Consider the following 144179-nt stretch of genomic DNA (forward strand, 5'->3'; position numbering starts at 1 on the left):
AGTGTGAAACAGGCCTAAGAGGAGGGACGCAGCACATTGTCATCATCATCATCTGCAATGAGCTGTGCGTTACCTTTAGTCCCAAATAAGGCTAGTTTCACATTAGCGCTTTTGAGCGCAGCGACGGCCTGCGCACGGCTGCCGCTAAGCCCTGCCCCCTGCCGCGCCTCCGCCGGTAGCTCTGCCTACCGGCGCATGACGCTACATGCGTCCTGCGTTCCCTATCTTTATCACTGGGGGCGCAGGCCGTGCGCAGTATGCGTTTGGCGGCGCATGCGCCTTTTTGACGGTGCGCCGAGTGCAACCAAACTGCAGCAGATTGCGTTTGGCGCAGGTCGGCGCACCGTCAAAAGGACGCATGCGCCGCCAAACGCATACTGCGCACGGCCTGCACCCCCAGTGATAAATATAGGGGACGCAGGACGCATGCAGCGTCATGCGCCGGTAGGCGGAGCTACCGGCGGAGGCGCTGCAGGGGGCGGGGCTTAGCGGCGGCTGTGCGCAGGCCGTCGCTGCGCTCAAAAGTGCTAATGTGAAACTAGCCTAAGGCTATGTGCACACGTAGCGTTTTAAAACGCTCACTAAAAACCAGACTCCTTCCCAGAAATCGCGCGTTTTTTTCCGCGCAATTTCACCGCGATTTTGATCGCGATTTTGCCGCGATTTTCGCTTGCGTTATTCAAGCACTTTCCAAGCGATTTGAAGCATCTCTTGGAAAGTGATTGACAGGTTGGTCACACTCGTCAAACATAGTGTTTGACAAGTGTGAGCAGCTTTTTACTATTGAGGCCGCCTATGCGGAGGAGGATAGACGACGGCAGCTGTTGCTGCTAAGGGCTCATACTCACTTGTGAGAGACGCACGTGATTCTCGTGCAAGTCTCTCGCATGGAAACCTGGCACTGCCACCAGCACTGGGACTGAAGCATGCGGCTACATGTACTTCTATGCAGCCGCCCCCTCCGGTCCGAGTGCCGGCGGCAGTGCCAGGTTTCCATGCGAGCGACTCGCACGAGAATCACGTGACTCTCACAAGTGAGTATGAGCCCTAAGGGTAGGGGAAGTGATATAAAGTGATTTTAGGAAAACCTGTGGAGAGATCAGGTCCAGCCCCAGTCATTATATAGGATAAGCTGGTTTCACACTTGCATATTTTGGCTGCACACGGATTCGTTTTCGTCTCCATTGACTTTCAGTGGTGACGGATGGGACTGTGCATCCAGGTGTCACCGTTTTCCCACAGATCCGCATGTCTGCATATTTTATCAGATGCACAAAAACGCAACTTGTTGCAGTTTTGTGTCATCTGAAAAACACGCAGGCACAGGGAGACGCACGGATCCGCGGCTACACGTCTGGAATTAACATGGAGCTCTATGGAGCACGGATCCAGGAGAACACGGATCCGTGTGCAGGGATCCATATTGTGGCACTGAGCATGCTCGGAAGTGAGGGATGTGCTGTATGGGAAAGTGATGAAACTGTATGGGACCAGTCTGCAGACATAATGTAGACTACGTCTGTATGCTGCTCTGTCATACAGTGATCTTTCCAGCCTCACTAGAAGGGCTTGTGCCCTGTGCTATGCTGTGGTAATGATAATAAAATGTATTGGGAGCATGTATGGGGGCTCCTGGTTAGGGGCTGCACGACTGGGGCTGCGTTCACACTAGTGCAGGGGAGGACATAGACTGTTGTGGGCCCCTGTGCAAGAAATTCCCCCCCCCCCTTCATAGGGCAACAAAATTATTTGTTATCTAATATTGCAGGGATGGATATAATATCTGTATAGAATATAATGTAACCCCCCATAGAATATAATGCAGTCCCCCCCAAATAGTATAATGCAGCCACTCCATAGAATATATGGCAACCCCCTCATAGGATATAATGCAGCCCCTTTATATAGTATATTGTAGCCCCTCCATAGAATATAATACAGCCCCCATAGAATATAATACAGCCCCCCTATAGAATATAATGTAGCTCCAAATAGAATATAATACAGCCCACCTCCCCACAGAATATAATGTAGCCCCCCCATATTATATAACACAGCCTCCCCTTATAGAATATAATGTAAAATGTACCCCCATGGTATATAACACAGCCGCATAGTGTATAGCCCAGCAACACATGGTATACAACCAACCATGGTATATAGCCCACCATGGTATAATACAGCCCAGCATGGTATATAGCCCACCATGGTATAATACAGCCCAGCATGGTATATGGCCCCCCCAGCATGGTATAATACAGCCCAGCATGGTATAATACAGCCCAGCATGGTATATAGCCCCCCCAGCAAGGTATATAGTCCCCCAGCATGGTATATAGCCCCCCCCCAGCATGGTATAATACAGCCCAGCATGGTATATAGCCCCCCAGCATGGTATAATACAGCCCAGCATGGTATATAGCCCCCCAGCATGGTATAATACAGCCCAGCATGGTATATAGCCCCCCCAGCATGGTATAATACAGCCCAGCATGGTATATAGCCCCCCCAGCATGGTATAATACAGCCCAGCATGGTATATAGCCCCCCCAGCATGGTATAATACAGCCCAGCATGGTATATAGCCCCCCCCAGCATGGTACATCCCTATACTTAACATAGGGACGCACGGACCTGCGTTTGCATCAGGATCAGGATGCATCAGGTGCACCAACACATATCACAGCACTTACTAATTCACAAAGGACATTAACAAAAAATGCCACAATACATGTTAAGATTACAACCGAGGAGGAGCCGGGGCCTGATCACAAGAGCTGACAATCTGAGGAAGCAGCAATGCTGAATAACAGTCTACACTGCGTCACACAGGTGGGGAATGAGGCTCTCACTTCACAGGCAAAGACCTAGAACGATAACTGTGGAAAACGTTTTTCTATTTAAAAAAAGAGCCGTTTAAAGAGCCGGCTCTTTATGGTGAGCGGGGCCGAATGAACCGGATCACCAAAAAGAGCCAAACTTCCCATCACTACTTTCACCTCTGAAGGACACCCCCCCGTCCGTTACCCTGGCAACGGTGACTCTTCCGTCTCCAAATTAACGGTCTGCTGCCGCCGACAAAACTTTCCGGGCTGATTCTGTGAGACAGAAGTAATTCCCTTCTCCTTACACACACGCCGCGACCCTCACAAATTGGCGCCTGCCAATTAGAAAAATGGCCGTCCCACAGTCATCACCTGCCTTCTTTACTAAGGGAAAACCTTCCTATTTATTTACGTCTTCTGGATATGACAGGTGAAAAACGTCCGCATGTGCAATAAAATGCAATGGACAAGTCATGGCTTGCCCTTAGTAAAGATGGCTGTAATGTGAAACGCAAGCTGCCATGATTGTCTCTGGCAAATCCGAGCTGCGTATGACTTGTATTTGCAAATATTTCTCTTGCAACTGAGCTGAGAGAGGCTCTTGTGAGTGATTTATGTCCGGGGTGTTATGATACCATACGGAATAGTGATAGGAAGTTCGGCTCTTTTTGGTGATCCGGCTCATTCGCCTCCGCTCACCATAAAGAGCCGGCTCTTTTTTTAAATAGAAATCCGTTTTCCACAGTTATCGTTCTAGGTCTTTGCCTGTGAAGTGAGAGCCTCATTCTCCCCCTGTGTGACGCAGTGTAGACTGTTATTCAGCATTGCTGCTTCCTCAGATTGTCAGCTCTTGTGATCAGGCCCCTGCTCCTCGCTCCGGTCTCTCCTGTACAGTGAGGCCTCATTATACCCCTGTATAAGGATCTAGTGACGCAGTGTAGACTGTTATTCAGCATTGCTGTCTCAGATTGTCAGCTCTTGTGATCAGGCCCCTGCTCCTCGCTCCGGTCTCTCCTGTACAGTGAGGCCTCATTATACCCCTGTATAAGGATCTAGTGACGCAGTGTAGACTGTTATTCAGCATTGCCGTTTCCTCAGATTGTCAGCTCTTGTGATCAGGCCCCTGCTCCTCGCTCCGGTCTCTCCTGTACAGTGAGGCCTCATTATATCCCTGTATAAGGATCTAGTGACGCAGTGTAGACAGTTATTCAGCATTGCTGTCTCCTCAGATTGTCAGCTCTTGTGATCAGGCCCCTGCTCCTCGCTCCGGTCTCTCCTGTAATGTGAGGCCTCATTATACCCCTGTATAAGGATCTAGTGACGCAGTGTAGACTGGTATTCAGCATTGCTGTCTCCTCAGATTGTCAGCTCTTGTGATCAGGCCTCTGCTCCTCGCTCCGGTCTCTCCTGTACAGTGAGGCCTCATTATACCCCTGTATAAGGATCTAGTGACGCAGTGTAGACTGTTATTCAGCATTGCTGTCTCAGATTGTCAGCTCTTGTGATCAGGCCCCTGCTCCTCGCTCCCGTCTCTCCTGTACAGTGAGGCCTCATTATACCCCTGTATAAGAATCTAGTGACGCAGTGTAGACTGGTATTCAGCATTGCTGTTTCCTCAGATTGTCAGCTCTTGTGATCAGGCCCCTGCTCCTCGCTCCCGTCTCTCCTGTACAGTGAGGCCTCATTATACCCCTGTATAAGGATCTAGTGACGCAGTGTAGACTGTTATTCAGCATTGCTGTTTCCTCAGATTGTCAGCTCTTGTGATCAGGCCCCCGCTCCTCGCTCCGGTCTCTCCTGTACAGTGAGGCCTCATTATACCCCTGTATAAGGATCTAGTGACGCAGTGTAGACTGTTATTCAGCATTGCTGTTTCCTCAGATTGTCAGCTCTTGTGATCAGGCCCCAGCTCCTCGCTCCCGTCTCTCCTGTACAGTGAGGCCTCATTATACCCCTGTATAAGGATCTAGTGACGCAGTGTAGACTGTTATTCAGCATTGCTGTTTCCTCAGATTGTCAGCTCTTGTGATCAGGCCCCTGCTCCTCGCTCCGGTCTCTCCTGTACAGTGAGGCCTCATTATACCCCTGTATAAGGATCTAGTGACGCAGTGTAGACAGTTATTCAGCATTGCTGTCTCCTCAGATTGTCAGCTCTTGTGATCAGGCCCCTGCTCCTCGCTCCGCTCTCTCCTGTACAGTGAGGCCTCATTATACGCCTGTATAAGGATCTAGTGACGCAGTGTAGACTGTTATTCAGCATTGCTGTCTCCTCAGATTGTCAGCTCTTGTGATCAGGCCCCTGTTCCTCACTCCGGTCTCTCCTGTACAGTGAGGCCTCATTATACTCCTGTATAAGGATCTAGTGACACAGTGTAGACTGTTATTCAGCATTGCTGTCTCAGATTGTCAGCTCTTGTGATCAGGCCCCTGCTCCTCGCTCCGGTCTCTCCTGTACAGTGAGGCCTCATTATACCCCTGTATAAGGATCTAGTGACGCAGTGTAGACAGTTATTCAGCATTGCTGTCTCCTCAGATTGTCAGCTCTTGTGATCAGGCCCCTGCTCCTCGCTCCGCTCTCTCCTGTACAGTGAGGCCTCATTATACGCCTGTATAAGGATCTAGTGACGCAGTGTAGACTGTTATTCAGCATTGCTGTCTCCTCAGATTGTCAGCTCTTGTGATCAGGCCCCTGTTCCTCACTCCGGTCTCTCCTGTACAGTGAGGCCTCATTATACTCCTGTATAAGGATCTAGTGACACAGTGTAGACTGTTATTCAGCATTGCTGTCTCAGATTGTCAGCTCTTGTGATCAGGCCCCTGCTCCTCGCTCCGGTCTCTCCTCTACAGTGAGGCCTCATTATACCCCTGTATAAGGATCTAGTGACGCAGTGTAGACTGTTATTCTGCATTGCTGCTTCCTCAGATTGTCAGCTCTTGTGATCAGGCCCCTGCTCCTCGCTCCGGTCTCTCCTGTACAGTGAGGCCTCATTATACCCTGTATAAGGATCTAGTGACGCAGTGTAGACTGTTATTCAGCATTGCTGCTTCCTCAGATTGTCAGCTCTTGTGATCAGACCCCGGCTCCTCCTCGGTTGTAGTCTTAACAAGTATTGTGGCATTTTTTGTTAATGTCCTTTGTGAATTAGTAAGTGCTGTGATATGTGTTGGTGCACCTGATGCATCCTGATCCTGATGCAAACGCAGGTCCGTGCGTCCCTATGTTAAGTATAGGGATGTAATCTGGATCAGGATGCATCAGAATTGCTACACATCACAACGCACCGTACCAAAACACTAGTGGGCTGTATCATACCATGCTGGGGGGGCTATATACCATGCTGGGGGGCTATATACAATGCTTGGGGGGGATATATACCATGCTGGGGGGCTATATACCAAGCTGTGCTGTATTATACCATGCTGGGGGGGCTATATACCATGCTGGGGGGCTATATGCCACGCTGTGCTGTATTATACCATGCTGGGGGGGGGCTATATACCATCCTGGGGGGGATATATACCAAGCTGTGCTGTATTATACCATGCTTGTGGGGGCTATATACCATGCTGGGGTGGCTATATACCATGATGGGGGGCTATATACCAAGCTGTGCTGTATTATACCATGCTGGGGGGCTATATACCATGCTGGGGGGCTATATACCAAGCTGTGCTGTATTATACCATGCTGGGGGGCTATACACCATGCTAGGCTGTGTCATATTATGCTGGGGGGGCTATATACCATGCTGGTCTGTATTATACCATGCTGGGGGGCTATATACCATGCTGGGCTGTATCATACCATGCTGGGGGGGCTATATACCATGCTGGGCTGTATTATACCATGTCGGGATCCCTCAGATATCTCTTTCATCTGAAGGACCGATGTTCTTAGGTGTGAGGCACCATATGTCTCTAATCGATTGCTCCGTCGAGAAGAATAACACAGACATAAGCTGTATGATACGACTCGGGATGCCTGCCAAGACGCCTCTGGCTTATCAGTTAGGCTTCCGTCTTTTATAGTAAAGAATTTAAACATTTACAGACATGCGCAGTACAAATGATTTCACAACTTGTTTTCTACAAAGAAAGTCACTTAGGCGAAAAGGCAGAGGTATTTGACCTTGGTTCACAAGGGAGATGTCTGAGACATCTCCTCGAAGAACAGATAAGGTTTTAAACAAGAGAATGCAACATAGACAGAACTCAATTTAACTCCTTCAGTTCCTATCATTCCCCCCTTTGACATCTTCATTTTCCACAATCTGGAACACTGGATCCTGCAACAACAGCGGATAGTGGCTCGTTCACCAGGTACTATCCCAGGCCGACGGGTTGCCCAAGGGAGACAGGTCTTCTACCTTCTCCATCCCCCAGATACTGAAGCCACGTCCATCATTGCAAGAGTACGCTCCTTCATGCCAGAAATGAGATGTCAATCTAGGACTCAAAGGAATAATAGTTAAATTCTTGTTGTTTACAGTCAAACTTCCTTATCTATTTCTACATCTTTTCTTGCATACAGAGATACACCAAAAAACAAGTTTCAATAGCACATATATTACGAAGATACAAACAACAATACGTAATAGACTTAGTATAATCCCAGTTATCCAGCCTCCAATACCCTTAAACCAATTAGCTGGATTAAGAAAGGAGAATGTATCTGACCACCAACTATCCTTAGTACGATCATTGTCTTTATCGTACTGATCTCTAAGTTTTTGAACATCCTCTATTTTCAATTTTAACTTTATAATGCTGTTGGGATCTATATAATGACAGCAAGCTGGTCCGATGACTTGACACATACCTCCTTGCGCTGCAGTTAAATAATCTAATACTATGGTATGCTGATTAGTGGCTATGATGAGCTGATTTTGGACAGCAACGGTGGTGTTCAATATATCCAATATATCCCATATTTGGTCATCTAAGTAATCTGTAGCCCTGACTAATTTATCCCACATTTGAGTAATCATAGGATAAATAAAAATAGAACTGACAATTTTATTAGCCACACTCATCTGCACTATATGTGGTCTCCCAGAGAGGCGAGGTGTATTGTCAGCAGCATTTTTGTACAACGTGTGTTTAGGTATGCTCTGAGTATTCAACTGGTCATTCGGAATAACAAAGGTAGCTGGAGTCAAACGACCCAGAGTACAAGCACCTTTTACCCCTACTGGCAACCATTTATATGCATTGTCTCCACATATCCAGTACATGTCACTAGGTAGGTCCCATAGGGCTGAATGTTGTAATACCAGTCTATGAACTAAATCTATGAACGCAGATACATTCTGAAGCATACACCAATTTGGAAGTTGTCCTAAAGGGCTACAATACCCTACATCGGGATTTCCACAGGTGGGAGTTCCTTTCTCATATCCAGATGACTCGTTGCAAGGTATATTACCTGAAATATTAAAACAAGTTTCATTATTGCCCTGGGGAAATAAATTGGAATACTCCCAGGACGTGTTATGCAACCTTCTTTCTAGCAGTATTGGTTTGAAGGCATCAGTAGAGGGGGAAGTTACATTAATACTAACTTGTAGGCCATACATTGGAATTTGCCCCAGGTAGGTTAATCGAGTTCTATTCCTGGGTACCCAAGCCCCCCCTTTATATGCCAGATATTGAAGGTATGTATTACTTCCTGAAAGATTACCCTGCCACCAAGGGTATCCTACCCATCCCACAATAGGTATTCCAACAGTTGTGTTCCATAACTTCACATTATTTGTGGCATTATTAGCAAGTGTATCAGAACAACTGGTCCAGGCAAATAATTCCTCGGGTGGCATAGGAATAACAAGGAACGGAATACTAGTGGCTGATACTGGTGAATGTGTGCAGATCCAGCAAATGATTTGACCAATCATTCAGTAATTTTTCATGATGTTGTATAAACTTATTATTCAAGGACATTGGAGAATTTAGATTGTCCCACGCAGCTACCATTATTACAGATAATGCAACAAAACCAAACCAAAACATTATGCACTCTTATGCTTTGTTAACTCCTGTGGCTAGTTTGCAATGCGATGCGTGGATCCAGGTTGGTCGTCCTTCCAACTTAACAGAAGTAGGCGTTGTTAGGAGTACTTAGTAAGGTCCTTGATATCGGGGTTCAAGGGTCTTTCTGGAGTGTTTCTTGACATATACGTAATCACCAGGTTGTAGACAGTGAGTTCCTTCCACACTATCTGGATCTGGAATGGAAGAGAAAACTAGAGAATGCATTTGAGTTAAATGCTTTTGCAACTGGATTACATAACTTGTCAAATTATCCACATTGAGTGTTAAGACCTGTGGGTAGTACAACCCTGTGTTCGGTGGTCTTCCAAACAGTATCTCGAAGGGTGACAGTTTAGTTTTCCCCGTGGGTGTGTACCTTACTGAGAATAATGCTAATGGGAGACACTCTGGCCATGGTTTATGGGTTTGTTCCATGGTTTTCTGTATTTTCAATTTTAGTGTCCCGTTCATTCTCTCTACCTTCCCTGAACTCTGTGGGTGGTAGGGTGTATGAAATGCTTGTTCTACACCTATCATTTGCATTACATTTTGCATTACCTCAGCAGTAAAGTGTGTACCTCTGTCTGATTCAATTGTTTCAGGGACACCGAATCGTGGTACTAGTTCCATCACCAGTTTCTTTGCAGTGGCTCGAGCTGTAGCCGTTTTCACCGGGTAGGCCTCTGGCCATCCAGAGAAGAGATCTACACATACTAGGATATTTGCATACACTCCTACCTTGGTAGCTGTATGTCGTCAATCTGCCGTCTCTGAAACGGGTAGAGAGGCCTAGGTGTCGCTTTCTTAGGGACTTTTACTGTTTTACCTGGGTTGTGCTGTGCACAGATGAGGCATGATTGTACAAGTTTCGCGGCTGCGCAACTGAAGCAAGGAGCGATCCAGAAGGCATCTACCATGGCACACATGTGACTTTTTGAGGTGTGATTGGGGCCATGTGCTGCTTGCGCCATGATTGGGAACAGGGACTTTGGTGGGCACATTTTATCCTTATTCTCCCATACTCCATTTGAGTTCAGCTCAGCTCCCAGTCTCCCCCGGTGTACCTTCTCTGTTTGGGCAGCCTTTTGCTGGAGGGATTTCAGGACATCTAGACCCAATGTGGCTGGAATACGCTGACTCCCCGCCACCGTCCACTGCTCTCTCTAGGCCGCCTTGTGCTATTTTAGCAGCCTCGTTCGCCCTTCTATTGCCCTCTACCTCCACGGAGTCACCTTTGTGTGTGCTTTTACCTTGACAATGCCAACCTGGACTGGTAACCTCAATGCCTCCATCAATTGTTTCACCAGCTCTGCATTTTTAATGGGCTTCGAATCTGTGAAAATATTAGCGACTTTACCTGCAGCGGCTCTACACGCCTCAGTGAGTGCCTTCAACTCTGCCTCCTGCACCGACATGTGAGGAGAGAGTGGTTCCGCTCGGATTACCTCATGTGAGGATACTACTGCATATCCAGTGTAGAATCGTCCATCCTGGTGGTATCTGGGGCCATCTACAAAAAAGAAACTCAAAGTCTGCATTAGGAACAGGTTTTTCATGAATGTGTGCAAACCCAACTGTCTCCTGACTCATCAGTTCTATGCAGACATGTTCATGCGTCATGTCAAAGTATCCTTCCTCACTTGCCAATACGGTCACCAATTCCCCCTTTTCTGAATCCACAGGCAGGAGGGTGGCTGGATTCAGAACGTTACATCTTTTGAGGAGTGACATACTCAGGAATTAGTAGAGCACACTCAAGTCGGAGCTGTCTGGCCATAGACAGATGTTTTGGTTGAACTTGTAGGAGTATGGCATGGATGTCATGTGGGGAATAGATTGTCAAAAGAAACGTCAGTGTCATCTCACATGCCTTCCCTATTACGTCTCCACTTTTTTCCTTGTGCTCCAGCATACATGACAGGTCGTTTTATTGTCCTTGTTTGCTCAATTTCTTTAGCTACCTTAAGGAGGTCTTTCGGATCTACATGTCTCCATTCAGGTCTGGCTGTCTGTACTGCGTCTCGTAAGTCTTTGTTCATACCGTCAATGAATGCATCCACCAGTATTCTAACATCAAGTGGGTTTATGCAAATGTACCCCATGTCTGCCCATTTCAGCTGTAACCGTCCAAGGTATATCTCTACTCTCTCTCCTCTTTGCTGTGTCACATTAGTCAGGAGTACAGACTGCTCTGATTGTTCCACTGCAGCCCATTGTCTTAGTGACTCACAGTACGTCTCCCCAGATCGTGCAGATTTATCATCCATGCCCCAAGCCTGATTCTTTGTCACATCTGTGTGTCTTAATTATATGATCTAGTGCGTCACCTGCCTTTAAACTCACCAACCTCTCTAGGTCTGCCCAGGTACACTTATATGTCTGCTGTACTTCCTTTATGTGTCTGTAAAACGGGAATGGTTGGTCTTCAGGGGCAGGCAGCTGCTTCAGCAAAGCTAGATGGTCAGAGGGGCTCCAGGGATAATACACCTGCATCTTTCTTATTCTAGTCACCCTTCTAGGTCCTGATGGGGTTGGCCGTCTGATGTCTACTGTCAGCTTACTCCTCAAGGGCCAATGTCCCCACTACCCACTATCCACACTATTATGTCAGCTTCTTATGATCTTGTCTGGATAGGATTTAGTGCAATTCTCTTAGGTCAGTAGCACAGGTCACACAAGTAGCTATTCAGTCTGGATTTGTCTGAGTCTGACCACAGTGTTTACAAGTCCATCTGTTTTGTCTGGGTCTCTGGTTACACTTTGTCAATCAAACATTCATAATACACCTTCCACACTGCTGCACATTCTCAAGCATCATTTATTCACTCGCTATTTTCTTCCCTTGTCTGTGCCTTTTTGTACATCCAAACATTCACACTCTGGTATTTTTGCCTTTTTCAATATTTGTCCCACTTGTTTTACTGCTTCCTTCCTTCTCTGTCTCTTGTAATTTGACACAATTTGCTATACAAATCAATCACACAACTAGAAGCAGGTTCAAACACATTAATGACCAAGCAATCACTTACAATTCCCTTCTAAATTAGGCACCATATCTTACTTTTAACTTCCAACTTCAATTAAGTACTGTTGCTTTAAAATGCACAAATCTTTCAGCGCGTACCTTACGGATAGAATTACAGAGAATTTTGAGCACAGCTCACACTCAGCAGAGATAAGAGCGAAGGGAGAAGAAACTGCGCAGCTCCATCCTTCCCCCCTCCCATCAGAATGCATCGTCGTCCTTCACAGAATTCTGTAGTTCTTTAGACTTATCAAAATCAATTTCTACAAAGAAACTCAAAATCACGGGATTTCACTGTAAGGGCAGATAACTGTATAATGAGATTAACCATGCCTTGCCCTTTTTCTGGCCAAATGCATTCAGGAAACTTTACAATGTAATGCCACATATAACACGAACTATATCATTACTCAATTCATTCAGTCTCAGATGTAGATTTGAAATATCTATAACGCATCTGTCCGGGATTCCACCACAACTAGAAAGGTCACAAATCTCTTGACACAAAAATGATGTGTGATGATTCATTCATACGTGCTCATTCACTGATTTTTTTTTTTTTTTTATACTCAATTACTCATCTCTCATCTTATTCAGAGGTTCTCATAGACATATATACAAGGATTCACACAGCCTGACTATCTTGCACTTTGGATTTGATTAATACTTTTTCCAGGTTCTTTGCTGCACTACTTCCATATCTATCCTCAATTATATCACATAACCGATTTCCTTCTTCAGGTGTCTTTCCCTGACTGTTCCCCATTTTATCTTTTATTCTTATCCTGTTTCTCTTGTTGTCTTCCTGTTAGTCCCCTGCCTTAGGTGGTGTATTGGGTAAGCTCAAGACTAGGCTCTACTATACCTCGTTACCTTCTTCCTAAGGTGCTAACAGGCTAAATGGAGTGTCTGTTCCTCGGTGTACTACGTGTTTCGTGTAATTATATGCTATGTAGCATCCGAACAGAAATACTCCCACAACACACAGGATTGTAAACAAAGTGTCCATCTATCGGGGTTCTTCAGTCATATCCTGTCACAGGCTCATTTCACGGTCCTGTGCTCATTCGGTCACACTCTTATCTGTCACAAGGTTTATTAGTAAAGGGTGTTGATTTAAGCTTAGGCGGTGACCTCCCCGAAAGGACGCTGTCACATGACCCAGTTATGCAATATCACCACTCTTTGAACGAATACCAACTGTGCAGCTTATTTGTCTACTTTCCACAGTCCTTCAAATCAAGGCAGTCACTCAACAACCTCCTCTATTTCTAGTGCGGAATCGTCTATTGTGAAAAACTTGTCCGTCCGGGCTGCGCAGTATGAACTGTTCACCCAGCCTTATATTCCGTAATGTCAGACCTCTCCCATTTTGATTTGCATCAGCTCTTTTTCTAAAAATAGCTGTGCACACACAGAACCTACAGTAACCTCTCATTCGAGCAGAAATTACATATGCGTGTCACACCCGATTTCCTCAGAGTTCTTATATGGACCTGATTTTACGGCCCCCTCCTCTACTAGATTCCCCTTTATACGGACCTTAGTTATAATGATAGATTATGAAGAGCAGAGAAGAGAAAAATTGATCTCTTACCTGGCAGGTCTGCTGTTCACAATTTCATCAGTAACTGGAGTGGTCTGTAGATCGGGTAGTCTTGGAGAGGTGCCTATATCAGGTCCCTGTTTCGGGTGCCAGGAAACTGTCGGGATCCCTCAGATATCTCTTTCATCTGAAGGACCGATGTTCTTAGGTGTGAGGCACCATATGTCTCTAATCGATTGCTCCGTCGAGAAGAATAACACAGACATAAGCTGTATGATACGACTCGGGATGCCTGCCAAGACGCCTCTGGCTTATCAGTTAGGCTTCCGTCTTTTATAGTAAAGAATTTAAACATTTACAGACATGCGCAGTACAAATGATTTCACAACTTGTTTTCTACAAAGAAAGTCACTTAGGCGAAAAAGCAGAGGTATTTGACCTTGGTTCACAAGGGAGATGTCTGAGACATCTCCTCGAAGAACAGATAAGGTTTTAAACAAGAGAATGCAACATAGACAGAACTCAATTTAACTCCTTCAGTTCCTATCAACCATGATGGGGGGCTATATACCATGCTGGGCTGTATTATACCATGCTGGGGGGGCTATATACCATGCTGGGCTGTATTATACCATGCTGGGGGCTATATACCATGCTGGGCTGTATTATACCATGCTGGGGGGGCTATATGCCATGCTGGGCTGTATTATACCATGCTGGGGGGGGCTATATACCATGCTGGGCTGTATTATACAATGCTGGGGGGGCTATATACCATGCTGGGCTGTATAATACCATGCTGGGGGGGCTATATACCATGCTGGGCTGTATCATACCATGCTGGGGGGGGCTATATACCATGCTGGGCTGTATAATACCATGCTGGGGGGCTATATACCATGCTGGGCTATATTATACCATGCTGGAGGGCTATATACCATGCTGGGCTGTATTATACCATGCTGGGGGGCTATATACCATGCTGGGCTGTATTATACCATGCTGGGGGGTATATACCATGCTGGGTTGTATTATACGATGCTGGGGGGCTATATACCATGCTGGGCTGTATTATACCATGCTGGGGGGCTATATACCATGCTGGGCTGTATTGTACAATGCTGGGGGGGCTATATACCATGCTGGGCTGTATTATACCATGCTGGGGGGGCTATATACCATGCTGGGCTGTATTATACCATGCTGGGCTGTATTATACCATGCTGGGGGGCTATATACCATGCTGGGCTGTATTGCACCATGCTGGGGGGGCTATATACCATGCTGGGCTGTATTATACTATGCTGGGGGTGCTATATACCATGCTGGGCTGTATTATACCATGCTGGGGGGCTATATACCATGCTGGGCTGTATTGTACCATGCTGGGGGGGCTATATACCATGCTGGGCTGTATTATACCATGCTGGGCTGCATTATACCATGCTGGGGGGCTATATACCATGCTGGGCTGTATTGTACCATGCTGGGGGGGCTATATACCATGCTGGGCTGTATTATACCATGCTGGGGGGGCTATATACCATGCTGGGCTGTATTATACCATGCTGGGGGGGCTACATACCATGCTGGGCTGTATTATATCATGCTGGGGGGCTAAATACCATGCTGGGCTGTATTATACCATGCTGGGTTGTATTACACCATTCTGGGGGGGCCATATACCATGCTGGGCTGTATTGTACCATGCTGGGGGGGCTATATACCATGCTGGGCTGTATTGTACCATGCTGGGGGGGCCATATACCATGCTGGGCTGTATTATAGCATGCTGGGTTGTATTACACCATTCTGGGGGGGCCATATACCATGCTGGGCTCTATTGTACCATGCTGGGGGGGCTATATACCATGCTGGGCTGTATTGTACCATGCTGGGGGGCTATATACCATGCTGGGCTGTATTATAGTATGCTGGGGGGGGCTATATACCATGCTGGGTTGTATTATACCATGGTGGGCTGTATTATACCATGGTGAGTTGTATACCATGTGTTGCTGGGCTATACACTATGCGGCTGTGTTATATACCATGGGGGTACATTTTACATTATATTCTATAAGGGGAGGCTGTGTTGTATAATATGGGGGGCTGCATTATATTCTATGGGGAGGTGGGCTGTATTATATTCTATTTGGGGCTACATTATATTCTATAGGGGGCTGTATTATATTTATTATATTCTATGGGGGCTGCATTATATTCTAAGGAGGGGCTACATTATACTATATAAGGGGCTGCATTATATCCTATGAGGGGGTTGCCATATATTCTATGGAGGGGCTGCATTATACTATTTGGGGGGGGGACTGCATTATATTCTATGGGGGGTTACATTATATTCTATACAGATATTATATCCTGCCCTGCATAGACTCAATATTAGATAACAAATAATTTTGTTGCCCTATGAAGGGGGGGGGGAATTTCTTGCACAGGGGCCCACAACAGTCTATGTCCGCCCCTGCACTAGTGTGAACGCAGCCCCACTCATGCAGCCCCTAACCAGGAGCCCCCATACATGCTCCCAATACATTTTATTATCATTACCACAGCATAGCACAGGGCACAAGCCCTTCTAGTGAGGCGGGAAAGATCACTGTATGACAGAGCAGCATGCAGACGTAGTCTACATTATGTCTGCAGACTGGTCCCATACAGTTTCATCACTTTCCCATACAGCACATCCCTCACTTCCGAGAATGCTCAGTGCCACAAAACGGATCCCTGCACACGGATCCGTGTTCTCCTGGATCCGTGTTCTCCTGGATCCGTGCTCCATAGAGCTCCATGTTAATTCCAGACGTGTAGCCGCGGATCCGTGCGTCTCCCTGTGCCAGCGTGTTTTTCAGATGACACAAAACTGCCACAAGTTGCGTTTTTGTGCATCTGATAAAATATGCAGATATGCGGATCTGTGGGAAACCGGTGACACCTGGATGCACGCGCAAATCCCATCCGTCACCATTGAAAGTCAATGGAGACGAAAACGAATCCGTGTGCAGCCAAAATATGCAAGTGTGAAGCCAGCTTATCCTATATAATGACTGGGGCTGGACCTGATCTCTCCACAGGTTTTCCTAAAATCACTTTATATCACTTCCCCTACCCTTAGGGCTCATACTCACTTGTGAGAGACGCACGTGATTCTCGTGCGAGTCTCTCGCATGGAAACCTGGCACTGCCGCCGGCACTCGGACCGGAGGGGGCGGCTGCATAGAAGTACATGTAGCCGCATGCTTCAGTCCCAGTGCTGGTGGCAGTGCCAGGTTTTCATGCGAGAGACTCGCACGAGAATCACGTGCGTCTCTCACAAGTGAGTGTGAGCCCTTAGCAGCAACAGCTGCCGCCGTCTATCCTCCTCCCTGTAGTGTTGTCCCTAATCCTCCTGGCCCTGCGATCAACGGGATCCGTTACATAGCGGCACTAACGCATCGAAAATCGGCATGCTTACTTCATGACGCCCCCTGGAACGCGGTCTGCAGCATTTGGGGTGCACCATGAAGTAACGCATCATGCGTTTGGATGCGTTAGTATCATTGCGGCCAATGGATGTGTTAGTGCCGCTATGTAACGATCCCGTTAAACGCAGGGCCATTAACGCAATGTGAACCTGGCCTAACACTATGAGAAGATGATATAGCAAACGATGTGCGGAGTCTCTCCTCCTGCACACACCATATACTGTATGTATACGCCATGGATGAGGGGCCAGGAAAGTGTAGCTTTATTTGGGACTAAGGGTGTGTGCACACGCTGCGGTTTTGGCCGTTGCGGATCCGCCGCAGTTTTTGCTGCGGTGTACAGTACCATTATTCCCTACGGGAATACAAAACCGCAGTGCAGACGGTGCGGATTTTTCCGCACGATTTTCCTGCGGTTTTGAAACCGCAGAAAGAATTGACATGTCAATTCTTTCTGCGGATTCCGCTGCGGTTTGCCATCTCCTCCATTGTGGAGATGAAAAACCGCAGAGCAAAAAAAACCGCAGGTCTTTTGACCTGCAGATTTACCAGGGGATTTTACCAAATCCGCGTGGCCAAATCCACCCCCCAATCCGCAGCGTGTGCACATACCCTTAAGGTAACGCGCAGCTCATTGCAGATGATGATGACAATGTGCTGCGTCCCTCCTCTTAGTCACACACTATATATGCCATGGAGGAACTGGCAGGATATATTTGGGACTGAAGGGTTAACTCAGGTGCATTTATCCACATCTCCTCCTCTCCTGACCGCTCCTCCCCCCAGATGAGTCACAGTCAGGATTCACTGCTTCCAGGCGCCAGAAAAAAAAAAAACCCGGCTCATTCACCCTGCAGAGCCGGCTCATTTCGTTCACAGCAGGGAGCCGGCTCTTTGTATCGGATCGTTCACGAACGACACATCACTAGGTGAAAGGTGAAAAAAAGAACCCGGCTGCAAGAAGATGGCTGAGAGGGAGCAGCAGACAGGTCTGTCCCCGGGGGTCCCGGTCACCCACAATTAACAACCACACATCAGAATCAGGGAGAGGCTGGGCGAGCCGGAAGTGGCGAGCAGTCACGTGGTTCTGGCTGGTCTCATGTTGCTATGGTAACTGTGGCTGAGCCTTCAGTGGTCTCATCAGGCAGAGGTGGGCAACAAGGGGCAGTCTACATATCCCAGCATGCCTTATATTTGTGTGCACTGGCAGCATGCTGGGACTTGTAGTTCTGGTACATGTGACCACTACAGAGTGGATGTGGTCATATATTCACAATAAGATAAGCAGTGCCAGATATGTATGGTTCAGTAGGCCAGGCTCAGCGGGAGACTCAGCACTCAGTAGGCTAGGCTCAGTTTAGGCTAACTGTGAGTACTTCAGGGCCAATGGGAGGCATGTGTTCAGGATTCCATGATCAGTGATAGGCCTAGTGCTCAGTAGTCCAAGCTCAGTGATAGGCCTAGTGCTCAGTAGTCCAAGCTCAGTGATGGGCCTAGTGCTCAGTAGTCCAAGCTCAGTGATGGGCCTAGTGCTCAGTAGTCCAGGCTCAGTGATGGGCCTAGTGCTCAGTAGTCAAGGCTCAGTGATGGGCCTAGTGCTTAGTAGTCCAGGCTCAGTGATGGGCCTAGTGCTCAGTAGTCCAGGCTCAGTGATGGGCCTAGTGCTTAGTAGTCCAGGCTCAGTCATGGGCCTAGTGCTTAGTAGTCCAGGCTCAGTCATGGGCCTAGTGCTTAGTAGTCCAGGCTCAGTGATAGGCCTAGTGCTTAGTAGTCCAGGCTCAGTGATAGGCCTAGTGATTTTTAGTCAAGGCTCAGTGATAGGTCTAGTGCTCAGTAATCCAGGCTTGGTGGGAGACATGCGCTCGGTAATCCAGGCTTGGTGGGAGACATGCGCTCGGTAGTCCAGGCTAGGTGGGAGACATGCGCTCGGTAGTCCAGGCTAGGTGGGAGACATGCGCTCGGTAGTCCAGGCTAGGTGGGAGACATGCGCTCGGTAGTCCAGGCTAGGTGGGAGACATGCGCTCGGTAGTCCAGGCTAGGTGGGAGACATGCGCTCGGTAGTCCAGGCTAGGTGGGAGACATGCGCTCGGTAGTCCAGGCTCGGTGGGAGACATGCGCTCGGTAGTCCAGGCTCGGTGGGAGACATGCGCTCGGTAGTCCAGGCTCGGTGGGAGACATGCGCTCGGTAGTCCAGGCTCGGTGGGAGACATGCGCTCGGTAGTCCAGGCTCGGTGGGAGACATGCGCTCGGTAGTCCAGGCTCGGTGGGAGACATGCGCTCGGTAGTCCAGGCTCGGTGGGAGACATGCGCCCGGTAGTCCAGGCTCGGTGGGAGACATGCGCTCGGTGGTCCGCGCTCAGAGGTCCAGGCTCGTTGGGAGACATGCACTCGGTAGTCCAGGCTCGTTGGGAGACATGCGCTCGGTAGTCCAGGCTCGTTGGGAGACATGCGCCCGGTGGTCCAGGCTCGGTGGGAGACATGCGCCCGGTGGTCCAGGCTCGGTGGGAGACATGCGCCCGGTGGTCCAGGCTCGGTGGGAGACATGCGCCCGGTGGTCCAGGCTCGGTGGGAGACATGCGCCCGGTGGTCCAGGCTCGGTGGGAGACATGCGCCCGGTGGTCCAGGCTCGGTGGGAGACATGCGCCCGGTGGTCCAGGCTCGGTGGGAGACATGCGCCCGGTGGTCCAGGCTCGGTGGGAGACATGCGCCCGGTGGGAGACATGCGCTCGGTGGTTCGCGCTCGGTGGTCGACATGCACTCGGTAGTCCAGGCTCGTTGGGAGACATGCGCTCGGTAGTCCAGGCTCGTTGGGAGACATGCGCTCGGTAGTCCAGGCTCGGTGGGAGACATGCGCTCGGTAGTCCAGGCTCGGTGGGAGACATGCGCTCGGTAGTCCAGGCTCGGTGGGAGACATGCGCTCGGTAGTCCAGGCTCGGTGGGAGACATGCGCTCGGTAGTCCAGGCTCGGTGGGAGACATGCGCTCGGTAGTCCAGGCTCGGTGGGAGACATGCGCTCGGTAGTCCAGGCTCGGTGGGAGACATGCGCTCGGTAGTCCAGGCTCGGTAAGAGACATGCGCTCGGTAGTCCAGGCTCGGTGGGAGACATGCGCTCGGTGGTCCAGGATCGGTGTTAGGAATCTGGGTCATTCTATGCATATGCAGCAACCCAGATTCTCACATTTGTCTCCAGAGGCTAAGTCCTTTTTTCCTGCTTCTGAGCATGCTCACGGGACTAGCTCTCATTAGAGTTCAAGAGTCAGGTGCTCAAGTCCTGATTTGATTGGTTATGCTCAGGGCTCTGGAGATTTCCGACAGGTCCCGTACGCTATAAAAAGTGCACATGGCCGCTATGCCATGCGCTAGTATTTTCTATACTTGCTGCTGTGTGTTTGGTGATGGATGCTTGGACTGGTGAAGGACTTATTAAGAAACCCCTTCCCTCTGATAATACGAATGTGTGAGTGATTTGGATACAGCCAGTGTGCGCGCTAGCGCCAGCGCGCTCAAGCTCCACCTTTTACAGCAGCCAGCGTCTTGCATTGCACCTGCTAATTGCTCTTGCAGCCGTTTTGGGCGTCCGCAGCTGCAACGCCGTGCACACGTCCAGTCACGGTAAGTCCATTTGGTGGTAGTGACGTCTCTAAGTACCCCAATCTCTGGCTACCGCACGTGTGCCGCTGATTATCTGTGCAGTATATACAGACTCAGCGTTTTTGTGTTTGTGTTCTTGTGTGCAGCTCTGTGAGTTCCAACAGAGCTTGCGTTTGTGCATCAGGTGCAGTCCTTCCCTGTGCACATTACCGTCCTGGTGCTCTGCCTTTTCAGCAGCGGTTATTACATCTGCCGCACGGTGGACCCCGGGCGGCGAACACGCTTTATTTATATTTTTTTAAGCGTGTTCCGCCGCCGTAACAATCGGTGGGAGACATGCGCCTGGTGGTCCAGGCTCGGTGGGAGACATGCGCCTGGTGGTCCAGGCTCGGTGGGAGACATGCGCCTGGTGGTCCAGGCTCGGTGGGAGACATGCGCCTGGTGGTCCAGGCTCGGTGGGAGACATGCGCCTGGTGGTCCAGGCTCGGTGGGAGACATGCGCCTGGTGGTCCAGGCTCGGTGGGAGACATGCGCCTGGTGGTCCAGGCTCGGTGGGAGACATGCGCCTGGTGGTCCAGGCTCGGTGGGAGACATGCGCCTGGTGGTCCAGGCTCGGTGGGAGACATGCGCCTGGTGGTCCAGGCTCGGTGGGAGACATGCGCCTGGTGGTCCAGGCTCGGTGGGAGACATGCGCCTGGTGGTCCAGGCTCGGTGGGAGACATGCGCCTGGTGGTCCAGGCTCGGTGGGAGACATGCGCCTGGTGGTCCAGGCTCGGTGGGAGACATGCGCCTGGTGGTCCAGGCTCGGTGGGAGACATGCGCCTGGTGGTCCAGGCTCGGTGGGAGACATGCGCCTGGTGGTCCAGGCTCGGTGGGAGACATGCGCCCGGTGGTCCAGGCTCGGTGGGAGACATGCGCCCGGTGGTCCAGGCTCGGTGGGAGACATGCGCCCGGTGGTCCAGGCTCGGTGGGAGACATGCGCCCGGTGGTCCAGGCTCGGTGGAAGGTGTTGTGTGATGGTATATGTAAAGTGCTGCTGAATATGATGGCTCTATATAAGCAATGAATAATAAATAGCTCATTTCTGCCTCCATTTTACAGGCTCCCATGATGTAGACGAGGCTTCTTTGTCTTTCGCCGAACACAGCTTCATAGTCCCAAAGAAGGAGATCAACACAGTTCCTGACATGGCCAAGTGGAAGCGCTCACAGGTACTTCACCGTGTGGAAATGACTGACATATCGGGCTGACACTGTGGTTATCTATACAGCGCCACACCAGTCTACAGGTTGTGTGTGGTACTGCAAATCAGCCCAATTCACTTCAGTGGAGCTGAGCTACAATACCAGACAACTTATGGACAGAGTAGCTCTATGTTTGCAAGAAAGCAGCCGTGTGTTTTTTTTTTTTTTTTTTTTTTTAAATCTGGACGTCCCCCTTTAAAGGTGTATCCTGGTGTCAGGAGGTGTTTTGTGCTGCTTACCACTAATATAGTACGGTATACACTTGGAGTCTGATAGGCCGCAATATACAGTGTAGGGGTTTCCCTCTGCACCTCGTATTGATTGCTCTTCTGTAGTGTATACAGGAGCCTAGGTGGTCAAACCAGCACTGTCACCTCCTCACTGTGAGGATCGCGCTGTCCGCGCAGCACTGGGTGTGTGTCAGACTGTACGACATTGACCACGTTATTTAAACTGCACATTGAATAATGTAAAAATAAGGAAAAATTTGCTTTTTTTTAGCCATTAACCCCTTCCCGACCTGTGACACAGCGTATGCGTCATGAAAGTCGGTGCCAATCCGACCTATGACGCATACCCTGTGTCATGAATTCAAAGCCCCCCTGCGGGTCGGGTGACTGGGGTCAATGAAAGGTCACCTGACCCGCAGTTACAGGGGGCTTTGTAATTCACCACAAGGGGCGTGGCTTCGCCCCCCTGTGACTACGATCGCTCTGATTGGCTGTTAAAAGTGAAACAGCCAATCAGAGCGATAGTAATATTTCATTAATGAAAATTGCTGAAATATTACAATCCAGCCATGGCCGATGCTGCAGTAGCATTGGACATGGCTGGAGACACCGATTCGACCCCCACCGGCGATCACCCCCCCCCCCGCCACTGAATCACAGCGGCCATCTGCCGCCGCTGTCATCATCTTCCCCCTTCCCATTCTCTCCGCTCCCCACCAGCTTCCGATACCCCCCACACCCACTCTCACCGCCCCCGGCACCTTCTATGTCCCCCTGTCGCTCCCGGTGTCCGGCGGGTCCGGTTCATGGGCGCCGCCATCTTGGAAAATGGCGGGCGCATGCGCAGTGCGCCCGCCCGAATCTGCCGGCTGCAGATTCCTTTATTTCATTTTGATCACTCTCACAGTGATCAAAATGAAATAAAAAGTAAATGAACCCCCCGATTATCACCCCCATAGGTAGGCATAACTAATAAAATAAAGAATATATTTTTATTTTTCCGTTAGGGTTAGGGTTGGAAAGAGGGTTAGGGTTGGAATTAAGGTTAGAATTAGGGTTAGGGTTAGAATTAGGGTTAGGCTTGTGTTTAGTGTTATGGTTAGTGTTGGGGTTAGGGGTGTGTTGGGGTTAGGGTTAGGGTTGGAATTAGGGTTACGGATAGGGTTAGGGGTGTGTTGGGGTTAGGGTTATGGTTAGGGTTGTGATTAGGGTTAGGGATGTGTTGGGGTTAGGGTTCGAGTTAGAATTATGGGGTTTCCACTGTTTAGGCACATCAGGGGGTCTCCAAACGCGATATGGTGCAACCATTGATACCAGCCAATTTTGCGTTCAAAAAGTCAAACGGTGCTCCCTCCCTTTCAAGCCCCGATGTGCGCCCAAACAGTGGTTTACCCCCACATATGGGGTATCAGCGTACTCAGGAAAAATTGCACAACAACTTTTGGGGACTAATTTCTCCTGTTACCCTTGGGAAAATTATTTTTGTGGAAGAAAAATGTTTTTTTCATTTTCACTTCTCTGCATTATAAACTTCTGTGAAGCACTTGGGAGTTGAAAGTGCTCACCATACATCTACATAAGTTACTTGGAAAGTCTAGTTTCCAAAATGGGGTCACTTGTGGGGGGTTTCCACTGTTTAGGCACATCAGGGGGTCTCCAAACGCGATATGGTGCAACCATTGATACCAGCCAATTTTGCGTTCAAAAAGTCAAACGGTGCTCCCTCCCTTTCAAGCCCCGATGTGCGCCCAAACAGTGGTTTACCCCCACATATGGGGTATCAGCGTACTCAGGAAAAATTGCACAACAACTTTTGGGGACTAATTTCTCCTGTTACCCTTGGGAAAATTATTTTTGTGGAAGAAAAATGTTTTTTTCATTTTCACTTCTCTGCATTATAAACTTCTGTGAAGCACTTGGGAGTTGAAAGTGCTCACCATACATCTACATAAGTTACTTGGAAAGTCTAGTTTCCAAAATGGGGTCACTTGTGGGGGGTTTCCACTGTTTAGGCACATCAGGGGCTCTGCAAACGTAATGACGACCGCAGACTATTCCATCAAAGTCTGCATTTCAAAACGTCACTACTTCCATTCCGAGCCCCGACGTGTGCCCAAACAATGGTTCCCCCACACATATGGGGTATCAGCGTACTCAGGACAAACTGGACAACAACTTTTAGGGTCCAATTTCTCCTGTTACCCTTGTGAAAATAAAAAATTGCGAGCTAAAAATTCATTTTTTGAGGAAACAAAATGATTTTTTATTTTCACGGCTCTGCGTTATAAACTTCTGTGAAGCACTTGGGGGTTCAAGGTGCTCACCACACATCTAGATAAGTTCCTTGTGGGGTCTAGTTTCCAAAATGGGGTCACTTGTGGGGGGTTTCTACAGTTTAGGTACATCAAGGGCTCTGCAAATGTAACATGATGCCCGCAGACCATTTCATCAAAGTCTGCATACCAAAACGTCACTACTTCCCTTCCGAGCCCTGACGTGTGCCCATATAGTGGTCATCCCCCACATATGGGGTATCAGCGTACTCAGGACAAACTGGACAACAACTTTTGGGGTCCAATTTATCCTGGTACCCTTGTGAAAATAAAAAATTGCCGACTAAAAAATTTTTTTTCAGGAAAATTTTTTTTTTTTATTTTCACTGCTCTGCATTATAAACTTCTGTGAATCACTTGGGGGTTCAAAGTGCTCACTATGCATCTAGATAAGTTTCTTAGGGGGTCTAGTTTCCAAAATGGGGTCATTTGTGGGGGAGCTCCAAAGTTTAGGCACACGGGATCTCCAAACACGACATGGTGTCCGCTAACGATTGGAGCTAATTTTCATTTCAAAAAGTCATATGGCGCTCATTCCCTTCTGCGCCCTGCCGTGCACCCAAACAGTGGTTTCCCCCCACATATGGCGTACCAGTGTACTCAGGACAATCTGGACAACAACTTTTGTGGTCCAATTTCTCCTGTTACCCTTGTGAAAATAAAAAATAGCGTGCTAAAAAATCATTTTTGAGCAAAAAAAAATTATTTTTTATTTTCACTGCTCTATGTTATAAACTTTTGTGAAGCACTTGGGGGTTCAAAGTGCTCACTACACATCTAGATAAGTTCCATAAGGGGTCTAGTTTCCAAAATGGGGTCACTTGAGGGGGGTTTTCACTGTTTAGGCACACAGGGGCTCTCCAAGTGCGACATGGTGTCCGATAACGATTGGAGCTAATTTTCCATTCAAAAAGTCAAATAGCACTCCTTCCCTTCCAGGCCCTGCCGTGCACCCAAACAGTGGTTTATGACCACATATGAGGTATCTGTGTGCTCAGGAGAAATTGCCCAACAAATTTTAGGATCCATTTTATCCTGTTGCCCATGTGAAAATGAAAAAACTGAGGCTAAAAGATAATTTTTGTGAAAAAAAAAAGTACTTTTTTTTTTTTTTTTTTTTACGGATCAATTTGAGAAGCACCTGGGGGTTCAAAATGATCACTATGCATCTAGATAAGTTCCTTGGGGGGGTCTAGTTTCCAAAATGGGGTCACTTGTCGGGGAGCTCCATTGTTTAGGCACACAGCGACTCTCCAAACGCGACATGGCAAGCGCTAAATATTCCAGCATATTTTCCATTCAAAAAGTCAAATGACGCTCCTTCCCTTCTGAGCCCTGCCGTGCGCCCAAACAGTGGTTTATGACCACATATGAGGTATCGGTGTACTCAGGGGAAATTGCCCAACAAATTTTACGATCCATTTTATACTGTTACCCACGTGAAAATGAAAAAATTGATGCTGAAAGAAAATTTGTGTTGGAAAAATTAAAATGTCCATTTTTTCCTTCCACGTTGCTTTAGTTCCTGTGAAACACCTGAAGGGTTAATAATCTTCTTGAATGTAGTTTTGAGTAGCTTGAGGGGTGCAGTTTTTAGAATGGTGTCACTTTTGGGTATTTTCTGCCATATAGACCCCTCAAAGTGACTTCAAATGTGATGTGGTCCCTAAAAAAAATGGTTTTGTAAATTTTGTTGTAAAAATGAGAAATCGCTGGTCAACTTTTAACCCTTATAATTTCCTAACAAAAAAATATTTTGCTTCCAAAATTGTGCTGATGTAAAGTAGACATGTGGGAAATGTTATTTAGTAACTATTTTGTGTCACATAACTATAGTTTAACAGAATAAAAATTCAAAATTTGAAAATTGCGACATTTTCAAAATTTTTGCCAAATTTCTGATTTTTTTCACAAATAAACGCAAAAATTATTGACCTAAATTTACCACTAACATGAAGCCCAATATGTCACGAAAAAACAATCTCAGAATCGCTAGGATACGTTGAAGCGTTCTAGAGTTATTACCTCATAAAGGGACACTGGTCAGAATTGCAAAAAATGGCCAGGTCATTAAGGTCAAAATAGGCTGGGTCATGAAGGGGTTAATTCCCACAACATAAAAAAAGTAAAGTTTCTATACCTGCCTACTGACTGCACGCTCCCTCTTGTGGCACTTTTGAGAACTGCACAACTAAATACTTTTACCTGAGCAAATGAAAACAGGATTAGTTGTCCACAGCAGCCAATGAGATTACACTTTTTTTTTGGGAAGTTTGCACCAGTGTCATTTATTTTTCTCCTTTCCAGTCTGTAATGGTAGCGGGTGTATTATCCACCATGTATCTCACCTATACTGTCCTCCTCGTAGGCCTACGCTGATTACATGGGCTTCATCCTCACCATCAATGAGAGTGTGAAGGGAAAGAAGCTGACTTGTGATTACTGTGTGTCAGAGGTAAGAGTACAATTTCCGTCTGCGTCTTTGATATTTTTTTTTTATTATTATAACGAGTTCAAGATTAGGACATTTTTTGTTCCCTGTTTCTTTTTCATTCTTTTTTTTCTGAATATTTTTTTTTCATTCAGAAAATTTTTGTTTCTTGTTTTTTTTTTTTTTGTTGTGGCCACTTATTTATATGTATTTTATTATGCTATGTACAGTTGGGTCCAGAAATATTTGGACAGTGGCACACCGGTTTGCCATTTTGGTTGTTCATCAAAACATAATCATGATCCAGATATATAATCAATACGGGTTTAATGTGCAGACTCTCAGCTTTAGGGCTAATAATCATCGCCGTGAAAAAAAAACCAGTCTGATTTCGGTCCAGAGAAGTCTGACAAGTGTCATGCGAGTACAATCTGATTTTAACACCTAATATCCAATTGCAATGCGATTTTAATGTGAGCTTTTACATAGAGCAATCTCTATGTCATTTACACATTGTTTTTCAAGGAAATATTCTTCAAGATATAGATTTTTTTTTTTTTTTTATCAGCAGATCTTTGTTCTTACTTGTTCCAGGTTGGGATGTTACATTACCGCTGCAGCTACTCACTGATTGGCTGCAGCAGTTCTGTCCGAGCCGGAAGAAACAATCTTCTAGCCCTTTTTTCTGTGTGAGAGCTGATACCCTACAGCAATGCTGGCACTGATCTCTCTGATGCCACTGTCAGTAGTGGAGGGAGCTCCCCTGTCTGCTCCCATCAACACGACGCGATGCAGTTGCATTGTGCTGATAGTCTCCATGGTGGCCTCCCGGCCGCAAGATGGCCATGGGGTTCTTCAAGGAAGCTAGCTTGTAAGCTCCTGCTAAGAGCAGGAGCCGAGATGCTTCCTTCCCTGCCTGTCAGATGCTGCTCCGATGTTCTGCAGTACAGAGGCATTGCAGAGTATAAGAGCAGCGATCTGTTACTATACAGTGATGTCCCATCCTGGAACAATGTTAAAAAAAGTTATTACAAAGTGTAGAAATATAAAAAAAAAAAATCCCCAAGTAAGGCCTGTTTCACACTTCCGTTTTTGTGTCCGCCAAACGGATCCGTTTCCGTTTTTTTGACGGAAACTGATGCAAACGGATCCGTTTTTTTAAAAACGGATCCGTTTTTTTTACGGATCCGCGGTAACCGTAATGGAAGTCTATGGGACAAAAAAAAACGGATCCTGCAAAAAATGGCGGATCCGTTTTTTTACGGAAAACAACGGATTTTGACGGATTTGAAAAAACGGAAGTGTGAAACAGGCCTAACAAACAAGAAAAAATATTATTCAAATTTCCCCTGAAAACGTCATCTTGTCCCGCAAAAAACAAGCTACGATGAAGCTCAATCAGCAAAAAAACTTTTAAAAAAAGTTCATGAAATGCTGTTTTTTGTTTATTCTGCCTCCCAAAAATCAGAATAGAAAGCGATCAAAAGAAGCCATGTGACCGTAAATGGTACCAATAAAAACGTCAGCTCGTCCCGCAAAAACCAAGCCCGCACATGACTCTGTGGGCCAAAATATGGAAAAATTATACCTGTCAAAATATGGGGATGCAAAAACTATTTATTGCAATAAAAAGCATCTTCTAGTGTGTGACAGCTGCCAAACAGAAAAACCCGCTATAAATCTGGTATCGCTGTAATCGCACCGACCCGAAGAATAAAGTCGTCTAATCACTTATACTGCATGAGGAACGGTGCCAAAAATAAATAACACCAATTCTTCACATACTGTTGATTTTTTTCATTCTGCCTTCCAAAAATCGTAGTAAGGCTCGGTGCACATTTATCCTGCGCTGAGCGCTTACACCGGTGTATCCGTGCAAATCTGTGAAATACGTGATTCAGACAGAACCCGCTGCCGAAAATTCCCTGTGATGAGGGGCAGATGGAGGCACTGTGGCCACCATGTGACCTGTGATCCGGAGGTGTCCATCTTTTTAGGATTGCATAAAAGCGCAGTCTGCCACAGTTTTGTGCACTTCTGAAAAGGACACTGAGGAACAGAGGCCAGGCGGAGTCCAGAGTAACTCTGCTGCCTCATTATAGTGACTCGAATCGTGTCACTCAGAGAGAAAGATGGAAATCCGAAAGTGGTCAGCGTAGAGCGTCAGATAACTGTGATCATAAATGTTATGTAAAATGTTCCCAATAAAAGCTTCAACTAAATCCACAAAAAAACAATCCCCTCTCTCAGGTCTGTCATCTGTTAACAGAAATATAGGGGCTTCCACGTTACTGGTAGCACAAAGGCTCTGGAAAAGCAAAATGGCTAAAGCCCCCGTTACACACTGCAATATCGCTGTAAAGTCACCGATTTTGTGACGTTATAGCGATATTGCTAGCGATATCGCTACATGTGATACTTACCTCCGACCGGCTCCCCCGCTGGTTATCGCTGATCGCGCGAGAAGCTGCTGGACCATTCCTCGTCGTCAGCTTCCTGCGGCGCTTCCTGCTGTGAAGACGAGCGACGCGTGGAGCCGGGCGGGAGGACGCAGGATCGCCGCGTCTGACAGGTAAGTAGCGACCCCCGACCCCTGCGATGTCGCTGGTGAGATCTGCCTGTGTGGCAGCTCACTAGCGACCACTTAGCGATGCACCAGCGATCCATATCATTGTCGGGATCGCTGGTGCATCGCTATGTGTAACGGTACCCTTATCGCTCCCAAATCCAAATACCCGCCTCCTTTCTGAGCCGCAGTGTGTCTAATCCACATTTAGCATCCACATGTTTGGCATTTCTGTAGTGATGAGAGCCCATACATAGAACAAGAAAGCATTCAGCTCACCCTCTCCGTGAAAAATGTCCCAAATTCCACGGACTTTGAGCATGGATTCATGTCTCTGCCAGACGTCTTGCAAATGCATTAGAAGAAAACGGAGAAGAATCTGGGTCCAAGGAATAAAATCAATTTTCTTTATTCAGTTTCATATATAAAAATTCTTCATACAAAATAGGCCATGGAACATGCTATTGCCGGATATACCAGTGAAAAAGTGCCTGTATGAAACTGAACGCGTTTCGAGCACTCACGTGTTCTAAAGGGGGCTTTACACAAAGCAATATCGCAATAACGTCACTGGTTTTGTGACGCAGCAGCGATATTGCTAGCGTTATCGCTATGTGTGATACTTACCACCGACCGGCTCCCCCGCTGGTTATCGCTGATCGCGCTGCTCCATTTCTCGTCGGGCGCTTCCTACTGGGCTTCCTGCTGGCGCCGACGAGCGACGTGTGGAGGCGGGCGGGAGGACGTCAGGATCGCCTCGTCTGAAAGGTAAGTAACGGCCGCTGTATCGCTGCTGCATCGCTGGTGAGATCTGCCTGTGTGGCAGCTCACTAGCGACCATTTAGCGATGCACCAGCGATCCTGACCGGGTCGTATCGTTGTCGGGATCGCTGGTCCATCGCTAAATGTAAGTTGATTGTGAACAGGCACGAGATCTATTTATGCAAAATATACAACAGGTGTTTTAAACAAACTAAAAAAACACATGAAATTAATAATAAAAAACAAAAACTGACCTACAAATGAAAAAAACAGAATCAGGGAACATCTATATGATCTAGTGCATCCAACTACTCGTAATGTTGCTAATTTGTCTAAGCACTTTGTTACTGTCCATAACAGACAAACATCGTTTTTTAAGGCTTTTGCAATAGAGCAAATCAATGTGGATCGAAGAGTTGGAAATAGAGAGAAAAGACTCCGGGACAAGGAAACCTTTTGGATCTATTGGTTAAATACACGTGTTCCACTGAGTCTAAACCAGGGGTCCTCAAACTTTTTAAACAGGGGGCCAGATCACGGTCTCTCGGACCATTGGTGGGCCGGAATATAGTTTAAACAAAATTAGCACCAAATTCATATGCACACTGCACATATCTTATTTAGAAATCATAAAACAAAATAGGAACAAATACAATATTAAAAATGAAGAAGTAAAGTTAAATCATCAAAGTTACCGATTCTTTTCGGTTCTTCGAATATCCTACACTTCGAGTCAGTTTTTTCTCTTTGTTGATATCATTGTTTCCTAGGGATTCAAAATTGCTATTAGTAAAATACCAACATATATACAGCGCTACAAAAACAATATACCAACAATAAAATTGCCCATACAGAGACATACAGACTGCACTGCCCAGCAATGCAGCCTGATCAGTGCCCAGCAATGCAGCCTGATCAGTGCCCAGCAATGCAGCCTGATCAGTGCCCATATTGGTGGAACTCCACTTTTACCTCAGGCTCAGACTAGTGTGGTGCAAGAATTCCCAAGAGGCAGCATTGGTCCCTAAAAGGCAGGTAAATGTCCCCAGTAAGCATCACAGGTCCCAAAGAGGTAGCACAGGTCCCCAATAGGCAGGTAAATGTCCCCAATAGGCAGCACAGGTCCCCAATAGGCAGCACAGGTCCCCAGTAGGCAGGAACAGGTCTCCAATAGGCAGGAACAGGTCCCCAATGGGCAGGAACAGGTCCCCAATGGGCAGGAACAGGTCCCCAATGGGCAGGAACAGGTCCCCAATAGGCAGGAACAGGTCCCTAATAAGCAGATAAATGTCCCCAATAGGCAGCACAGGTCCCCAATAGGCAGGAAAATGTCCCCAATAGGCAGGTACAGGTCCCCAATAGGCAGGTACAGGTCCCCAATAGGCAGGTACAGGTACAGGTCCCCAATAGGCAGCACAGGTCCCCAATAGGCAGGTAAAGGTCCCTAATAGGCAGCACAGGTCCCTAATAAGCAGGTAAATGTCCCCAATAGGTAGGTACAGGTCCCCAATAGGCAGGTAAATGTCCCCAATAGGCAGGTAAATGTCCCCAATAGGCAGGTACAGGTCCCCAATAGGCAGGTACAGGTCCCCAATAGGCAGGTACAGGTCCTCAATAGGCAGCACAGGTCCTCAATAGGCAGGTACAGGTCCCTAATAGGCAGCACAGGTCCCTAATAAGCAGGTAAATGTCCCCAATAGGCAGGTACAGGTCCCCAATAGGCAGGTACAGGTCCCTAATAGGCAGCACAGGTCCCCAATAGGCAGGTACAGGTCCCTAATAGGCAGCACAGGTCCCCAATAGGCAGGTACAGGTCCCTAATAGGCAGCACAGGTCCCCAATAGGCAGGTACAGGTCTCTAATAGGCAGGTACAGGTCCCCAATAGGCAGGTACAGGTCCCTAATAGGCAGCACAGGTCCCCAATAGGCAGGTACAGGTCCCTAATAGGCAGCACAGGACCCTAATAAGCAGGTAAATGTCCCCAATAGGTAGCACAGGTCCCTAATAGGCAGGTAAATGTCCCCAATAGGCAGGTAAATGTCCCCAATAGGCAGGTACAGGTCCCCAATAGGCAGGTACAGGTCCCCAATACGTAGCACAGGTCCCTAGTAGGCAGGTAAACATCCCCATTTTCCAGCACAGGTCCCCAATAGGACCCGGAGTTTAAAAAAAAACAAAAAAAAAAACAGTACTCACCTATGTCCCCCGCTGTTCTGAAGAGGCGCCCGCTCGTCTCAGTCTTCTTCCGGCACAGGCGGCGTGACGTCATTAGGCCGCGCAGCCGACGTGATGACAATCACGTCGTCTGTGTGGTCTCTGCTTGAGGGCTTCACAACGCCTTTCCTCGGCGCCTCGTCCCGCCCGCGAGTTTGCACTCTAGTTCTTTAGTGGGCGTGTCAGGGGGGGTGGCAGTGTTTGTGAGCTGCAGCGCTGATTGGTTCATCACGGCTGCCGCGCTGATTGGTTCACCACGGCAGTGAGGGCGGTGCAATCAGTGCGGTTAATGTCAGCCTAGCCAGGGGCCGGGTAAAAGTCCTTCGCGGGCCGCATGTGGCCCGCGGGCCGTAGTTTGAGGACCCCTGGTCTAAACCTTAAAGAGAACTGATTCTGCATTATTAATGTTATATTTTCACATTGTCTTTGTTACGTTTTTTTGATATTTTTCATTTGTCAGTCCAGTTTTTTAATTATTATTTTCACTTGTTGGGGGATTCTGCTCTTCTAGCACTTGGGGGCTTTGTATATGGAGTCTGTAGACTATTTTAGGAAAATCTGTGCTCCAGGAGGCAAATAGCGCTCCGTTCCTCCCGAGTCTCTCCATATGGCTAAGCAGTACTGTACAGCCACATATGGGGTATTTCTACATTCAGCAGAAACTGTGGGACAAATTCTGGTGCCATTTTTACCCATTTCCCAATGTGAAAATGTAAAATTTGGGGCTAACACACAATCTTGGTGGTAAAAATTAAATTATTTTTTCTTCACTGCCCAATGGTATAAAATTCTGTGACACACCTGTGGTGTCAATATGATCACTGCACCCCTAGATGAATTCATTGAGAGGTGTAGTTTGTAAAATGGGGTCACTTATTGGGGGGTTCTGGCACCTCGGGCTCTGTCAGTGTAGCAAGGCACCCTCAAACCAGTCCAGCAAAATCTGCACCGTAATATGGCGCTACTTCCCTTCTGAGCTTTGCACTGTGCCTCAAATGTAGTTTTCTCCTTCGTCTCATTGGGGGACACAGGTACTGTAGGTGTATGCTACCGCCATCTGGAGGCTGACACTAGGCAAACAACACAAGGTTAGTTCCTCCCCCGCCGTATACACCCTCGCCCTGATTGCGGGCGGAAGCCAGTTTTTTGCTTAGTGTCTATGGAGGCACACGTCTGGTCCTTTTTCTCCAGACTTTTTTTGTCCATGAAGATTAGACAGGGGCAACGGATCCTATTGAAAGGGTCCGATTTCCCCAAACCATCAACGGGCGGGCACGTGCGAGTGTCGTCTCCACGTATCCTTTCCCGCGACGTGGGACATCATGCCGGACCTAGCCCTGACCACTCCTAGGTAGAGAAACTACGGGCTATTCAGAGGCACAAGACGGTCCAAGCGGCCCCCACTGCTCCACCAACGCAAGACGAAGGTGCTGCAAGGAGGCGTACGGTCCCTCTCCTCGGCTGAAGCTGGAAGGAGTTAGGGTGCCTGCACCGTCCAGGATCCCCTCACCAGCCCCCGCTCCCTGGTTTGTTGTCCGCCCTAAAGGGCCTACCTGGATCCTGTTTTTAGCTCGAGGTACGGGCGTGCGGGGGGGCTCCTGGGCAGCAGCGGCAGGCAGCGGTGTGCGTCTCCCTAGGGCCTCCTCGTTTCCAGAAGAAGAGGCGGTTCTTGCGTCAGCCGCCGCAGCATTCACAGCGCCGCAGGCGGGGGAGAAAAATTTAGCCCCGGCTTTTTTGCCACTGTTAGACCGCGGCGCGCCATCGCCGCCCCCGCATCGCGCCGCGGGGCGGTGGACAGCAGCCGTCGCCGCTGCGGCACCGCGGGTGGTGGGGTAAAAATTGAGCCCCTGGCTTTTTGCCGATGTAGGCTGCGGCGGAAGTACTGCCCTCGCCGCGATGCGTCACTTCCGGTGGCCTGCCCCTTGGAGCGCTGGGCAGGCGCCAGATAAATCCAGGCCCCGGCTTTAGTGCTGGGTAGGCCGTGACCAGGAAAGAGGTCGGCTTACCCCACGGAGACTTTTTTCTCTACGCTGCATGCACTTCTTGTAAGGCCCCGTTTCCACGAGCGCAGAGTGCCAAAGTGTGCGAGGCCTGTGACTCCGAACGCGCCCAGGAGCCTCCCTCGGCGACTGAATCCAGAGAAACGAATCCTCCGGAATGGGCGCTATCATTATCCCCGTCTATGGCTTCACTTACAAAGGCGATCGAGTCCCTTCACGCCCCAAAGGGAGGCAAGGATAGTGGCTCGCTTATCTGGTAAGCGTCCTCCACCTCACAGGAACCTTCGGCCTGCAGGGGCCGTTTCTATGCCAGACAGAGGCGAAGGAAACAAACCCATACGAGGTCTCCCGGCTTATCCGGTGCCTCGGCATCAGGTAGTGCAGCATCACGCTCCCTTTCACCAGCGAGCGGGAGCGGGCAGAGTTTGGATCGTGACTCAGTCGAGCCACTTGATCTAGATACTCTGGAATGCCGGGAGACAGTAGACAGCCTCATTGAAGCAGTCAATCAAACCCTGGGGATTGAAGAAGATGCTACCTTGGCCGCGAGCCATAAGGTAGCCTTTAAGCGGGCCAAGCACCCGCATAGAGTATTTGGCACTCACCCAGAATTTGAGGATATAGTGCAGCACCACAGAGAACGCTCAGACAAGCGTTTCTCGGGTCAGAAGCCTATAGAGGCGAAATACCCATTTGCCCCGGAACTCTGTAAGAAATGGGAAGAATCCCCAGTGGTGGGACCCACCAGTGTCACGCCTGGCCTCGAAGTCCTTGTTGTCGGTGCCTAACGGATCGTCCATTAAGGACCCCACTGATCGGCTCATAGAGGGTTTAGTGCGAACAGTTTTTGAGGCATCAGGTTCGGCGCTCGCCCCTTTTTTCGCGGCGACGTGGGTAGCCAAGGCCATGATGTCATAGTCAGAGTCTTTGAATAACGCCTTGCAGGATAGAGGTCTACCTGCGGAGGTGTCTGAGGTCGCAAGTCAGATTGCTGTGGCTGGAGACTACTTATTTAATGCGTCTTTGGATGCGGCTAATTGTGAAGCATTTGCGGCCGCTAATGCGATAGCCATTAGGAGAGCCCTCTGGTTGAGAACTTGGCGAGCCGATTCAATTTCCAAGAAGTCCTTGACCTCCTTGCCCTATCAGGGAGGCCACCTGTTGGGGGAGAAGTTGGATCGGCTCATCTCCGATGCGACAGGAGGGAAAAGTAGCTTCCTTCCGCAGCAAAAGGCGAAACAGCCTTTTTGTCAGGTCCCGACACGTTTTCGAGCTTTTCGCAACACCGGATGGCAGCAGCCAGTTCGACCGGCCCACCTCGCTTCAACCAGGATAGGGAGCGACAGGTCTCATATAGACCCATTCCGGTGGGAAGGATGCGCGCTCGCCAGCCCAGGTCGAGAGGAGCCAGGGCCCAGAGACCCTCAGCCAAATGACTCGGAGACTTTGGTAGGCGACAGCAGCAGGGTGGGGGGCCGCCTGCTCCTTTTTCGCCATATCTGGGCCGAGGTAGCACACGACTTATGGGTGGTAGAACTGGTGACTTCAGGGTGCAAGATAGAGTTCATCAGGTACCCTCCAACAAGGTTTTTTCTCTCCCGACTTCCCAAGGTGGAGTCTTGGGCGAAAGCACTGCTAGGGGCCATCGATTCACTCCAAGACAACGGAGTTATTGTTCCTGTACCAGAGCACGAAAAAGCTCAACGATTTTATTCCAATCTGTTCGCGGTCCCCAAAAAAGACGGGACGATCAGACCAGTTTTGGACTTTAATCTCTTAAACAGGTTCATCAGAGTCAAACATTTCAGGATGGAATCTCTCCGTTCTGTTATATCAGCCATGGAGCAGGGAGAGTACTTAGCCTCGATCGACATTCAGGATGCCTACCTGCACATTCCCATTTTTCCTCCGCATCAAAAGTTTCTTCGGTTCGCCATCAAGGGGCGACATTTTCAATTCGCAGCACTCCCATTCGGGATAGCCACCGCCCCCAGAGTGTTCACGAAGGTAATGGCAATCGTGATGGCCGTCTTACACTCAAGCATAGTCATCTTGCCATATTTAGGCTACTTTCACACATCAGGTTTTCGGCGTCAGGCGCGATCCGGCGTCGTGCCGGAACGCCGGATCCGGCAAATGTTTAGTAAAACCGGATGTGACGGATCCGGTTTTCTGCCGGATCCGTCTTTTTCTTGACAGACAAAACCGGATCCGTCTCATCCGGTTCATCCGTTTTTCTATCCGTTTTTCGACGGATTACGCCGGATCCGGTTTTTAAAATTGACCCTTGTGGCCTTCCGAACGGGATTGGCTACTGGAAAACTATATATAGCATGTTCCTACAGCCCTTCTTTGACAGGTTGTAGAGGAGAAAGTGCAGGTTGGAGAGAAGAGCAAGTTTACTGGCGAAGATGGATGTTGTCATTGGAAATATTTTGAAGAATTTGGCGGATTTTACAGCGGAGGCAAATCGTTTGAGGGTGATTGTTCTGGAGAAGGAGAGAGCGAGACAGCAGCGCATCAGGCATCGTAGACGACGTTTGTGGATCCACCCCATCACAGCCAAGAGAATGACGCGTGGGGTCTATTCTACACTCTGCATGGACCTTAGACGAAACCCGGATAAATTTTTTGGATATGTTAGGATGAAAATGGAGAATTTTGATTACTTGGTGGAGCGCATTGCACACCTCATAAGAAAAGCGGACACCTATTGCCGCTTCTCCGTTTCACCCGCAGAGCGTCTGATGGTGACTTTAAGGTAAGCCACATTTATTGGATATGATCGCATCAGAGCACACTTTCACTGCAATCTTGTTGGTGGTAATTTGTATCTCCAAGTGTTAGGTCAGTTTTGGTATAATGCTGTGATTTAAAACTAATTTATTGTTTGTTAATTCCCCACAGATTTCTTGCAACTGGAGAATCACTTTCGTCACTGCATTTCCAGTACAGACTCGGGATTTCCACCATATCTGGAATTGTGAAGTACACATGCCGTGCACTGTGGGACTCCTTAGCTGAAGAGTTTTTACCAGAGCCCACAACAGAGAGGTGGATTGACATTGCTGACAAGTTTCAACAGATATGTCAGTTTCCCAACTGCTTGGGCGCTGTGGACGGGAAACATATCCGCATTGTAAAGCCAGCAGGATCGGGATCGGAATATTTCAATTACAAGAAATATTTTTCAATTGTCCTCATGGCCATCGCTGACGCGGAATACAAATTTATTGCGGTTGATATTGGGGCCTATGGCCGCTCCAATGACTCTCAAGTTTTCAAACTGTCTGCCATGGGGCGTAAACTGTATGGAAACACCTTCCAGTTCCCACCACCTAGACCGCTGCCGCAAACATCTGGTCCACCTATGCCATTTGTCTGTGTAGGGGATGAAGCCTTCCAGCTGTCAGAACACCTTTTGAAACCGTACTCTAGCAGAGGATTGACAAGACCAAAACGCATTTTTAATTACCGCCTCACAAGAGCAAGAAGAATGGTTGAATGTACCTTTGGTATTCTGACAGCCAAATGGCGGGTCCTATTGACTGCGATCAACCTCAAGACAGAAACTGTGGACGAGGTGATCAAAGCGTGCGTGGTACTCCACAATTTTGTTATATGCAAGGAACCCATTTCCATTGAGGACACCTCTGAAGAAACCACCTTGCAAGATTACCATGACATTACCACTAGAAGTTCTGTGACGGTTTCAGTAATGAGGGACAATTTTGCACTATACTTTATGTCACCTCAAGGCAGAGTACACTGGCAGGATGACAGAGTGTGAAAGATTTGTGCCCCAAACTTGTGTACCTTCTGTACCAACAGTATATACCTTTGCCAACCAAAGTTGGCTATCTTGTCATGGTCTCTATTTTTAGCTTTAGGCCACAGGTGTGTACCTGGTTGTGTTTTATGCAAAGTATTTCACCTTTTAACAAAAGTTGTGTACATTGTTAGGAAATCACCAACAATAAACACAACTTTTTAGGTGAAATACTTTGCTTCAAACACAACCAGGAACACAACTGTGGCAAAAAGCTAAAATTTACCCACAGTTATATACCTAGTTTTGAATACCATTTCACCTTTTAAATACCCTGTATTTAACCTTTTTCGCCGCAGAAAGAAATGACAGACAACCAGTGTAAAATAATTTAACTTTTATTGAAAAATGTTTTTTTTAGTAAACTTTTTTAAAATTTTAATAAACATGTTTAATAAAAATTTGAAACTATAAAACTGAAACCATAAAACTGGTCATTTTTATTTAAAAACACACATAATTCTGTGTAGTGTGTGGTGGAAATACTGCTGTAGGGGCTGCGGGACACTTCGACACTGGGAGTGTGGAGAGAGGACTGGGATCGTTGTGGGGAAGGAACAGTTAGAGGTGAAGGTGTGGAAAAAACTACAGAATGGGTGGACATGTGGGAAGCAGAAGAGGTGGTGGGTGGTGGAGTGGAGGGTTGGGCAGGGACTGTAGGAGCAGATGATGTTGATGGCAAGTTGTATGGGGAAGGAGTTTGGTACGGGGCAGGTTGCTGGAAGTGGGGAGATGTCTGGTACGGGGCAGGTTGCTGGAAGTGGGGAGATGTCTGGTACGAGGCAGGTTGCTGGAAGTGGGGAGATGTCTGGTACGAGGCAGGTTGCTGGAAGTGGGGAGATGTCTGGTACGGGGCAGGTTGCTGGAAGTGGGGAGATGTCTGGTACGGGGCAGGTTGCTGGAAGTGGGGAGATGTCTGGTACTGGGGAGGTTGCTGGTACTGGGGAGGTTGCTGGTACTGGGGAGTTTGCAGGTACTGGGGAGGTTGCTGGTGCTGGGGAGGTTGCTGGGGAGGTTGCTGGTGCTGGGGAGGTGGCTGGTGCTGGGGAGGTGGCTGGTGCTGGGGAGGTGGCTGGTGCTGGGGAGGTGGCTGGTGCTGGGGAGGTGGCTGGTGCTGGGGAGGTGGCTGGTGCTGGGGAGGTGGATGGTATGTAATAGGAGGGGGAGGATGGAAAGTGGCTGGAGGGGGTGTAGATGTAATAGGAGGGGGAGGATGGAAAGTGGCTGGAGGGGGTGTAGATGTAATAGGAGGGGGAGGATGGAAAGTGGCTGGAGGGGGTGCAGGTGGAGGAACTACTGTGGTGGGAGGAGGAGGTTGGGAGGTAACGTGCTGGAGAGCACCGTGGCATGAATGCATTACATGCATCTGCTGGGTAGGAGAGAGCGTTTCCATGTGCTCCACAACAGACCTGAAAAAGGTGTGGTTTGGCGAAGATCTTGCTTCTGAATGCATGGTTTGCAGAAGTGTCTTCACCTCCAGAATGCTGGAGTTGATCTGCTGATAGCCTGCGGAGATTTGCTCTGACAAGACTTTTAGACAGTTCTGGAAAGATGCATTCAGATGCAAGAACTCTGGCGCATAAGTCTTTTCCTGACCCCTCTGCCGCTGCCGCCCAGTACCCGCAGGTGTACTAGAGGTGGCAGGGGCAGAAGGGTGGGGTAAAGGGAAAGCGATCTCCTCACCAGCAGCTTCATGTAATGTAGGCGGCCACGATGCTCCTGTGCTGGTGGATGGGACAGATGGGTCGAATGTGTGGGAAGGCTGGGAAGGTGCAGATGTACCGGGGCGGTCGAAGTGTCCCTCGGTGCCGGTCTCCTCAGGGATCGCCTCCGAAGGGTCCAATCGTGCAGGCTCCCGAGTGCTGCTCACCGTGCTGTGGAATAAAGAGAAAAAAAAACAATTAAAATACTGACATGGTATGGCCCTGGCTGAAAAAAAAATTTACATCTAACATTTTTTTTCACATGTGGTGTGTAATATTTACCTTCTGGTGACCATTGTTTCACGGAGGAACGACAGGGCTTCTGCGTACTTGTACTTGCTCCTGCGTCCTCCAGATCCACTCGGGGCCCGCATCTCTTTATTGAACTCCTTCTTGAAACGATCCCTCACAGACCGCCACCGATTCACAATTCTGTTCCCTGAAACGAGAAAGGAGTGGTTAGTATACAACATCAGTGTTTCCCAAACTCCAGTCCTCATGGTCCCCAGGGGTCATGTTTTCCGGATTTCCATAGTAAATAGAAATCCTGAACACATGATCCGTGGGGACCACGAGGACTGGAGTTCGGGAAACACTGGTTTACATCAAGCAACCGGTACTGTATATACTTACGCTCTGTAATCTGGGCCCGAACATCGAGGTCCTCCCAGCGGCCCACAAGGAGCGAACAGATTTCCTCCCAGAGTCGTCGGGTAACGATCAGGTCAGCGTGGCGGCGGTCAGCCATATTCCAGAGCGGCTCCCTTTCTCTGACAAGATCGATGAGGCGGTCCATATCAATCCCTCCATCCTCACCGTCAGAGTCGGGAGCACGCTGTGAAGGCTGTTAAAGAAAAAGACAAAAATAACATAATTAGCCTCCACAAAAGAAATGAAATAAAAAGTGCAAAAAAACAAAGCAAAAATATTTATACTTACACGCTGGTGACCGCCGCTTTGCTGTCGCCGACGACCCTGGGAGGCACTGCGAGCACCTCTTGGCCAAGCACCAGATTGGGAAGACTAGAGAAGAAAACAAAAAAAGTTATGTCTTTGGATGTAGGCATTTGTTTGCTGTGTGTGGTCTGCAGAACATTGTTTTCTATGTGTTGTGTGTAGTGTGATGTTGTGTTTCTGCGTTTGATGCAAAAAACTTACCAATTGTGAGCCCACTCCAGGTGTCTGTCCACCCCTTCCTTCTTCTTCTGGGAGCTCCTCTTCATCTTGTGATTCCTGTTTTGAAATAAAAGGCCATGAATAGACATATATTACAGAGAAGATGGATTTTGGAAATAAAAACTTACCGTCAAACGCTGACGATGCGAGGGAGGGCTCCCAGAAGATGATGTGCTGTCTTCCTGGTGGCCATACTCCATGCCTGTGGGTGGTGTTGAAGCTGCTGCCATTGCTGCTGCTGCATCTATTGGGCGGCTGTTGAATAAAGAGAAACAAAGGGCCAATGAATATCTTGATATTCAATAGCCCTAGTTTGGAGGAATGGGGGATTTGATAATTACCGTCTCTCATCTGCTGCTGGCCTCCCCTCCTCAGCATGTTCTATTTGCTGCTCCATTTGGGGTGGTGGTGGTGCGGATGGTGCTGCAGTGGTCTCCTGCCTTCTCCTGCGCCTGGTTGCTGTCTTGGGTGGCATGTTGGGTGTGGCTGTGGGTCCCACTGTCTTGCTTTTATATATGTCTTGTGGGCAGAGCTACTGAGCATGCTCAGACCAAAAAACCGGATCCGGCCGCCGGATCAGACTTTCGCCGGATCCGGCGCATTGCGGCGCTCATAGGCTTTCATTGTGTGAAAAAGCCGGACGCGCCGGATCCGGCGTGTCCGGCTTTTTCGCCGGAGACAAAAAACGTTACAGTAGACTTTTTTCCAGACGCCGGATCGCGACACATTGCGACACATTGCCGGATCCGGCGATAACCGGATGAAACGCATGGCCATCCGGCGCGATCCGGCGCAAATGCAAGTCAATGGGGGGGGGAAACCGGATCCGGCATTGCATTTCGCCGGATCCGGTTTCTGTCAAAAGCGCCGGATCGCGCCTGACGGCGAAAACCTGATGTGTGAAAGAGGCCTTAGACGACCTCTTGGTGAAGGGTCCCTCGTTTCGGGCGTGCAAGGAGAATGTCAGCATTACACTGGATACACTCTCCTGCTTAGGTTGGTTGGTCAACAGGAAGAAATCATCTCTGGTCCCAGCTCGGAGGATTGTTTTTCCAGGAATGGTCTTCGATACCTCCCAAGGGTTGGTAAGTCTCCCTCAAAACAAGGCCCTAGCGCTCAGACAGGGAGTCCTGAAGCTCCAGCAGCTGGTCCCAAACACCATTCGGTTTGGGATGAGGATACTGGGGAAGATGGTGGCAGCAATTGAAGCAATTCCGTTTGCTCAATTTCATCTTTGACCCCTACAGCACGCTCATTTGTCAGCCTGGGACAAGAATCCGTTCACCCTTGATCAGCGGTGCTGGCTATCCTCTCAGGTCAGGCAATCGCTGGAGTGGTGGACGACCAGATCCTCCCTTCTTCAGGGGAAGCCGTTTCCCCCAGACCACTGGCTAGTGGTCACGACCGACGCCAGTCTCCTCGGCTGGGGAGCAGTTTTTCGCCACCACATGGCACAAGGCCAGTGGTCGCAACAGGAAGCTCGTCTTCCGATAAACTTGTTGGAAATACGAGCGATCTGGCAGGCGCTGCAGCATTTCCAGTACCTCCTAGCAGGACGGCCCATTCGTATACAGTCAGACAACGCCACGGCTGTGGCTTACGTAAATCAACAGGGGGGCACGCGCAGCAGGGCAACCATGCGCGAGATAGCACAGGTGCTTCATTGGGCCGAAAAGAACCAGTCGATAATTTCAGCAGTCTACATCCCAGGTGTAGAAAATTGGGCAGCGGACTTCCTCAGCCGACAAGAGGTCGTGGCTGGGGAATGGGCCCTGCACCCCGAGGTCTTCCAGCAAATTTGCCAACGGTGGGGAACACCGGATGTGGACCTGATGGCGTCCAGAACGAACGCCAAGGTGCCTATGTTCGTCGCTCGGTCAAGAGACCCACGAGCGTTCGGGGTGAATGCGTTGGTCTTACCATGGAACCAGTTTCGCCTTCCATACCTGTTTCCTCCGTTGCCATTGCTTCCGAGGGTCATCAGGAAGATCAAAGCAGAGGGGGTCCCAGCAATTCTGCTGGCACCAGACTGGCCCCGACGGGCGTGGTACGCAGATCTTGTGCGGCTGCTCACCGACGTCCCATGGCGACTACCAGAGCGCCCAGATCTACTGCACCAGGGACCGATCTTCCACCCGAACTCAGGGGCCCTGTGTTTGACGGCATGGCCATTGAATCTTGGATTCTAACTCAAGCAGGTTTTGAGCGTGAGGTGGTCGCCACAATGGTTAGCGCCAGGAAACCGACCTCAGCGAGAATTTACCATTACACCTGGAAAATTTTCTTCACTTGGTGTCGAGAGCCGGGTCATTTGCCCCTGACGTTCTCTATTCCCAACATCTTGGCCTTTCTTCAATCAGGCCTAGACTCGGGGCTGGCCCCGAGCTCCCTTAAGAGACAGATATCGGCACTGTCCGTCCTGTTCCAGCGAAAGGTTGCTACTAATATGCAGGTAAAGACCTTCATCCAGGGAGTCTCTCATCTAATACCCCCCTATAAGGCGCCGATGGACACCTGGGATCTTAACCTGGTCCTGAGCGTTCTGCAGGAAGTGCCCTTCGAGCCGCTGCAGGATATTTCCTTATCGTTCCTTTCTTGGAAGGTGGTATTTTTGGTAGCCATTACCTCCGTTAGGCGAGTTTCGGAGTTGGCGGCCCTATCTTGCCCAGCACCTTTTCTCATTTTCCACAAGGATAAGATGGTGCTTAGACCAGCTCCCCCCTTTCTTCCGAAGGTGGTGTCCTCTTTTCACATCAATGAAGATATTGTCTTGCCTTCATTCTGTCCAGCACCGGTGCATCGCGTAGAGAAAGCTCTTCACACCTTAGACCTAGTGAGAGCACTCAGGCGGTACGTGTCACAGACGGCACCTTTTCGCCAGACGGATAAGCTGTTCGTGCTCCCTGAGGGGCGCAGGAGGGGGCTCGCGGCCTCAAAGGCGACCATAGCCAGATGGATCCGTTTAACTATTCAGGAGGCCTATCATATCAGAGGTGTGTCAGTTCCAGCAGGGATCAAAGCGCATTCTACTCGGGCAATGGGCGCCTTTTGGGCGCTTCGGCATCAGGCCTCGGCGGAACAGGTATGCAAGGCAGCAACCTGGTCCAGCCTGCACACATTAACTAAACATTACAGTATCCATACTCAGGCTTCGGCGGATGTGAGCCTGGGTAGAAGGATGCTCCAAGCAGCAGTGGCGCACCTTTGAACGAAAGAGGTGCATGCAGCTTGAATCAGTGAGTCAATCTCCCACCCAGGGACTGCTTTAGGACGTCCCACAGTACCTGTGTCCCCCTATGAGACGAAGGAGAAACATGGATTTTTGTGAGTACTCACCGTAAAATCCTTTTCTCCGAAACGCTCATTGGGGGACGCAGCACCCACCCTGTTAGCCGATTGGCTCGTGTTTATTTAATTAATGTGCCTTTTTTCGTAAGTATCAGGGTGGTCCCTTGCCAGACATATTGTTTACTGCATTAAGGCTGATTGTTGTTGTTCTCCTACTGCTTTTACACTAAACTGGCTTCTGCCCGCAATCAGGGCGAGGGTGTATACGGCGGGGGAGGAGCTAACCTTGTGTTGTTTGCCTAGTGTCAGCTTCCAGATGGCGGTAGCATACACCCACAGTACCTGTGTCCCCCAATGAGCGTCTCGGACAAAAAGGATTTTACGGTGAGTACTCACAAAAATCCATGTTTCGACCACATATGGGGGTATCAGTAAACTCAGGAGAAATTGTACAACAAGCTTTGGGGTCTAGTTTTTCCTGTTACCCTTGTGAAAATATAACATTTGGGGCCAAATGGGGGGGGGGGGGGTGTTTCAACTGTTAAGGCACATGAGGGGCTCTCCAAACGTGACATGGTGTTTGCTAATTATTCCATCAAATTTTGTATTCAAAAAGTCAAATGGCGCTCCTTCCCTTCCGAGCCCTGATGTGCGCCCAAACAGCAGATTTCCCCCACATATGGGGTATCGGCATACTCAGTAGAAATTGCGCAACAAATTGTATGGAGCAATTTCTCCTGTTGCGAAAGTGAAAGTAAAAAAAAAAAAAAAAAAAAAATTGGGTCTAAGGCTATGTGCACACGTTGCGGAACTCCTGCGGGAATTCCATTCCGCGGGAAAACCGCATTTTAAATTCCCGCGATTTTCCCGTGGAAAAACTAGCGATTTGAAAGCGTTATTAGCTTGCAGAATTGCTAGCATTTTCCAAGCGATCTGTAGCGTCTCTTGGAGAACTGATTGACAGGTTGGTCACACTCGTCAAACATAGTGTTTGACTAGTGTGACCAACTTTTTACTATTGAGGCTGCCTATGCGGCATCAGTAGTAAAAAGATCTAATGTTAAAAATGATAATATAATAAAAAATTGTGATCTTCTCACCTTCCAGCGTCCCATGCAGCGTTCCCGATCCTCGCGATGCTCCCGTTCCCAGTAATGCCTTGCGAGACCTTTGATGACATAGCGGTCTCGCGAGACCGCTACGTCATCACAGGTCCTTGCCGCAAGGCATTACTGGGAACGGGAGTTGGCAGGAGCATCGGTAAGTGAACGCAGCCTCAAGGAACATTTTTATGAAAAAAAGTTAAATGTTTCTTTTTTCCTTTCACATTCCATTAATTGCTGTGAAGCACCTGAAGGTTAATAAATTTCTTGAATCTGGTTTTGAGCACCTTAAGGGGTACAGTTTTTAGAAAATACCCAAAAGTGACACCATTCTATCTCATAGACCCCTCAAAGTGGCTTCAAATGTGATGTGATCCGTAAAAATAAAATGGTGATGTAAAAATGAGAAATCGCTGGTCAAATTTTAACCCCTATAACTTCCTAACAAAAAAAAAATTGTTTCAAAAATTGTGCTGATGTAAAGTAGACATGTGGGAAATGTTATTTCTTTTTTATTTTGTGGGATATGACTCTGATTTTGAGGGCATAAAAATTAAAAGTTTGAAAATTGCAAAATTTTCAGCAAATTTCCGTTTTTTCACACGTAAACGCGAATCGTACCAAAGAAATTTTACCGCTATCATGAAGTACATTATGTCACAAGAAAACGGGGATCCGCTGAAGCGTTCAAAAGTTATTACCTCATAAAGTGACCGTGGTCAGAATTGTAAAAATTGGCCTGGTCAGGAAGGTGAAAACAGGCTTGGAGGTGAAGGGGTTAAGACCACGAAGCGCCCATTTGTAAAATAAAATTGTGGAGTGGACATCCCTTTAAGTTAAATGGGTCACACAGACCCCCACCTCTGGGCATTCTGAGTAGGGTGCCCCCTGCCCAATCTGTTTATAATTCCTTCAAAAGGAGCCCCTACTAGGCATGTATGTCATAACCTCCGGACATTGGTGGAAATGTACAGTGTAGATCATTTTATTATACTTGTAGTATGAATCTGAACTGTGTCCTTTCCCACATTGGGGGCTGCTCGCGCATATAATGAAGGGTCCGGGGTCCCGTCCTCTCATTGAGTGCACTGAATCAGCCATTATGGGTACAACACTGCCATCTAGCGGATACACAGAAGATGACACTTGGAAATAATTTTTCATATATTACATTGTGTTTATCCACCACTTTGCTAGGGGAGATCTCCACCGTCCTCATGCTGTGCTTGCATTACATTCAGCACAGGGGAAGGTGATATTTGTATTTATTTTTTATTACTAGGGTAGGTTACCTGTCAGAGGAATGTTAATGCTGCAGTACAGCACCCTGCAGTCTATATACTCTATAAGAATACTGCCACCTGGTGGACACATGGAAGAATACATTTATTCGTTTATTTAGCATTGTGTCCTGTCACTCAAACACCTAAAGGGCACTTTCAGCACAGATTTGGCCCATGATAGGTAGATCGTGGCATATATTAGATAGTATACTGGGAGGTTACTTAGACTGGTGTATTTTATGCCAAATTTTTTTGCACAAATTAGCACCAAAAGCGGCTTGAAGCCATTGATACATTTCCTGCGTGCCCCAAGTGACTGTAGTTGAATCTCTCATGCTGCAATTCTTACATATCTGACAAATGTATTAGTGGTTCTTGTGTCCTGGTGTATGGTGAGTTCTTACCAGCACCAAAGAGGTATAGACTTAGTTCAGTACTCTGTGCTTAGATACAGGACCTGGGATTATTATAACAATTGTGTATATTCCTTTAGGAAATGTAACCCCTCACCCATGCCCAATCCCGAACGATGGACTATTGGGTGCAGCGCCCCATGTGGCCGACACCAGGAAAATACCTGAGTTTTACGCTTCCAAAAACTAGGCAAGGTTGCTGCCACATGCAAGGGGGTGGTGCAGCGTCGTTTAAGTCCCTCCTGTTTAACCCTTTTTGTACATGCCTTTTTAGCGGCTTTGGAAAATTCATTAGCTGTAATGTAGTGGGAAATCCCAGAGAAAGTGCAGCATTTTCCTGCAGCAGCCCCAGAGGCGGTAAAAGCATTACACAGTTCCTTTTTAAAATCAATGAGTTGTGCAATGAATAGAGTTGAACCAAACGATTTTCAGCAGCTCAGTTGGTAGTCTGTGGCGACCAGACCCCAGAAACCCTCTCCCCCCAGCATCTTCTGATTAGTAGGTAGCTGCGGTGTCACTGCATTGTGGCCTACTGAGCAGAAGGGGTACGAGGATGTTGGTAGGAGGGTCAGAGGACTCCCGGCGTCATCCTGCAAATCATTTTGCTCAACCCTAGTAACAAACTGATATACTGTATCCTCCTTTTTGAAGGTGTCCCCCACTCTGACTATTGGGAAGTCCACACTCCTTTTTTAACTCAAAGGAGTTGTCCAGAATTAGAAACACATGTTTGCTATGTTTCATAAACAGCACCCCACCTGTCTACAGGTTGTGTCTGGTATTGCAGCTTAGCCCCGTTCACTTCCATGGAGCTGAGCAGGACCATATCCCTTACGTAAGGGGCATCTGTGTGTGGCAGTATATACCCACAAACATCAGTGTCATGAATGCCATTATTATTTTTCTTCCTAGTTTTTTGCGTTTTCTGCACATGGCTCGGGGTATACCGGCTGAAACTGAGTGGGATTTGTCCCTGCTCTCTCGCTCCCAATGACCCCCGGCTACATAGGACACACACCCTAATGCTTCCGTTGCAATATTAATTTAGCCGGACAATAGGATGCCGCCTGCGCTTCCACACGGCTTTTCAAAGAGACCCAGACACCAACCAAACCCTTGTGTCTCTTTAATTATGTATTAGCTGCCTGGGCTGGCAGCTGGGGCCTGCTCACGGCATACGGCCGCGCTGGGTTTAATCCCTTTAAAAAGCAGTAGAAAGCGATGGATGCGTGACTGCTCTCCCCTCCCCCAGGTCCGGAGCCTAGAGGTACAGCCATCCCCTGCCAGCCATTACTCAGCCAGTCTCCGCTCCACCAGAGGGACGGAGAATCCAGAATTGGCCATAATGAGCCGCCCATGGCTGGCAGGCTGGTGGCCATGTAAATCACGGGCATTGTTTAACAGAAAGCCTCGCTCCCCATGACTCTTAATTACAACAAGAGGCTGCAGCCGCCACAGCTGGATCCTCTGGAGCAGCGGCCTGCCACCAACAATTCACCCGGAGTGTCTATCTATCTGTCGTCTGTCTATCCAAGATCTCTTTCTTTCTTTCTTTCTTTCTTTCTTTCTTTCTTTCTTTCTTTCTTTCTTTCTTTCTTTCTTTCTTTCTTTCTTTCTTTCTTTCTTTCTTTCTTTCTTTCTTTCTCTCTCCTTTTCTGTCTTTCTCTTTTTCAGCCTTTCTATCACTTTCTTTCTCTTTCCCTTTCTTTCTCTTTCTGTCTTTCTTTTTGTCTTTCTTTCTCTCTGTCTTTCTTTCTCTTTCTCTCTCTCTCTCTCTCTCTCTCTCTGTCTTTCTTTCTCTTTCTCTCTCTCTCTCTATCTCTATCTTTCTTTCTTTCTCTCTCTGTCTCTCTCTTTCTCTCTCTCTCTGTCTTTCTTTCTCTCTCTTTCTCTCTGTCTTTCTCTCTCTCTCTCTTTCTCTCTCTCTCTTTCTCTCTCTCTCTGTCTTTCTCTCTCTCTTTCTCTCTCTCTTTCTCTCTCTCTTTCTCTCTCTCTCTTTCTCTCTCTCTTTCTCTCTTTCTCTCTCTCTCTTTCTCTCTTTCTCTCTCTTTCTCTCTCTTTCTCTCTCTTTCTCTCTCTTTCTCTCTCTTTCTCTCTCTCTCTCTCTTTCTCTCTTTCTCTCTTTCTCTCTTTCTCTCTTTCTCTCTTTCTCTCTTTCTCTCTTTCTCTCTTTCTCTCTTTCTCTCTTTCTCTTTCTCTCTTTCTCTCTTTCTCTTCTCTCTTTCTCTCTTTCTCTCTTTCTCTCTTCTCTTTCTCTCTTTCTCTCTCTTTTTCTCTCTTTTTCTCTCTTTTTCTCTCTTTTTCTCTCTTTTTCTCTCTTTTTCTCTCTTTTTCTCTCTTTTTCTCTCTTTTTCTCTCTTTTTCTCTCTTTTTCTCTCTTTTTCTCTCTTTTTCTCTCTTTCTCTCTCTTTTTCTCTCTTTTTCTCTCTTTTTCTCTCTTTCTCTCTCTTTTTCTCTCTTTCTCTCTCTTTTTCTCTCTTTTTCTCTCTTTCTCTCTCTTTCTCTCTCTTTCTCATTTCCGATGTTCTATGTACCCATATAATGGTGTCAGATACCTATAGATAGCGGTGAGTTATGATGGATACAAAGATTAATAAATGTTCATGTATCCCTCATCTGTCCATCCCATAATAGTCTCACTGCTATCTATAGGCATCTGAGACCATTGTAATGATACATAGATGATCGGCGATATTAGGATACATCTATATGTACCAGATATGGATATAGATCCCAGTATGACAGATACATAGATGTTATTTCTCCGTCTACCGCCCCCCGTTCCTTAGGCCGATGTCATGTCTGACGTCCATGGTACAGACCGGCCGGGGGTCGCCTATATGAGGGTAACCGTGTAGGCCAGCAGCTTGCCGCTTGTTAGTATGTAGGTAGAGATTGTACATAAGCCATAAAGAGGATAAGCCCGATCCTCCATAAGGTCCAAAAGTGAAGAGAGAGACCACTGCCTCCACGGGGGTAAAGGGGTCTTCTTCATATAATACAGGGAGACGTCAACACTTCCATATTAGGTGGGTCATCACCGACCATATGTGAGGTTGTTGAGATTGGGTGAGGAGTCGCCCACTTCTGGCTCGGACTTTGCAGGCTCTGTATTCGGAGGGCAAGTCAGACGTGTGGCTCCGGCCTTCTCCAGACACGCCCAGGGGCGTTCACCACGGCTGGTGCCCTTGCCTCCATCCTAGGTACAGCAGCCATAGAACTAACGTTTCTCCTGCAAACAAATGTCCATCAGGGTCATTGCGCCTCTTGAAAATGAATGATCAGAGGAAGTGATCTGATAAGGGGGAAGTGCTCATTTTGTCCCGGGCACCAGGCAATGGGTATATCCCTGCCAGTGTGCCAACTGATGTGAAAGACCCACCACGAATCGGAGGGGTGGCATGAAATCTAGAAAGGCTCTGTGACATCTCGCTGATTGTCCTGCCAGAAACAAGCCGGCACGTCACATTACTAAGTATACCCTTACCTTCCCGCAGGTGATTGTGAAGCTGATGGCCGTACTGGACACCTTAGATCGCTGGATCGATGAAACACCTCCTGTGGACCAACCGTCCCGTTTTGGCAACAAGGCATTTCGAACCTGGTACGCCAAGTTGGATCAGGTGGGCACTGCAGGAGAGATTCATGAGCCGTTGCACAAAGTTTCCAGTAAGTGGGCAGTACGGACACCCCCAATATGTCTTTACGGATGATGTACCACACAATGCACATAGTGCAACCTATGCATAGCTCCCTGCTTATCCCAGAGTACATACGTATGGGCGACATGGCTGTCTGATGTGTATGGCAGCATTGTCAGCAGAGTAGCCCCTTAAGTTGTCCTGTAGACCAAGGCAGGCACCTGAGGCGGGGGTGGGAGCTGCACACTTACCGCTCCTGTATACCCCGCACCTTAGGGAAGATTTCAGTCTGATTCCTTATTGCTCATGTGGTTGCATCACTCATCTCCCCCCTATCATACACATGGTGTTCATAGCTAATACATGCAGTGCATCTGCAGTGGTGTATATCTGCATACTGACACATGCTCTGCATCCTTCAAGGGGTCCATATGGCACACGTGCCATTGGGTGCTCCTTAGATCCTATTCACCGTACCTCACAACCTGTATTCCCAGTCCATGATATACAACGCACATATCTAACACCGCAATCTTCCATTTAGGAAGCCGAGAATCTCATTTCTACGGTGATCCCTCCGCATTTGAGCGCAGCCGTGCCCGAGGTGGCCGTCTATCTGAAGGAATCTGTGGGGAACGCAACCCGTATCGACTACGGCACAGGTAACTTCCATTGGCAGCTGCAAAATGCCCCCTATAGGACACAATCGTGTAGGAAGACGAAGCTTCTGCGTTAATGCTGCATCGCTTTGAACGTTCTCTTTAGATCGGTGCAAATGAGTATCTGTAAAATGGGGTCATTTTTCATCAGCGTTGTCACTAAACAAAACCCCAAACGATGCCCACTGCACAGGCTCTGAAATGAAAGCTGCCTGCCATTCTGCATGGTGCCACCAGGGTGCCCTGTTGCTGCGGCAGTGCTCGCACGCTTGCTAGCTCGGTGCCTGCGGTGCTTTCTGAGCGCTGGAGCCCACTTCTTCCTGTGCTGTCAGTTTTTTCTCCCTCTCCCTTACATCATTTCTTGTTCTCTGTTAGTCACTCTAAAACGGTTTGTGTCTTGTAACTCCATGGGGTGACAGCGACAGTCGCACGTGTTCCCGGGGCTGCGGTGCAATGTGCCCGCGGCATGGAGCTCCTCTCACGTACGCAGCCGCACGTCTCCAGTGCAGTCCAGCAGTGGCCATCCGTCACCCCCCCCCCCCCCCCCCCCCCCAATCATTCTTTCTGTACTTTATTTTTTATCCCTTTCCTTGTCGGCCCTTAGTTATATTTTCCCGCAAGCCCCTTTCCTGTTAGATCGCTGCCCCAATCTTATCGGACGTTTACTTCCCATAGTATAATATAGGAACATGGAGTAGGGTCCGGGCGCTCGTTGTGACGATGCGCAACCTTTCATGGCAGCTGGGAAGGGGTTAAAGGCCATTAGAAGGTGCTATTTGAGGCTCAGTAACTGTAAGTTTTGGGAGGGGTGCTGAAATGGGAAGGAAGCTGGAGAGGCAGGAAAGGTTGCCGATGAGTGAGGTGGCTGATGGGCAGTGAGTTTTGGACGAGTACAACATGGTGGCCAGTAAAGGAGGCTATGAGAGTCATTTAGGAACCTGCGGCACATGTCGGAGGCCGGGAATACTCCCTGGTTTATGTCCGTCATGGTGGCCAGCATGGGATGCCACAAGGATGAATCGATCCTAGATGGAGTCCAGCTGCCTGCTTCTGCTGGATGAGTCCACATGTCTACAGTACTGGGCAGATTTTCCGTCTATTGTCACCACTGCCTCCTACTGGCTTGTACAGCAATTACACTTAATATTACTTTTGTGATTATTTTGTGCGTTTTTTTTTTTTCATCCCTTTTATATTGTGCTTTATCTTCTGGCGTATACCCCCGATGTTTGCGTTGTACTGTATAATCATACATTTGCATACATCATCCTTAGAGATAGATAGATAGATATATATATATATATATATATATATATATATATATATATATATATATATATATATATATATATATATATATATATATATATATTAAAAAAAAAAACAAACTTATACCAAGCAACATAATAGTCCATAGCGTTGAATAAAACTGAAGGTATGCTGATATATCCCAACCTGCCCTGTCTGATGAGTGGGATCCCATCAGTCCGTACATGCTGGGGGTTGTAGCTTTCAGGGGCCACAGACTGGAGACCACCATCCTCACATGTTCTGTCTTTTTACTTAGGACATGAAGCCGCCTTTGCTGCGTTCCTGTTTTGCCTGTGTAAGATTAGAGTCCTGCAGGCGGATGACCAACTCGCCATCGTCTTCAAGGTGTTTGATCGGTGAGAGATGGGCAATGCGGGCAAAATCTAGATTTACATATAGACTGTGATGTAAAACATCTGTTCAGAGCCATAGACCCCCTGGATATTAGTTGGTACCCGCTTCCTAACTCTTAAGTCCAGGTTGTACAGTATGATTTCTACCATTCCTTCCATGGTTTTCTGTTTGCAAACAGATAATTAGATTGTGAGCTACGAGGCACATATGTCCTCATAAAGGTCCTGCGTCCTTGAGACATGCAGACATCACAGGGGGGCCGAAATCTTTTAGGACTCCCATTGAAAGACACTACATTTATTTCACACCATGAAATGGCCGATAACTGAGAAAAATATACTTCCAGGAGCTGGGTCCATTGCTTACCTGATCGGTCCATCTCTTCTCCAAGCCCCACCCCCCCATTCTTGTGATTCTCGTCGGACCTGTAATGATGACATCACATCGTTTGGTCACTTGACTACTGCAGTCAGTCACGTGCTGTGCATGCAGAGGTCACCGCTGCTCAGTGATGAACTGCAGCGGTCACAACCATTGGAAGTGCCATCATCATTAAAGCCGTGATGCTGGAGGGGAGGGAGCAAGTAGGCAATGATTCTTGTAGGCAGGTAGGATATCGGCGCACCCGGTAGAGGGGTTTTATGTAGGACGGACCTTTTTACTAGAGCTTTATGGTGCTGAACGTGGTGCATTATTATATTCTGGAGACTTTCTTTTTTTCTGCTCCACAGTTACCTCGAGGTCATGAGGAAACTGCAGAAAACATACAGGATGGAGCCTGCCGGTAGCCAAGGGGTCTGGGGCCTGGACGACTTCCAGTTTCTGCCTTTTATATGGGGCAGTGCTCAGCTTGTAGGTAAAATGTCTATCGTTGTAGGACAGGACTGCGTCTTACATTTCTGAGCCTGTGATCATACATGTAGTCGCCCATAGGCTCGAAAGCCGGTGTGTAACATGCGGTCATTGTTTCTGCAGATCATTCCACCCTGGAGCCCAGGCATTTTGTGGACGACAAGGTGGTGAATGACAATCACAAGGACTATATGTTTCTGGAGTGCATCCTATTTATTACACAGGTGAGCAGTGTGACCAGGCAAAAACAAAAGTCTGCAGATGTTGGGTTGCCGTAGCGGGATTGGTAGGGTGGCTGCCCTGAAGCAGTCCGTGCCAGTCCACATGTTTGGCTATATCGGATCTATCTGGTATTCAGCTCTTATACCCTATATTACATAGGGTCTTGCTGGTTGGGTACATGTACTGTTGCTGTCCTGTCGGTGGTCTGGGGAGAATAGCGCTCGAAAACGCCATAGTCTGAGGAATAAAGATGGCAGGCAAAAGGCTGATGAGGAACACGTGAACATCTGGAGTAGGAGTGCTAATGCTTACTAAACTGTATTTTATCCTACCGGGGCTTGAAGGACTGGGGTGACTGGCTGCAGCTGTCATGCCGGTAGGTTCAGCAAATGACTGCAACAACCACTGTTTATCAGTAGCATTCACCATCCGGAGGGGGTGCGTTGGGGGTCACAGGAGCACCGATGCTGGCCCGGCAGCTGAGTGTGGTCCATGCTCTTATTGTATGTGCTGTTAATTGATTTTTGTTTGATTTTGAGCCATGGACAACCCCATGGTAGAGAATGTGAATGCAATGCTGGCTCATACCTGATACACATCGGATCACCGCAGACTGCTATCATTCATCTGACAGCTATTAAAAATTAGGTAACAGCGCCAACCCCCCCCCCCCCCCCCCCGCCAGTTATATTATTTGGGGTCTTCTTAGGTGGCGCAGGAGCCAATCAACATCAGTTTTTGGTGTAGTGTTTGTTTTTTCCACAGACTCAGTAGTTGAAGAACAGGCTTGTGCTGTAACGGAGCCGCTTTGTAAACTGCACCCACATGGTTAAAGGTTAACGCACTCATTTCACATGTCATCTGACTGCGGGGAACTCCACTGGTTGGGTGAGGCCAAGCTCAAACTGCTATGTAGTCAGTGTGTGCTGGAACTAGTAGTCCACCCCTCCCATAGAGAGTTTCCAGATGCAGAATATTAAGTAAAGACTGCTGGGGTCACTTTGGACTGTAGGCCTCTGATGCAATAAGTCAGTGATCGGTCAGTATTTCTGGAGCTTTTCGGTCCTCCACCTCTTGGAGCCCAGACTATCCCCATTGAGGCTGGTATATGGCCTGCGTCCCTGGGGTCAGGCACTGAAGATGCTGCCGGTGCAGGCAGACATGACAGCATATTGCCTGCCCGGAGCATTATATGGCAGCTGCAGACCAGGCCTTATTCTTCGCTGCTCTGTAATGGAAATTTTCTACGTGCACTGGTAGATTTCCATATAAAAGTAAAATAAACTGGTGGCTTATGTATTCGGGAAAGTATTTAGGAGTTCCTGTATAATATTGCATTTAATCTCTGCCAGTTCCATCAATTGCTGCCAAATGGTCCCCTTAATGATGGACCCCTTTTATTTTTTTTTTTTATTTTTTTTTTGCCCTTTAATGAATATATCACTGTTTTTCCCTTCATCCATGACAGCACACCTGAGAGAGGGATCCACCCCGCCAGGACAGGAACCTCCTGAGATATAAGGGGCGGCACCTCTCCCCCGCTTTAGTTGGGTTCCTGTCCTGGAAGGAATCCCACTGTCGGCGGTGCCTGTCATGGGCGAAGAAGAAGAAAAAGAAAGAAAGAAAGAAAGAAAAAAAAGACCCAGGCCCGTCCCGGCGCAGGAAGAACAGGTGCCTTAACCTGTAGCGCCGGCCGTCGGATGCTGGAGGCACAGTCCCCGATGTCCCCCTGGGCTCCGGGTTTGTGTGGGCGCAGGTGGGATCCCGGTGGCTCCTGGAAGCTCCCCTCGCGTGCGCAGAGGATTGTGGAGCGGAGCAACACCTACACTCCTTAATAGCCTTACACATAAAAGGGGCAGAAAACATAGAGGCCGACTTCCTGAGCCGCAATACTCTGAGGCAAGGAGAATGGGCTCTAAATCGGTCCGTTTTTCAAAAAATAACGCAGCTTTGGGGGAAGCCAGTGATAGACCTCTTTGCCAACAAGCACAACAGGCAGACAGAAAGGTTTTGCTTACTAAACCCGAGGGAAAATCCATGGGCAGTGGACTCATTGCACATTCAGTGGAACTTCAGGCTAGCTTATGCGTTCCCCCCAGTGGCTCTGATCCCAACAGTTGTCAAGAAGATCAGGAACGATCAAGCCAGGGTGATTCTAATAGCCCCATTTTGGCCAAAAAGGCTCTGGTTTGCTCTACTGTGAAGAATGTCCCTCTCCGATCCATGGGTTCTGCCAGAAATCCCGGACCTACTAGCTCAAGGCCCAATATTCCACGCTCAGGTCGAAGGATTCCATCTGACGGCGTGGAATTTGAATGGATAGAGGGTTCTCCCCCGGGTTGGTGGCTACCCTACTTAAGAGTAGGAAACCGGTGACGACTAATATCTAACATGGAATAAATTCCTACAGTTCCTAGGTAAGCCGTTTGAACTAGAGCCCCCGATTATTCCATCTTGGAGTTTTTACAATCAGGGTTGCAGCTGGGGTTAGCGGTGAACACTCTTAAAGTCCAGGTACCGGCACTAGGAGCGCTCTATAACTGCAACTTAGCAGCAAATAGATGGGTAGCCAGATTCATCAAATCCTGCCATCGGGCTAGGCCTATCCCAATACCCAGAATAGCCCCCTGGGATTTAAACCTAGTACTAGAGGCCCTTATAAAGGAACCATATGAGCCGTTACACCAGCTCCCCATAAAATTTCTGACCCTAAAGACGATCGTTTTAGTGACCCTTACATCGGCCCGTAGAATAAGTGACTTGCAGGCTCTCTCGGTAAACCCACCCTATACACAAGTTTTTCAGGACAGGGTGGTATTGAGAACAGACCCCGCTTATCTGCCTAAGGTAGCATCAGATTTCCATCAGGGGCAGGAGATTATCCTCCCATCCTTCTGCGACAACCCGAAAAATGCAGGGGAGGAAAAATTTCATAGTTTGGACGTCAAGAGAGCCCTATTAGAATACATATCTGTCACTAGCCAGTGGAGGAGGTCCCAGTCCCTATTCGTAGCTTTTCAGGGTGCCAGGAACGGTTATGGGGTTTCAAAAGGGACTATTGCTAGATGGATTAGGGAAGCCATTAGTGTAGCCTACTCAGCTAGTGGTGGTCCGATTCCTGACGGCATCAAGGCTCATTCCACCAGAGCCGTGGCGACCTCCTGGGCTGAAAAGGCAGAGGTATCGATAGAACAAATTTGTAAGGCCGCTACCTGGGCCTCACCTTCAACCTTCTTTAAGCACTATAGATTAAATCTATCCTCCTATGCTGACTTTAACTTTGGTAGAAGGGTGCTGCAAGCGGTGGTCCCTCCCTAAGGTGTTTCGAAGTCTCCAAAAATCTCTCAGGTGTGCTGTCATGGGTGAAGGGAAAACCACCATGGTTACTTACCGGTAGCCGGTTTTTCCGGAATCCATGACAGCACCCGTATATTCCCCCCCCTTTTTCACCGTATGGGTGTGTACGATTAGTAGGGTGCTTTTGTGTGATGTGGTGTTGGATTAACATGTAACTAACAGGGAAGTCCTCTCGATGCTCTGTAACCCAACTGAAGTGGGGGAGAGGTGCCGCCAAAATATATCTCAGTAGGTTCCTGTCCTGGCGGGGCAGATCCCTCTCTCAGGTGTGCTGTCATGGGTTCCGGAAAAAACGGCTACCGGTAAGTAACCATGGTGGTTTCGTACTTTAATGTAGGTAGTCTGATACGGATAGAAACCGAGTAGCCACAACGGCCACACAGTGTCACTCCGGAGGTCCCGGCCCGTCCATGCACTACAATGAGTGGTGTAATGCTTCCTTTCGCCTGTGGTGGCGCTGTAAGGGAAGTGAACTCTTGCTGCTTATTCTGTTCATTGGACACTGTGACCAATCCAGGCTCATCATGCAATCACCGATTCACTGGATCGGTGTGGCTCCTAGCACTGGGGCCCCCACCGATCACTAGAATGGGGACCTTTGCGGACAGATGAGCAGCACCATGGCTCATTATTTTACAGCGCTGGTTCCACTTGGATGGAGTTTGCATTTTGTTTGCGTGATATTAAAGGGGTTGCGGAACTTTTATGGTATATCCTGTATTAATGTCCAATAGATGCAAGTTCCCCAGGAACTGGACCTTGTCTCTACCTGCCAGGAATGGAGAGATGGCCGTGCATGCTCGGCTGCTAATATTGTGAAAATGGCCTCCCAGATGGGGGGCACCCCTTTAAGGGGGTTGTCCAGGCAGCACGTAACAATTGTAGTTGAGAGCGATAGGGGTCGGCACTGAGCAGTGTACAGGACTGCTATGTTCTGCCGGCCAGAGCAGATTACAGCTGATTGTTGGTGATGCCGAGTGCCGGACCCCCATGATCTCATATTGAGGACAGATCATCTATCATTAGGTCCTGGATAATCCAGTGGGCTAACAGGGACTGATGTGATGTGAGTGATTACAATCTGTGTACAGAGCCGTGGTATAGGTTTAGTGACAGATAAGAAACAGAAAGTCATTTAAAGGGATTGTCCAGAAATAATAAAAAAAATCTAAAATCCTTTGTAACATCAACATCTTTGGACTTCCAGCCAATCAGTAGCCGCAGCAGTGATGCCGAGGCCATTGATTGTCTGCACCGGTCACGTGGTTGTACATGATGTCATGACTGCAGGACAGGTAAACAAAGACCAGCAGGGGCCCCCGTAATGTCGGCGCTGGAGCGGCAGAGGATTGAGCATATTTTTTTATTTATTGAACATCATGTTATTATATATTTTATTTTTATAGTGTATCTCCCCCCCCCCCGCACATCTGGGGTCTCACGAAATAAACGCTCCGTACCAATCCTTCTATTTCTAAAAGGATTTGCTGACGAGGGAGCTTATGGGGTTAATAAAAGCGCAGCATCCGCCACAAAGGATGAGATCAGAGAGAAGTTTGGAATGAGCGATGCTGACTTAACGAGAGACGAGCGGTAATTGAAAGGCGCAGAGCATTGTGCGGTGCTCTGCTCTGCCCGCACAGGCTCCGCTTCAATCTGCCCTTCTAAATTTGGAGGAGATTTTTTTTTTTTTTCCCCTTCCCTCTCCTGGAGAAAGGGAGGGTTTGGATTTCTGCTGGAAGGGAAGGAACTGACAGGAAGGGGCTGCTCTCATCTCTCCCGCTGCCCCCCTCCTCTTACTGACTGAGGAACCATTTACAAAAGGCTCATTCTCTGGGGAGAGCAGAGTCAGGAACGCAGAGCCTGTGAGTAATTTCCTGCTCAATATGGCTTCTCTGACTCATACAATCCCCCCGAGGTTACTGCAGGATTGGCTCTCTCCCTCTCTCCATCATGTGATGGCTCAGGCTCTTTTTCTCCTGCCGTCTCTCATGATCTCTCCCTGGATTTTATTTTATTTTTTTTTTTTTTTATTTTTCCGTTCCTTTTTTTTTTTTTTTTTTGCTTTAGCACTCCGCTATTATATTGGAAGCGTGATTGTTTACAACCACATGTGGCCAGGCTTGCCGACCGGCGATGTCCTTTGTTGCGTGCGTCCCCCATCCCTGATTAATCACAGAACATAAAATTGTGCCGGCTTTATCAGATACTCGCAGCACACCGGTACTGAGAACACGCCTGAAATTAACGAGCGGCTCCAGCGCCTGGAGGGGACGCCATCGCTGACCCTATAGGAGATCTGCATTGTTATAAAGGCAGCGCCATTACTTGGCCTGTGTGTGGTATTGCAATGTTCCGATATTGTGACGAGCTGATCGTTCTCCTGGCGTCTTCTCTTATAACTTTGCTTTGTTCCGTTCCTCTATTTATTACTCCTCCTGGGAGTGTAGGAGTGGACGCCGTGGTCTTTATTAGAGGGAAAGGGGCGTGTTCCTACACAGTCGGTAATGATTGGACAATGTCAGCGTGAAGTGAAACAACCCCACAGCTGGTAACACCCAGTTGTCTATTCATGAACCTCTTGGAGAAATAACATAGAAAAAACCAGGAGAGATGACAAGGTGTAATCAGCTGGGCTGTAATACCACACACAGGCTAGAGGGGCGCTGTTCTTTTTATTTAATTTCTTCATTTCATACAATCCCTTTAAAGGGTTATTCTTGTGCCGCTTACTTCCGCATTGGTTGGGGGGTGAGCAGCACCGATGACATGACAGTACAGCTAAGGTACCTCTAGCACCCCCTGATTTTACTAGGGAGACAATTTTGTTTGAGGGTAGATGGCGCACCCCAGAGGGGTGATCAGGGAATGACATTATCTGCCAAGTTTCAGGAATATTAATAATAACGTACAATAATGATGAGGAGCCATGCTGTACATATCCAAAACCTCAACATATCCTATCCATCACATCAAAAAAGTGACGCAACTTCTCAAACTAGTTTTGATTAAAAAATAAATCCGCTACCGTTTTGTGTATACAGCACCCATGCAGGCATAGACGTCTCGATGGATGCTCCGGTTGCAGCCTACACAAAGTGGAAGAATAAAACAAAAAGGAGTAGACTGCACAATCAAACTACATGCAGGGTTTGTTTGTAGTCTGTCACCATGGAGACACATAGGTCTGCATAGGAGCTGCATATACAAACTGATAGATCAATTGTACCGTTTTTTTTTTGTTTTGTTTTTTTTTGGTCCCAACCATAATGGCAGAGGTTGACACAGGTTTTAAAGCAGCAAAAGCCTAATGATTGCAGGGAAATAGTAGGTATTAAAGGGGTTATGTTGTGACAGCAGCCCCTGTCCATAACAGATATCAGGGGTCCGCTGTATGACATTTCCAGTAAGCTGCCATTATTACTGGTGGTATGGCCCTGATGGCAGCAGCCTTTTCATCCCCGAACTTTATGGGGGGTCTTGGGTCATTCACCCCCCACAGTGATGTTATTTTTTGGATTTAGTCTTTATTGCTTTCCCCTAGTATGCCAGCTGCTATATAATTGATTTTCTTGTTGGTGTCTGTAGAAATATTTCATTTGGTTTGGATCTGATGATTATTTCTCTTCCAGATGAAGACCGGACCCTTCGCAGAGCACTCCAATCAGCTGTGGAACATCAGCGCTGTCCCAACGTGGGCGAAAGTTAACCAGGGCCTGATCCGCATGTACAAGGCAGAGGTGAGACGCCTGACACTGCCCACACACGTCAGACACCTGTCGGCAGAACAGCCGTCTCTTCCCAGCGCTCAATGGGGAGATGGAGAAATCCTTTGTGCTTCCAGATTGATACAGGAAAGATGTATATCTTTGTACCGTGTTAGCCAGTAGAAGAGACCTGAGTAGTCTCGAAAGCTTGCAATGTATTACCATCTTTTCAGTTAGCCATTAAAAGGTATCAACTACTGAGGACTCTCAATCCTGAATATTGTGCTTCCAGGGAATTTAAGCCTCTGCCGGAGGTGTCTGTCGTTGACTTATCTTCCCTGAAAACAAAAGGATCAGGTGCTTAAATCAAACTAGCTGGATCCTAAATAATTACTGCCATATTGGAAAACTTTCCATACTAGCGGATTAAAGGGGTTGTCCCGGTAAACTCTCCTGCCCAATCTGGCATTGGGTATGAAAAAACGTTGGGTGGCACAATTGGCACCGAAACTGTCCCAAGCCGAGCAAACACAGTGTATGAGTATTACGCTAACTAATGGCGCCCAAACACAATATTTGCTGTGCATCGAATGGTTGTTTTGGGGTCCGTGTCATACAGTGTCGTATGCTCAAGTCACATGCTGTGAAAGCGAAGCACGGAGTATTTCGGTAGAGGATGTGCTTGGCCATAGCCTTGACCAATTAACGGCTGCATCCTGCTGCTTTACTGCACGGTAGCAAAGGAGATGGAAGCAGGACATGCATAAATTACTGCCCCCCCCTGCTCACGTTGCTGGCCCCCCCTCTGTGCTCACGTTGCTGCCCCCCCCGTGCTCACATTGCAGGCCCCCCTCCCGTGCTCACGTTGCTGCCCCCCCCCCCCCCGTGCGTCGCGTTGCTGGGCCCCCCTTGCTCACGTCACGCCCCCCCCCCGTGCTCGCGTTGCTAGCCCCCCTCCATGCTCGCGTTGCTGGCTCCCCCCTCCGTGCTCGCTTGGCGGGCCCCCCCCCCCCGTGCTCACGTTGCTGCCCCCCCCTTGCTTCACGTTGCTGGGCCCCCCCTTGCTCGCGTCACACCCCCACCCCTGTGCTCGCGTTGCTGCCCCCCCCTCCATGCTCGCGTTGCTGGCCCCCCCCTCCGTGCTCGCGTTGCTGCCCCCCCCTGTGCTCACATTGCTGCCCCCCCCCCGTGCTCGCGTTGCTGGCCCCCCCCCTCCGTGCTCGCGTTGCTGGCCCCCCCCCTCCGTGCTCGCGTTGCTGGCCCCCCCCTCCGTGCTCGCGTTGCTGGCCCCCCCCTCCGTGCTCGCGTTGCTGGCCCCCCCCCTCCGTGCTCGCGTTGCTGCCCCCCCCTCCGTGCTCGCGTTGCTGCCCCCCCCCTCCGTGCTCGCGTTGCTGCCCCCCCCCTCCGTGCTCGCGTTGCTGCCCCCCCCTCCGTGCTCGCGTTGCTGCCCCCCCCCCTCCGTGCTCGCTTTGCTGCCCCCCCCTCCGTGCTCGCGTTGCTGCCCCCCCCCTCCGTGCTCGCGTTGCTGCCCCCCCCCCCCTCCGTGCTCGCGTTGCTGCCCCCCCCCCCCTCCGTGCTCGCGTTGCTGGCCCCCCCCTCCGTGCTCGCGTTGCTGGCCCCCCCCCTCCGTGCTCGCGTTGCTGGCCCCCCCCTCCGTGCTCGCGTTGCTGGCCCCCCCCTCCGTGCTCGCGTTGCTGGCTCCCCCCTCCGTGCTTGCTTGGCTGGCCCTCCCCCTTGCTCACGTCACCCCCCCGTGCTTCACGTTGCTGGGCCCCCCCCTTGCTCACATCACGCCCCCCCCCCTCCGTGCTCGCGTTGCTGGGCCCCCCCTCCGTGCTCGCGTTGCTGGGCCCCCCCCCTCCGTGCTCGTGTTGCTGGCCCCACCCCTCCGTGCTCGCGTTGCTGGGCCCCACCCCTCCGCGCTCGCGTTGCTGGGCCCCACCCCTCCGTGCTCGCGTTGCTGGGCCCCCCCCCTCCGTGCTCGCGTTGCTGGGCCCCCCCCCCTCCGTGCTCGCGTTGCTGGGCCCCCCCCCCCTCCGTGCTCGCGTTGCTGGGCCCCCCCCCTCCGTGCTCGCGTTGCTGGGCCCCCCCCCTCCGTGCTCGCGTTGCTGGGCCCCCCCCCTCCGTGCTCGCGTTGCTGGGCCCCCCCCCCTCCGTGCTCGCGTTGCTGGGCCCCCCCCCTCCGTGCTCGCGTTGCTGGGCCCCCCCCCCTCCGTGCTCACGTTGCTGACCCCTCCTTCCGTGCTTCACGTCACTCCCCCCCTGTTTCCATTACTGTCCCCCATGCTCACGTTACTGGCCCCCCTCCCGTGCTTCACGTCACCGCCCCCACGTGTTTCACGTTACTGCCCCCCCTCGTGCACACGCTGCTGCCCGCTCTCATGCTCAGGTTACTGCCTCCTCATGCTCAGGTTACTGTTCCCCCTGTGCTCAGGTTACTGCCCTCTCCTTTCTTTGCTCAGATTATTGTTACCCCTTGTGCTCAAGTTACTGCCCCCCTCTACTCAGGTTACTGCTCCCCCTCGTGTTCAGGTTACTGCTCCCCGTGCTCAGGTTACAGCCACCCCCCTCATGCTCAGGTTATTGCTCCCCCCCCCCCCCCCCGTGCTCAGGTTAATGCCCCCCCATGCACAAGTAACTGCCCGACGTGCTCAGGTTACTGCCCCCTTGTGTTCAGGTTACTGCCCCCTTGTGTTCAGGTTGCTGTTCCCCTGTGCTCAGGTTGCTGCCCTCCTTTCTGTGCTTAGGTTATTACTGCCCCCTGTGCTCAGGTTACTGCCCCCCTCTACTCAGGTTACTGCCTTCCTTTCCGTGCTCAGGTCATTGCTCCCCCTTGTGTTCAGGTTATTGCTCCCCGTGCTCAGGTTACTGCCATCCCCCTCCCCCATACTCAGGTTATTGCTCCCCCCCTGTGCTCAGGTTACTGCCCCCCTCTATTCAGGTTACTGCCTTCCTTTCCGTGCACAGGTTATTGCTCCCCCTTGCGTTCAGGTTACTGCTCCCCGTTCTCAGGTTACTGCCATTCCCCTCCCCCATACTCAGGTTATTGCTCCCCCCCTGTGCTCAGGTTGCTGCCTTCGTGCTCACGTTACTGCCCCCTTTTTGCTTGTTATCAGGCTCATCCTCAGCAATATTTGTACGTGGTTACAATGGGGTCCCCTGACTGCAAGAAAACCAAATGCTGCGCCATATTATGGTATATGGAAGCGGTGGAGTGTGCTGCTGTGAGCGCAGATTAGAGCAAAGGGGGATAAGTAAGGTCCAATCTGGCGCCGCTGACCTCTTGGAGAAATAAAGGATAGCGGAAAATTCAGAAATCGTGTGTCGGAGCCGCTTATCTCCAGAGGACGGGATGGTGGCCCATCACTCACACATGCAAAGATAAAGCCGCTCATCTCCCAGGCGGACATGTTTCCATATTCGAGCAGCTTTGGTTTTCTGGCCTCCTGCTAGGATGATAATGCACAGAGGGGGAAGGCAGAAGATCCATACACTTCTCAGTGGAGCATGGGATAATGTATCTGGGTCCTGTTAGCACAAGCTTGCTTGTTAACCCGTGAAAGGGGCGAGCACATGTACTGAATAGAATTACTGAGGTGAAAAGTTCCTGGAGCTGTGAATCAGTCCTTCCTCCGCTCCCCCCTCCGCTGCCGGCTCCACATCCTGTGCTCCGACCCACCCACATACCTCTGTAATCTGGGAGCCAGTCTCTTGGAAGTCTGCTCTGTCTCCTTCCTGCTAAGAAGGCTCTGTTCCCGGTTGTCTCTCCGTGTTATACAGAGGCCCCCGATGCAGGCAGGACTGCGGGGTCTACCCCAGCGGTGTCGGGGGGCACCTGGGCACGAGTCGCTGCAGAGCTAAACACAATTACATATATATGAATCCAATAATCCCCTACAAGATGCAGGTTAATAGAGGGGTCAGGAGGAGCCCCACACATCCATGCATTGCACACACAGCCCATTGATTTCTATAGGCCCCATGCAATTCTTTATTTCCCCAGTAGGGGAGCTGCAGGGACTTTCTCCATAGATTACAACTAAATGCTGGAAGTTTGTGTCCTACTAAAGGGGTCTGCTCGTCTCCTGAAATGGGTCAAGTACTTTTAAAAGCAAGCAACTTCTTATTAGAAAACAAAATTTTTAAGTCTGAAGTTTATAGCTTGTTGCCTAGGTTACGGCCACCTCTGCAGTCAATCAGAGGTGGTTGAGTCCCTAGGCAAAAAGTACAGCACTTGCAAGACCTTTGTTAGGCTGGGTTCACATTGTGCTATTGGCAATGCGCTGACGGCATCTGTTACATAGCGGCACTAACGCTAAGTAACTGATGCGTTAGCGCAGCCATAGACCGCCGTTATGTAGCGCATCGGCATGCGTTTGCGATGTGCCGTCGTTCTGTGACGGACCCTCGGACATGTGCTGCAGCGTTCGGGGTTCCGTCATCGCTAGCGCAGATAGGGAAGCTGCGCTAGTGTGATTGCTAAACGCAATCACAAAATCACATTAGCGTTAATGCAGTCTAACAGCGCTATGTGTTGAACGGACTGCATTAACGCAATGTGAACCTGTCCTAATACAGCTTGTAAGTGCTGGGCTGGATCCGGCCACCGTCAGCGCCCCTTTGCCCCTCCTGTGTTAGAGAGCACACAGTTCTGACCAGCGGCACCACCATGATGTTGGCTCACATTACCAATTCCCAGGAGCACACCACAACCTGGCAAGCGGGAAGCAGAGGATTGTTGTGCTCTTAGAGAGGGCATGAGGCAACCCCTTTAAGGTGGTCATGCACTTTAAATAAAAGTACCCTAGTTTTGTAGTTGAGTCATCAATGAGGACTCATTGTGCGGGCACAGCCGGACATGTTGGCCTGTATTGGATGTTACAGTGGTCCATCCTGGCCATACACGGTCAGGAACATCGGGTGATGACGATCTGGGATCAGTCCGATATAACCATTGTTCCTTCTTACATTTTATAATAATCTTTTATTTTTATATAGCGCTAACATATTCCGCAGCGCTTTACAGTTTGCACACAGTTAGCATCACTGTCCCTGGTGGGGCTCACAATCTAAATTCCCTATCAGTATGTTTTTTGAGTGTGGGAAGAAACCGGAGGAAAGCCACGCAAACACGGGGAGAACATACAAACTCCTTGCAGATGCGTTTTTTTGGTGGGAGCACTGGCTGCAGTGGTATCCACTGAGCCACCGTGCCGCCCAATGATTGATGGTTTCTGTTTGAAATCATACATTTTCATCAAAATGGCTCATGGCTGTGTGCTCTTGTAGGATTATCGGGTCAGTAACAGAAATGTGAACGCTGCGTACGATCAGTAGTTGTTGATTGGCTGCAGTGTGTTCTCCACGCTCGGCAGCCTGGGATGAGTCATCTACCATGGTCACCCTAAAAAAAAGTCACCTAGCGCCCTTTGTATCCGTGGCTTATTACACGTCGCTGCAAAGCAGCTTGTGGCGGTGTGAGGGCTATGCTCACCCTGCTTTCCTGGCGCTATACAGAGGTGTGGTATTGATTTGCAGGCAAGAGCTGCTTCCCATTAGGATTGCAGAGCCAGCACACTGCAGCCATGTGTGTCAGTCCTGACGATCGGCCTCTTCCTTTCATCTGTTGATGTGTGCTCCCCGCACACAGCACATGAGCCTCTGTCTGCTGCAGGAGAACAGCACAGCTCTTGTAGCTCCGCAGCCGCTCTCTGGTGTTTGCTCAGCCTCCACCAGGCCCCTGAGTCTCTGGGAAGAGAAGTGAACTTTCACCCTGGCTGGAATTCCAGGCGGCCTGATCTCTAACACCCCCCAGCCTCCCTCATGACATCAGCAGGACCGGCAGCTGCACGCCTGCAACTAAAATCCCGAGCAAGGTATCGGGGTCCCACAGTCTGCATATATATATACTGCTCAAAAAAATAAAGGGAAGACTTAAACAACACAGTGTACTAGGAAGTGTTCCCTTTATTTCTTTTGAGTAGTATAATAATAAAATATACATATACTAGCCGAGGAGCCCGGCGCTGCCCAGGCATAGTAACTAACTACGGTTAGTTATAGCAAATTATAATGAATATATATATATATCAGAAAGGCAGAGAAGAAGAATGGTGAGAACAGTCAAGGACAATCCACAGACCACCTCCAAAGACCTGCAGCCTCATCTTGCTGCAGATGGTGTCACTGTGCATCGGCCAACAATACAGCGCACTTTGCACAATGAGAAGCTGTATGGGAGAGTGATGCGAAAGAAGCCGTTTCTGCAAGCACGCCACAAACAGAGTCGCCTGAGGTATGCAAAAGCACATTTGGACAAGCCAGTTACATTTTGGAAGAAGGTCCTGTGGACTGATGAAACAAAGATTGAGTTGTTTGGTCATACAAAAAGGCGTTATGCATGCGCTGTATTGTTGACCGATGCACAGTGACACCATCTGCAGCAAGATGATGCTGCACGTCTTTGGAGGTGGTCTGTGGATTGTCCTTGACTGTTCTCACCATTCTTCTTCTCTGCCTTTCTGATATTTTTCTTGGCCTGCCACTTCTGGGCTTAACAAGAACTGTACCTGTGTTCTTCCATTTCCTTACTATGTTCCTCACAGTGGAAACTGACAGGTTAAATCTCTGAGACAACTTTTTGTATCCTTCCCCTGAAAAGCTATGTTGAATAATCTTTGTTTTCAGATCATTTGAGAGTTGTTTTGAGGAGCCCATGATGCCACTCTTCATAGGAGAATCAAATAGGAGAACTACTTGCAAGTGGCCACTTTAAATACCTTTTCTCATGATTTGATACACCTGGCTATGAAGTTCAAAGCTCAATGAGGTTACAAAACCAATTTAGTGCTTCAGGAAGTCAGTAAAAAGTAGTTAGGAGTGTTCAAATCAAGAAAATGATAAGGGTGCCAATACTTTTGCACCGGTCAAATTTTGTTTAAATGCAGATTGCACATTTTCTGTTAGTACAATAAACCTCATTTGAATCCAGAAATATAACTGAGTCCATCAGTTATTAGATATATGAAACTGAAATACCTGTTGCAAAAACCAAAATTGTTATAAAGAAAAAAGGTTAACATTAATAGGGGTGCCCAAACTTTTACATATGACTGTATATATATATATATGTGGAGCCCCACCCACCACCCACCACCCACTCCGCATAGCAGGACTGTGGAGTCGGTAAGCCAAACCTGCGACTCCGACTCCTCAATTTCCCTTACACCGACTCCCACATATGTTGCTTATATTTAAGTGAAAAATTTATTGTAGTACAATGTGAACATCAGACATTTAATCATTTCTATGATCCAATAATCAAGATATTTAGGTAGAACATAATATCTATTTATTGGAACACAACTTTAGAACACAAAAAACTGTAATAAATTGTAAATATGTATTACACTGTATAATATTGATTACATATATACAGTACAGACCAAAAGTTTGGACACACCTTCTCATTCAAAAAGTTTTCTTTATTTTCATGACTATGAAAATTGTAGATTCACTCTGAAGGCATCAAAACAATGAATTAACACATGTGGAATTATATAATTAACAAAAAAGTGTGAAACAACTGAAAACATGTCTTATATTCTAGATTCTTCAAAGTAGCCACCTTTTGCTTTGATTTACTCACTCTTGGGATTCTCTTGATGAACTTCAAGAGGTAGTCACTGGAAATGGTCTTCCAACAGTCTTGAAGGAGTACCCAGAGATGCTTAGCACTTGTTGGCCCTTTTGCCTTCACTCTGCGGTCCAGCTCACCCCAAACCATCTCGATTGGGTTCAGATCTGGTGTCTGTGGAGGCCAGGTCATCTGGCGTAGCATCCCATCACTCTCCTTCTTGGTCAGATAGCCCTTACACAGCCTGGAGGTGTGTTTAGGGTCATTGTCCCGCTGAAAAATAAATGATGGTCCAACTAAACACAAACCGGATGGAATAGCATGCCGCTGCAAGATGCTGTGGTAGCCATGCTGGTTCAGTATGCCTTCAATTTTGAATAAATCCCCAACAGTGTCACCAGCAAAGCACCCCCACACCATCACACCTCCTCCTCCATGCTTCATGGTGGGAACCAGGCACGTAGAGTCCATCCGTTCACCTTTTCTGCGTCGCACAAAGACACGGTGGTTGGAACCAAAGATCTCAAATTTGGACTCATCAGACCAAAGCACAGATTTCCACTGGTCTAATGTTCTTTAGCCCAAACAAGTCTCTTCTGCTTGTTGCCTGTCCTTAGCAGTGGTTTCCTAGCAGCTATTTTACCATGAAGGCCTGCTGCACAAAGTCTCCTCTTAACATCTCCTCTTAACAGTTGTTGTAGAGATGTCTCTGCTGCTAGAACTCTGTGTGACATTGACCTGGTCTCTAATCTGAGCTGCTGTTAACCTGCGATTTCTGAGGCTGGTGACTCGGATGAACTTATCCTCCGCAGCAGAGGTGACTCTTGGTCTTCCTTTCCTGGGGCGGTCCTCATGTGAGCCAGTTTCTTTGTAGCGCTTGATGGTTTTTGCCACTGCACTTGGGGACACTTTCAAAGTTTTCCCAATTTTTCAGACTGACCGACCCTCATTTCTTAAAGTAATGATGGCCACTCGTTTTTCTTTACTTAGCTGCTTTTTTCTTGCCATAATACAAATTCTAACAGTCTATTCAGTAGGACTATCACCTGTGTATCCACCAGACTTCTGCACAACACAACTGATGTTCCCAACCCCATTTATAAGGCAAGAAATCCCACTTATTAAACCTGACAGGGCACACCTGTGAAGTGAAAACCATTTCCGGTGACTACCTTTTGAAGCTCATCAAGAGAATCCCAAGAGTATGCAAAGCAGTAATCAAAGCAAAAGGTGGCTACTTTGAAGAACCTAGAATATAAGACATATTTTCAGTTGTTTCACACTTTTTTGTTAATTATACAATTCCACATGTGTTAATTCACAGTCTTGATGCCTTAAGAGTGAATCTGCAATTTTCATAGTCATGAAAATAAAGAAAACTCTTTGAATGAGAAGGTGTGTCCAAACTTTTGGTCTGTACTGTGTGTGTATGTATGTATGTATGTGTATATATATATATATATATATATATATATATATATACATAAACACTATGACTTATCTCAGCTAAGACAAAGCCTAGATCCTCAGGCTACATTCACACTATGGGCGTAGCCAGGATCAAACCTGGGGGGGGGGGGCAGAATCTCATACTGTTCCGCAGAATTTCATACTGCACACCTCAGCTGCTGCAGAACCTCATACTGCACACTCCTACACTTGAAAATAAAGCCTGCACCTTAAGAAGATGTGGTGATTAATGCAGTCTATTTATTCCAACTATCAGTTGATGTTGATGTTACTGAAGACGAGCAATGCCTGTCCTGGGCGTCCTTTTGGGCAGCTATGAGGTGTCCCTGACTGGTGCTAAAAAAAAAAGCAGTGTTAGTCTGTGTGCTATTCGGCTTTCATTCTTTTTGATACAGATATGATATGGATAGACAGATATGGATAGATAGAGCAGATTTCTAATCTGCTTTTGAAAACATTATCTATGAGCTCATAAACCTTTCAGGTGATGCGGTTTTTTAAAAAGCTGATCTGCTTTTGCAACTGAAAAACATATCCTCAAAAAACGCTGTGTGTGAATGTAGCCTTAGATCAGGAATAGAACAGCCATTTTATAGGACATTTCATAACTTTCCCAAATTCCTATGAAAAAATATTCAGCACATTCTGCATTGAACTACTGTACCCAATTTATTATATATTTTAGGAGTCGGAGTCGGTCCATTTTATACCGACTCCACCAAAATGAGCTCTGACTCTGACTCCACGACTCCGACTCCACAGCCCTGCCGCATAGCCACATTCACTATAATATCCTACATCATCCCGTCAGCCAGAGCCACCGGACAACTACCCATAATATCCCACATCATCCCGTCAGCCAAAGCCACCGGACAACTACCCCTAATATCCCACATCATCCCGTCAGCCGGAGCCACCAGACTACTACCCCTAATATCCCACATCATGGCGTCAGCCAGAGCCACTGGACTACTACCCATAATATCCCACATCATCCCGTCAGCCAGAGCCACTGGACTACTACCCCTAATATCCCACATCATCCCGTCAGCCAGAGCTACCGGACTACTACCACTAATATCCCACATTATCCCATCAGCCAGAGCTACCGGACTACTACCACTAATATCCCACATTATCCCGTCAGCCAGAGCTACCGGACTACTACCACTAATATCCCACATCATCCCGTCACTCAGAGCTACCGGACTACTACCACTAATATCCCACATCATCCCATCAGCCAGAGCCACTGGACAACTACCACTAATATCCCACATCATCCCGTCAGCCAGAGATACCGGACTACTACCCATAATATCCCACATCATCCCGTCAGCCAGAGATACCGGACTACTACCCATAATATCCCACATCATCCCGTCAGCCAGAGCTACCGGACTACTACCACTAATATCCCACATTATCCCGTCAGCCAGAGCTACCGAACTACTACCACTAATATCCCACATTATCCCGTCAGCCAGAGCTACCGGACTACTACCACTAATATCCCACATCATCCCGTCACTCAGAGCTACCGGACTACTACCACTAATATCCCACATCATCCCGTCAGCCAGAGCCACTGGACGACTACCACTAATATCCCACATCATCCCGTCATCCAGAGCTACCGGACCACTACCCCTAATATCCCACATCATCCCGTCAGCCAGAGCCACCGGACAACTACCACTAATATCCCACATCATCCCGTCAGCCAGAGATACCGGACTACTACCCATAATATCCTACATCATCCCGTCAGCCAGAGCCACCGGACTACTATCCCTAATATCCCACATCATCCCGTCAGCCAGAGCTACCGGACAACTACCACTAATATCCCACATCATCCCGTCAGCCAGAGCCACCGGACAACTACCACTAATATCCCACATCATCCCGTCAGCCAGAGCTACCGGACTACTACCACTAATATCCCACATCATCCCGTCAGCCAGAGCCACTGGACTACTACCACTAATATCCCACATCATCCCGTCAGCCAGAGCTACCGGACAACTACCACTAATATCCCACATCAACCTGTCAGCCAGAGCTACCGGACAACTACCACTAATATCCCACATCATCCCCTGAGCCTGGAGTCAGAACCAGAGCCGCTGAATGGATTTGCCCTGACTTGCATACCAATGATCCTTTTAATAGAACCCTGGGGTCAGAATCAGAGCGCTGAGGGATTTGCCCTAACTTTCATGCAGGAGATCCCTTTAAGAGAGCCTGGGGTCAGTACCAGAGCATTTGAAGGCAATTGCCCTAACTTCCATACCGGGGATCCCTTTAAGAGGGAAGATGTGCCTATGTGATGGAGGATGTGTGATGGGGATATGGGCAGGGAGGGGGGGATTCATTTCTGTCATGTGCTCTCTGCTCCTTTCAGGGGGGCAGACAATGGCTGGGAGCTTATGTTCCCGGTGATGCTAGATTTCTCCCACCATGTCAGTGTCTGCTGAGGTGTTGTCAAGTGGGAAAACTGTTGGTCACAGCAACCAATCACAGCTCAGCTTCTTTTGAACAGCTCTGGTGAAATGAAAGATCTTTCGTGATTGGTTGGTGATACACACACACACACACACACACACACACACACACACACACACACACACACACACACACACTTTTATATATATATATAGAGATATATAACATTATATTCTGCACCACATATGGTATCTATTTCTGCACATATAATTTCCACAACTTGTAGATTATTTTTCAGGCCATGTTCACACCTTCAGGATTCGCTGCAGATTTAGGGGGTGAAAATGAAAGCATTGTGCGGATTCTATGTTCTGCAGGATAATTTTATAGATTTCATCCCTAGGTTAGAGGAGTAGAGCGAAATCAGTGACAAATCTGCAGCAAAATCAGCTTGTAGCGCGCAGATTTTGTTGCGGATTTCTGAATAAAATGACGGGCCGGATGAAATCCAGATGCCTGATCCTCATGTACACCAATTTCTGCCATAGGGGGAGTTGGGAGGTCCCTCCCATACACATTAGATGGTCTGCCAGTCCTGCCAAAATCTGCCGCTTTAGTCGGTATACAGCTAACCTGTGTAAAAGTTTTAAGGGGGTTGTCCTGTACTTTAATATTGAAGGCTTATCCTTAGGATAGATCAATAACAGATCGATGGGGGTGTGACACCAGGAACCCCCGCCCGTCAGCTGCTCCTGGTGCCGGTGGCAGCTGGATGTGATCTGTTGCGGGGTTGCACAGGACAGCTCCGCCATCTGCATAGTGGCCACAAGGGGTATTGCACATTCGCCGACAGCCAGTCTCTTCCTGCACAGCTGTTGGGGTCATTGCTGGAGGGATTTTCTCAAAATCCTAATCATTGGACATGAGTTAGCTTACTGATTGCTCAGGGTTCGACTGCTGGGACCCTCGTGGGAATCGGGCTCTGCAGAGCTGCATCCTGAGTGCAGCCGGCTCAAGCTCCGCTCTATTCATGCTCTATGGGAGCGCAGTGCAGACCCATAGACAGTACATGCAGTGACGGTGGAACGTGCGCAATGTTCCCAGGATCCAGAACCTCAAACTCAGGCTCGATCAGTAACTTATATTTTAGGAATAACCACGTAACAAACCCTGCGCCTGTGTTTCGCCTCTATTCAACAATAATTGTATGCATTCACTGACTGCAAGCAGAAATATTGAACATGGCAGAGAATCAATTCGGCTCCACTTACATCCAGCAGGAAGCCCCCCCCGCCCGGGATGAGCCGCAGGCTGATAATACATTGCAGATGGGGGGCCACCAGCAGCTGAAGCGTTAATGGCGTTTATTGCCCGGTGGGTTGGGGAGCGCAGCTGTGCTGTCCTGGTCTCTTCCCACACACACATGTGGAAACTTCCTTAGTGGTAAACTTCCTGCAGAGACAGAGAGCTCACACACAGAGTGCGCGTCCTCCCCACCTCATCCTGTGCAGAGCGGAGGTGCAGCCCCCAGCCTGGAGCCGCTGCCTGATAACACATCGCTATAGGCGCAGGTCACACACGGCGCGGTTTCTGGCTGGTATCTGTAGTACGTCACAATACCCGTCCTGTCATCCAAATGACCTCCAAACCATAGCTCTGAAAGATGTTTTACCTCGTACTGATCCTGATCTGTGTCCGGGACTGCATTCACAAATATGTGGGCTTCAGAGCTGAAATCTCCCAGCACTGCTTGCTTTTACAGTATCTAGGAAGTGACAGTTTTACAAAATGTGCTGTTAACATGGATGTTAAGTCTGGTGACTAAATCCACATGAATTCTGCACAGAAAAGCAGAAAACTACCTCACCTGAGTGACAGCGGGGCTCGTGTGGCGAACCTCTGCTGGTCAACTTTCAGATCCATGGCCGACATCTGAATTCTGACTGTAGCCTAAAGGGTATCTGACAACAAGCTGCTTGATTATGGTTTCCAGTGATAATCAGTAATGTTGTGCACAGCTCTGAAGTATAATGCAGCATGTAACTCAGGATCAGTAATGTATGTACACAGTGACTGCACCAGCAGAATAGTGAGTGCAGCTCTGGGGTATAATACAGGATGTAACTCAGGATCAGTAATGTATGTACACAGTGACTGCACCAGCAGAATAGTGAGTGCAGCTCTGGAGTATAATACAGGATGTAACTCAGGATCAGTAATGTATGTACACAGTGACTGCACCAGCAGAATAGTGAGTGCAGCTCTGGGGTATAATACAGGATGTAACTCAGGATCAGTAATGTAATGTATGTACACAGTGACTGCACCAGCAGAATAGTGAGTGCAGCTCTGGGGTATAATACAGGATGTAACTCAGGATCAGTAATGTATGTACACAGTGACTGCACCAGCAGAATAGTGAGTGCAGCTCTGGAGTATAATACAGGATGTAACTCAGGATCAGTAATGTATGTACACAGTGACTGCACCAGCAGAATAGTGAGTGCAGCTCTGGGGTATAATACAGGATGTAACTCAGGATCCGTGCAGGATAAGTAATGTAATGTATGTACACAGTGACTGCACCAGCAGAATAGTGAGTGCAGCTCTGGAGTATAATACAGGATGTAACTCAGGATCAGTACAGGATCAGTAATGTAATGTATGTACACAGTGACTGCGCCAGCAGAATAGTGAGTGCAGTTCTGGAGTATAATACAGGATGTAACACAGGATCAGTAATGTATGTACACAGTGACTGCACCAGCAGAATAGTGAGTGCAGCTCTGGGGTATAATACAGGATGTAACTCAGGATCAGTAATGTATGTACACAGTGACTGCACCAGCAGAATAGTGAGTGCAGCTCTGGAGTATAATACACGAGGTAACTCAGGATCAGTACAGGATCAGTAATGTAATATGTGTACACAATTAGTGCACCAGCAGAATAGTGAGTGCAGCTCTGGAGTATAATATAAGATGTAACTCAGGATCAGTACAGGATCAGTAATGTAATGTATGTACACAGTGACTGCACCAGCAGAATAGTTAGTGCAGCTCTGGAGTATAATACAGGAGGTAACTCAGGATCAGTACATGATAGGTAATGTATGTACACAGTGTGTGCAGCTTTGGAGTATAATACAGGATGTAACTCAGGATCAGCAATGTAATGTATGTACACAGTGACTGTACCAGCAGAATAGTGAGTGCAGCTCTGGGGTATAATACAGGATGTAACTCAGGATCAGTACAGGATCAGTAATGTAATGTATGTACACAGTGACTGCACCAGCAGAATAGTGAGTGCAGCTCTGGAGTATAATATAGGATGTAACTCAGGATCAGTACAGGATAAGTAATGTATGTACACAGTGAATGTACCAGCAGAATAGTGAGTGCAGCTTTGGAGTATTATACAAGATGTAACTCAGGATCAGTAATGTAATGTATGTACACAGTGACTGCGCCAGCAGATTAGTGAGTGCAGTTCTGGAGTATAATACACGAGGTAACTCAGGATCAGTACAGGATCAGTAATGTAATATGTGTACACAATTAGTGCACCAGCAGAATAGTGAGTGCAGCTCTGGAGTATAATATAAGATGTAACTCAGGATCAGTACAGGATCAGTAATGTAATGTATGTACACAGTTAGTGCACCAGCAGAATAGTGAGTGCAGCTCTGGAGTATAATATAAGATGTAACTCAGGATCAGTACAGGATCAGTAATGTAATGTATGTACACAGTGACTGCACCAGCAGAATAGTTAGTGCAGCTCTGGGGTATAATACAGGAGGTAACTCAGGATCAGTACATGATAGGTAATGTATGTACACAGTGAGTGCAGCTTTGGAGTATTATACAGGCTGTAACTCAGGATCAGTAATGTAATGTATGTACACAGTGACTGCACCAGCAGAATAGTGAGTGCAGCTCTGGAGTATAGTACAGGAGGTAACTCAGGATCAGTACAGGATATGTAATGTATGTACACAGTGACTGCACCAGCAGAATAGTGAGTGCACCTCTGGGGTATAATACAGGATGTAACTCAGGATCAGTAATGTCTTGTATGTACACAGTGACTGCACCAGCAGAATATTGTGGGCAGCTCTGGAGTATAATACAGGATGTAGCTCAGGATCAGTACAGGATAAGTAATGTAATGTATATACACAGTGACAGCACCAGCAGTATAGTGAGTGCAGCTCTGGAGTATAATACAGGATGTAACTCAGGATCAGTAATGTAATGTATGTACACAGTGACTGCACCAGCAGTATAGTCAGTGCAGCTCTGGAGTATAATACAGGATGTAACTCAGGATCAGTAATGTAATGTATGTACACAGTGACTGCACCAGCAGAATAGTGAGTGCAGCTCTGGAGTATAATACAGGATGTAACTCAGGATCAGTACAGGATCAGTAATGTAATGTATGTACACAGTGACAGCACCAGCAGTATAGTGAGTGCAGCTCTGGAGTATAATACAGGATGTAACTCAGGATCAGCAATGTAATGTATGTACACAGTGACTGTACCAGCAGAATAGTGAGTGCAGCTCTGGGGTATAATACAGGATGTAACTCAGGATCAGTACAGGATCAGTAATGTAATGTATGTACACAGTGACTGCACCAGCAGAATAGTGAGTGCAGCTCTGGAGTATAATATAGGATGTAACTCAGGATCAGTACAGGATAAGTAATGTATGTACACAGTGAATGTACCAGCAGAATAGTGAGTGCAGCTTTGGAGTATTATACAGGATGTAACTCAGGATCAGTAATGTAATGTATGTACACAGTGACTGCGCCAGCAGATTAGTGAGTGCAGTTCTGGAGTATAATACACGAGGTAACTCAGGATCAGTACAGGATCAGTAATGTAATATGTGTACACAATTAGTGCACCAGCAGAATAGTGAGTGCAGCTCTGGAGTATAATACAAGATGTAACTCAGGATCAGTACAGGATCAGTAATGTAATGTATGTACACAGTTAGTGCACCAGCAGAATAGTGAGTGCAGCTCTGGAGTATAATATACGATGTAACTCAGGATCAGTACAGGATCAGTAATGTAATGTATGTACACAGTGACTGCACCAGCAGAATAGTTAGTGCAGCTCTGGGGTATAATACAGGAGGTAACTCAGGATCAGTACATGATAGGTAATGTATGTACACAGTGAGTGCAGCTTTGGAGTATTATACAGGCTGTAACTCAGGATCAGTAATGTAATGTATGTACACAGTGACTGCACCAGCAGAATAGTGAGTGCAGCTCTGGAGTATAGTACAGGAGGTAACTCAGGATCAGTACAGGATATGTAATGTATGTACACAGTGACTGCACCAGCAGAATATTGTGGGCAGCTCTGGAGTATAATACAGGATGTAGCTCAGGATCAGTACAGGATAAGTAATGTAATGTATATACACCGTGACAGCACCAGCAGTATAGTGAGTGCAGCTCTGGAGTATAATACAGGATGTAACTCAGGATCAGTAATGTAATGTATGTACACAGTGACTGCACCAGCAGAATATTGTGGGCAGCTCTGGAGTATAATACAGGATGTAACTCAGGATCAGTAATGTAATATGTGTACACAGTGACTGCACCAGCAGAATAGTGAGTGCAGCTCAGGAGTATAATACAGGATGTAACTCAGGATCAGTAATGTAATGTAATGTATGTACACAGTGACTGCACCAGCAGAACAGTGAGTGCAGCTCTGGGGTATAATACAGGATGTAACTCAGGATCAGTAATGTATGTACACAGTGACTGCACCAGCAGAATATTGTGGGCAGCTCTGGAGTATAATACAGGATGTAACTCAGGATCAGTACAGGATAAGTAATGTAATGTATATACACAGTGACAGCACCAGCAGAATAGTGAGTGCAGCTCTGGAGTATAATACAGGATGTAACTCAGGATCAGTAATGTCTTGTATGTACACAGTGACTGCACCAGCAGAATATTGTGGGCAGCTCTGGAGTATAATACAGGATGTAACTCAGGATCAGTACAGGATAAGTAATGTAATGTATATACACAGTGACAGCACCAGCAGAATAGTGAGTGCAGCTCTGGAGTATAATGCAGGATGTAACTCAGGATCAGTAATGTAATGTGTGTACACAGTGACTGCACCAGCAGAATAGTGAGTGCAGCTCGGGAGTATAATACAGGAGGTAACTCAGGATCAGTACAGGATCGGTAATGTAATGTATGTACACAGTGACTGCACCAGCAGAATAGTGAGTGCAGCTGTGGAGTATAATACAGGATGTAACTCAGGATCAGTAATGTAATGTATGTACACAGTGACTGCACCAGCAGAATAGTGAGTGCAGCTCTGGAGTATAATACAGGATGTAACTCAGGATCAGTAATGTAATGTATGTACACAGTGACTGCACCAGCAGAATAGTGAGTGCAGCTCTGGAGTATTAGGCTGCGTGCACACGCTGCGGATTCCGCTGCGTTTCCACAGCGGTTTTGGCCGCTGCGGACCCGCAGCAGTTTTAGCTGCGGTGTACAGTACCATTCAAATGAATGGGAATAAAAAACCGCTGTGCCGACGCTGCGGAAAAATCCGCGCGGATTTGCTGCGGTTTTGAATCCGCAGAAAGAATTGCATGTCAATTCTTTCTGCGGAAACCGCTGCGGGTTCCTATCTCCACCATTGTGGAGATAGTGAATCCGCAGGACCAAGCCGCAGATAATCCGCAGGTCTTTGGACCTGCGGATTATCTGCGGTTTTTGCAAAATCCGTGCGGATTAATCCGCAGCGGATTCCGCAGCGTGTGCACGTACCCTAATACAGGATGTAACTCAGGATCAGTAATGTAATATATGTACACACTGACTGCTCCAGCAGAATAGTGAGTGCAGCTCTGGGGTATAATACAGGATGTAACTCAGGATCAGTACAGGATCAGTAATGTAATGTATGTACACAGTGACTGCACCAGCAGAATAGTGAGTGCAGCTCTGGAGTATAGTACAGGAGGTAACTCAGGATCAGTACAGGGTCAGTAATGTAATGTATGTACACAGTGACTGCACCAGCAGAATATTGTGGGCAGCTCTGGAGTATAATACAGGATGTAGATTTGTGTTTTTTTTTCTTTTTGGGCCTCTTGACTACCTGTCCTTCCTTGCCTGCTCTGTTTCTCTATACTGCTGTGTTTTCTAACTAGGATTGTCCCTTTATTTCTTGCAGTGTCTGGAGAAGTTTCCTGTAATTCAGCATTTTAAATTTGGCAGCCTGCTCTCCATTCAGCCTGTCAAGTCGTAAGAATCGCCGGTGGTGGAGCGGAGAACCCTCTGCCTCTAGATACAAGCCCTCTCTGCCATTCTCTCTCTCTCTCTTCCTTCCCAGCCACTTTTCTCATCCACGTTGTCCCATCTGCTGGGGAGAAAGGAGGGATTTGGCCCTTTGTCATTTGCGGAGGTGGAGAGAGTAGTTAATATTTTGGAATTAGCACTAGAATTTAATATATGGCACTTGTCGCCATGTTTGTATGGATTGGGGGATGTCGTTGGTATTTTAGTGTTTAGCAGAACTTTTGGGGCAGCAGATGAAATGATCCAGGGGAAGGTTGGGTGTAGGATATTGATGTGACAAGTTGCTTCCCTGCTCTCTTCACCTCTATTAATGACCAGTAAGGAGACCGCCCCGTGTAGACATGGTTTCCTTAAATTTGGCACTGCAGCTCAGCCTGCATAAAGGGTTAATGCCAATAAAATCTTAAGACCCTCATGTTGGGTTTGTTATTTAATCGTGTAATTATTTGTGCATTTAAAGGGACAAAGCTGCAATGCCCAGCACAGCCACTACTGAACGTATGGCGCTGTATGATGAGCTGACTGCATGAGTATGGGGAGTCCGGACCACACCAGTCGTCAATTCTATAAATCTGGATAGCCTCTTTAAAAGTGAAACTGTTTTATAGTGAATTTAAAAGTTTTCTGAGTTTATGCAAATCTTAAAGGGGTTGTCCAGAATGACTTATTACATTATTACATGTATAGGGGCTGAACTTCAGCTGCACAGTGTACATGGGGCTGCAGTCAGCCATGGAGGTGGGATATAAGAAGTGGCTAAACAAAGTAGTAAGAGGGGCAATTAACAGTAAAAAGAAAGCATTTAAACTACTAAAGCAGGATGGCAACATTGAAGCTCTAAAAACTATAGGGAGAAAAATACTTTATCTAAAAAAATAATTAAAGCTGCCAAAAAGGAAACAGAGAAGCACATTATTAAGGAGAGTAAAACTAATCCCAAGCTGTTCTTCAACTATATCAATAGTAAAAGACTCAAAAGTGAAAGTGTAGGCCCCTTGTAAAATTGTGAGGAAAGTATGGTTGTAGATGATGAGGAAAAAGCTAATATATTAAACACCTTCTTCTCCACGGTATTCACGGTGGAAAATGAAATGCTAGGTAAAATGCCGAGAGACAAAGAAAACCCTATATTAACCCCTTAAGGGTGGTTTGCACATTAATGACCAGGCCAATTTTTACAATTCTGACCACTGTCCCTTTATGAGGTAATAACTCTGAAACGCTTCCATGGATCCCGGTGATTCTGACATTGTTTTCTCGTGACATATTGTACTTCATGTTAGTGGTAAAATTTCATTCATATAACTTGTGTTTATTTGTGAAAAAAACAAATTTGGCGAAAATTTCGCAATTTTCCAACTTTGAATTTTTATGCCCTTAAATCACAGAGATAAGGCACACAAAAAACTTGATAAGTAACATTTCCCACATGTTTACTTTACATCAGCACAATATTGGAACCAAAATTTTTTTTTGTTAGGAAGTTATAAGGGTTAAAAATTGACCAGCGATTTCTCATTTTTGCAACACCATTTTATTTTTACGGACCACATCACATTTGAAGCCACTTTGAGGGGTCTATATGATAGAAAATACCCAAAAGTGACACCATTCTAAAAACTGCACCCCTTAAGGTGCTCAAAACCACATTCAAGAAGTTTATTAACCCTTTAGGTGCGTCACAGGAATTTTTTGAATATTTAAAAAAAAAAAAAATGAACATTTAACTTTTTTTCACTAAAAAAAATACTTCAGGTTCAATTTTTTTTATTTTACCAAGGGTAACAGGAGAAATTGGACTGCAAAAGTTATTGTGCAATTTGTCCTGAGTACGCTGATACCTGATATGTGGGGGGGAACCACTGTTTCGGCGCATGGCAGACCTCAGCAGGGAAGGAGCGTCGTTTGACTTTTTCAATGCAAAATTGGCTGGAATTCAGATCGGACGCCATGTCGTGTTTGGAGAGCCCCTGATGTACCTAAACAGTGGAAACCCCCCCCAAGTGACCCCATTTTGGAAACTAGACCCCCCAAGGAACTTATCTAGATGTTTGGTGAGAACTTTGAACCCACAAGGGCTTCACAGAAGTTTATAACGTACAGCGGTACAATTAAAAAATCATATTTTTTCCACAAAAATGATCTTTTCACCCCCAATTTTTATTTTTCCAAGGGTAACAGGACCCTAAAAGTTATTGTGCAATTTGTCCTGAGTACGCTGATATCCCATATGTGGGTGTAAATGACTATTTGGGCGCATGGCAGAGCTCGGAAGGGAAGCAGCGCCATTTGACGTTTTTGGCTGGAATTGAGATCGGACACCATGTCGCGTTTGGAAAGCCCCTGATGTACCAAAACAGTGGAAACCCCCCACAAACGACACCATTTTGGAAACTAGACCCCCCAAGGAACTTATCTAGATGTGTGGTGAGCACTTTGAACCCCCCCAGTGCTTCACAGAAGTTTATAACGCCCGGGCGTGAAAATAAAAAAAATCGTATTTTTTCCACAAACATGATCTTTTAGTCACCAATTTTTTTCATTTTCCCAAGGGTACAAGGAGAAATTGGACCCCAAAAGTTGTTGTCCAATTTGTCCTGAGTACGCTGATACCTCATATGTGGGAGAAAGCTACTGTATGGGCACACGTCGGGGCTCGGAAGGGAAGTAGTGACGTTTTGGAATGCAGACTTTGATGGATTGGTCTGCGGGTGTCATGTGCGTTTGGAGAGCCCCTGATGTACCTAAACTATTGAAACTCCCCACAAGTGACCCCATTTTGGAAACTAGACCCCCCACGGAACTTATCTAGATGTGTTGTGAGCACTTTGAACCCCCAAGTGCTTCACAGAAGTTTATAACGCCTGGGCGTGAAAATAAAAAAATTTTTTTTTCCACAAAAATGATATTTTTGCCCCCAATTTTTTATTTTCCTAAGGGTAACAGGAGAAATTGGACCCCAAAAGTTGTTTTGCAATTTGTCCTTAGTATGCTGATACCCTATATGTGGGGGTAAAGCACTGTTTGGGCGCATGGCAGAGCTTGGAAGGGAAGGAGCACCATTTGACTTTTTCAACGCAGAATTGGCTGGAATTGAGATCAGACGCCATGTTGCATTTGGAGAGCACCTGATGTGCCCAAACAGTGGAAACCCCCCCAATTATAACTCCAACCCTAACCCCAACACACCCCTAACCCGAGTCCTAACCCTAGCCCTAACCCTAACGAGAAAATGGAAATATATACATTTTTTTAATTTTATTATTTTTCCCCAACTAAGGGGGTGATAACGGAGGGTTTGATTTAGTATTTATGGCGGCTTTTATTTTTGGCAGCTGTCATACGCCAAAAGACGCTTTTTATTGTAAAAATAGTTTTTTCATCACCACATAATGAGAGCTATAATTTTTCCGTATTTTGACCCACCGAGTCATGTGAAGTCTTATTTTTTGCGGGACAAGTTGACGTTTTTATTGGTACCATTTTCGGGCACGTGACATTTTTTGATCGCTTTTTATTCCAATTTTAGAGACGCAGAATGAACAAAATCCAGCGTTTCATGAATTTCTTTTGGGGGGGTGCGTTTACACCGTTCCGCGTGCGGTAAAATTGATAAAGCGGTTTTATTCTTTGGGTCAGTACGGTTACAGCGATACCTCATTTAGGTCGTTTTTTTATGTTTTGTCGGTTTTTTGCAATGAAAACTATTTTATATAAAAAATAATTATTTTTGCATCGCTTTATTCTGCGAGCTATAACTTTTTTATTTTTTTGCGGATGATGCTGTATGGCAGCTCGTTTTTTGCGGGACAAGATGACGTTTTCAGCGGTATCATGGATATTTATATGTATCTTTTTGATCGCGCGTTATTGCACTTTTTGTTCAGTGGTATGATAATAAATCATTATTTTTTGCTTTTTTTTTATTTTTTAAGGGGTTCGTTAAAGGGGTTAACTAATGGGACAGTTTTATAGGGCGAGTCGTTACGGATGCGGCGATACCAAATACGTGTACTTTTATTTATTTATTTTTATTTTAAAAAAATGAATTTATTGGGGAATATTTTTTTACTAATTTATTTAGCGATTTTTTTTTTTAAAATTATTTTTACACTTTTTTTTTTTTTTTTTTTTACTTTATTACATTGTCCCAGGTGGGACATCACTGTCCTGTGACAGATCGCTGATCTATCACATCACAGATCACTGTGACAGATCAGCAATCTGTCACAGGCAGTTCTGCAGACTTCCTCATGACTGCGCTTTGCAGGCAGTGAGGAAGTCAGCTCCCTACAGGCCCCCGTCGCCATCTTGGATCCAGGGGCCTGTAGGGAAGGAGCCCCCCGCAGCAGCGCTGCACATTGCGCTGCCGTGGGGGGCTCAGGGAAGCAAGGAGGGAGCCCCCTCCCTGCCGATGCTTCCCTTTAACCCCCGGTACACCGCGATCATGTTTGATCGCAGTGTAGAAGGGGTTAACGTGTCGGGGGCGGTCTGTGACCGCCCCTGACACATTGTGCCGGGTGTCAGCTGTGATAATCGGCTGACACCCGGCCGCGATCAGCGGCGCTCACCACGTGGGCGCCGCTGATCGCATTAGACGTACTATCCCGTCCCTGGGAATTAAGTACCAGGGCACATGGACGGGATAGTACGTCTAATGGCAGAAAGGGGTTAAGGGTCAGCAATCTAACCCAAGAAGAGGTGCAAAACCGGCTCAATAAGATTAAAGTAGATAAATCTCTGGGTCCGGATGGCATACACCCACGAGTACTAAGAGAACTAAGTAATGTAATAGACAAACCGTTATTTCTTATATTTAGAGACTCTATAGCGACGGGGTCTGTTCCGCAGGACTGGCGCATAGCAAATGTGGTACCAATATTCAAAAAGGGCTCTAAATGTGAACCTGGAAATTATAGGCCAGTAAGTCTAACCCCTATTGTTGGTAAAATATTTGAAGGGTTTCTGAGGGAAGTTATTCTGGATTATCTCAATGAGATTAACTGTTTAACTCCATATCAGCATGGGTCTATGAGGAATCGCTCCTGTCAAACCAATCCAATCAGTTTTTATGAAGAGGTAAGCTATAGACTGGACCAAGGTGAGTCATTGGATGTGGTATATCTTGATTTTTCCAAAGCGTTTGATACCGTGCCACACAAGAGGTTGGTACACAAAATGAGAATGCTGGGTCTGGGGGAAAATGTGTGTAAATGGGTAACTGGCTTAGTGATAGAAAGCACAGGGTGGTTATAAATGGTATATTCTCTATCTGGGTCGCTGTGACCAGTGGGGTACCACAGGGGTCGGTGTTGGGACCTATTCTCTTCAACATATGAAGCTCTGGCAAAAATTAAGAGACCACTGCAAAATGTTCAGTTTGTCTGATTTTTCTCTTTGTATGTTTTTAAGTAAAATGTAAATTGCTCTTTTATTCTATAAAACTACTGACAACCTCTCCGAATTTCCATGCCCTAAATTTTGTATTTATTTTCAGAAATGAGAAATGAGAAATGGTCAAAATAACAAAAAATGCAGTGCCTGCAGACCTGAAATAATGCTAAGAAAACAAGTTCAGAATCATTTAGAAACAACAATACTAATGTCTTAACTCAGGAAGAGTTCAGAAGTCAATATTTTGTGGAATAACCATGATTTTTAATCACAGCTTTCATGCGTCTTGGCATGCTTTCCACCAGTCTGTCACACTGCTTTTGGGTGACCTTATGCCACTCCTGGTACACAAATGTAAGCAGTTCTTCTTTGTTTGATGGCTTGTGACTATCCATCTTTTGATTACATTCCAGAGCTTTTCAATGGGGTTCAGGTTTGGAGATTGGGCTGCCCATGACAGAGATTTGATATGGTGGTCCTTCATCCACACATTGATTGACCTAGCTGTGTGGCATGGCGCATTGTCCTGCTGGAAAAACCAGTCCTCAGAGTTGGGGAACATTGCCTGAGCAGAAGGAATCAACTGTTTTTCCAGGATAACCTTGTATGCAGCTTGATTCCTACGTCCTTCGCAAATATTAACCTGCCCAATTCCAGCCTTGCTGAAGAATCCCCAGATCATCACTGAACCTCCACCAAATTTCACAGTGGGTGCAAGACACTGTGGCTTGTACGCCTCTCCAGGTCTCCATCTAACCATTAGACGACCAGGTGTTGAGCAAAGCTGAAAATTAGACTCAGAGAAGATTACCTTTCTCCAGTCCTCTATGGTCCAATCCTTATGGTCTTTGGCAAACTTCAGCCTGGCTCTCCTTTGCTTCTCATTGATGAAAGGCTTTTTTCTAGCTTTACATGACTTCAGCCCTGCCTCTAGGAGCCTGTTACGAACTGTTCTTGCCCTGCACTTAACCCCAGCTGCCATTTGCCATTGCTTTTGTAGGTCACTTGATGTCATCTTGCGGTTGCTGAGGGACATTCAAATAAGATGACAGTCATCCCGGTCAGTGGAGAGTCTTTTTCGCCCTCTGCCAGAGTCTGTAGCTTCATTGTCCCCAATGTCTGCTGCTTGACCTTGTTGTAATGGACTGCCGCCTTAGAAATTTTAAGGATGGAGGCAACATGACTCTCACTGTATCCCTCTGCTAGTAAAACCAGAATGGTGCACTTCTTTTCCTCACTCAAGACTTTTCAACTCCTTTGGCATTGTTAAAAGTTATTTTTTCATTCCTATTACTTTTGGGATATTACTAGCACTTGTTTTCCATCAAGCTTGTCCTATTGCAAGAGGATTGTAAACACCACATCAGGGTTTTTTTTTTTTATACCTTCCTTTTTTAAATAAGATTTGATTCATGTGACTACCTAATCAGAAGCACATTAAGTAGAATGAGGTGTACTCTGGTTGGAATTCATCTGACACTGGAATGGAATGGCTGTCAGACATGGAGAGAAGTTGATTTTTATAAAACTGTGTAGTGGTCTCTTAATTTTTGCCAGAGCTGTATTTATTAATGATCTGGTAGAAGGTTTACACAGTATATTTGCAGATGATACAAAACTATGTAAAGCAGTCAATTCAAGAGAAGATAGTATTCTGCTACAGATAGATCTGGATAAGTTGGAAGATTGGGCCGAAAGGTGGCAGATGCGGTTTAACAATGCTAAATGTAAGGTTATACACATGGCAAGAAGGAATCAATATCACTATTACGCACTGAACGGGAAACCACAGGGTAAATCTGACATGGAGAAGGACTTGGGGATCCTAGTTAATGATAAACTTACCTGTAGCAGCCAGTGCCAGGCAGCGGCTGCCAAGGCAAACAGATTTTTTTGGGGTGGATTAAAAGAGGTCTGGATACACATGATGAGCGCATTATACTGCCTCTGTACAAATCCCTGGTTAGACCGCACATGAAATACTGTATACAGTTTTGGGCACCGGTGTTCAGGAAGGATATAATGGAACTAGAGCGAGTACAAAGGAGGGCAACAAAATTAATAAAGGGGATTGGGGAACTACAATACCCAGAGAGATTAGCAAAATTAGGATTATTTAGTCTAGAAAAAAGACGACTGTGGGGCGGTCTAATAACCATGTATAAGTATATAAGGGGACAATACAAATATCTCTCCGAGGATCTGTTTATAGCAAGGAAGGTAATGGTCACAAGGGGGCATTCCCTGCGTCTGGAGGAGAGAAGGTTTGTCTACCAGCATAGAAGAGGATTCCTTACTGTTAGGGCAGTGAGAATGTGGAATTCCTTGCCTGAGGAGGTGGTGATGGCAAACTCAGTCGAGGGGTTCAAGAGAGGCCTGGATGTCTTCCTGGAGCGTAACAATATTGTATCTTACAGTGATTAGGGTCTTTAGAAGGACGTAGATCTGGGGATTTATTCTGACGGAATATAGGCTCAACTGGATGGACAAATGTCTTTTTTTCGGCCTTACTAACTATGTTACTATGTTAGGTAATGGAGGTGGAAAGTAAAATGGCCACATAAATAGTGTTCAGCAAAAAGATAAGTCAGACCCTGGTTTATTGTCCATAGCAGCCGGACTCGGGCAGTGCAAACTTTCTCTGCTGTCATCTTGGCTGCTTTTGGGGGTCACAAGGCCCTCTTGAGAAGCATTATGAAGTTATTATTATGCATTTATATAGCACCATTTATTCCATGGCGCTTTACATGTGAAAGGGGCAAATATAGACAAGTACAATAAACATGTGCAAGACAAGGGACACACAAGTACATAAGGAGAGGGGACCCTGCCCGCGAGGGCTCACAGTCTTCAGGGAATGGGTGAGGATACACTAGGAGAGGGTAGAGCTGGTCGTGCTGCGGTTCAGTAGACTGAGGATCACTGCAGGCTCTTTTTGAAGGTTTCCGTCGTAGGGGAAAGTCTGATGCGTTGGGGTAGAGAGTTCCAGAGTATGGGGGAAGCACAGGAGAAGTCTTGTATGCGGTTGTGTGAAGAAGAGACAAGAGGGGAGACCATGATTTTGTGGGGGTGCTGTAATCACAGGAGGCGACTGGGAAGCCGGCATTTGAGTGGTGGCAGACATTCTTGCTTGGTAATTCCTCCCCCAATGTATGAAGTCTAGACAATCGCCCATGAATTCTAGTTCCCCGTACACATTAGACCACAGTCCTCTGAACCTGCTGATATCTGCAGGATGCAATTGTTGCAAACCCTCAGATGTGAACTGGATAAAGTCTGTACATTTTTAGCCTATAAATGAGAATAATTTCATTCACCAACAGCAGAAATCTTGGTGAAGCAATCAGATAAAGCAGGAAAAATGCATTAAATGGGACTTATAGTCCTAAGATGGGGGTAGTGGAGAACAGACACGCACATCAGTCCGTGGTCTCTGCTCTCTCATGATTCTCGGGGAATTGCACCACTGGTAATTTTTCGTCACGTTGGGCTTGGAAATTGCAGTGCTTCGGTTTCATCCTGCAGGACTCCCCATTGTTACCCTGTAGGAGCCATCAGCACAGAATACAAAGGCCCAGTGCAGCGGCTAGTCTTCCTATATGAGGCTGCCATGATGTGCAAAGAAACTGTGTGTGGCTGACAGTAGGCAGGTTCCCTTCCTGGGCGCCCCACTAATTCCTACACACACAGGACGTGGGGGGCTGTGACTGGGTTAGTGGATGATCACTCACCAGCATATCTCCAATATATGATGATCCACGAGGAATCTGCAGCCATATAAGAGAGGGATTAGATATGTAGGATGGCATGGGAGTCTCCTACTGAAAACAATGTCAGACATTCCCCATGTTTCCCATATATACAGATGCATCTCACAAAATTAGAATATCATGAAAAGGTTAATTTATTTCAGTTCTTCAATACAAAAAGTGAAACTTATATATTATATAGAGTCATTACAGAGTGATCTACTTCAAGTGTTTAATTCTGTTACTGTTGATGATTATGGCTTACAGCCAATGAGAACCCAAAAGTCATTATCTCAGTAAATTAGAATACTTTATAACACCAGCTTAAAGAATGATTTTAAAATCTGAAATGTTGCCCTACTGAAATGTATGTTCAGTAAATGCACTCAATACTTGGTCGGGGCTCCTATTGCATCAATTACTGCATCAATGCAGCGTGGCATGGAGGCGATCAGCCTGTGGCACTGCTGAGGTGTTATGGAAGCCCAGGTTGCTTTGATAGCAGCCTTCAGCTCGTCTGCATTGTTGGGTCTGGTGTCTCATCTTCCTCTTGACAATACCCTATAGATTCTCTATGGGGTTAAGGTCAGGCGAGTTTGCTGGCCAATCATGCACAGTGATACTGTTGTTTGGCAGTGCGGACAGGTGCTAAGTCCTGCTGGAGAATGACATTTCCATCTCCAAAAAGCTTGTCAGCAGAGGGAAGCATGAATTGCTCTAAAATTCCCTGGTAGACGGCTGCTCTGACTTTGGTCCTGATAACACACCTTGGACCTATACCAGCAGATGACATGGCTCCCCAAACCATCACTGATTGTGGAATCTTCACAAACTTCTAATTTACTGAGATAATGACTTTTAGGTTTTCATTGGCTGTAAGCCATAATCATCAACATTAACAGAAATAAACACTTGACATAGATCACTCTGTTTGTAATGACTCTATATAATATATGAGTTTTACTTTTTGTATTGAAGAACTGAAATAAATTAACTTTTTGATGATATTCTAATTTTGTACCTGTACTGCTCGGATTCCTTGGCCGACCACTGCGCCAGCCATCCTCAATGTTGCCTGTTTCTCGGTATTCTCAATGCTGAGAATACTTATCCATCATGTAATACCATCAGTGAGGCATCTTAATAGCCCCAACAGTATTCTGCAGCAGGACAACGACCCCCAACATCCAGCCACTGTCATTAAGAATGAGCGGTCCTGAAGGTGATGATCCCTGACCTCACATCATCCAGTCTGTCTGGGATCACGGATTTGCACAAGTGACATCCACAGAAGATCTGGGGTAAGTTCTCCAAGATGTTTGGTACAACCTCCTGCCGAGTTCCTTCAAAAACTGTAATCGAAAAGAAGTGATGAAGGCAAATGGCGGTCACTAAAGACTGATGGGGTTTATATTTCTCTTTTCATGATTCACTTTGTAATTTAACTGCAGCATTTTTGCCACCAAACCAGTCTAACACTTCTGCACAGTACTGAGAGGTAAACTTTTAAGCTTTTCCTTTTTATACACTTCTTAGCAAGCAGTCTGACAACTGATATGGCCGCCCGCAGGGGTTGTCACTCAGCTTCCATAGAGCCCTAAATGGGAAAGCTGTCCCACTATACTGTACTTCAGTGAAATGTTGTTTTTTGTTGCGGTTGTCACTCAGATCAATGAATAAACATCAGGAACACATGGCTTACACGGCTCTTCACAGTTCCTACTGTTAACCTAAACAAATAAGTAAGAGGAGCAACAAAAGTGGCAAAATCTTGAAATATAGAGGCAAAGTCCATATTTGCATACGCTGTGAAGTCATTTACAATGTCTGTGAGCAATCACACAAAGAGCTGGACTCATGGACTGAGTGAGATCATGCGGCTAGGTCTACATAAAAAGTGGGAACGTTGCACTACTTATTAGTGAGCCTGTAGTATACTCCAGAGCTGCACTCACTATTCTGCTGGTGCAGTCACTGTGTACATACATTACTGATCCTGTACTGATCCTGAGTTACATCCTGTATTATACTCCAGAGCTGCACTCACTATTCTGCTGGTGCAGTCACTGTGTACATACATTACATTACTGATCCTGTACGGATCCTGAGTTACATGCTGTATTATACCCCAGAGCTGCACTCACTATTCTGCTGATGCAGTCACTGTGTACATACATTACATTACTGATCCTGAACTAATCCTGAGTTACATCCTGTATTCTACTCCAGAGCTGCACTCACTATTCTGCTGGTGCAGTCACTGTGTACATACATTACATTACTGATCCTGTACGGATCCTGAGTTACATCCTGTATTATACCACAGAGCTGCACTCTCTTTTCTGCTGGTGCAGTCACTGTGTACAAACATTACATTACTGATCCTGAGTTACATGTTGTATTATACTCCAGAGCTGCACTCACTATTCTGCTGGTGCAGTCACTGTGTACATACCTTACATTACTGATCCTGTACGGATCCTGAGTTACATGCTGTATTATACCCCAGAGCTGCACTAACTATTCTGCTGATGCAGACACTGTGTACATACATTACATTACTGATCCTGAGTTACATCCTGTATTATACCCCAGAGCTGCACTCACTATTCTGCTGGTGCAGTCACTGTGTACATACATTACTGATCCTGAGTTACATCCTGTATTATACTCCAGAGCTGCACTCACTATTCTGCTGGTGCAGTCACTATGTACATACATTACATTACTGATCCTGTACGGATCCTGAGTTACATGCTGTATTATACCCCAGAGCTGCACTAACTATTCTGCTGATGCAGACACTGTGTACATACATTACATTACTGATCCTGAGTTACATCCTGTATTATACTCCAGAGCTGCACTCACTATTCTGCTGGTGCAGTCACTGTGTACATACCTTACATTACTGATCCTGTACGGATCCTGAGTTACATGCTGTATTATACCCCAGAGCTGCACTAACTATTCTGCTGATGCAGACACTGTGTACATACATTACATTACTGATCCTGAGTTACATCCTGTATTATACACCAGAGATGCACTCACTATTCTGCTGGTGAAGTCACTGTGTACATACATTACTGATCCTGAGTTACATCCTGTATTATACTCCAGAGCTGCACTCACTATTCTGCTGGTGCAGTCACTATGTACATACATTACATTACTGATCCTGTACGGATCCTGAGTTACATCCTGTATTATACTCCAGAGCTGCACTCACTATTCTGATGCAGTCACTGTGTACATACATTACTGATCCTGAGTTACATCTTCTATTATACTCCAGAGCTGCACTCACTATTCTGCACGTGCAGTCACTGTGTACATACATTACTGATCCTGAGTTATATCTTGTATTATACTCCAGAGCTGCACTCACTATTCTGCTGGTGCAGTCACTATGTACATACATTACTGATCCTGTACTGATCCTGAGTTACATCCTGTATTATACCACAGAGCTGCACTCTTTTCTGCTGGTGCAGTCACTGTATACATACATTACATTACTGATCCTGTACTGATCCTGAGTTACATGTTGTATTATACTCCAGAGCTGCACTCACTAATCTGCTGGTGCGGTCACTGTGTACATACATTACTGATCCTGAGTTACAGCCTGTATTATACTCCAGAGCTGCACTCACTATTCTGCTGATGCAGTCACTGTGTACATACATTACATTACTGATCCTGTACTGATCCTGAGTTACATCCTGTATTATATTCCAGAGCTGCACTCACTATTCTGGTGCAGTCACTGTGTACATACCTTACATTACTGATCCTGTACGGATCCTGAGTTACATGCTGTATTATACCCCAGAGCTGCACTCACTTTTCTGCTGGTGCAGTCACTGTGTACATACCTTACATTACTGATCCTGTACGGATCCTGAGTTACATCCTGTATTATACTCCAGAGCTGCACTCACTATTCTGCTGGTGCAGTCACTGTGTACATACATTACTGATCCTGAGATACCTCCTATATTATACTCCAGAGCTGCACTCACTAGTCTGCTGGTGCAGTCACTGTGTACATACATTACATTACTGATCCTGAGTTACATCCTGTATTATACTCAGCTGCTCTCACTATTCTGCTGGTGCAGTCACTGTGTACATACATTACATTCCTGATCCTGTACGGATCCTGAGTTATATCTTGTATTATACTCCAGAGCTGCAATCACTATTCTGCTGGTGCAGTCACTGTGTACATACATTACATTACTGATCCTGTGTTACATCCTGTATTATACTCCAGAGCTGCACTCACTATTCTGCTGATGCAGTCACTGTGTACATACATTACTGATCCTGAGTTACATCCTGTATTATACACCAGAGATGCACTCACTATTCTGCTGGTACAGTCACTGTGTACATACATTACTGATCCTGAGTCACCTCCTGTATTATACTCCAGAGCTGCACTCACTATTCTGCTGGTGCAGTCACTGTGTACATACATTACATTACTGATCCTGTACGGATCCTGAGTTATATCTTGTATTATACTCCAGAGCTGCACTCACTATTCTGCTGGTGCAGTCACTGTGTACATACATTACATTACTGATCCTGTACTGATCTTGAGCTACATCTTGTATTATACCCCAGAGCTGCACTCACTATTCTGCTTGCAGAGCCACTGTATACATACATTACTTATCTTATTCCTGATAACTAGAGATGAGGGAATTTATTCATAATTGGTTCAGAATACGATCGGAATCGAATATTGTTCTTGCAATGTTCGTTGAACACAGCCGAACGTCATTAGAGTCAATGGGAGAAGAAATTACCAAATGTGTTCAGAACCAATCATGAGGCATACAATCGGCACGAATACTGTTCGAATATGTCAAAATCAGATTCGGGGACAAAATCCAAACAAATTCGCTCATCTCTACTGATGATTGATTACAGCCTGTATTATACTATACAGCTGCATTCACTATTTTGTAGCCTTCAGAGCTGCAGTCACTGTGTTTGGAGCCTGCCCAGTGATTGCAGTGTGGGACGTATATTCTATACACGATGAATATTGATACTTTTCTATATTATTGGTTTCCTTCTTTCCAAGCTTCCTACTAACCCTACATGGGAAGCGCAGAAGAGGAGCGTTTCCCTAATCCCTGTGCCAGGTGCTCCTGCCGCCCGCGCTGCTGACCGGCAGCTATAGACCAGCTCTCAGGAAACCATCCTTCTTCCATTGATGTCCTGTATACAGTTATCACTGGCAATCCCAGTAGTAAATGTGACGGAGTATTCTCTACTGATCGCACCTAACACAGGATCTCTGCTCCTGGGCGGATACTCTGCCGTTACAGTTCCAGAAAAGGGGTTGAAATTTTCCTAAATTTCTTCAATCTGAGAATAAAAAACCTGCAGCAATTGTCTGGCAGCGTGTTAGTTTACGCTTTACTGCAGTTCTCACCCTTTGAATAGGATAAAATCCTGAACAAATATGCAATAAAATCCGTAAAAAGTTTTGCGTGGAACTGGTTTCTGCTGTGGATTTCTTTACGTTCCATTCCATACAGTCATCTGAAAAGAGGCACAGTACCGTGCAAAAGTTTTAGGCAGGCGCGGAAAAAATGTTTCAGAGTAAGAATCACTTCAAAAATAGAAGTGTAAATAGTTTATTTTTATCAATAAACAAAGTGAATGAACAAAAGGGAAATCTAAATCATCAATATTTGATGACAGCCAGTTGCCTTCATCAGTTCTTCTAGTTACACTTGCACAAAGCCAGGGGTTCTGTAGGATTATTGTCAGGTGTATGAGAAACTAATTATACCAGACGGGTAATTCTGATCATCATTTTCAGGTTGGAACACAGTGATTTACTGATACAGAAACAGCTGTGTAGGAGACTTAAAGCTGGGTGAGGAACAGATAAACTGGTGCAAAGGTGAGGTTGTTGAAGACAGTTTCATATCACAGATCATATACCATGGCAAGACTGAGCACAGAAACAAGACATAAGGTAGTTATACTGCATCAGCAAGGTCTCTCCCAGGCAAAGATATCAAAACAGACTGGGGTTTCTAGATCTGATGATGAAGCTTTTTTGATGAAGCAGTAAGAAATAGAGGACTGTGTAGACTCATTGGTCAGCCAAGGAAACTTAGTGCAGCGGATAAAAGAAAGACAAATGCTTACTTCCATTCTTAATTGGAAGATGTCCAGCAGTGCCATCAGCTCAGAACTTGTCATAGGAGGTGTTCATAGAAGTGAGCCCTGATCTCACATTATCCAGTCTGTCTGAGATTGCCTGAAGAGACAGGAGGATTTATACAAGTGACATCCACAGAAGATCTGTGGTCAGTTCTCCAAAATGTTTGCAACAATTTCCTGTGTACCTAGAAGTGATGAAGGCGACGGACGGTCACCAAATATTGATGTGATTTAGATCTCCCTTTGTTCATTTGCTTTGTATCTTCTTAAATGATAAAAATAAATAATTAACTCTTTCTGAAAGCTTCTTACTCTGCAGCATTTTCCCCCACTTGCCTAATACGTTTGCACTGTACAGTATCTATATCTGCCGCGGAGGGAACAATTCCCATTGACATGACCCCGTAATGATGAGTGTCCTGGAATAGATATATACACAGTATATCTGGTTGGAACAGGGTGACTGTTCTCCATGTAACGTCGCTGAATCTCCCCTCCACCACAAACGCTGGCAGCCCCCTCCTCGCCAGACACCCTCTAACTGTCACTTCCTGTGCCGCGCAGCTGTACTGCAGCATTGTAAACACAGCATAGCCCCCAGCTACCCTGCAAATCCCGGGATGATCACCAGGACTGTGCAGCTAGGCACAACATCATCATTTCTGCCTGTCCATACGGAGATGTTTACCACCACCATCCCTTCTCTTATAGACGTTGCATTAGGAAAAGCAGGACATTATATTACAACTAAGGGGATGTATGAGAGTATATAAAAAAAAAAATGTAGGTATATACTGCAATACCAGGCACAGCCCATCGACAAGGGTGGTGCTGTTTGACACCTTTTTTCAAGATGTACACTGATCAACCAAAATTCCAAGGTGTTGAAATAGTCAAAAAATGAAATTCTGCCATTTTTTCCCTAAATTTTTACAGCATGCACTGGGCAGTAGAACAATCTGGAAACATGACGCTCCAGGTCAGGACGATTACAAAGATACCAAACTTGAATATTTTTTTATTTAAATAGTAAAAAAAAAAGGTTTATGACGCCATTTTCTGAGACCAGAAATGTTTTTATTTTACTGTTGATGCAGCTGTGATTGTTGTATTTCTGGCAGTTCCGTTTTTTGTTTACATTATTTTTTAGTCCCCATAGGGGACGTGAACCTGCAATATCTGTATACTGCGTGCTGTAGTGCAGAAGTATTGCAGTATATGGTGTATACGTATAATTATGCCCATATGTGCCAAGCGGTCAGAAGAAAAGTATCATCATCACAACATGTCTTAACATTTAAATCCTGTTTTTATGTAAAATGTAATTAAAAAGGAAAATGTTTTTATTCATTTCACTATCTATATTAAACATTAAAATTGTGCAATTGTCTCACTGGACCTTAATATTAGACTCTCACTATTTGTTCACATGGACATTAGCAGCAAGAGAGCCAACCCCTATTTTTTGGTATAAAAGCCTTATCTATGCATACTGTAGTCTGGGCAAAGGTTATTGTGAAGGGAGGAGGAGGTGAGCTGTGACATTATCTATTGTAAATGGTGGATTCTGTGTTACCTAATGTATATAGAGGTGTTATCAGTCATTGTAGAGGAGGGGGAGGAGGTGAGCTGTGACATCACCCATTGTGAATGGTGGATACTGTGTTAACGTGAGCTGAGACATTGATTTTAAATGGTGTATCCTGTTATTTTCTGTATATAGAGGTGTTGTGTCATCTGTCACATGAGGGGAGGAAGTGAGCTGTGACATCTCTTATTGTGAATGGTAGATCCTGAGTTATCTACTGTATATAGAGGAGTTATCAGTCATTCTACAGGAGGGGGAGGAGGTGAGCTCTGATATCAAATGTGAATTGTGGATCCTGTGTCATCTTTTGATAGTGGTGTTGTCTGTGATTGTACAGGAGGAGGTGAGCTGTGACATCAGCTATTGTGAATGCTGGATCTTGTAGTACCTACTGTATATGGAGATGTTATCAGTCATTATACAGGAGGAGGAGGTGAACTGTGATATTAATTGTGAATGGTGGATCCTGTGTTATCTACTCTATATAAAGGTCTTATTAGTAATTGTCCAGGAGGTGAACTATGACATCACAGCCTGTGATTGGTATGTCCTGTGTTATTAGTCATTGTACAGGAGGAGGAGGAGGTGAGCTGTTCCTATCCTCTGGAATGCTCTACCCCAAGAAATTAGGACTAACCACAATTTGCATAGTTTTAGGCGCTCCCTCAAAACACATTTGTTCAGAGCGGCCTCTCCCGTTCACTAATCACAGTCATTCTATGTGTAAGTGTGCGTGTGAAGCCCATTCGCTATCTCCATCTATCCCTCAAGATGGCTGGACCTTCATTGTAAATACATCATTGTAAATAATATGCAAATTGCCTCTCCGCAAGGAGAAACCTTACCTCTTAGACCATTGTAAATAAACACCTGTACTTTGTATCTCCCCCACATTGTAGATTGTAAGCTCTCACGAGCAGGGGCGGCTTATTTTGCTTTAATTGTTGTATTGTTAACGTTGTTACTTGGGTTTTGGAACTGTTAAACTGTAAAGCGCTGCGGAATATGTTGGCGCTATATAAATAAAGATTATTATTAGCTATGACATCACCTATTTTGAATGATGGATTCACAATAGGATTATTATCTACTATATAGGCCCTTTTACATTTAGCGATGCACCAGCGATCCGACCAGCGATCCGACCCGGTCAGGATCGCTGGTGCATCGCTAAATGATCGCTAGTGAGCTTTCATACAGAAAGACCTCACAGCGATGCAGCAGCGACACAGCGCACGATACTTACCATTCACACACAGCGATCCTGCGTCCTCCCGCCCGCGTCCAGCGTCGCTCGTCGTCACAGCAGGAAGTCTCAGCAGGAAGCGCCCGACGAGAAATGGAGCCGGACATTCTCGCGCGATCAGCGATGGACAGCGGGGGAGCCGGTCGCTGGTAAGTATCACACATAGCGATATCGCTAGCAATATCGCTATAACGTCACAAAACCGGTGACGTTTTAGCGATATTGCTAGCGATATCGCTTAGTGTAAAACCCCCTTATATAGAGGTGTTTATACAATGGGGGAAGGAAGTGAGCTGTGATATCACCTATGGTGGATCCTTTGTTATCTGCTGTATACAGAGGTGCCACCTTCCACCTTAATCCTGTCTGTAATAATAATGAGGCTGCTGAAATGTCTTCTGTGCAGATCAGGAAATGTGAGCCTTTTGTAAAGTTCAGTGACCAGTCTGAAAATTGCTAAATTTCAGAATGTTTTAAGGTACTGTCACACTTAGCGATGTACCAGCGATCCCGACCAGTGATATGACGCGGTCAGGATCGCTGGTACATCGCTAAGTGGTCGCTAGTGAGCTGCCACACAGGCAGATCTCACCAGCGACATCGCTGGGGACGGGGATCGCTACTTACCTGTCACACCAGGCGATCCTGCGTCCTCCCGCCCGGCTCCACGCGTCGCTCGTCATCACAGCAGGAAGCGCCGCAGGAAGCTGACGACGAGAAACAGTCCTGAACGTTCTCGCGCGATCAGCGATAACCAGCGGGGGAGCGGGTCGTAGGTAAGTATCACAGCGATATCGCTAGCAATATCGCTATAACGTCACTAGTTATAGCGATATTGCTAGCAATATCTCTTAGTGTGACTGGCCCTTTACTCTAGATAATGATATGTACTAAGGTGACTTTATAATGACACGTTCCCTTTATCAGGGCTTCATGTACTAAGACGATTGTCCTGATACCTCGCTTTCATCTTCTGCCAATTTATTGCAACCTAAGAAACTCGTCCATGCTGTGAAGAGTAGAATGGGAAGTCATCTTACATGGACAAAATAATATTTTGGTGTCCAAGAGGAAACTTTGGCCCTTGGTCAGCCATCTTGAGGGACCACCGGTGACGCCAAGTGCTTCACTAGGACTTAGTCAGTCATTGCGTGCTAAGTACTCGTGCTCCCTCGTTAGTGCAGCGGCCATAATGACTGCGGTTACTATGTACGTTATGTATATTATTAATATGCCAGTCACTTGTATGCACAGACATCGCTGCGGCACCGAATACTAACGACAGCCGTGTGTCCTCCACCCCCCCGCTAAGAAAAAACCTAAATTGTTTATATGCACAGACACCTTGTTTATACGCGGCTCTAGGTACGGGCAGACCCGCAGGATTAACAACAGGGGTTCAATGATTTTATGAAGTTTCCTATAAGATTACAGACTCCCCTGGTGTCTCCAGTCCGGCCAGAAATACAGCACGGAGATCTATCATCCCTTGGAAGCCCCCGTGTATGGTACGTGCAGCACAGAACAGGACGCACTCATACAAGACAGATGGGAACACACTGTCGTGTAAACTGCATTTGTCTTTCACGTTATACCCTAACATGCCTTCCCGGTGATGCAGACTTGTCCGGCCGCCTCTTCCAGCCCAGGATCAATAGTGAAAGGAGGATTCACAACGCCTACTTGTTATCCGACGCATTTTCTGCTGACATTCCCATGTCCATGTTGCATTTCAGCCATTTAGTAGGAGAATTTATGTCCGGGAAGAACGCTGGGGAGCAATCACAAATTGTCCGTGTAGATTCCAACACACCTAAATTGCGGATGGCGGAGCAAGTAGACTAATCGTACAGCAGCTGTAGGCAGACATATAATAGGACCCAACTCAGGCTCCGGCTACACGGTGATTAGTCGCGTGACCGTGTGCGATTTGGCTGCAAATTGGAGTCGCGTTGCAATGGCCCAACTAGCCTGGAGCGATTTAAGGGTTTCAATTCCCAAAGTGCAAAAAAAAACCCATCAGAAAACACTAATATGTCACAAGTCATTCTCAGTTGCTCACAATTTCCATTAATGATTATGCTACGAAAGACACTCGCCAATGGCAACCGTTTTGTTGCAGCTGTATCATTTCTAGAGATGAGCAAAATTTCTCTAAATTTTGTTTCTAGGGCAGATTCGATTTAGTGCCGAGAAAATCGAAAGTGACCGTGAAAAAGATGTTTATATGGTCTGAGGCCTCTCCAGACCCCAAAACATAAAAATGGAGGGGAAGGAAGGGAGTAAAAAAATAAAATACATTATACTCAGGTTTCGTAGGTCCTCAGCTGTCCTGATGCCACTGGTCATCCACAACAGTCTTCTCGACTAGTAATTGGCCTCACTTGGTCATGTGGGAGGCCACGCACATGATTGAGGTCAATGGATGGGTGTTGCCCCCCCACGTGACAGAGTGTTGCCAGCAACTGGTCTTAGTACCGGAAGGGGGCGTCAGAAGAACTGAAGACCACTGCAGAGGACCAGGGAGCTGCAGCAGCATAACGATAGGTGGGAGCCTTTTATAAATCTTTCTGGCCCCCAAAAGAAGACGGCAATATTGCATCAAAATAATCTCCATTTTGCTGGATTCATGAGGTCTCAAAGGAGAAAATTTTTGATTCATCAGAAGATAAAAAAAAATTGGACCCACTAGGGCTCATCCATGAGTGCTATTCACAGCTGTGGCACTCTTTTGTGCATGCCATATTTCGGAGGTATTCTCTCATAGAAGCTTCGCTCTTAAGGAATTATAGGCGACCATATGAGGCAACATACAAAGGCACACAGAAGGCCTACTTGTGCCACCATACACACTCCGAGGTACATGATGCCTTAATGACATGTGTAAGTAATGATCAGATGTGTAGATGAACATCAAGCCCTCATCTTAGCACAAATTTTGGTAGGAAGTCTCACAGCAGTAGGCACGCCACCACCGGACTTTAGTCATTACCAAAAAAGAAGGTGGACTGCTGTTACATTGTTATTACTATTTTGGCCACGTTGCCCTACGATTGTGCATTCTTCTTTCTAAGTGTATGTTTCTATATGACATTGTGTTTTATTGCAGACCCATAGCGCTGCCAGAGGAAGATGATCTGTGAGATTTTGGCATTTCTATCCCATTCATGGACTTATGTTCAGTGTACTCTTTTATAGTTATTACCTGTTTATTTCCAGCCATGCTTTCTGTGTATTTGTGCTGTGTGCCATGAGTAATGCTGGGTTATGCTAATGCTGCAGGAGTTTAGAGGTTAAAATTAAAAGCGCCATAGAGGCAGGACAAAGAATGTAACAGCCTGAGGTTATTATTATTATTATTTATTGTTATAGCGCCATTTATTCCATGGCGCTTTACATGTGAGGAGCGGTATACATAAAAACAAGTACAATAATCTTAAACAATACAAGTCATAACTGGTACAGGAGGAGAGAGGACCCTGCCCGCGAGGGCTCACAATCTACAACGGGATGGTTGAGGATACAGTAGGCGAGGGTAGAGCTGGTCGTGCAGCGGTTTGGTGGATCGGTGGTTACTGCAGGTTATAGGCTTGTCGGAAGAGGTGGGTCTTCAGGCTCTTTTTGAAGGTTTCGATGGTAGGTGAGAGTCTGATATGTTGTGGTAGAGAGTTCCAGAGTAGGGGTGATGCGCGAGAGAAATCTTGTATGCGATTGTGGGAAGAGGAGATAAGACGGGAGTAGAGAAGGAGATCTTGTGAGGATCGGAGGTTGCGTGCAGGAAAGTACCGGGAGACGAGGTCACAGATGTATGGAGGAGACAAGTTGTGGATGGCTTTGTATGTCATGGTTAGGGTTTTGTAATGGAGTCTCTGGGCAATTGGGAGCCAGTGAAGGGATTGACAGAGGGGAGAAGCTGGGGAATAGCGGGGGGACAGGTGGATTAGTCGGGCAGCAGAGTTTAGAATAGATTGGAGGGGTGCGAGAGTGTTTGAGGGGAGGCCACAGAGCATGAGGTTGCAGTAGTCAAGGCGAGAGATGATGAGGGCATGGACTAGGGTTTTTGCAGATTCTTGGGTGAGGAATGAACGGATTTGTGAAATATTTTTGAGTTGAAGTCGGCAGGAAGTGGAAAGGGTTTGGATATGTGGTTTGAAGGAGAGATCAGCGTCAAGGATTACTCCGAGGCAGCGAGCTTGTGGGACTGGGGAGAGTGGGCAGTCATTTACTGTAATTGATAGGTTCGTAGGGGGGGTCACGTGAGATGGGGGAAAGATGATGAATTCTGTTTTGTCCATGTTGAGTTTCAGAAATCTAGCGGAGAAGAAGGATGAAATAGTGGACAGACATTGAGGGATTCTGGTTAGTAGGGAGGTGATATCTGGTCCAGAGATGTAGATCTGTGTGTCATCAGCATAAAGATGATACTGAAAGCCATGAGATTCTATGAGCTGTCCCAGGCCAAAGGTGTAACTAGAGAACAGCAGGGGCCCAAGGACTGAACCTTGTGGGACTCCGACAGATAGGGGGCGAGGTGAGGAGGTGGTGTGTGAGTGGGAGACGCTGAATGTCCGGTCTGTTAGGTATGATGAGATCCAGGAGAGGGCCAAGTCTGTGATGCCGAGGGATGAGAGGGTCTGTAATAATAGGGAATGGTCCACTGTGTCAAAGGCAGCCGACAGGTCCAGGAGGAGGAGGACAGAGTAGTGTCGCTTGCTCTTGGCAGTTAAGAGGTCATTGGTGACCTTAGTAAGGGCAGTTTCAGTGGAGTGGTGTGACCGGAAGCCAGATTGTAAGCGGTCGAAGAGGGAGCAAGAAGAGAGATGGGAGGACAGTTCAAGGTAGACGTGTTGTTCCAGTAGCTTGGAGGCGTATGGGAGAAGTGATATAGGGCGATAGCTAGATACAGAGGATGGGTCAAGAGAGGGCTTTTTGAGGATAGGTGTGATGGAGGCATGTTTAACGCTTGAGGGGAAAACACCAGTTGTTAGTGATAGGTTGAAGAGATGGGTTAGGGTTGGGATGAAGACTGTGGTGAGGTTTGGGATGAAGTGGGATGGGATCGGGTCGAGTGCACAGGTGGTGAGATGTGATCTTGAGAGTAGAGTGGAGAGTCGATCTTCTGTAATGGTGGAGAAGTTGGTTTTGAGGGTGGAGGGCTGGGAAGTCGGGAAGGGCTCTGGGGGTTGTTGACCAAAACTGTCCCTGATGTTATCAATTTTCTGCTTGAAAAATGAGGCAAAGTCTTCAGCTGAGATGAGTGGGGAGGGAGGAGGTGCTGGGGGGCGGAGGAGAGAATTGAAGGTGTTGAATAACTGTTTAAGGTTGTGAGACAGGGAGGATATGAGAGATGAGAAGTAGGTTTGTTTAGCTGTGGCGAGTGTGGTCTTGAAAGTAGTGAGGGACTGTTTGAATGCGATGAAGTGCTCGTTGGAGTGGGATCTTTTCCATCTGCGCTCAGCAGCCCTGGAAGCTCGCCTCAGCTCTTTGGTCAGGCTGGTGTGCCAGGGCTGTCTGTTGATTTTGCGAGTTTTGGTATGTGTAAGTGGGGCAGCGGATTCCAAAGCTACAGCTATTGTGGTGTTATATAGAGCGGCAGCGTCATCCGCATTGTGTAAGGAACTTATATCTGTAAGAGGGAGGAGGGATTCAGAGAATGAGTGTAGGTCAAGGTGTTTAAGATTCCTGCGAGGGTGTGAAAGTTTGTGGGGTGGGGATTGTAGACATGGAGTGAAGAGGGAAGAGAATGTGAGCAGGTTGTGGTCAGAGAGAGGAAGAGGTGAGTTAGAGAGGTTAGATAGGGAGCAGAGGCGGGTGAAGATGAGGTCCAGTGTGTGGCCATCTTTGTGGGTGGCTGTAGAAGACCATTGAGTGAGGCCGAAGGAGGAAGTGAGAGATAGAAGTTTAGTGGCAGCTGAGAGGGAAGTGTCAATGGGGATGTTGAAGTCGCCCATGATGATAGTAGGGATGTCCGCGGAAAGGAAATGAAGTAACCAGGTGGTGAAGTGGTCAAAGAAGGTGGTGGCTGGCCCTGGGGGGCGGTAGATGACAGCCAGTTGGAGGTTGGAGGGGGAGTAGATGCGCACAGAGTGCACCTCAAAGGAAGGGAGGGTAACAGAGGGTGGCAGTGGGATTGGGGTGAAGGAGCAGGTATCTGACAGGAGAAAACCAACTCCTCCGCCATGTTTGCTGCTGGGGCGGGGGGTGTGAGAAAGGTGGAAGCCGCCATACGAAAGTGCAGCAGGAGAGGCTGTGTCAGAAGGGGTGAGCCAGGTTTCGGTGATGGCGAGGAAGGAAAGTTTGGTAGTAACAAAAAGATCATGGATGTAGGAAAGCTTGTTGCAGACAGAGCGAGCGTTCCACAGAGCTCCTGTTAGTGGGACTGGGGAAGCGGGGGCTGGGTGAATGGGTATAAGGTTGGAGAGGTTACGGAAGGTTGTGATAGAGCGTGGATGGGAGGTAGAAGTGACTGTGGGAATGTGGTGAGGAGGACCAGGATTTGGAGAGATATCACCAGCAGTGAGAAGGAGCAGAGAAAGTGTTAGCAGGTGGGAGCAGGAGAGGGCATGAGGGGGCTGTCTGTGTTTGGAGACAGGTTACTTAGGGGTTGGCAACCCTTCTTTAAGTGTCAGTTGCAGAGATCCTTTGTAAGTTCTAGAGTGTTCGTGCCAGTTGCAGAGGGACTGTGTCAGTTGCAGAGGTCCCGTGTCAGTTGCAGAGGGCCTGTGTCTGAGTCGCCCTCCCAGGGCTGTGGGGTGCTCGGTACCGGGACGGTATCGGCGGGACGTGTCATAGCAGCGGTGACCCGGACCGTGGCCCTGGGCGCCCTAGTAATAGGAAGATGTGAATGGTGGAATGTAGTTAGATGAATAGTTCATGACGCCACCTGTGGTGTTCGGCAAGGGAGGTGTTAAGCCGACGCTGCAGACAGATCCTCTGGGACAGATGGTGTGGTGCAGCAATAATGTTATAGCCCTCCACAGGCAGAGCTGTTGTCCCAGGGCAGTGTAGATGCGGAGACACTTAGATGGTGTAGTGTCCGGCGCAGGGGATGTAGCAGTGCCAGGTGGACGGACGCAGGAAGGAATGGGGGACACCAGGGCATGTAGTTTCAAAACTTTACTCACAGTCTGTAGTGCCCGCTTCTGTGCCGTGTCCTCCGGGTCAGGGACTCAGTCAACCTCCAGGCAAGATGGAATGCTCCCTTCCACACTCTGCCAACTTATGTGCCTTTTCTGAACGTCTCCTCTATAGCGCCTTTAAGAGTGAAGATCTCCTAGTACTGAGTTACACTAGAGTTCCTCCTGACCGATGTTCCCAAGAACTCTACTTGTACGGCAGACAGCTGTAGCCTGCTTCGGGGACTCTCTACTCCTAAGTCCCGGCTCGGTTGCTGTTGTGCCCTCAAGTCTTAGATGGGAGTAGTGCATTTACAGCCCACTACTCCACCGGTGTCTGCTGCAGAACCATTAGTGTCCATAGAACCTCGGGGACCGGGCCCCGGCCTTGCGCTTAGAACTTCTAGGCAGGGTTCTTCCTTTAACCCACGTCCTCTGTGTTCCCTTTTACTCCTACGTTCCGTACTTGTCTTTCTCTCCTATGGAAGCTCAGGCTTCAGTTCAATGTCTTTCTCCTTCTTTCCTTTCCCGTGCCAGCTGGCTCAGATCACTGAGGCAGCTACAGCACTCCTTCCTCCATCCCTCTTCCAGGGATCCCCACTCCTCTCCGAGTGGCTTCCTCTCTCCGACTCTCCGTCTGACTGACTGACCGACTGACCTCTAATCCTAAACCATCCCGCTCTTTTATGTATTCTCAACTCCACCCACCTCCCAGCACGTTTAGTGTTCCAAGCAGGGAACCACCAAAGGTACTCTGCTTCTCTCTAAGCAAGGAGCCGCAATGTGGTTTTGCTGAACTACTGTATTGTGTGGGGTGCGAGTGTTGGAGCGTGGTCAGGAGCCTACAACTTGCCTGGATGGTGGGGCACCACACCTTAGGAGAAGGTGCAGTACCTCTGTGGCGACTGAGCCTCATGGGCGCCACATGTCCGTTGCAGAGGGCCTGTGTCAGATGCAGAGGGCCTTTGTCAGTTGCAAGTTGCAGAGGGCCTAGGAAAAGAGCTATGTAAATGAGCAGTAGGTACATCTTGTATTGGGCCTGTGTCAGTTGAAGAGGGCCTTTGTCATTTGCAGAGGGCCTGTGTCAGTTGCAGAAGACCTGTGGCAGTTGCAGAGGGCATGCGTAGTGGACAAGAGCTATGTTATTGAGTAGTAGGTAGTAAATGAGCAGTATGTACATCTTGCATTGTGTGCTGCCCTTGGTTACAGATAGAGGATTGCCTCTGTGACTGTCCCAGGTATAAAAGACCACCCATCATTAAAGAAGAGCAAAAAGGCCACCCAGATAGAAAATGTCCTCATGACTGGGAATAGAAGCTGGGGAAGGAGAGTGAATGCGAGGAACATGAAGCAGTCCCTCACATAAGGACAGATGTACTAAGAGCCAAGATCTGGCATCTGATAAACAGGATGTGGCGGCACCAGGACGTGTGCCTGACAAGAGGGCTCAGCAGTCTCTAGCCACCTTCTTGCCAGTTAGGCTAGGTTCACATTACGTTAAGCAGCCTGTTCAACGCATAGCGTTGATGGGCTGCGTTAACGGTATAGCATAACGCGATCGAGTTATGCTATACCCGCTAGTGCAGATGAATCATCTGTGCTAGCACAGATGCTTCATGTGCACTAGTGGTGACGGAGCCTCAGACGCTGCAGCCCGCATCCGAGGCTCCGTCAGTAAATGACGGCACATCACAAACTCGTGCCGCTTTACGGCATGCGTCACGATGCGCCAGACAATGGGGCTCAATGGCAGCATTAACGGACTGCGTTACACCACGTTATACCACAGTGTAACGCAGTCTGTCTAACGGACTGCCTAAACGCAGTGTGACCCCGGCCTTAGGCTGTGATTTGTATCTTTACCCACTCATACTATCCATAAGTAACGCTCATTTTAGCACAGATTCTGGTAAGAAGACTCATAGCAGTATGCATGCCACCTGTGGACCACAACCATTAGCCATTACAAAAGGAAGAAAACAGTGATCCTTTAGGAGCGCTATGACTAGATGTAGTTGACTCCATCATTAACTCCCCTTTTAAATGGGTTGATCCAGGCTATTAAAACAACTGTCTATTGGCGGTCCTTTACTGACCTATTTATGTAGGCCGACACATGTCCTATGTGCACAGAATATTGTTAATTCAATCCTTCTGTGCACATAAAACATTGTGTTATCGGCAGCACATCACGTGTTTACATGAGGCAATGTGCTGCCGATAAAACTCAACATTATGCTGGCATAAAAATCATCGCACCCATCGATCAAGCGTTCTGTTCATTTCCTTGGTCATCTCCAACCCGTTTAGATGAACTGACATTAAGCAACAAGCATTTCTATAATTGTTTGTTCCCCAATTATTGGCTCCTGTACATGGGCTATAAATTTATGTATAGGCAGAAATTAATGGGGCTCAGAGTCCTATCTAAAAAATGGCCTATGCCCAACTTCACATTTAGCCTTCTAGACATGTTCATTTTTAACACTGCCACCCTGTAAATAACCTGTTTACCAATTTGACACCGTTGCTGGAAGTATCGATACAAGCATTTTGGCGTTTACTAACTGCTATCCATTGCTGAAGGAATACAAATGTTGGCCAACTTTAAATCAAAGTTTCCTTTTGGTACCTTATGCTGAATTCGTCTGAACCCGCCAATTTGTGTAGGATTGGCTGTCTCTGATGTCGGAGAAGAGAAGGATTAAGTATGTTTTGTTCTCTCAGTAGGTAAGCAGTCACCAGAGGTGTCTAGGAGAGGTTAAGGCCCACCCTAAACATTAGATGGTTTGGCCGGCAGCCATCATCATCAGACATGTGTGGTCATGGCTTATTTCCGGGAGACAATACAGTTGGCAGTTCGAAATCAGACATGCCAGATCAATATTTCCCTCGACAATAAATTGTCCAGGGCTCCCATAAACATAAGATAGTTGGTCTGACCTATCATTATAGGTGGATTTTCTCTAGTGTTTATGGGGGTTTTACTCTGATCTAATTTTAAAACACATACATGTTGGGCTGATCCTGGGTCAGTCAGGAGAGCCACTGGTGGTCCAGATGTTATTGTCCATTCTCAGGTTGTCAGTGTTGGACATGTGAAACAAGAGTAAGTTTATGGTCACCTTCTAATATTGGTTTATCATTTATAGTCATGGTTGGTGCTGGCTAAATAAAGGATATGTTTTGTAGGTGACCTTCTGTTCCTCAGGGAGATAAGCATTTCCTACTTAGATGTCCACATCACCAAGCTAAAGTGGTCTCCTTGTGGGTAGCTGTTGTGGAGCAGGCAAAAAAAACTCATACTGAGTCATCAGACAAAGTCATATTAGCTCATAGTGGTACTGTGCAAGTGGACGAACAAGTTGGAGAAGTTGGTCATAGCGCTCCATAAGCATAAGGTCTTGGAAGACAAAGTCCCTATGAGAAGGACAACGTCTAAGCTACAGGAATCAAAGGATTTAGTCAATCAGTTTACTGAAGAGGAAGAACACTGCTTCCATCATGATAGGACCATGCTTAATTTTCAGTCCTGAAAGGCAGCAAGTTACGTATGGGAGCAAAGATACGATCCACCATGAAGACATTATAGATTGTGATACATCCACTAAATTCTGGACTCTGAAGTTCCAAATGGAGAACCAAAAGTGATGGATTTCCTGTAAGGGAATGGGGCACTTTACCAGTCGGTATGTCCTTTTGACCATTCAGGGTTCATGTGACTTCATTAGACTGGATCAAAGAACTGTGAACAGAAGAAAGGAAAAAATAAAATAAAAAAGGTAAATATGTACCCCCCTAAAGGTCTTCCTGAGAGGCAGATTGGGTGCATGCATACTATAGAAATTTGACCCCTTGTGAACTCTCTGAAAAGGGCTCATGGGACTCTGTAGACTTACTGGAAGTCTTTAAACAAATGATCCTAATGAATGGAGAGAACTAATCTGTGTCCGTTTGTGTGACTCAGTGATAGAAACGACTCTCTTAAAGGAATTATCCATTTTAGAAAACCCATTTCCATATACCAGACTGGATAAGTGATAAGAGGAGGAAGAGAATGGTTAAGGGAAATCGCTCTTCAGGATCCTTGGCTTTTGGCCATAGTAGAGAGTAGTTGTAAAGAGAACTATGGAGGACCTGCCTTGTCCTGCATTACACAGACAGCCTATTGATGTGAATGTGCACTGTGTAATACTTAATTTCCCCTGTGGAGGCGCTGCAGTGAAATATAACACTTACAGCAGGGTTTCCTCTCAGATCACTACTGATCGGCCAAAAAAAAAACCCCATTAACAATTAAGTATTATCCAACATGAAGAAATCCTTTAGCTCTGATGCACTGCATTTTAGATATTGTGCATAAGAAATATAGCATTTTAGTAGTAGTAATACTTAATTTCCCCAGTACTGAAGAATTAGCCTAAAAAAGATGGTATAAAAACCTGGATTGTTTTCTATGATAAGATAATGTTATTACTTATTAAGTAGGTGATCCCCAAAACTGGAGATACCTATTCCTGTCACAGATACCAGTATGGCCACATAGCAAAAATCTTTAAATGGAATGTGTCAGCAGAAAATGACTTATTATTTTAAGGTTTTGTGCATTTTAAATTTCAATTTTTTTGGCATTTTTTTTAATTAGCATGATATTTATTAGAAAAAAATACAGAATTAGCAATCTTGGAATTTTTACACTGGCTAATATGGCTTTTTTATACTAATTTGTCCTGTTATTTTCAGGAACAGTTTTCAGCAGGTTCATTATTATCAAAGGCAGGATTACAATGACAGGTAACATCTCTATACACAGCTGATTACACAGGATCCACCAATCACAATAGGTTGTGTCGCAGCTCACCTCCTCCCTCTTTGCACACTCTGATTAGATACGTTAATACAAATGATAGGGCCGAGGTCTGTCCATTGCTGCTAATGTACAAGCATGGTTTTCTGAAATAACAGGTAGTAAAGGGTATGTCACACTAAGAGATATCGCTAGCAATATCGCTATAACTAGTGACGTTATAGCGATATTGCTAGCGATATCTCTGTGTGTGATACTTACCTACGACCCGCTCCCCCGCTGGTTATCGCTGATCGTGCGAGAACGTTCAGGACTGTTTCTCGTTGTCAGCTTCCTGCAGTGCTTCCTGCTGTGACGACGAGCGACACGTGGAGCCGGGCGGGAGGACTCAGGATCGCCTGGTGTGACAGGTAAGTAGCGATCCCCGTCCCCAGCGATGTCGCTAGTGAGATCTGCCTGTGTGGCAGCTCACTAGCGACCACTTAGTGATGTACCAGCGATCCTGACCGCGTCATATCGCTGGTCGGGATCGCTGGTACATCGCTAAGGCTACTTTCACACATCAGGTTTTCGGCGTCAGGCGCGATCCGGCGTCGTGCCGGAACGCCGGATCCGGCAAATGTTTAGTAAAACCGGATGTGACGGATCCGGTTTTCTGCCGGATCCGTCTTTTTCTTGACAGACAAAACCGGATCCGTCTCATCCGGTTCATCCGTTTTTCTATCCGTTTTTCGACGGATTACGCCGGATCCGGTTTTTAAAATTGACCCTTGTGGCCTTCCGAACGGGATTGGCTACTGGAAAACTAGATATAGAGTGTTCCTACAGCCCTTCTTTGACAGGTTGTAGAGAAGAAAGTGCAGGTTGGAGAGAAGAGCAAGTTACTGGCGAAGATGGATGTTGTCATTGGAAATATTACCACTAGAAGTTCTGTGATGGTTTCAGGGACAATTTTGCACTATACTTTATGTCACCTCAAGGCAGAGTACACTGGGATGACAGAGTGTGAGAGATTTTTGCCCTAAACTTGTGTACCTTCTGGACCAACAGTATATACCTTTGCCAACCAAAGTTGGCTATCTTGTCATGGTCTTACTATTTTTAGCTTTAGGCCACAGGTGTGTACCTGGTTGTGTTTTATGCAAAGTATTTCACCTTTTAACAAAAGTTGTGTACATTGGTAGGAAATCACCAACAATAAACACAACTTTTTAAGTGAAATACTTTGCTTCAAACACAACCAGGAACACAACTGTGGCAAAAAGCTAAAATTTACCCACAGTTATACCTGGTTTTGAATACCTTTTTACCTTTGAAATACCCTGTATTTAACCTTTTTTTAAAACATAGTTCGCCGCAGAAAGAAATGACAGACAACCATTGTGAAACGATAATTTAACTTTTATTTAAATTTTTTTTTTTTTTGTAAAATGTTTTTAAAGTGCAAAAAAACTTTTTTAGAAAGGTTTTAAACCCAATGGGCATTTTTATTACAAAAAACACACATTACAATTCTGTGTACTGTGGGGTGGAAATACTGCTGGAGGGGCTGCGGGACACTTCGACACTGGGTGTGTGGAGAGAGGACTGGGATCTTGGTGGGGAAGGAACAGTTAGAGGTGAAGGTGTGGAAAAAACTACAGAATGGGTGGACATGTGGGAAGCAGAAGAGGTGGTGGGTGGTGGAGTGGAGGGTTGGGCAGGGACTGTAGGAGCAGATGATGTTGATGGAAAGTTGTATGGGGAAGGAGTTTGGTACGGGGAAGGAGTTTGGTACGGGGCAGGTTGCTGGAAGTGGGGAGATGACTGGTACTGGGGAGGTTGCTGGTACTGGGGAGGTTGCTGGTATGTAGTAGGAGGGGGAGGATGAAAAGTGGCTGGAGGGGGTGCAGATGTAATAGGAGGGGGAGGATGGAAAGTGGCTGGAGGGGGTGCAGGTGGAGGAACTACTGTGGTGGGAGGAGGAGGTTGGGAGGTAACCTGCTGTAGAGCACCGTGGCACGAATGCATTACATGCATCTGCTGGGCAGGAGAGAGCGTTTCCATGCGCTCCACAACAGACCTGAAAAAGGTGTGGTTTGGCGAAGATCTTGCTTCTGAATGCATGGTTTGCAGAAGTGTCTTCACCTCCAGAATGCTGGAGTTGATCTGCTGAAAGCCTGCGGAGATTTGCTCTGACAAGACTTTGAGACAGTTCTGGAAAGATGCATTCAGATGCAATAACTCTTGCGCATAACTCTTTTCCTGACCCCTCTGCCGCTGTCGCCCAGTACCCGCAGGTGTACTAGAGGCGGCAGGGGCAGAAGGGTGGGGTAAAGGGAAAGCGATCTCCTCACCAGCAGCTTCATGTAATGTAGGCGGCCACGATGCTCCTGTGCTGGTGGATGGGACAGATGGGTCGAATGTGTGGGAAGGCAGGGAAGGTGCAGATGTACCGGGGCGGTCGAAGTGTCCCTCGGTGCCGGTCTCCTCAGGGATCGCCTCAGAAGGGTCCAATCGTGCAGGCTCCCGAGTGCTGCTCACCGTGCTGTGGAATAAAGAGAAAAAAAAACAATTAAAATACTGACATGGTATGGCCCTGGCTGAAAAAAAAAAGTTACATCTAACATTTTTTTCACATGTGGTGTGTAATATTTACCTTCTGGTGAGCATTGTTTCCCGGAGGAACGACAGGGCTTGTGCGTACTTGTACTTGCTCCTGCGTCCTCCAGATCCACTCGGGGCCTGCATCTCTTTATTGAACTCCTTCTTGAAACGATCCCTCACAGACCGCCACCGATTCACAATTCTGTTCCCTGAAACGAGAAAGGAGTGGTTAGTATACAACATCAGTGTTTCACAAACTCCAGTCCTCATGGTCCCCAGGGGTCATGTTTTCAGGATTTCCATAGTAAATAGAAATCCTGAACACATGATCCGTGGGGACCACGAGGACTGGAGTTCGGGAAACACTGGTTTACATCAAGCAACCGGTACTGTATATACTTACGCTCTTTAATCTGGTCCCGAGCTTCGAGGTCCTCCCAGCGGCCCACAAGGAGAGAACAGATTTCCTCCCAGAGTCGTCAGGTAATGATCAGGTCAGCGTGGCGGCGGTCAGCCATATTCCAGAGCGGCTCCCTTTCTCTGACGAGATCGATGAGGCGGTCCACATCAATCCCTCCATCCTCACCGTCAGAGTCGGGAGCACGCTGTGAAGGCTGTTAAAGAAAAAGACAAAAATAACATAATTAGCCTCCACAAAAGAAATGAAATAAAAAGTGCAAAAAAAAAAAAGCAAAAATATTTATACTTACACGCTGGTGACCGCCGCGTTGCTGTCGCCGACGACCCTGGGAGGCACTGCGAGGACCTCTTGGCCGAGCACCAGATTGGGAAGACTAGAGAAGAAAACAAAAAATGTTATGAGTTTGGATGTAGGCATTTGTTTGCTGTGTGTGGTCTGCAGAACATTGTTTTCTATGTGTTGTGTGATGTTGTGTTTCTGCGTTTGATGCAAAAAACTTACGAATTGTGAGCCCACTCCAAGCGTCTGTCCACCCCTTCCTTCTTCTTCTGGGAGCTCCTCTTCATCTTGTGATTCCTGTTTTGAAATAAAAGGCAATGAATAGACATATATTACAGAGATGATGGATTTTGGAAATAAAAACTTACCGTCAAACGCTGACGATGCGAGGGAGGGCTCCCAGAAGAAGATGTGCTGTCCTGTTGATGGCCAGACTCCATGGCTGTGGGTATTGCTGCTGCCAGTGATGCCATTTCTGCTGCTGCTGCTGCTGCATCTCTTTGGCGGCTGTTGAATAAAGAGAAACAAAGGGCCAATGAATATTTTGATATTCCATGGCCCTAGTTTGGAGGAATGGGGGATTTGATAATTACCGTCTCTCATCTGCTGCTGGCCTCCCCTCCTCAGCATGTTCTATTTGCTGCTCCATTTGGGGTGGTGGTGGTGCTGATGGTGCTGCAGTGGTCTCCTGCCTTCTGCTTCGCTTGGTTGCTTTCTTGGGTGGCATGTTGGGTGTGGCTGTGGGTCCCACGGTCTTGCTTTTATATATGTCTTGTGGGCAGAGCTACTGAGCATGCTCAGACCAAAAAACCGGATCCGGCCGCCGGATCCGGCCTTCGCCGGATCCGGCGCATTGCGGCGCTCATAGGCTTTCATTGTGTGAAAAAGCCGGACGCGCCGGATCCGGCTTTTTCGCCGGAGACAAAAAACGTTACAGTAGACGTTTTTTCCAGACGCCGGATCGCGACACATTGCCGGATCCGGCGAAAACCGGATGAAACGCATGGCCATCCGGCGCGATCCGGCGCAAATGCAAGTCAATGGGGGTGAAACCGGATCCGGCATTGCATTTCGCCGGATCCGGTTTCTGTCAAAAGCGCCGGATCGCGCCTGACGGCGAAAACCTGATGTGTGAAAGAGGCCTAAGTGTGACAGTACCTTTAGAGTCTAAAAATCCCCAGTGGCCGGTGTGAGAATTGCAAAATTTCACCTTTTTTAACACCAATAGTGATATGAAAAAAACAAACAAAACAAAGCAAAAAAATGAAAAGAATGCCCAAATTTTTCTTTGAAAATATGCATAAGAAAAAAAAATGTAATTGAAACTAAAGATCATTTCCTGATGATAAATTCCCTTTTAATGTGCTTTATGTAAATTACTAGTCACCCAAAAATAGGATCATGGATGATACTTTGGATCCAGGCTGGTACTTGTGCCAAGGGTCAGTAGTGTACCAAGTCCCCCGGGTACATACTTGATACCCCTACGCTATGTTCTTGAGGACACAGCTATTTATTCTCCATTATTTCCTAAAGCAGAGATCACATAGCCTTTTGTGCTCAGCTGGACTTACAGTGTAATTTTCCAAAAGCCAAACTTGATTTTGGAGTGTGTGCGGAATCGGAGTAACCGGTGGAAGACCGCACCGACACCGGGAGCTCGGCTTGTGTAAGGTGGAAGAACCAAGGACTCTGTGGATTTCAAGAGGAACATATGTAGGAGGGGGGGGGGGGGGGGGGGAGGTGGGACTTACTGGTAGTGAAGGGTTAAACAGCATGGCCTCTTGCAAGGACACTCCAAGGGCCCAACTCCTGTGAGCAGGGTATGACCGATGGATGAGTCCTCAGACAGCTATTTCTGCCTGTCAGGATTATCAGCGCCGTGCTGTCACTCCGCAGCTTTTCTGCATTGTGCAGCTGGAAATTGGCTGCAAACAGGACACAATGGGAATATCATGTGCAAAGCTCGAGCATTGTGTGCATTAATGCATACCCGGCCTAGAATATGCCGGCCCTGCATTGCCGCAATGTTTAATCTTGTCCAGAAGGGTACAGCGAGGCCTCTACATGACAGCGGACATTGCAGACTCGGACCTTCTGAATGGCATAAATACAATCTCTGTTTGGCTGCTGGCCCTATCGCCAGAGGACATTGCCCTCTTATACATAGGTCACTGGTGAGCACTGTCTTCGGGACTTACACCCTGGACACAGAGGCTAGTGTTGTAAAGGGGAACCGGCTAAACAGTCAGCTTTGTCTCCAGTCTGACCTCCCCTAGTCTGCCTGTCTCCAGCCTCACAGGATGATGGTGGTAGCTTTTGACCTGTGAAGCACGCTGAGGGTTGTAGTTCTACCTAGGAGCCATCGTCTCATCCAACTGTGAGCATCTACAGGACCCAAAATTTTGTCCAGACTTTTGTGCACTTGGAAGCATTTTTCCTGTTCTTGGTGGTTTTGGAAGCCCCACTGCTGACCAAGATCTGATTGATGAGGATCTGCAGAGACAACCATTAAGAGGGTCTGGAGCAGGGGTGACGGAGAGCCCCAACTGACAGCTCCATAGAAAATAAGATCTGACCCTATTGTCATGCCATCCTTCCCTTCTACAAAGAAATGAAGATGGGATTCACAAGGTTTTAAGTCAAGATGCTAAAAAACGTTCCGAATTGCTAGAAGATTATTCCATGGGGCTTTACGGACATTTTTATCACTCTCCCCATTGGGACTCACAATCTAAATTCCCTATCAGTAGGTCTTTGGAATGTGGGAGGAAACCACTATCGAAAGCAAATATGTCACCAGTAATACAGACATCTTAAGCTGGAGTCACACATAGCGACTTACCAGCAATCCCGACACCGATATCAACATGTCAGGATCGCTGGTAAGTCGCTATGTGATCGCTGGTGAGCTGTCAAACAGACAGCTTCACCAGCGATCAGCACAGCGACGCCGCGCGCGCAGCATCGCTGTGTTAGTTAGCGCTGATGAAATATTCATGTCAAAAATAGAATTAAAATAAAAACTATTGTTATTCTCACTTTCCGACGTCCCGCGCAGCATTCCTGCCTCTCTCCACGCTCCGGTCCCAGTAATCCTTTGCGAGAATTACCGCGATGATGTCGCGATTTCGCGGGAGCACGACGTCTCGCGGTCATTCTTGCAAAGGATTACTGGGACCGGAGCGTGGAGAGAGGCGGGAATGCTGCGTGGGACGTCGGAAGGTGAGAATAACAATATTTTTTATTTTTTTTATTATTTTTTACAGCTGATCGAGATGCGTGCTGGCAAGCGGGAGATCAGTGACGAAAAAAATGTCCAGAGGTTTCTTGCAGCGATGAGCGATACCGGCAGGGGGGCCGGTCGCTGATCGCTGTCACACACAGCAATCTTGCTGGTGAGATCGCTGTTGTGTCACAAAAGTTGTGACTCAGCAGCGATCTCGCTAGCGAGATTGCTATGTGTGACGGGGCCCTTAGCTACCAACAGTGGTGTTGACAATTCAGATACCATTTAGTCCCACTTGTCCCACCCAGAAGTGCCCATTTGTGGGTGCAGTTTACGAAACGCCAACCTTTCCTGGCCCAGGAGACCACAAATTTTCAGGGACCATTTTTGAAAAACTGGGACGGTCCTGGCAAATTCAGGAAGGTTGGCATGTTTGACCACATGTACTTTTCTATGAATTTTCATGTAAGCAGCCATCAGATGGAGGAAGTGCGAGTACTGCTGAGTGCAGAGCAAGTACCGCTTAATTAGCATGGCTGAATATATAACAGTCATTTCTTTAACGTAAATTAACAAGCAATTAATGAAACCACTGCAATCCCACTGCAGACTTGTATTAGTGTTAGAGGTCGTCCTTATTTTTCATTACATATACTTTAAGTAAGGAAGGGGTCCATGGCTTCAGGCCTGCCACATGTCACAGAGAGGGTGTGATAGTTCTACTGAGAGAGCAAGAATACAAAAAAACTGGGTTGACACAAGAAGTGCCTTTTACGTTTTATACAGCTGTGAATTTTTCTTTTTGCTTTCATGTAAGAAACACCTAAATTTATATATGGAATGCCTATAAATATACAAACACTCTGGGAAGACTATGGAGATTGTTGGAAATCACATGCCAGCGTATTTCTTCTCTTCTCAACTGCCATAATCTGAATCCCAAAACTTTTAGGTTGGGGATGAGAGACACTCTATACCAACCAAGGAGAATATTAAACATAAAATAAAATTACAAAAAGTTCTAAAAAAAAAAAATCTTGATGTAAACAGTAGGTCAGGTAGGTGACGTTCTTGTCATCTAGAGGTGACCTGGCGATAATGTGGTCCTAAACGTGGACTTCATACACTGGGATTGATTTCATCATTTGTATTTAGACATTGATTATAAGTCTACAGTAGACAGAAAAAAATAATCAAGGCTATCAACCTCCAGTAAATGTTCCCATATATTGAATAAAATTATGTAACGGTGGTACATGGCCCGCATTAGTTTCCTCCAGGGTAAATTTATACATTCACGATCAGCATTTTGGAATACAAATGATAAACTTGGTCTCTGATCACTAATTTTACCAGTCTTTATCTTTGGCCTTTGCTTTGGCTTGCAACTCAAGTAACATTGGAAGCCTCAAGTTAAAGACATTTATGGTTCATGGCAAGATGGGCTCCAGGTCCTGCTCCTCTAGGAGAAAAATGGGCACGAGAGGTCATTGATAATCAGATGGATTTGGATAATCGCCCACTGGATAATTATGGCCAAGGGTGAACGATTTTCTAGTATGCCCCATCAAGTTTTTCTCAAAGCAAGTCTGCAAGATGATCACTTGGTCTTCCTCAAATACTTTTGTTCATTTTTGGATGGCCCCAGAGCATGCCCGGCTTTTATCTATCATGGTCATGTTCGGATAATATGTTTTGAGTCCCCGCGGCTGCATGATTCGCGGCTGTTAGATAGCTGCAACACATGTGGGGATTGTCTGATTGGCAATACCCGCATGCGTTGCGCCTGTCTACCGCCTCAAAACATGCAGCAGCAGGGACTCTAATATATTATCCATGCACGCCGAAGATACTCAGATAACACGTTATCCGAGCACATTCGCTCATCACTAGTTCAGACATTCATTCATGTACTTTAGAGGTAGCTTTGGGTTCTCCCTTTCAATGAGCTCAAAAATTTAGATGAACTGGGTCACTTTGTATAATTGGTGGAGAAAGGTTGAATTTGATGGACCTAGGTCTTTTTAGCCTATGTACAGTGGCTTTCGACAGTATTCACCCCCTTGGCTTTTTACCTATTTTATTACATTACAACCTAGGTTTAAATATCTTGTAATCCGATTTGCGTATAATGCATCAGCACTAAATAGTCTAAATTGGTGAAATGAGAAAAATATAGGCATAAATTAAACTTAGGGGATCAAATAACTAAAAAATTGGCATGTGCATATGTATTCACCTCTTTTGTGATTAAGTCCCTACAAGTTTCTGGCACAATTAATTTCCTTCATAACTCACATGCTTAGTGTGCAATCTACTGTATTTTTCAGATTATAAGACCCACTTCCCCCCCCCCAAAAAAAAAATGGGGGTGCGTCTTATAATGCGTATATACCTTACCGATACGGTTGCTGCAGGCCGCAGACTGGGATGAGGGAGTGTCCGGCGGTGCTGCAGGTGCCTGGCGGTGCTACAGCGGTGTCCGGCGCTGCGGGGGTGTCTGGCGGTACTTCCTGATGCTGCTGCGAATGTTTCTGGTGCTGCGGGGGCTCTGCCGACATTTTGTGAAAAACCAAAGCCCCCGCAGTTCCATGGTTTCCTGTGTGGTGGACGCCGGGAAAATGGCCGCCAGGGACGGCGCATGCGCAAATGGAGATCTTGGACACCCCTGAAGCACCGCCGGGCACCTACAGCACCAGAGACACCCACAACAGCACTGGGTAGCACTGCCGGACACCCCCACAGCATTGGACATCTGCAGCGGTGCGCCGCACATTAGAACACCCCCTCATCCCAGCCTGCGGCCTGCAATATCACCCCATTCCTGCCTCTTCCAGCAGCAACCCTGGGACTCCGCTTAACCGCAGTCACCACCCCCCGGTAAGCAATAAGATGCATGGATTATAAGAAGCACAACCATTTTATTAAAAAAAAAAAAATCCTATCTTTCCCCTCAAAATTTGCGGTGCTTCTTATAATCTGGAGCATCTAATAATCTGAAAAATACGGTATGTGTCACATGGCTGTCAGTGTATACACTTTACCTCTTCTGAAAGGCCACAGAGGTTGCAACACCATTAATAAGAGGCTCCACTAACCAAACACCATGAAGACGAAGGAGATCTCCAAACAAGTCAGGGACAAAGTTACCGAGAAGTACAAGTCAGGGTTGGGTTATAAAAAAAAAAAAAATATCCCACTCTCTGATCATCCCCTGGAGCACCATCAACTCCATTATCATCAAATGGAAAGAACAGGGTACCACATCAAACCTACCAAGAGAGGGCGCTCACCAAAACTCTCAGCCCGGGCAAGGAGGGCATTAATCAGAGAGGCAGCACAGAGGCCAAAGATAACCCTGAAGGAGCTGCAGAGTTCCCAAGCAGAGGCTGGAGTATCTGTTCATACGACAACAATATGCTGTACATTCCATAGAGCTGGCCTTTATGGAAAAGTGGACAGAAAAAAGCCTTTATTTACACACAACCTGTAATACTCATTTTAAATTTGCCAAAAGACCTGTGGGAGACTTCCCAAATGTATGGAGGAATATACTGTGGTCAGTTGAGACCAAAATTTAACTTTTTGGCCACCAAGGTAAACACTATGTCTGGTGCCAAACCAACACAACTCATCACCCCAAGATCACCATCCCCACAGTGGAACATGGTGGTGGCAGCATCATGCTGAGGTGATGTTTTGCGGCAGCCAGGACAGGGAAAATGGTCCAATTTGAGGAGAAGATGGATAGTGCGAAATACAGGGATATTCTTGAGCGAAACATGTTTCAGTCTGTGAGTGATTTGAGACTGGGATGGAGGTCCACCTTCCAACAAGACAATGACTCAAAGCATACTGCTAAAGCAACACTAGAGTGGTTTAAGAGGAAATGTGTAAATGTTTCGGAGTGTCCTAGTCAAAGCCCAGAGCCTAATCCAATTGAGAATCTTTGGTCAGACTTGAAGATTGCTGTTCACCAGAGGAAACCATCTAACTTGAAGGATCTGGAGTAGTTTTGCCTTGAGGAATGAACAAAAATCCCAGTGGCAAGATGTGGAAAGTTCATGGAGACTTATCAAAAGCAACTTGCAGCTGTAATTGCCGCAAAATAGGCTCTACAAAATTCTGACATGGGGGGGGAATAGTTAAGTTATACACACTGAAGTTTTCATTTTTTTTTTCTAAAAAAAAAAAAAAAAAGAAAACCAAAAGTTCAAAGTTGTAGGCATGCTTTTTACATGGACTAATGCAAACCCTCAAAAAACAGTGAAATTCCAGGTTGGGAGGTAGCAAAACAAAAAAAAGCCAAGGGGTGGTGGTGGTGGCGAATACTTTTGCAAGCCACTGTAACTGTGTCACTATTAAGAGTAATTAACGTTTGGAAGGCTATACAGCAAAGAGGCCACTTATGACCTTGTCCACGCTGAAATCATCATGCGCCACCTCTTTTCTTCCATGTTGAAAAATGACATCATGGTGTTTGATGTGCTATTATTAATTTCCAATTCCCTCTTTCCAAAAATGTCATATCTTTTGCCTAGGGCTCTCTGTAAACTTTGATAAACATTGAAAACTAATAAATGTATTACTCACCTGTCTTGGCTCTAGCGTCGAGCATTGTGTCTTCCTCCTGCTCTGACTGGCTCGCCCTACTGTTTGGCACACTTATATGATGTCACACTATTAGTCCTTATAAACCAACTCAGGCGTTAAAATGCTGTCTGGTTATTCAGGTTATACTCCCATGGACTACAGACCTCTTTAACCTTGTGACAAACCCATTTCTGCATTCTAGACTCTGTGACAAATCCAGCTCTGCTACATTGAACCTCATGGCAAACACAGCTCTCACAGCCACTTATTCCCTTTACATTAGATTGGGCCAATGGGGCGGAAGAGTAATCTCAGATTCATGATCAGCTAGTCGGTACTGACAAATTTTACTTTCAGTGGGAAGTACCAAGGACATCCCAAGGACATCCCACCAAGGACAACATCTGCAAGGAGTTTGTATGTTCTCCCCGTGTTTGCGTGGGTTTCCTCCGGGCACTCCGGTTTCCTCCCACACTCCAAAAAAGACATACTGATAGGGAATTCAGATTGTGAGCCTCATCGGGGACAGTGATGAAATGTGTGCAAACTGTAAAGCGCTGCGGAATATGTTAGCGCTATATAAAAATAAAGATTATTATTATTATTATTATTATTAAGTATTCACCCGAGTGTTATTCACTAGTATCGGCCCAATGAGAAATGGCTCTGTTGATCCACCATCTAAACCTTTATACACGACTCGTGATAACCGTAGCCATTGAAATGTACTGATGAAGGCGCGTGCCCACTGAAATGGATAGGAGCTTACACCGAGGGACTGAATGATCTTGAAATAGGAGTCATGTGCAGAGGACGCTCCATAGAACATGACGGTTTAGGGTTATTGCCGTGTTGGGTTGCTGAAAGACTTTCTTGTCTTCTCGCTGCCAAAGGCTGTTTGTAGTAGCGGTGATTACTAGGAGCAGTCTGTGCTTGTGTGCGGAGACTTGCAAGGACACAGTGAACACAGCAAAAACTGAGGCCGTCTCTGCTGTACAGAACATTTGTGTTTTCTATTGCTGGAGCCGGCGCTCCACTCTCGCCAGTCATAACTTTCGTCTTGTCCGACCATTATGAATGTGGTGGACAAATCTGGTCTTTATTAACCAAAGGAGATTTAGAGACTGGGGTAGCAGAGCTGTTTTTTTTGCAGGGTAATGATTATCTGCCTTAGAATGATGTAGTCATGTGTAAAACTACAATGAGTGTGGCATATATACTTTTACATAGGACTGCAGGATATGCCATTACTTTATGAACGGTAGGGACACCCACTGATCCCGAGAATGAAGGGATGCAGTGCGGGTGTATTGCCTCATCCATGTCACTGATTTTCTCCTGCACAGCGCCTTCCATGGCTGTGTAGAGAACTGCAGCACAGTCCCATTCAAGCGAACATAGCCTGCTACCCAGCTGCGCAGGTAAAAACAGTTCTACACCAATGATGAGTCCCCCTCATTCTTAAAGGGAAACTGTCAGCAGGTTTTTGCTATGTAATCTGAAGACAGCATAATGTACGGGTTAAAAAAAAAAAAAAAGATTTCAGCAATGCCTCTCTTATCAAGCTCAGTGGTTTTGTTCACTTGCAGTGATTATTTTAGCACAAGGAGCCATTGCTGGGTCACAGCAGCACATGACTAGAAGTCTGACTCCGCCCCCTCCTGTGATAAGCAGCTCACTGTCTATGGACATTGTACACAGAGAGCCTGGTGTAAAGATCGAATGTGCCAGACATGAGAAATCAAGCACAAAAGTGACAGAGTACCTATTCCCCTGCTCAGTGTGTTCTATGCTTTCAGTGTGTGTCAGTGAAGCTCTGGAATTGTATTTGTGAACCAGGAAGATAAAGGAGTCATCCAGGACTTTGTTTTACCCTATGGAGCTCAGCAATTATCGGCAGGCATTTGCCAACTACCTGTCTCTTCTGCCTGGTGATTATCTCTCCCAGCTCAGACTGCTCCTGCTGGCGACTCTGCGGCACCCTGTGACGTCAGGTCAACAGAGCAATTCCTTCTCTTCCGCTCTGTCAATGTCATGGTGATTGACAGCCAGCTCCATGCAGTTAGACATTCACCCAGGCGACGTTGGGATCTCTGTCCTTGGAACCAAGTGGTCAGACATCCCCTCCCTCAATGATCATGCATTTATCACCTATTCTGTATTGTTTACAGGACAACTCCCCTTTAAGCACGGTGGCTCAGTGGTTAGCACTGTTATTTTGCAGCACTGGGAGACTGAGTTTGAATCTGAACTGGGACAGCATGTGTAAGGAGTGTTTAGTGGGAATTTAGTAAAGCGCTGCAGAATATGATTGCGCTATATAAGTAAATATAATATGAGGATAACCAGAGCTTATACTTCATAAGAACTCCTCATTTATAGGTATGGCTGCAGGATATGGGCCTCCTGGAACAATTTGCTAGCTGCTGGACTGGATTTATGAAAAGTCAAAGGGACCAACAATTTTGGAAAATCTCACTTTAGGATCCCCTGTAATATACATCTATCTATTTATATATATAATATTATATTTATATATATAAATGTATATTGCAGGGGATATAGTTATATACATACATATAAACACATACAGTTAAGCGCAAAAGTTAACATACCCCAGCAGAATTTTTGCTTTCTTGGCCTTTTTTTCCAGAGAGTATGAATGATAACACTAAAACTTTTTCTCCACTCATGGTTAGTGGTTGGGTGAAGCCATTTATTGTCAAACTACTGTGTTTTCTCTTTTTAAATCACAAAGACAACCCAAAACATTCAAATGACCCTGATCAAAAGTTCACATACACTGGTGATTTTGGCCTGATAAATGCGCACAGAAGGTGATACAAATAGGTGTGAATGGCTACTAAAGGTAACATCCTCACCTATGACCTGTTTGCTTGTAATCAGTGTGTGTGCATAAAAGCTGAGTGGGTTTCTGGGTTCCAGACAGACTCTTGCATCTTTCATCCAGCCTCTGACATTTCTGGATTGTGAGTCATGGGGAAAGCAAAAGAATTGTCAACGGATCTACGGGAAAAGGTAGTTGAACTGTATAAAACAGGAAAGGAATACAAAAAGATATCCAAGGACTTGATAATGCCAGTCAGCAGCATTCAAACTGTGATTAACAAATGGAAAATCAGGGGCTCTGTAAAAACAAAACCACGGTCAGGTAGACTAACAAAAATTTTATCCACAACTACCAGGAAAATTGTTCGGAATGCAAAGAAAAATCCACAAATAACATCAGCTGAAATACTGGACTTTCTGAAAACTAGCAGTGTGGCTGTTTCAAGATGCACAATAAGGAGGCACTTGAAGAAAAATAGGCTGCATGGTTGAGTCGCCAGAAGAAGGCCATTGCTGCGCAAATGCCAAAAAGTATCTCGCCTACAATACGCAAAACAGCACAGAGACAAGCCTCAAAACTTCTGGAACAAGGTAATTTCGAGTGATGAGACCAAAATTTAACTTTTTGGCCACAACCATATTCGATACATTTGGAGAGAGGTTAACAAGGCCTATGATGAAAGGAACACCATTCCTTCTGTAAAGCACAGAGGTGGATCGCTGATGTTTTGGGGATGTGTGAGCTACAAAGACACCGGAAACTTGGTCAAAGCTGAAGGAAAGATGAATGCAGCACCTTATCAGCAAATACTGGAGGCAAATTTGCAATCATCAGCCCGGAAGATGCGAATGGGACGTACTTGGAAATTCCAACATGACAACGATCCAAAACACAAGGCCAAGTCGACTGGTCATTGGCTACAGCAGAACAAAATGAGGGTTCTAGAGTGGCCAGCTCAGTCTCCTGACCTCAATATCATTGAGCCACTCTGGGGAGATCTCAAGCGCGCAGTTCATGCTAGACAGCCCAGGAATTTACAGGAACTGGAGGCTTTTTGACAAGAAGAGTGGGCAGCTTTACCATCTGAGAAAATGAAGAACTTCATCCACAGCTACCATGACTACTTGTCATCATGATTTAAAAAGAGAAAACACAGCAGTTTGACAATAAATGGCTTCACCCAACCACTAACCATGAGTTGAGAAAAAGGTTTGGTGATATCATTCATATTCTCTGAAAAAAGTGCAAGAAAGCAAAAATTCTGCTGGGGTATGTAAACATTTGAATACAACTGTGTATATATATATATATATATATATATATATATATATATATATATATATATATATATATATATATATACATACACACACACACACACACACACATACACACACATACATATACTGCTCAAGAAAATAAAAGGAACACTAACATAGGATTTGGTATTTTAGTGTTCCCTTCATTTTTTGGAGAAGTATATATATATATATATATATATATATATATATATATACACACACACACACACACACACACACACACACACACACGGTATATATATATATTCTGTTGCTTCAATTTCCTAACAGCTCCCCCACAGGAAAAATGAATCATTACACAGTTTTTATTTAAAAAAAAAAAAATCAGACTTCGGGATAAATGAGAACATTTGCGAGGTGTACAAAAAGATGAGGATCCTGAATGGGGGCCCCCTCAAAATTTCCTAATAGGGGATCTGAAAATAAAAGACCAATGATATACATGTGTGCCTGTGAAAGGGAGGGTCTTTGGAGGGGTAAGTCTTTACCAAGCAAGGATTCCTTCTATTACTTTTATTAAGGTTAAGGGGGCTCAAATCCCAAATAAGCACAATATTCCATTTAATGGATGCCATTTGATCAGCCCGCCTGTATAATGATAATTCCTACGGTCGTAGTATGTACCAGCTCTTAATAAACCTTTATAACTATGACGCTGGTGTACGTGGAGTCTGATCTGTGCAGGGTGTAGTATGTCTTTAATTCCCAGCCCGCTCGGTGATATTCTGAGCTTTGAGGGTGATGCGAAAACAAGTTTTCGACCCCGAACAAGAGACAAGCCTGGTTGTTTCACTGAAGATCTGTGCCGACTGTCTTCTCTCTCCAGCCTCACATCATGATTAATTTATCAGGGGCTTATGAATATGCAGATGAGCTTGCTTCTCTCCAGCATCTCCAGCTATTTTTTTTAAAGGGCCAGTCAGGATTGGCTGAAACAGCATCTTTCCATAGCAAATTCCCCTCACATCAACATCATCTCCCAGCACAAAATAAATGAGGTGCCAGCAATGCACTGAGCTGTGTGCACCCTGAGCTCGGTGTGTGATGTCTGTCACGGTGCGTTTTTTTTTTTTTAAGCCTTTCATATTGTGTGTTATGGCTATTGTATTCTGTTATCCCTTCCAAAAAAATATATATATTTTTTACCTGCTTGCTGTGAAGCTGAAAAAAACCCATCTTGTCCTAATCCTCCTCCTAACAGCTGCGGAGTTGTTACAGTGTATCAGATCAGGCATTCCTCTCCTGCAACACAAACCCCTGTTAATGTGCACTGATACACTGTCGCAACACACCAGCTGTGCCAACAGGGCTAGATCCAAACGTATTCTTATCCTCCAAATGTACACAAGGAATGCTAACGTTTACTAGCAGCAAGCAGAGATCTTGCCTTTAGTACATCTTAGATAGTTGAAGAACTTTTCATTATGCAATGGTTGCTCCTTATTAACATACAAACTCCTTTAAGGATCAAAGAAACACTACTGGCAAATCAATTCCCTGTGTTTTGCCTAGTGCCGGTCCCTAGGGGGTGGAGCCTGTCATAAGGATGTTCTCATTGGTGTTCTTTGAATCATTCTTTGATGCCCTGCCCCTGAAGATCTTATAGTTTCTATTTTTTTATACCCTGTAAAAAAACACACAAAAACTGAGATCTTTAATGATCAGATGAAAACTAATAATAAAAAGAGCATTGGATTGGTTGACAAAAACGGGATCTGATTAAACGGCTGTAATACATACTCTAGAATAAAGTCCATGTTGCTTTAATGGTGTTTCCAGGATTAATAAACAACATGGTTGCTTTCAGCCACTCCTGTCCATGGCTTGTGTGAGGTATTGCAGCTCAGCTCTATTTATGTGGTTGAGTCTGAATTGCAATACCAGACATAACCTGTAGTCAGGTGTGGAGCTGTTTAATGGAAGAAAACGGCCATGTTTTTCTAATCTTGGATTTTCCCCTTTTACAAGAAGGGAGGCCATTTTAACTCCTTGATTGGCACTTTGGATGAAGTCTAGTTTTAGTAAATTAGTTCTAATTATCGAATGTAATGCACATTATACCGGGAAGAAGGTTCCAAGTAAGTCTACAAGTTGCACCATTTTAATCATACCACTTTTTTCTCATGTAATTATATCTTGAGTCAACTGTGAGCAGATATACCCCGCAGGACACATTAAAGATTACTTGCCTCCAACTCAACTGGACATATTCACTTTTACCGTACTTAAGGATAGTAATTCTCTGCCGAATTGGGGCCACGGAAACATCCTAAAATAAGAAAAAAAAATTAAAAAATAAAGTCAATGGTAAAATAAATGGTATCAGAGTCCAAAATAAACCCCTACATTATCTTTTCTTGATCCATGCTATTTTTTTCTGTAATGTATATATTTTAGTTTTTTCCTCCACCGCCTTTGTTAAAATTTTATAGGGTTATGCTTTTTCTTTTTAAGCTATGGCATACAATTCTACAAGGCAGGCAAAAACTGGGCTATGACCTTGGATCTTCCATGTTTCACAGCCGGTGCTCTTAACTACTCTGCCTCCCTTCAGAAGTGGCCTGATGGTGCAAACATAAAGACTCTGCAACCCTAGTAGGGAACAGCTGCGTGGAGGAGAGCGGACATTTGCATACAGCAGATAGCATTCATTCATGAGCACACATGGACACCCACACATATGGGAACTCAGGTGACGGTGGGCGACATGCTGCCCCCCACCTCCCCCCAAAAAAGTGGGTATATAAATGACACCGAGTCACAGCGGAGGTTTCATCATGCCAACCATCCATGCACATTGGAGGCAGCAATATTGTGCAGTGAGCCAACTGTGTGCTGGAGGCACCAGGAACCTCACCCCTCTATAACAATGTATTCAATATACACATCATTTTACACACGTGTCTTTAGCCCTCTCCGTATTTTTACATTTATTTTATATCTTAAATGTTATATTTGTATTTCTAAAATAAAAAAGGAAAAAAAAAATATATAAAAATATATATAAAGGAAAAAAATATATTAAAATATATATATTTATCATATATTATATTTTTAATGTAATAAAATTGAAAATAAAATGTGCGAAAAAGACCTACAAATTTTTTTTCCTTTTTTTTGTACTTTTTATTTTCAAATTTTTCGCATAAGTTTATTTTTTGCCTCCATTTTTTTTTTCTCACCACAGACTACAAAATTCTTCCAAAATGACAAACCGGCAATAAAAATAGAAAAATAATAATTTCAATATATTTTCCTAATTGATACGAATGGCGCCCCCTATATCCCGAAAGGTGCATTTCTATCATATGAAGATATTTTTTCATTGGTGGTCCCAATGCCTACGCGGTTCTTGTGTTGTGCGCGGCGCACTCCGAGCGCCAATTTACCGTCACCTACGTGCGGAATGCAGGATCCTATCTGCAGTTGCTATAGTGATGTGTTGATGTGTGTGTGTGTGTCCCTGACGGGGCCGGGAAATTACTCTGGGCAAAAGTGGCAAGTGCAGTTGCTTTGGTAACCCCACGACGTGGTGGCGGCTGCTGCTGTAAGGCTACTTTCACATTTCCAGATTTTAAATCCGGCGGGCTGCGGCGAAAAGTTGTCAAACCTGATCCGGTAGGAGCCACAGCCCGCCGGATCATCTGTTTTTTCCGGATACGGTGCAGGAGAGGGTGAGGGAAAGAATCTTCGGGCATGCGCTCTGCAAAAAAGCGGTCCGGCGCTGTCAAAAAACGTTGCATGGAACGTTTTTTTGCAGACGCCGGACTGGCATTTTTTGCCGTTTCCGGCTAAAGCCGGACACGCCGCATGGCCATCAGGCGCAATGCGGCGATAATGTAAGTCTATGGGAAAAAAGCCGGATCCGCTGGCAGCAGGCGCCGAATCCGGTTTTTCCATTGCTTCAAAACGGAAATGTGAAAGTAGCCTTACAGTGTGTCGGCGCAGGTTGTACTGGGATGGGGTGCGTGTCCGGGGAGGTATGCGGAGAACTTTGGTGTCATTGTGCAGCCACTCCTTATTGTCAGGTACACAGAGCTACCCAGCCAGACTAACCAGTTCAGGAGAAAACACAGTCTGCTCCAACTGTGCTCTTATTTCCATAACCCCTTGGCTTTTTCTTTCCTGCAATGCAGGAGCCATTCAGCTCTCCCTTCACTGTCATGGACCCTTCTATGCCATCCTAATAATAGCCAGCGCCCCCTCTCCTCGTCGCCTTCCTTTGTACAGCCGCCTCTTCCCTTCCCCTCTGTGCGGTTTATCAGCTGCTCCCAGTATTCAGCCCTATACGCTCTTCAGATGTAGCAGAGCCGAATCTGTCTTTTGTCCGCGATCGTCGGCGCCTACCGTTACTATGCAAAACCCACATTACGGCCAAACAACGCACTCGGCTCTGCTACATCTGCTGTTTTCTGCCGCACCAGGCTGTATCCTACAAGCCTGAAAAACCGGCTGCTATGCGCGGATTGCGTTTCCTTACGTTGCGACCCTTTACGTCAATGACCGCCATTCTTCAAACCCTTACGAATAATATATCGGGGGGGTGTTTTACAATTTTTAGCAATTTAACGGAAATGATAAAATAACATTTTGGAGACAAATTTCCCATTAAAAGGGTCTAAATATAGATTTTTTTATTCTTCCTATATCCAATAAAATAAAAAAAAAATATATAAAATGCACCGCCGTGGTTTTTGGAGATAGACAGTAAAATGCGTAAAGGTAAAAAAATATATATATATATATTTTGCATTGTAAACCCCTAATATTTCCTTTTGCCCTTTGATGCGTAAATAAGTTGAGCTATAGAAGCTTTGAAGAAAGTTTGAAAAATCACAGCAATCCCGCCACGGTGTGTCAGGGGACAAGAACTGCTAGTGATAAGCTCTTTCTGCAAAAGATTTGGAAATATTGGTATTATCACACCTTCCAATGGAGCCCCAGGCTGCAATTCCCACAGAGCGCCACTAGGAGGAGCTCTGGCAACTGCTTACAGGCGCAGCACTGGGACTAGATTGGTGCCTTCCTATAAACACAACCTCTTATTCTCTAGCACAAAATAAAACTAAAAATTGGAAAAAAAAAAAAGCCAATTCAATAGTCTTATGTTAAAATGTAGCCGGGGCTTTTTCTCTTAATTGCATCTACTAAAAGCGAAAAGCCGCGCTTCTATCCGCTCACCCGCCTTTACGGGATTCAGTGGCCATAAATATAAAATAGCGGTGCGATAGTCTGCACAGAGCGGGGTCGATGCGATCGACTGAGCTGTTCTGCTAAAATCGCAACGGCCTGTTTTATGCTTCTCGTGAACTTTTCCGCTCGCCTCGGTGGCGGAGAGAGATTTAGAGCCGGACCCCCAGATCTCATGGTCGTTGCCCCCCTCTCTCCGTAGAGGCAGAAGAGCGGATATTCCCGCACGGTTGGGGCGCTGCATCGCTCATTTATAGGATGATTTGGGGGGGGGGGGTCAGGCCTTTATATTCTGAAGGGAGGAAAAAAAAAATATATAAGAATGAAAAAAAAAAAAAATCACCACCAAGTGGCTCTGATAACAAATCCATGGGAATAACCCCGCACATGAGCAGAGGACGGAGGGACGACACTTTCATCAGGACCAGCTCTTACAGCAGGATTATTCCCTCCCCAAAACCATCCTACAGAAACCCCTGGCGCCAGAGCCTTGACTCACGTGGGCACAAGGAAGATGCCAACTCCACAGAAGTGCTACAACTACATTTAAAGGGCTACTACACCTCAACACCTTCTAAATGTTGCCAAAACTACAACTCCCAGCATGCACAGACAGTTGATCTGACTATTCTCTGATTGAAGGGGAGACAGGATTGGTTTTTTTCTCTACTATTTTGCATACACAGTCCCTAAGTCTCTACATGGAGAATCAGTACCCAAGAGTCAAATCTGTCTGCCCTGGTTGATAACAGAGAACAAGATGTTCAAGCAGAAGGAAGGGTGTATATACCATAAAGGTTTCCCCATGTTAGAGCAGAAGAGTGTGTGTATATACCATAGAGATTTCCCTATGTTAGAGCAGAAGGGTGTATATACCATAGAGGTTGCCCTATGTTAGAGCGGAAGGGTAGATGTATATACCATAAAGGTTTCCCCATGTTAGAGCAGAAGAGTGTGTGTATATACCATAGAGATCGCCCTATGTTAGAGCAGAAGGGTGTATATACCATAGAAGTTGCCCTATGTTAGAGCAGAAGGGTAAATACCATAGAGGTTGCCCTATGTTAGAGCGGAAGGGTAGATGTACATACCATAAAGGTTGCCCTATGTTTGAGCGGAAGAGTGTGTATATACACCATAGAAGTTGCCCTATGTTAAAGCAGAAGGGTGTATATAAAATAGAGGTTGCCCTATGTTATAGCGGAAGGTGTATATGCCATAGAGGTTTCCCTATGTTAGAGCGGAACGAAGGGTGTACATACCATAGAAGTTGCCCCATCTTAGAGTGGAAGGAAGGATATATATACCATAGAGGTTGCCCCAGCGGAAGGAAGGGTGTATATACCATAGAGGTTGCCCCATGTATTAGTGGAAGGATGTATATACCATAGAGGTTGCCCCATGTTATAGCAGAAGGAAGGGTGTATATACACCATAGAGGTTGCCCCATGTTATAGCAGAAGGAAGGGTGTATATACACCATAGAGGTTGCCCCATGTTATAGCGGAAGGAAGGGTGTATATACCATAGAGGTTGCCCCATGTTATAGCAGAAGGGTGTATATACCATAGAGGTTGCCCCATGTTATAGCAGAAGGAAGGGTGTATATACCATAGAGGTTGCCCCATGTTATAGCAGAAGGAAGGGTGTATATACCATAGAGGTTGCCCCATGTTATAGCAGAAGGAAGGGTGTATATACCATAGAGGTTGCCCCATGTTATAGCAGAAGGAAGGGTGTATATACCATAGAGGTTGCCCCATGTTATACCAGAGGTTGCCCATTCCACTGCCGTGTTGATCCCCTGGATTAAATGAGGGGGTCTAGCATTGGTTGACTGTAACCCTTATTTAAATGGATGGTAGGGACCCAAAGACAAAGTAGGGGCATATAAACACTACAGCCCCGTATGGGTAGGGGTGTGGTGGTAGCCATTAGATTGAATCAACTTCTATCCTTTTAAGTGCCCCCCATGCTCTACACTGTCACTGAAGTGCTCATTACCCAAAGAAGTCAAATTGGTCAAGATTATTTTTTAATAATTTTTTTTTTTTTTTTTATTTAAGATTATAAATTTAAACAAATAAATCTGAACAGTTTTACCCGGTGATATACAGTTCAATATACACAAAATACAGGTCATCGGAACACAAAAATAAAAACGTTTGGCAACGTCAGATCTGGTACACATAGTGCTTGTAAGTGAGTGTTGGCACGGCAGGCTCGTCATCCTAAACCACCTTTTTACAACAAAAGGATTAAATGCCAAAAAAACAAATATATAAAACAGAGAAAAAAAACAAAACAATAATCATGGACAGATCACGTGATCGAACTTATGCTGGTTTCATGAAGTCAGATGAAGGCTGAAATTAGAACAAATGAACTTGAGAGGAGGGGAGAGGGGGGCGATGCGGCTGCACAGGGAATTTAGTGTTATCATCAGAAGGTGACAGGTCCGGCTTTATTATAGTCATGGATTTGGAGGGGGGAGCTTTATCAAGTTTCCAAAACAGCCCCCCCATCCAATATGACCCCTCTAATTTCATGATGGGCAGCTCACAACACAAGGAATGGAAGATAACCAAAAAGTTACAATGTCACCATTTCTGCCTTCATCTTACAACTTTACAATAGACTGGAGAAGACCCATGATGAGAAGTGAGGACCTGGGTTATTGTTCCTCCAGGACCTTCTCCTGGTCCTCCAGGAAGAATAAGCCAGGAGTCCTCTGATAAGTGTGGAGATACATGGGGGTGGATGGGGAATTGGACCCTTCACCACCACCAAACCAGGTGAGGAACCCATCATGGGAGAAGTGAGGACCTGGGTTATTGTTCCTCCAGGACCTTCTCCTGGTCCTCCTTGAGGTTCTGCAGGAAGAATAAGCCAGGAGTCCTCTCATAAGTGTGGAGATACATGGGGGGGTGGATGGGGGATTGGACCCTTCTCCACCACCACCAGACCAGGTGAGGAACCCATCATGGGAGAAGTGAGGACCTGGTTTATTGTTCCTCCAGGACCTTCTCGAGGTCCTCCAGGAAGAATAAGCCAGGAGTCCTCTCATAAGTGCGGATACATGGGGGATTGGACCCTTCTCCTCCACCACCAGACCAGGTGAGGAACCCATCATGGGAGAAGTTCCTCCCCAACTTGTGTGAGGAGCCTCCTCAGATCTGCAGCCAGTGCCCACAAATGAGAACATTAAAAAGACCTCCATTAGATAGGTGCTTCTCTGCTTTGTAAAAATAAAGTCCAAAGATATTCTGGTCTGTACAGAGTCTAGAAAACCTCGCCACTATACAGGTGCCCCAGCCGCTAGAATGCCACGATGGCTCGAGTCCATGCCCCCAGGCTGGCCAGCGCCTGTTTGCCACATAGGTGCCCGTTCAGACTCTGCTCAGTCTCTGCCTGGCGGCTCATCAGTCCCGAGAAGCCGGAGCCGAAGATGGAGATCAGGTTGGAGATGTTGGAGGAGTCCGTGGGCTCCGGCGGTGCCAGCTGTGGGCAGAAGTCCTCGTACCTGCCCCTCTTGCAGGGCACGAAGTGCGGCTCCAGCTCGTCGTCCTCCCCCACCAGGGGGTACCTGCGCTTGGGAGCCGCCGGGAGCGCAGCCGGGCACGGGGCGCCATGGCACGGGCACTGCGAGGCGCAGCAGTCCTGGTGCAGGAAGCCGTTCTCCACGGTGGTCACGACGTGCGTGTCCAGGTCCAGCACCGTGGTCTGGCTGCAGTGGGTGCCGGCTCCGGCGGCTTCCTCCGAGCAGCAGCTCCGCGGGTAGAAGCTGCCTCCCTGTAAGTCCTTGCCGGGGTGCGGGGCCAGGGCGCACGGCGGCAGCTCCAGCGGCTCCTCCACGGGCTCCAGCATGTCGGGCTGGATGCGGGGCAGCTGCTGCATGTCGTCCTCCTCCGGGATCTGCAGGGGACTCAGCTCCGGGATCTCCTCCATGGCCGGGGCGCACTCCATGGGCTGCGGCGGGAAGGGCTGCCGCCGGTACAGCTCCGCGTAGCGCTCGCTCAGGTAGAGCTGCCGGGCGTTGCGCAGGACGTAGGACACCAGCAGGTTCTTGTGCAGCTTGATGCCGCCTCTCTGGGTGCGGGAGCTGTGGATCTTCCGCAGGGACAGGCTGATCAGGCTCTGCGCGTCCAGGGCGCACTCCATGCTGGACGGGGACGCCAGCAGCCGAGGGGCTCGCACGGACTCTCTGGGCACACCGCAGCCGCCTCTCCTCCCCTCTAGCCCGCCAAGCTCAGAGCTGCTTGTGCCTAATCCCCAGCTCTGGGACACTTATATACCGCTAGCCTGGTCCCGCCTCAGCCAATCAACTGCGCGGATTCACCACGATTGACAGCTAAACCACACCTCCCTTCACCACTTATAGCCAATGGGGTCAAGGCGGGCACTCGGTGCCATTCAAACGCTGGAGCTTTGCTCTCTGCCGGGAGAGAGAAGCCAGCGGTACAGGCAGCAGCAGAGCTGGGGGCGCGGGCACCGGTGCCAGGACGTGGGCACTGCCAGGCTATGACACCCGTGCTACATGGCAGCAGCACTGCTGGTAGGTGCACCGCCATAGAATATGCTCACCCAGCTGACCTGGGCACAGCCATGCCACTGGCACAGCTAGAGATGTGGAGGGCACAGGCACACCCGGGTCTGGTGCCAGTCTGCTGCATAATGAGGCAGGATTAGAAATGGCAGGTGATCAGTGGGGGCCCTATTATAGTGCAGGCACAATACACACAGACAGTGATGTCACAGGGACGCTGCATACCTCAAAGTCACAGTCCAGGGACAGTGCCCATAGTGATGTCACAGGGACGCTGCACAGTGATGCCACAGTCCAGGGACAATGCCCATAGTGATGTCACAGGGACGCTGCATACCTCAAAGTCACAGTCCAGGGACAATGCCCATAGTGATGTCACAGGGACAATGCCCATAGTGATGTCACAGGGACGCTGCACACAACAATGCCACAGTCCAGGGACCAGAGGCGTATCTAGGCTTTCTGGCACCCGGGGCAAGAATTCGGTTCGGCGCCCCCCCAAGTGCATATGCGACTTGCACACTTAGCCATGCACCCACGAGCTGCTCTCCCTAATGCTCTCAATGTTCAGTAAAAAACTGAGAGAAGCAGGAAGAGAAGCTCGTTGTCACAGGGCCATACCTATGAAAATCACATATGAGTGAAGTGTCCATGTGATGACTACTGGAACCTGCAGAGCTGAATCCTGACATTGCAGCTTCTGAATTCTCACAACGAATGCACTGCACACTTTTAGGATTCTCCCTTGCCGATGTACAGTCATGTCAGCACAAGTATGTGATTTGTATACCTCTGGCCACACTCCGACTAGACGTGCCCGGCCTCGCTCCGTTCATTTTCATGGAGTGAGGCCACACATGTCTCGTCAGCATGTGACCGCATGTATGTAAATTACCGGCACGAGAGAATCCTGACAGCGTTCAGTGAGCACTGTGAGAAGTCTGCAGTCACATAGAATGTCTGCAGACTCCGCATAAGCCTGGAGAACCCCTTTAATGTTCCTAACAAATAAAAACATGAGAATTAGTCAGTATCACAAATAATATTTACATCCAGGTACCTTATAGATGACGTCATCTCTGGAGTCGTTCTCCTTTTCTTCCTCTTGTCCAGACCCCATGATGAGTTTTCTCATCCACATCTTGTCTCTGCAGACTTCCATCTTCTCCGGTCTTCTGCAGCAAATCTCCACACGATCCCCTTAAAGATAGAAGTGTCATTATAATGCCCCTAAATAAAAATATCTGCAATATACTGTCGCCTCACACTATTCCCCTCTAGCATCCCACCTGTTCACCATACTGTCTCCTCATATATTTACCCCCTCACTCTCTATACTGTCTGCTCACACATATCCCTGACTCCCCATACGGTGTCCATCCACATACATTAACCCATTCGCTCCCCATACTGTCTGCACCCATCCCGCATACTGTTTCCTCATACATACTCTATTTTGTGTCCTCAAATCTCCCCACACATTAAATCCCCCCATCCCCAATCCCCCACACACATTAAGTACCCCCATCCCCATTCCAAATCCCCCCCACACATTAACCCAATCCCCACTCATTAACCCCCATCAGCACTCCAAATCCCCCCACCCCCACTCCAAATACCCCCACACATTAACCCCAACCCCACTCATTAACCCCCATCAGCACTCCAAATCCCCCCACCCCCACTCCAAATACCCCCACACATTAACCCCAACCCCACTCATTAACGCCCCCATACATTAACCCCATCCCCATTCATTAACCCCCGCACACATTAACCCCAACCCCACTCATTAACGCCCCCATACATTAACCCCCATCCCCATTCATTAACCCCCGCACACATTAACCCCAACCCCATACATTAACCCCCATCCATTAACCCCCGCACACATTAACCCAATCCCCACTCATTAACCCCATCACCACTCCAAATCCCCCCACACATTAAATAACCATCTCCACTCCAAATACCCCCACACATTAACCCTCATCCCCATTCATTAACCCCCGCACACATTAACCCAATCCCCACTCATTAACCCCCATCACATTAAATAACCCCCATCTCCACTCCAAATCCCCCCACACATTAACCCCATGGCATCCCCACTCATTAACCCCCACACACATTAACCCCCATCCCCACTCTAAATACCCCCACACATTAATAATAATAATAATAAATTTTATTTTTATAGCGCCGACATATTCCGCAGCACTTTACATTTCAGAGGGGATTTGTACAGACAATAGACATTACAGCATAACAATAATCACATACAGTAGATTATAACAAATACCAAGAGGAATGAGGACCCTGCTCGCAAGCTTACAGTCTATGAGGAAAGAGGGAGACACGAAAGGTGGGTGGTAACAGTTACCCTGATTGTATGGACCAGTCAATGTTAAGTGTGTAACAGTACAGACACAGAGGGCTAATGGAGGCATAAAGCATGTGGGAACATGATGCGGGGAACCTGGTTATGGTAAAACTTTTGGCTCTGCCACACAGGGATAGATTAGGTTAATGTGTTGGGGTGGTAGGCCAGTCTGAATAAATGCGTTTTCAGGACACGCTTAAAATTGTGGGGATTGGGGACTAATCGTATTGACCTGGGAAGTGCATTCCAAAGAATTGGCGCGGCACGTGTAAAGTCTTGGAGACGGGAGTGGGAGGTTCTGACTATTGAGGATGCTAATCTCAGGTCATCAGCAGAACGGAGGGCGCGGGGAGGGTGGTATACTGAAACAAGGGAGGAGATGTAGGGTGGTGCTGAGCCATGGAGGGCTTTGTGAGTGAGGGTAATAAGTTTATACTGAATTCTGGAGTGGATGGGTAGCCAGTGTAATGACTGGCACAAGGTAGAGGCATCGGTGTAACGATTGGTGAGGAATATGATCCTGGCTGCAGCATTCAAGACAGATTGGAGGGGGGAGAGTTTGGTAAGAGGGAGACCGATTAGAAGAGAGTTACAATAGTCGAGACGAGAATGAATAAGAGAAACAGTAAGAGTTTTTGCAGAGTCAAAGGTAAGAAAAGGTCGATTTCTAGAAATGTTTTTGAGGTGCAGATGACAAGAGCGAGCCAGTGATCGAATGTGGGGGGCAAAGGAAAGCTCGGAATCAAGTATGACACCAAGACAGCGGGCCTGTTGCTGGGGAGTAATAGTGGAACCACACACAGAAATGGCAATGTCGGGTATAGGTACATTAGTAGAGGGAGGAAACACCAGGAGTTCAGTCTTTGACAGGTTCAGTTTCAGATATAGTGAGGACATGATGTTAGACACAGCGTTTAGACAATCGCCGGTGTTTTCTAGAAAGGCTGGCGTGATGTCAGGAGAAGAAGCGTATAATTGGGTGTCGTCAGCATAGAGATGGTACTGGAAATCAAATCTACTGATTGTTTGACCAATAGGGGCAGTGTACAAGGAGAAGAGGAGGGGACCTAGAACCGATCCTTGGGGGACCCCAACAGTAAGGGGAAGATGAGAGGAGGAGGAACTGGCAAAAGATACAGTAAAGGAGCGGTCGGAGAGATAGGAGGAGAACCAGGAGAGAACGGTGTCCTTGAGGCCAATGGAACGGAGCATAGTGAGGAGGAGCTGATGATCCACAGTGTCGAATGCTGCAGAGAGATCCAAGAGAATTAGCATGGAGTAGTGACCATTTGATTTAGCTGTTAGCAGATCATTAGAGACTTTAGTGAGGGCAGTTTCAGTGGAGTGTAAAGAGCGGAAACCGGATTGGAGAGGGTCGAGAAGAGAGTTTTCTGAGAGATAGCGGATAAGACGGGAGTGGACCAGGCGTTCCAGGAGTTTAGAGATGAAGGGAAGATTAGAGACAGGTCTATAGTTAGCGGCACAGTTTTGGTCGAGGGATGGTTTTTTTAAGTAGTGGATGTATGATGGCATGCTTAAATGAGAAGGGAAAAATACCAGAAGAGAGAGAGAGGTTAAATATTTTAGTTAGGTGAGGGGTGACAGCAGGGGAAAGGGACTGAAGGAGCTGTGACGGAAATGGGTCACTGGTGCAAGTAGTTGGGCGAGAAGATGCAAGGAGCCTGCTTACTTCTTCTTCTGTGACTGGTTCAAAATCAGAGAGTGAGTTAGATGCAGTGGGGGAGGGAGGACAGTGCATGGTATGAGGTGATTGGGAGATAATTTCCTGTCGGATCTGGTCAATTTTTTCTTTGAAGTAATTGGCCAGATCGTCAGCTCGGAGCTCCGTGGTTGGGGCCTGTACTCTTGGATTGAGTAGAGAATGAAAAGTGTCAAAGAGACGTTTCGGGTTATTGGACAGTGAGGTGATGAGGGTGTTGAAATAGGTTTGTTTGGAGAGGTGAAGGGCAGTGTTGTATGTTCTAAGCATAAACTTAAAATGGATGAAATCTTCGGGTAGATTGGATTTTCTCCACAGACGTTCGGCGCACCTGGAGCACCGCTGCAGGAAACGTGTTTGCACCGTGTGCCAGGGTTGTCGCCGTCTGCGTTGTGGTGTTCTATTTATAGGGGGTGCAAATTCATCCAGGGCACTTTGAAGTGTTTCATTGTAATGCTTCAATGCAGAATCAGGACAGGAGAGGGAGGATATAGGGGCCAATGAAGACTGCAAGTTCTTCATAAGTTTCTGGGTGTTAATGGCCTGTATGTTTCTATAAGTATGGACAGTGGGGGTGACCTGAGCAGCATGGCAGTTCTTGATAGAGAATGAAAGAAGATTGTGGTCAGAGAGCGGGAGAGGGGAGTTTGCAAAATCATCCACTGCACAAAGCCGAGAGAAGACCAAGTCGAGGGAGTTTCTGTCTTCATGCGTTGGAGAATTAGTAAGCTGCAAAAGGCCAAATGAGGAGGTTAGAGATAAAAGGTGAGTAGCAGATGGTGAGAGGGGAAGAGCAATGGGGATGTTGAAATCACCCATGATGAGGGTAGGGATGTCACAGGAGAGAAAATGTGGAAGCCAAGTGGCAAAATGATCCAGGAACTGATGGGAGGGGCCGGGAGGACGATACACCACCGCCACTCGCATGAAGAAGGGGGTGTAGAGTCTGACGGCATGGACCTCAAAAGAAGGGAAGACAAGTGAGGGTACTTGAGGGATAACCTGAAAGGTACATTTTGGTAATAGGAGCAGACCAACGCCTCCACCAGCTCTATTGTCTGATCTTGGGGTATGAGAGAAGTGAAGCCCCCCGTATGAAAGAGCAGCAGCAGCGGTAGTGTCTGACTGCTGGATCCAGGTTTCAGTAAGAGCCAGGAGGTTAAGAGAATTAGAAAGGAAAAAAAGTCATGAATGAAGGAGAGTTTGTTACACACTGAGCGAGAATTCCAAAGTGCACAATTAAGAGAGACAGATGGCATGCAGGGATTATTAATAAGATTAGAGGGGTTTCTGAGTGTAGCAGTCGGGAGGTTTGACTTTCTATAACATGGGGGACCAGGGTTGGGAGCAATGTCTCCTGCGACTAGGAGAAGGAGGATAGAAAGAGTGAGCAGATGGTTAAGTGATTTGTGAGAGCGTCTCTGATGTTGAATGGTGGGACTGACTGGATCTGTGCAGTTTAACAACGTGAAAAGAGCATGAGTGCTATACATAGGAGAGGAAAGAAGCGAGGGGCCAATATGGATGGAGTGTAGAGAGTTAATGCCAGGGCGGTGGATGTGTGTGAATGCAGCGGCCAGGATTAAAATTACACAAATGCATATGGTATATATTTGTTGTACTCCAAATGTACAGGGATTAGATGTATGTAAATGTCTTACCTGTCTCCTGCCCATTAACCGCCATCCCCTCTACAAATCCCCCCCCCCCCCCCATCTCTACTCATTAACTCCCCCTCATCTCCCATCTTCGGTGGTTCTTCAGCTCCACAGAGGAGCACACTTACCACCAGCGTTTTCTTTGGGCGCCGGGGAGTGACGTCAGCAGCTGTGATCACATGACCTGATCACGCTGCTGACGTTGCTCTGGCCCGGCGGTCAGAGCTTCAATTGTACTGGCGTCTGTATAGACCGCAGTACAATTGTTCCCTGGGAGCCGGCACGCGCTCCTTCTCTGCGCCGGCTGTCAGCTTGACAGCTGACACAGAGAATCGCCGACTCTCAGGCCGGGGGGCGGCAGAACGCAGCCGCCAAGGAGGACACTGCGAACCGCTGCATTAGGCGGCCCGACTGCGCCCCCCTGCTGGCTGCGCCCGGGGCTACTGCCCCGGCTGTCCCCCCCTAGATACGCCCCTGCCAGGGACAATGCCCATAGTGATGTCACAGGGACGCTGCACAGTGATACCACAGTCCAGGGACAATGCCCATAGTGATGTCACAGGGACGCTGTACACAACAATGCCACAGTCCAGGGACAATGCCCATAGTGATGTCACAGGGACGCTGCACAGTGATGCCACAGTCCAGGGACAATGCCCATAGTGATGTCACAGGGACGCTGCATAGTGATGTCACAGTCCAGGCCCAATGCACAAAGTGATGTCAGAGGGACGCTGCACACAACAATGTCACAGGGACGATGCACATAGCGATGTCACAGTCCAGGGACAATGCCCATAGTAATGTCACAGGGACACTGCACACAACGATCTTACAGGGACGCTGCATAGTGATGCCACAGTCCAGGGACAATGCACAAAGTGATGTCACAGGGAGCTGCACACAACAATGTCACAGGGACGCAGCACACAGCGATGTCACAGTCCAGGGACACTGTATACAGTGATGTCACAGGGATCCTGCACACAGCAATGTCACAGTCCAGGGACAATGCACAAAGTGATGTCACAGGGACGCTGCCCATAGTAATGTCACAGTGCAGATACAATGCACAAAGTGATATCACAGGGATGTTGCCACTGTGATGTCACAAGTCCAGGGACACTGCCCACATTGATGTCACAGGGAAGCTGCCCACAGTGATGTCACAGTCCAGGGACAATGCACACAGTGATGTCACAGGGACGCTGCCCACCGTAATGTTACAGTCTAGGGACAATGCACAAAGTCATGTCACAGGGACGCTGCCAACAGTGATGTCACAAGTCCAGGGACACTGCCCACAGTGATGTCACAAGTCCAGGGACAATGCACACAGTAATGTCACAGTCCAGGGACAATGCACAAAGTGATGTCACAGGGAGCTGCACACAATGATGTCACAGGGACGCAGCACACAGCGATGTCACAGTCCAGGGACACTGTTCACAGTGATGTCACAGGGATCCTGCACACAGCAATGTCACTGTCCAGGGACAATGCACAAAGTGATGTCACAGGGACGCTGCTCATAGTAATGTCGTAGTGCAGACAGTGCACAAAGTGATGTCACAGGGATGTTGCCACAGTGATGTCACAAATCCAGGGACACTGCTCACAGTGATGTCACAAGTCCAGAGACACTGCCCACAGTGATGTCACAAGTCCAGGGACAATGCACACAGTGATGTCACAGGGACGCTGCCCACTGTAATGTTACAGTCCAGGGACAATGCACAAAGTGATGTCACAGGGACGCTGCCCACAGTGATGTCACAAGTCCAGGGACACTGCCCACAGTGATGTCACAAGTCCAGGGACACTGCCCACAGTGATGTCACAAGTCCAGGGACACTGCCCACAGTGATGTCACAAGTCCAGGGACACTGCCCACAGTGATGTCACAAGTCCAGGGACAATGCACACAGTAATGTCACAGTCCAGGGACAATGCACACAGTAATGTCACAGTCCAGGGACAATGCACACTGTGTTTTCACTGCTCATGGACAATTAAAAATGTCCCCTCTTTTTGACCTGGGAAATAGATGTCTGTGAATAAATCCCTCTTTTGCCCTCTCTGGTTCCTCGCTGCATCAGATCACGATATATATGGTATTATTTCAATTCAGATGATGTTTGTGCTGCACTGTGCACCTCATGTATAAGGAGGGCACCCACTCCCCCTAAAAAGGACGTCCCAACAGATCATCATCTGAATATTGGGCTGATCGTGGGTCTCCTTTATTTACAACCCTTAGACTGCATATCAGCAGAACATCTGGATACATCTATCAGGCGCTGTTCACATGCAGCGTTATTACAGTATATGAATGCTGCTTTTTCCAGCACCAGCAGAATCTTCATGTTATTCGGAATCTCATGCACAATCTCATGTTATTTTTTCCTGACTGAATTTGAGAAGTGCATCATTTTTAAAATCTCCGGTGTGTGAATTCTGTCAGTGATTTTTCACCCATAGAAAGCAATGAGAAAATGGAAAAAAAAAAAATGCTGCAAAAACCTGCAACAAACGTTTTTGTGGCATTTTTTTGAAGCATTTTTGGTAAATAAAACTACCGTAATATTTCTTAAACGTGTATTGTAGACTAAGCACACACATAATCTGAACCAAAAAAACTCGTCAAAAATGGCACAAAAAAACCCAGCAAAACGGGCGATTTGAACACAGCGCTTTTACTGCCAAGAGAGCAGATTTTGCTGCAGAAAAAAAGGAATATTTTTGTTGCTTGTAAACCAGGCCTGCACAACGTACGGAATAAGCGGAGGACACCAGGGCATGTAGTTCCAAAGCTTTACTCACAGTCTGTTGTGCGTACAGGTGCCCGCATCCGTGCCATGTCCTCCAGGTCAGGAGCTCAGCCAACTTTCAGGCAAGATGAAGTACTCCTTTCCAACACTCCGCCAACATATGTGCCTCTTCTGAACGTCTCCTCTTATAGCACCTTTTAGTGAAGTACTCACAGTGCTGAGTTACACTGGAGTTCCTCCTGTCAGATGTTCCTATGAACTCTACTTGTATGGCAGACAGCTGTAGCCTGCTTCGGGGACTCCTTCTACCTAGTCCCGGCTCACTCACGATGCTGTTGTGCCCCAAAATCTGGTGTGGGAATAAAGTGGTCACTACTTCTATTCCTCCGGTGTCTGCTGCAGGACCATTAGTATCCATACA

General features: G+C 46.8%; 2 protein-coding genes across 5 annotated transcripts; one reads left to right on the plus strand and one right to left on the minus strand.

Annotated features, from left to right (window-relative positions):
- Window positions 1-17746: 17746 nt before the first annotated feature.
- Window positions 17747-80538, plus strand: PTPA (protein phosphatase 2 phosphatase activator). Of its 4 annotated transcripts, none has more exons than XM_073541017.1 (10): window positions 17747-17900; window positions 21604-21713; window positions 26678-26764; window positions 50576-50701; window positions 51264-51381; window positions 52946-53045; window positions 53775-53899; window positions 54019-54119; window positions 61107-61214; window positions 79985-80538. In XM_073541017.1, exons 1-10 carry the CDS (start codon window positions 17876-17878, stop codon window positions 80057-80059), a joined length of 975 nt encoding a protein of 324 aa, XP_073397118.1. In that variant the 5' UTR covers window positions 17747-17875; the 3' UTR covers window positions 80060-80538. The 4 variants fall into 4 exon arrangements, with proteins under 4 accessions (XP_073397118.1, XP_073397117.1, XP_073397120.1 ...); XM_073541016.1 differs by lacking the exon at window positions 17747-17900 and adding an exon at window positions 17932-18061; XM_073541019.1 differs by lacking the exon at window positions 17747-17900 and adding an exon at window positions 17998-18021.
- Window positions 80539-132708: 52170 nt separating this feature from the next.
- IER5L (immediate early response 5 like) lies at window positions 132709-134955 on the minus strand. Its single transcript, XM_073541020.1, has one exon. It carries the CDS (start codon window positions 134839-134841, stop codon window positions 133999-134001), a length of 843 nt encoding a protein of 280 aa, XP_073397121.1. The 5' UTR covers window positions 134842-134955; the 3' UTR covers window positions 132709-133998.
- Between the last annotated feature and the right edge of the window lie 9224 nt (window positions 134956-144179).

This window comes from Dendrobates tinctorius, unplaced genomic scaffold (assembly GCF_039654945.1).
Source record: "Dendrobates tinctorius isolate UK_male_01 unplaced genomic scaffold, ASM3965494v1 ptg000120l, whole genome shotgun sequence".
NCBI lineage: Eukaryota > Metazoa > Chordata > Amphibia > Anura > Dendrobatidae > Dendrobates > Dendrobates tinctorius.

What these genes read in the sequence shown, in the direction of transcription:
- PTPA (XM_073541016.1), top strand. Translation starts at nt 18,019, where the DNA reads ATGGTAACTGTGGCTGAGCCTTCAGTGGTCTCATCAGGCAGAG. An exon ending in GTCTTCAAGGTGTTTGATCG is followed by an intron (nt 53,046 to 53,774) that starts GTGAGAGATGGG and finishes TCTGCTCCACAG; the next exon opens with TTACCTCGAGGTCATGAGGA. An exon ending in GGGCAGTGCTCAGCTTGTAG is followed by an intron (nt 53,900 to 54,018) that starts GTAAAATGTCTA and finishes TTGTTTCTGCAG; the next exon opens with ATCATTCCACCCTGGAGCCC.
- IER5L (XM_073541020.1), bottom strand. Translation starts at nt 134,841, where the DNA reads ATGGAGTGCGCCCTGGACGCGCAGAGCCTGATCAGCCTGTCCCTGCGG.